We start from the raw sequence: 130,191 nt of genomic DNA on the forward strand, positions 1-130,191 counted from the left end.
ACTTACTGCTAGGTGGACAGTGACAGCAGGTATAAGGTAACACCCAGGTACCCACTTACTGCTAGGTGGACAGTGACAGCAGGTACAAGGTAACACCCAGGTACCCACTTACTGCTAGGTGGACAGTGACAGCAGGTATAAGGTAACACCCAGGTACCCACTTACTGCTAGGTGGACAGTGACAGCAGGTATAAGGTAACACCCAGGTACCCACTTACTGCTAGGTGGACAGTGACAGCAGGTATAAGGTAACACCCAGGTACCTACTTACTGCTAGGTGGACAGTGGCAGCAGGTATAAGGTAACACCCAGGTACCCACTTACTGCTAGGTGGACAGTGACAGCAGGTATAAGGTAACTACGTATTGCTAGGTGAACAGGAACAGCAGGTGTCTTAAGGAAACACGTCCTGTTTCCACCCGTATCGGAGAGCGAACCGCGGGCATCAATGTGTGAGATGAGTGCGTTACCAACCCAGTTACGGTTTCTGGGAGATATTGCTTCATTAAGCATTGTATTCTGTGATAAATCTAGTCTTAGGGAAATTACAGGTTAATTTCTTGCGTGTACTTACCTATTTGTGGTTACAAGGGTCGATTCACAGCTCCTGGCCCCGCCTGTTCGCTGGTCACTACTAGGTCCATTCTCTCCCTGCTCCATGAGCTTTACCGCACTTCTTAAAGCTATGTATGTGTGTGTACTCACCTAATTGTGGTTGAAGAGGGTCGAGTCATAGCTCCTGGCCCCGCCTCTTCACTGGTCGCTGTATGTACTCACCTAATTGTACTTGCCTGTGGTTGCAGGGGTCATGTCATAGCTGTGTGTGTGTGTGTGTGTGTGTGTGTGTGTGTGTGTGTGTGTGTAGGCGAGTGGGCGTGTCTTGTACAGACACGGGTGGGCGGAGCATATACCTTAAGGGGGCGTGGGGTGGGCGTGGTCGGACAGAAGGACTGGTCCGGGTTCGTTAAGAGGCGGTGCTTATCCATGTCCGGAGTCGTATATAAAACCCGTGTGGACCAACCCGTCGATCTCAGCTCGAGGTGAACCAGACTCAACAGGTGAGTGCAAGCTCTCACTCCTGAGGGTGAGAGAGGGTGCTTACTATTTGTGGAGGCAGGGGTTGAGTCACAGCTCCTGGCTTCGCCTCTTCACTGGTCGCTACTAGGTCCACTCTCACCCTGCTCCATGAACTTTATCATACCTCTTCTTAAAGCTATGTATGGATCCTGCTTCCACTACATCACTCTCCAGATTATTCCACTTCCTGACAACTCTATGACTGAAGAAATACTTCCTAACATCCCTGTGACTCATCTGAGTCTTCAACTTCCGGTTATGAGTTACTGAAGAGTATCTAGCTCCTGATCCTATTTGTCATGACTGGGTATTGTCATCTATTCTGAGCCTCCTGTATGTAGTACACCTTCACTAGGAAGCTGAAAAAATGCTTCCTAAAATCCCCGTGGCTTATTTCTGTGTGCTGGATTTCCATTCATGACCTCTTGTGTCTCTGGTCACTATCTTATCCTTGTCTGTGGTCTCTATCCCGCAGTATTTTCTATGTTGTGGTCATATCCCCTCATGTTCTTCCCTCGTTGCTCATTCCCCTAAGCTCAGGTGCCAGTCTGCAAGCTTCACTATGCGTTTCGCTACGTGTGAGCTCCACAGCGGCACTGCAGACTCGAGTACGGGTCATATGTATGAGATATATAAGGCTGAATCAAATCATCTGGGTTCCTGAAAGCCTCTTACGTCTGGAAGCTTAACCTGTTGATGCTGTCTCTCTTTCTCTCTCTCCCCCCTCAGAAAACAGGTCTGTGGTAATGTCTCTTCCCAGATCCTTCTCTTCAAGGGTCTCTGTGAGAGCTGTTAATCCCAGATTGTGCCTTGTTTTTCCACCTCATTTTCACATCTCTCCAGATCCATAGCCAGGGCTCAACCAGGGTTGAATTCTGCCAACCTTCTTTCAACTTGCAACCTTCTTCAATTTCTATTCTCTTTGATTTGAAGACATTTGTGTACCGGGAATAATTGACGACTAACACGTGTGCAACACCTGGGTGTCTTTATTGATGAATAACACACATGTGCAACACATAGTATGTTTAATGGCGAAACGTATCGCCTGAATAGCAGGCTTCCTCGGTCGCATACAGGGCAACATAACTATACAGACAGTGGATTAACTGACGGAGGGACTGACTACCTCGTCTTCTGTATAATTCTACAGTCTTCACATCATGTCCTTGTATTGATAAAGCCACTGGAGGGCGAAACATCTACAAATACAGATACCCAGATGTTCTAAACGTGCCTAAGTCTCCCTTTTACACCTAGTTCTATATTCGAAGTGACTTTCTATGCTTCACAGTATCAAAGATTTTCTGGTGGTCTGGTGGCTAAAGCTCCCGCTTCACACACGGAGGGCCCGGGTTCGGTTCCCGGCGGGTGGAAACATTTCGACACGTTTCCTTACACCTCTTGTCTTGTTCACCTAGCAGCAAATAGGTACCTGGGTGTTAGTCGACTGGTGTGGGTCGCATCCTGGGGGACAAGATTGAGGACCACAATGGAAATAAGTTACAGTCCTCGATGACGCACTGACTTTCTTGGGTTATGGGGCTCTGGTGGCCTGGTGGTTAACGCTCTCGCTTCACACGGCGAGGGACTGGGTTCGATTCCCAGCCAGAGTAGAAACATTGGACGTGTTTCTTTCCACCTGTTGTCTATGTTCCCCATCAGTAAAATGGGTACCTGGGTGTTAGTGGGCTGGTGTGGGTCGCATCCTGGGTGTTAGTGGACTGGTGTGGGTCGCATCCTGGGTGTTAGTGGACTGGTGTGGGTGGCATCCTGGGTGTTAGTGGACTGATGTGGGTGGCATCCTGGGTGTTAGTGGACTGGTGTGGGTGGCATCCTGGGTGTTAGTGGGCTGGTGTGGGTCGCATCCTGGGACACTGACCTAAGGAGGCCTGGTCACAGACCGGGCCGCGGGGGCGTTGACCCCCGGAACTCTCTCCAGATAAACTCTCCAGATAATTCATTTTTTGTGTTTTTTTAATATTATTTGTATAAATAAGTCACCATGGGGCCTATGAAGATTAGTGATAACAGCCTAACAAAAAGAAAATTTGTTAGGAAGAATTTGTTCAATACTCGAACGGTTCAGTACTCGAACGGTTCAGTAATCGAACGGTTCAGTACTCGAACGGTTCAGTAATCGAACGGTTCAGTACTCGAACGGTTCAGTAATCGAACGGTTCAGTAATCGAACGGTTCAGTAATCGAACGGTTCAGTAATCGAACGGTTCAGTAATCGAACAGTTCAGTAATCGAACGGTTCAGTAATCAAACGGTTCAGTACTCGAACGGTTCAGTACTCGAACGGTTCAGTAATCGAACGGTTCAGTAATCGAACGGTTCAGTACTCGAACGGTTCAGTACTCGAACGGTTCAGTACTCGAACGGTTCAGTACTCGAACGGTTCAGTACTCGAACGGTTCAGTAATCGAACGGTTCAGTAATCGAACGGTTCAGTACTCGAATGGTTCAGTACTCGAACGGTTCAGTACTCGAACGGTTCAGTACTCGAACGGTTCAGTACTCGAACGGTTCAGTACTCGAACGGTTCGGTACTCGAACGGTTCGGTACTCAGACTTCTGGAATGAATTAAGTTCGAGTACCGAGGTACCTCTGTGTATACCTGGAGGTTATTCCGGGGATCAACGCCCCCGCGGCCCGGTCCATGACCAGGCCTCCCGATGGATCAGGGCCTGATCAACTAGGCTGTTACTGCTGGCCGCACGCAGTCCGACGTACGAGCCACAGCCCGGCTGATCCGGCACTGACTTTAGGTATCTGTCCAGCTTTCTCTTGAAGGCAGCCAGGGGTTTATTGGCAATTCCCCTAATGCTTGATGGGAGGCTGTTGAACAGTCTTGGGCCCCGGACACTTATGGTGTTTTCCCTTAGTGTACCAATGGCGCCCCTACTTTTTATTGGGGGCATTTTGCATCGCCTGCCCAGTCTTTTACTTTCGTAGGGAGTGATTTCTGTGTGCAGATTTGGGACCATTCCTTCCAAGATTTTCCAAGTGTAGATTATGATATATCTCTCCCTCCTGCGTTCCAACGAGTACAAGTCAAGTGCTTCCAAGCGTTCCCAGTAGTTAAGGTGCTTGACAGAACTTATACGTGCAGTAAAGGATCTCTGTACACTCTCTAGATCTGCAATTTCACCTGCTTTGAATGGAGATGTTAATGTACAGCAGTATTCCAGCCTAGAGAGAACAAGTGATTTGAAAAGGATCATCATGGGCTTGGCATCTCTCGTTTTGAAAGTTCTCATTATCCATCCTATCATTTTCTTTGCACGTGCGATCGTGGCACTGTTGTGATCCTTGAAAGTGAGATCCTCAGACATTACTACTCCCAGGTCCCTTACATTAGTTTTCCGCTCTATTGTATGGCCGGAGTCAGTAGTATACTCTGTTCTAGTTATTATCTCCTCCAGTTTTCCATAACGGAGTAGTTGGAATTTGTCCTCATTGAACATCATATTGTTTACCGTTGCCCATTGGAAAACTTTGTTTATATCTTCTTGGAGATTCATCGCGTCCTCAGCAGATGACAGCCTCATGCAGATCCTAGTATCATCCGCAAAGGATGATACGGTGCTGTGATGTATATCTCTGTTTATGTCTGATATGAGGATAAGGAATAAGATGGGGGCGAGTACTGTGCCTTGTGGAACAGAGCTCTTCACTATGGCAGCCTCCGATTTAACTCTGTTGACCACTACTCTTTGTGTTCGATTTGATAGGAAGTTGAAGATCCATCTCCCCACTTTCCCAGTTATTTCTTTAGCACGTATTTTATGGGCTATTACGCCATGATCGCATTTGTCAAATGCTTTTGTAAAGTCTGTGTATATTACATCTGCATTCTGATTTTCTTCCAGTGCATCCAAGGCCATGTCATAGTGATCCAGTAGTTGTGAGAGGCAGGAGCGACCTGCCCTGAACCCATGTTGCCCTGGATTGTGCAGATTTTGGGAATCCAGGTGATTTGCAATCCTGCTTCTTAGCACTCTTTCAAAGATTTTTATGATGTGGGACGTCAGAGCTATTGGTCTATAGTTCTTAGCTAATGCTTTGCTGCCACCTTTATGGAGTGGGGCTATATCCGTTGTTTTAAGTGACTGTGGAATTTCACCCATGTCCAAGCTCCTCCTCCATAGTGTACTTAGGGCACGCGAGAGGGGTTTCTTGCAGTTCTTAATGAAAACAGAGTTCTACGAGTCTGGGCCCGGGGCTGAGTGCATAGGCATGTTGTCAATGGGTTTTTCGAAATCTATCGGAGTTAGGGTAATGTCGGAAATCTGGCATACATTTATGGAGTTTTGAGGCTCATTCATGAAGAAATCATTTGGGTCGTCGATCCTCAGACCGATTAGTGGTTCACTAAACAGTCGTACTGGGATTTCAATATTTCACTCATTTCCTTGTTGTCATCTGTGTAAGTCCCATCCTGTCTGAGTAAGGGCCCGATACTAGATGTGGTATTTGCCTTGTTTTTGGCATATGAAAAGAAATATTTTGAATTTCTTTCAATTGCACTAATAGCTTTAAGCTCCTCCTGCCTCTCCTGGTTCCTGTAAGAGTCATTTAACTTAAGTTCGATAGTTTCCACTTCCCTGTTCAGCACCTCCTTTCGTGTATCAGATGTTCTAGCACTCCTGAGGAGCTCAGTGACTCTTCGTCGTCTTCTGTAGAGGGAGCGTCTTTTTCTCTCCAGTTTACTCCTGCTCTTCTTCTTTCTTAGGGGAATATGCCTAGAACATGCTTCGGCTACCAGGAAGTTGATCCTTTCAAGGCACTGGTTTGGATCCATGTCATTTAAGATATCTTCCCAACATGTTTCGTTTAGGACATGGTTTACCTGGTCCCAGTTGATGTTCTTGTTGTTGAAGTTGTATTTTGTGAAGACACCTTCACAGGTACATGCATTCTGCTGATCAGTACCCCTATGCATGTACGTCTGGACTTCGATTAGGTTGTGATCGGAATTAGTTGTTTTTGATATTCTTATGTCTCTTATCAGGTCCTCATTATTTGTGAAGATAAGGTCAAGTGTGTTTTCTAGTCTTGTTGGCTCCACTATCTGCTGGCTTAAGGTGTGCTTTTCGCAGAGACTTAGTAGCTCATGTGTGTGTGACCTTTCATCTGCGCTACCTCCGGGGATTGTTTCAGCTATAACATTATTTGCTACATTCTTCCATTTTGTATGCCTTAGGTTGAAATCACCAAGCAGTAAGATGTTTGGGGATGGAGCTGGAAGGTTTTCCAAACAGTAATCAATTTTCAGTAGCTGTTCCTTGAACTGTTGTGAGGTTACATCTGGTGGCTTGTATACAACCACAATGACTAGGTTTTGGTTCTCGATCTTTATTGATAGAACTTCAACTACCTCATTTGTGGTGTTCAGCAACTCCGTGCAGATAAGGGACTCTTTGACATACAGGCCAACCCCCCCTTGTTGCCTGTTTTTTCTGTCGCATCTAAAAAGGTTGTAACCACTTATCCATATTTCACTGTCAAAGTGATCTTTTGTGTGAGTCTCTGTGAAGGCTGCAAACATTGCATTAGACTCCACTAGAAGTCCACTGATAAAAGGTATTTTGTTGTTGGTGGATGGCTTAAGGCCCTGTATATTAGCAAATATGAACGAGGTTGTATTCTGTGTTTGTTGGGGGGATTTTGTTATTGGCATCAGTAGTTGTAATTCTGGAGGGCCATGGGTGGCCACTGGCTGCGCCTCCAGTCCAACAAGGCTCCAAGGTGGTGGACTATTTTTGTTATTTCCTTCCATTTTCTTTTTTCGTTTCCTGCCACTAAAAAATCACCTGGAGTTGGGTTGTCGTAGCTACTATTGTTTGTATTATATATATATATATATATATATATATATATATATATATATATATATATATATATATATATATATATATATGTCGTGCCGAATATGTAAAACTGGTCAATTAGCAAGAACTCATTTAAAATTAAGTCCTTTGTAAAATTTTCTCTTATACGTTTAAAGATATATTTTTTCATTAGTGTTAATGTATTTTTTTTTAATTTTGCACCAAAAGAAACTTAGAAAACTTACCTAACCTTATTATAACAAGAGCAATTTATTTTAGCCTAACCCAACAAAATATATTTTAGATTTGTTTACAATAATTTAATACTAAACAAACACAGTGAAATATATTTTTTTCGTTAGGTTCAGAATGATTTTGGCGAAATTATTGCATACACAAATTTTCACTTGTCCTGTATGGCAAGATGAGCGTTGCTATTTAAGCCAAGATCGCAAGTTCTGCCTATTCGGCACGACATATATATATATATATATACATATACATATCGGCTGTCTCCCACAGAGGCAGGGTGACTTTGAATTTATATAGGGGTTACTACCCTCTTGCTCCCGGCATTTTAGTTGCCTCTTACGACAATTCATGGCTTTCGGAGGAAGAATTATGTTCCACTTCAACATGGAGACGATTATATTGCATGTGTGGAAAGATATTTACGTACAATTCGGAACTGTGCGTAAATATCCCGTAGCTGGGTTAATAGCGCACTCTACCCATACACAGGTCCGTGGTTCGATTTCCGGTACGGGTGGAAACACCGAGACATGTTTCCTTAAGACACTTGCTGTCGATGTTCACCTAGCAGTAAGTACCTGGGTGTTAGTGGACTGGTGTGGGTCGCATCCTGGGGGGGAGGGGGTAACAGAATACCTCGGACAGGGCTCGAGTCTGAGATAACCTAAATTAACACGACAGTTCATAACCAGTGAAATTAATTTGCGTAAATTGAAGGCTTGACTCCTTAAATATGAACATATTGGAATTAAAACAAGCTCGAAATGTATACAAAGTGAGATATATACACTTTTCAGCATATGTATACAATGTTTCACTTGGTGAAAATACGAGATAGACAGATAGATAGAGATATATGCAAGACAAGCCACAGGGGGGGGGTGGAAATCTGTAGCTCAAGTAATTTCACACTTCTCAGTGCATCATCAGGAGCTGTGCAATGTTGCAAGAGAGCAACTAAAGCAAGTCGAGTTCACAGGGTAGCTTAGTGCCGATGTGTCACCGTCCACGGTTTCCTTTAGTCTAAGGGAAACCGTGGCTTGTCTTGCATCGTTAAAATCGCCCGAGTGCGATTGTCTGCAGAGGTATTATATATATATAAGTATATGAGAGAGAGAGAGAGAGAGAGAGAGAGAGAGAGAGAGAGAGAGAGAGAGAGAGAGAGAGAGAGAGAGATCTGCAGTAAGTTATCTTATACAACTATTGTATATATTGCAGTTTTTTCTGAAATAGAATTGGGGAAGTGTATACAGGACTAAGAACTATTTGCTTTGTAAGAAGCTGACAGTATATATAGTAGCTTTATAAGAGCTGAGAGTACAGAGTGCAGGCACTGTACTTCCCACCTCCAGGACTCGAGTCCTGCTAACCAATTTCACATACAACCAGTGGCCCAGTGGCCTGGTGGCTAAAGCTCCCGCTTCACACACGGAGGGTCCGGGTTCGATTCCCGGCGGGTGGAAACATTTCGACACGTTTCCTTACACCTGTTGTCCTGTTCACCTAGCAGCAAATAGGTACCTGGGTGTTAGTCGACTGGTGTGGGTCGCATCCTGGGGGACAAGATTAAGGACCCCAATGGAAATAAGTTAGACAGTCCTCGATGACGCACTGACTTTCTTGGGTTATCCTGGGTGGCTAACCCTCCGGGGTTAAAAATCCGAACGAAATCTTAAAATCTTATAAATATTAATTTAAACCACCCTCACATAAGCCTACTAGGGGCTCAAGCCCCACCTCATAAAACCCATCTATGTATATGAAGGATTTCATTTAAAAAACAGACAAAATCCCCATTAAAAATTTGAGATTTAAAAAAAAAATCCACAGATTCTTGGGCCCCATACCAGATATATGTATAGATTTTTACTGGGATTTTTTGCTCGTACGATAAGAATTGGAGGAAGACGGAGAATTTTGGAAGGAATGGAAGAGTGGATGGTTGAATAAGGTCAATCAGGAATATTTTTTTAGGGGTTTAAAGAAAGTTCAAACTGGAACTCTCACCACCACCCTTTCACCACCACCCTCTCTCCACCACCACCACCCTCTCACCACCACCTTCTCTCCACCACCCTCTCACCAATACCACCCTTTCACCACCACACACTCACCGCCACCCTCTTTCCACCACCACCTCACTACCACCATCTCTCCACCACCACCCTCTCACCACCACACTGCTCTCCACCACCACCCTCTCCAAAATTCCTTTCACCACCACCACCACCCTTTCCCCCCCACACTCACCACCACCCTCTCTCTCCACTACCACCATCTCTCCACCACACACTACTCTCTGCCACCCTCTCACCACCACACACTACTCTCTGCCACCCTCTCACCACCACACACTACTCTCTGCCACCCTCTCACCACCACGCTCTCACCACCACCCTCTCTCCAATATTCCTCTCACCACCACCACCACCCTTTCCCCACCACACTCACCACCACCCTCTCACCACCACACACTACTCTCTGCCACCCTCTCTCCACCACCACCCTCTCCACACAATCCCATAATGGGGTCCACCATGGCAGGATTTCCCTGCTATATACCATGATCTCTTACCAGGAAACGTAAAGTAATCCCACGAAATCCAACAGTGATGTTGCAAATGTGGATTTAAAAGCATCTTATGATGCAAATGATGCTGGTTGAGGCATGTTGCAGAGTATGTTGCTAGTATCAACTGCAACATCAAATGAATGGTCTTGGACTCTTGTTGTTGTTTTAAGTCACTTTCCTGACTGTCAGTCTTTGATTTCTTCCCCTGAGGTAGTCTGTCATCCCCCCGAGGTAGTCTGTCATCCCCCGAGGTAGTCTGCCGTCTCCCCATGGTAGTCTGCCGTCTCCCCATGGTAGTCTGCCGTCTCCCCATGGTAGTCTGCCGTCTCCCCATGGTAGTCTGCCGTCTCCCCATGGTAGTCTGCCATCCCCCTGAGGCAGTTTGTCATCCCCCTGAGGTACTGATCATCCTCCTGAGGTACCAGTCATCCCCCCTGAGGTACTGATCATCCTCCTGAGGTACCGGTCATCCCCCCTGAGGTATCGGTCACCCTCTGAGGTACTGGTTATCTCCCTGATGTACTGGTTATCCCCCTGAGGTACTGGTTATCTCCCTGAGGAACTGGTTATCTCCCTGAGGTACTGGTTATCCCCCTGAGGTACTGGTTATCCCCTGAGGTACCGGTCATCCCCCTGAGGTACCGGTCATCCCCCTGAGGTACCGGTCATCCCCCTGAGGTACCGGTCATCCCCCTGAGGTAACGGTCATCCCCCTGAGGTACCGGTCATCCCCCTGAGGTACCGGTCATCCCCCTGAGGTACCGGTCATCCCCCTGAGGTACCGGTCATCCCCCTGAGGTACCGGTCATCCCCCTGAGGTACCGGTCATCCCCCTGAGGTACCGGTCATCCCCCTGAGGTACCAGTCATCCCCCTGAGGTACCGGTCATCCCCCTGAGGTACCGGGCATCCCCCTGAGGTACCGGGCATCCCCCTGAGGTACCGGTCATCCCCCTGAGGTACCGGTCATCCCCCTGAGGTACCGGTCATCCCCCTGAGGTACCGGTCATCCCCCTGAGGTACCGGTCATCCCCCTGAGGTACCGGTCATCCCCCTGAGGTACCGGTCATCCCCCTGAGGTACCGGTCATCCCCCTGAGGTACCGGTCATCCCCCTGAGGTACCGGTCATCCCCCTGAGGTACCGGGCATCCCCCTGAGGTACCGGGCATCCCCCTGAGGTACCGGTCATCCCCCTGAGGTACCGGTCATCCCCCTGAGGTACCGGTCATCTCTCCCCGGGGTAACTTCCCTGGTATTCCTGTCTTCAACTCAAAATTTTGCCCCTGGCTCAAACGAGTTACAATATCGAGCGTTTTCCTGTAAATGACGAAAAGGCAGTCTACTCACCCCTTTCTCTCCCTCTCCCTCTCCCTCTCCCTCTCCCTCTCCCTCTCTCTCTCTCTCTCCCTCTCTCTCTCTCTCTCTCTCACTTTGTCATGGAACTGTACCAAGTTGGTCAGATAAGACTTGTCATTTTTTTGATACCTAATTTGAGTCTTTCACTGCCTTGATGGCTGCTCCAAGACATTGGGTAGTTTCAACCACCAGGAGCTGTTTCAACACCTTGAATAGTTTCGCCCTAGTGGGCGAAACTATTCTCAGGAAGCGTCTTAAAGATCATAAGAACTCAGCCATGTCACCCTGTGTGTGTGTGTGTGTGTGTGTGTGTGTGTGTGTGTGTGTGTGTGTGTGTGTGTGTACTCACCTAACTGTGGTTGCAGGGGTCGGTTCACAGCTCCTAACCCCGAAAAATAATTTCCGCAGAGGGGATCGAACCACTGACCTCAAGATGTGAGCTGAGCGCGTGTACGTGTTTAAAAAACTCGCAAAACACAAAATTTCTCAACATGTGAGGACATGTTGAATACAAAATTCCTCTTAATGACTCGAGATATTTTTGCGTCTAATGGAAATTTCCCGGCGATAATCACCGCCTTAATTATACATTTCTGAGAGACCAGGAGGCGCAGAATTATCATTAATAACCCTAAAAATTCCTCGAAATTATATATCTCTCTCTCCTGAACGTCAATTGCAAGGAGAAATATCAATGGTTCACTCAATTTTAGTGGTAATTGAAGGTAGATTTGGAGTATATCTGAAGGGTGGTGGGTCAACGCCCCTCGGCCAGGTCCACGACCAGGCCTGGTGGTGGATCAGGGCCTTATAAATCAGGCTGTTACTGCTGGTTGCACGTAGCTCAACGTACGAGCCACAGCCCAGCTGGTCAAGTACTGAATTTAGGTGCCTGTCCAGCTCCCTCTTGAAGACAGCCAGGAGTGTTGAAGACAGCCAGGGGTGTTGAAGACAGCCAGGGGTGTTGAAGACAGCCAGGGGTGTTGAAGACAGCCAGGGGTGTTGAAGACAGCCAGGGGTGTTGAAGACAGCCAGGGGTGTTGAAGACAGCCAGGGGTGTTGAAGACAGCCAGGAGTGTTGAAGACAGCCAGGGGTGTTGAAGACAGCCAGGGGTGTTGAAGACAGCCAGGAGTGTTGAAGACAGCCAGGGGTGTTGAAGACAGCCAGGGGTGTTGAAGACAGCCAGGGGTGTTGAAGACAGCCAGGGGTGTTGAAGACAGCCAGGGGTGTTAAGACAGCCAGGGGTGTTGAAGACAGCCAGGGGTGTTGAAGACAGCCAGGGGTGTTGAAGACAGCCAGGGGTGTTGAAGACAGCCAGGGGTGTTGAAGACAGCCAGGGGTGTTGAAGACAGCCAGGGGTGTTGAAGACAGCCAGGGGTGTTGAAGACAGCCAGGGGTGTTGAAGACAGCCAGGGGTGTTGAAGACAGCCAGGGGTGTTGAAGACAGCCAGGGGTGTTGAAGACAGCCAGGGGTGTTGAAGACAGCCAAGGGTGTTGAAGACAGCCAGGGGTGTTGAAGACAGCCAGGGGTGTTGAAGACAGCCAGGGGTGTTGAAGACAGCCAGGGGTGTTGAAGACAGCCAGGGGTGTTGAAGACAGCCAGGGGTGTTGAAGACAGCCAGGGGTGTTGAAGACAGCCAGGGGTGCTGAAGACAGCCAGGGGTGAATTGGTAATCCCCCTTATGTATGCTGGGAGGCTGCTGAACAGTCTTGGGCCCCTGACACTAGTGTTATCTCCTAGCGTACTCGTGGCGTCCGTTTTTCACTGGGGGGGATGTTGCATCTCCTGCCAAGTCTTTTGGTTTCGTAGGGAGTCATGTCCGTATGCAGATTTAGAACTAGTTCCTCTAGGATTTTCCAAGTGTATACTATCATGTATCTCTCTCGCTTGCGTTCCAGGGAATAAAAATCAATTGAATTCAACCGTTTCCAGTAATTTCGGTGCTTTTCGTATTTATACATCCAGTGAAAGTTCTCTATATTCTCAAGGTCAGCAATTTGGTCTGCCCTGAAAGGAGCTGTTAGTGTAAAATTGAAAATCATGGTTGAGTCTTAAGGTGGACCTTGAAGGCAGTGAGAGACCTGTATTAGGTATTAATACCTAATACCAGTCTTTCATTGCCTTGAAGGTTCCTCGTAATACCTAATACCAGTCTTTCACTGCCTTGAAGGTCCCTCGTAATACCTAATACCAGTCTTTCACTGCCTTGAAGGTCCCTCGTAATACCTAATACCAGTCTTTCACTGCCTTGAAGGTCCCTCGTAATACCTAATACCAGTCTTTCACTGCCTTGAAGGTCCCTCCACACAGCAGTGAGATACACCACAGATCACTGTGGCGTCTCCCTCAAGAATTCATTTATGCAAATCAACTTACTGGAAAACACGAACGAGAACCAGACACCAAAAATACAATTGTCGTCCTCGGAGCCACGACCATGTTGACGACGACCACAACGACACTTTAGACCAGACACTTGGCCCACTCACTTTCACCAGGCATTTTCACTCAGATTATTAATTTCAAGGGGAATTTTCACCCAGATTGTTAATTTAAAGAATCATTTCCACCCAGATTGTTAATTTAAAGAATCATTTCCACCCAGATTGTTAATTTAAAGAATCATTTCCACCCAGATTGTTAATTTAAAGAATCATTTCCACCCAGATTGTTAATTTAAAGAATCATTTCCACCCAGATTGTTAATTTTAAGAATAATTTTCACCCAGATTGTTAATTTTAAGGGTCATATTCACCCAGGTTAATTTTAAGAGTCATTTTCACTTTATAAAGTCAAGTAACTTGATAAAGCCTACCGTGTGGGCGAAACGTTGTTAACAAAGCATCGCAGTATATTGCATTTTTGTCCACCTGTAAGACGTCTTAATAACAGTAGAAATAATATAGTAACGGTAATTATAGTAACTAATTATAGTAACAGTATTTATAGTAACAGTAATTAAAGTAACAGTAATTAAAGTAACAATAACTATAGTAACAGTAACTATAGTAACAGTAAAGTAACAGTAATTAAACAGTAATTAAAGTAACAGTAACAGTAATTAAAGTAACAGTAATTAAAGTAACTATAGTAACAGTAATTAAAGTAACAGTAATTAAAGTAACAGTAATTAAAGTAACAATAACTATAGTAACAGTAACTATAGTAACAGTAAAGTAACAGTAATTAAACAGTAATTAAAGTAACAGTAACTATAGTAACAGTAATTAAAGTAACTATAGTAACAGTAACTATAGTAACAGTAATTAAAGTAACAGTAATTAAAGTAACAGTAATTAAAGTAACAGTAATTAAAGTAACAGTAACTATAGTAACAGTAACTATAGTAACAGTAATTAAAGTAACAGTAACTATAGTAACAGTAATTAAAGTAACAGTAACTATAGTAACAGTAAGTAACAGTAACTATAGTAACAGTAATTAAAGTAACAGTAATTAAAGTAACAGTAATTAAAGTAACTAACTATAGTAACAGTAATTAAAGTAACAGTAATTATAGTAACAGTAACTATAGTAACAGTAATTAAAGTAAAAGTAACTATAGTAACAGTAATTAAAGTAACAGTAATTATAACAGTAATTATAGTAACAGTAACTATAGTAACAGTAACTATAGTAACAGTAATTAAAGTAACAGTAATTAAAGTAACAGTAATTAAAGTAACAGTAACTATAGTAACAGTAACTATAGTAACAGTAATTAAAGTAACAGTAACTATAGTAACAGTAATTAAAGTAACAGTAACTATAGTAACAGTAACTATAGTAACAGTAACTATAGTAACAGTAATTAAAGTAACAGTAATTAAAGTAACTAACTATAGTAACAGTAATTAAAGTAACAGTAATTATAGTAACAGTAACTATAGTAACAGTAATTAAAGTAAAAGTAACTATAGTAACAGTAATTAAAGTAACAGTAATTATAATAACAGTAATTATAGTAACAGTAACTATAGTAACAGTAATTAAAGTAACAGTAATTAAAGTAACAGTAACTATAGTAACTAATTAAAGTAACAGTAATTAAAGTAACACTAACTATAGTAACAGTAATTAAAGTAATTAACTATAGTAACAGTAATTAAAGTAACAGTAACTACAGTAACAGTAATTAAAGTAACAGTAATAATAACAGTAATTATAGTAACAGTAACTATAGTAACAGTAATTATAGTAACAGTAATTAAAGTAACAGTAATTATAATAACAGTAATTATAGTAACAGTAATTAAACAGTAATTATAGTAACAGTAACTATAGTAACAGTAACTATAGTAACAGTAACTATAGTAACAGTAACTATAGTAACAGTAATTATAGTAACAGTAATTAAAGTAACAGTAATTAAAGTAACAGTAATTATAATAACAGTAATTATAGTAACAGTAATTAAACAGTAATTATAGTAACAGTAACTATAGTAACAGTAACTATAGTAACTATAGTAACAGTAATTATAGTAACAGTAACTATAGTAACTATAGTAACAGTAATTATAGTAACAGTAATTATAGTAACAGTAACTATAGTAACAGTAACTATAGTAACTATAGTAACAGTAATTATAGTAACAGTAATTATAGTAACAGTAACTATAGTAACAGTAACTATAGTAACTATAGTAACAGTAATTATAGTAACAGTAATTATAGTAACAGTAACTATAGTAACAGTAACTATAGTAACAGTAATTATAGTAACAGTAATTATAGTAACAGTAACTATAGTAACAGTAATTATAGTAACTAACTATAGTAACAGTAATTATAGTAACAGTAATTATAGTAACTAACTATAGTAACAGTAATTATAGTAACAGTAATTATAGTAACAGTAACTATAGTAACAGTAACTATAGTAACAGTAATTATAGTAACAGTAACTATAGTAACAGTAACTATAGTAACAGTAACTATAGTAACAGTAACTATAGTAACAGTAACTATAGTAACAGTAACTATAGTAACAGTAACTATAGTAACAGTAACTATAGTAACTATAGTAACAGTAATTATAGTAACAGTAATTATAGTAACAGTAACTATAGTAACAGTAATTATAGTAACAGTAACTATAGTAACAGTAACTATAGTAACAGTAACTATAGTAACAGTAATTATAGTAACAGTAACTATAGTAACAGTAATTATAGTAACAGTAACTATAGTAACAGTAACTATAGTAACAGTAACTATAGTAACAGTAACTATAGTAACAGTAACTATAGTAACAGTAACTATAGTAACAGTAACTATAGTAACAGTAATTATAGTAACAGTAACTATAGTAACAGTAATTATAGTAACAGTAACTATAGTAACAGTAATTATAGTAACAGTAACTATAGTAACAGTAATTATAATAATAATATCAGTATCCCTGACAGTGCCAGTATGACTACACATGTGTGCAGGATCCTGGTGTGCACACTCATGTGCACCCTGCTGGTGGCCCTGGCGTGTGCACGAGACACAGGTGCCACCTACACTTCGCCCGCTCCACCCCAGGTGCCAGACTCGCACCTTCAAGGTAAGTGCTATGTGTCGCCCTGTTGTGTTTCGCCCTGCTATGTGTCGCCCTGTTAACTGTCACCTTGCTATGTGTCGCCCTGTTATCTGTCACCCTGCTATGTGTCGCCCTGTTATCTGTCACCCTGCTATGTGTCACCCTATGTCTTCGCCCTAAGAGATGTGTGTACATCTCTGTGTGTATATACAATGAGGTGTGTGTGTGTGAGTGAGTGAGTGAGTGAGTGAGTGAGTGAGTGAGTGAGTGAGTGAGTGAGTGAGTGAGTGAGTGAGTGAGAGAGAGAGAGAGAGAGAGAGAGAGAGAGAGAGAGAGAGAGAGAGAGAGAGAGAGAGAGAGAGAGAGACCGGAATGATCCCTAGAGACTAGGGTGATCCCAAGGAGACCAGAGTCCCAGGTCTTTGAGGAGAGGCTTGGGGACAGCTTGTCTCCAAGCCATGATACCGCTTGAAGACAAGCGTAAATGATGGGTTTTACGGCTACGACAAGCGGTCAGCCAGTAAGATACTTGAAGACTCTTACTGCATGACTGATAGACTTACCTGCAGTCTATCTGGAAGGGGTTCAATCTTTACCGTTTGAACTTCAACTACATCATTTGTGACAGTAACCCTTCGCAAATGAGCGACTCTGACATACAGGCCAACCTTCCCCTTGTTGCCTGTTCTTTCTGTCACATCTAAAGTCGTACCCTCTTATCCATATTTCACTCTCAAAGTGGACTCTTGTGTGGGTCTCTGTGAAAGCTACAAACATCGCATTTGACTCCTCTAGAAGTTCATTTTTGAAAATCATTTTGTTGTTGGTGGTTGTATTAAGAAGCACGTGTTAGAGGTCCCAGCAAAGCTCAGACCTCTGTAACACAGTTGTACTCAAACATTAAAGTTATACCATGAATTAAGTCCTAGACTTCACCTTACGAAAACAGACAAAAGCAAATGCGATAATAATTATGGACAAGGTAGATTACAGTGGAAAAATGGACATGTTAAAAAACTTACGTTCCTCTTAAAGTACTGTATATTAAGAAATATAAATTAAGTCGCATTGCGTGTTTGAGGGATTTTGATGTTGACATCAGTAGTTGTGGTTCTGGAGGGCTACTGGCTCTGCCTCCAGTCCAACAAGGCTCCATGATGGAATATTTTGCTTATCTCTTTCCATTTTCTCCGTTTCCCGATTTGTTTTATGGGGTCTGTAGCTCCTGGTCCCTTTTAAATATGCAGGGCAGTGGGTGTTGTAGTTTTTTTTTTTGGAGAACTGATGGTTGGTATATTGTGGAAGAAATTGTAGGAGGCAGAACGACGCTCCTTCGGGCACGTCTGCGTGTGTGTACTCGCCTATTTGTGCTTGCAGGAATAGAATTACAGCTCCTGGCCCTGCATCTTCGTAGTCTTCAATAGCAATGTACATACTACCTGGTGGTACAAAGGTGGAGACATACTTGCTGGTACAAGGGTGAAGATATACTTGCCAGTACAAAGGTGACGACAATATACCACCTGGTACAAAGGTCAAGATATAATTGCTGGTACAAAGGTGAAGACGTTGTATATACTACCCGGTACAAAGCTGGGAGTGGAAATTGGAATGTGTCCAGAAGACAGGAAAGGTGACTGAACGCTGTGTTCAATTAAAGGCCTGTGAACAGGTGTGTGTGTATGTGTGTATTGCATATTTTTTCGAGCACTTCCTGACGGAGGAACGAGCCTTCACTCGGGACACAGAGGTAGGAAGATAGGTAGAGAGGTAGGAAGATAGGTAGAGAGGTAGGAAAATAGGTAGGAAGACAGATGGGGGTCACCGCCCCCTCATCTCCCCTCTCTTCAATGACAAGATTAGACTCGCCAGTAACTCATTACCGGCTAAATAGATCAAATTAACCAATATTAACCACGTAATAGCTTTAATATATATATATATATATATATATATATATATATATATATATATATATATATATATATATATATATATATATATATATATATATATATATAGTAGGTATGGGGTGCCTTGTATATATTTTTAATAGTCGTGCCTACAGGCCTATCTGTATTGGAATCTAGATGGCAGGGTAGGCCTTTCTTGAGGGGAGGTTGAAAATTATTGAAAATCAATTGCTGGGAAGTGTACGTCTGTTGTCCAGTACACACACGCGCGCGCACACACACACACACACACACACACACACACACACACACACACACACACACACACAATTGCAAACAGTTGATTTGAGCTCGTGTGGGAAAAAATATTCGCAAGATCATGACTGTTTCCTTATTCCTGTGATAAGGAATGTATGTATGTATGTGTGTGTGTGTACTCACCTAATTGTGTGTGTGTGTGTGTTGTGGAGTGAGAGGTCACTGTACTGCACTGAAAGGTCACTGTAGATCAGTGACCTCATATATACCCCCAACATCTAAAATCACTGCCAGCAGCAGCCTCCTCCTCGCTAAACGTGTACAACCCAAGCTTCACACCCACAGTGTTGGTCCCACTATTCTTTGGTACATGACCCTTTCTTACCTCCATAGACGAAACATCTATCCATATTATTATTATTATAATCAAGGGGGAAGCGCTAAACCCGTAGGATTATACAGCGCCTGGGGGGGATGTGGAAGGCATTCAGGCTTAATTCGGGGAACTGGAGCACAGATTCAATTCCCTAAATCAAGAGCCCCTCACCAACATCAAGGAACCTTCCTTGAGGGGACATCTATCCATAGATGCCTAAACACACCACCCACCTCCCCCTCGTCTATTGTCTAGTTCATTTCGTTTATCGTAGACCCATCTATCGACAGGTCAACTGCCAGGTATCTGAAAACATTCACTACCTCACTCTCCAGTCTGACGACCAGTTATTTATAATCCACCTCCAGAGCCTACCTCCAGATCCTACCTCCAGATCCTACCTCCAGAGCCTACCTCCAGAGCCTACCTCCAGAGCCCACCTCGACAACTCACCCCTCCTGTGTTATGATCTCTGCTAAAAGGACCTGACTGGTCCACACTGCAGGGTGTGTTGATACAGTATGTGAGGTATAGTGTTTGTGTGTGTACTCACCTATTTGTGGTTGCAGGGGTTGAGTCACAGGTCTTGGCCCCGCTTCTTCGCTGGTCGCTACTAGGTCCACTCTCTCCATGCTCCATGAGCTTTATCGTATCTCTTCTTAATGCTATGTATGGATCCTGCCTCCACTACATCACTCTCCAGATTGTTCCAGTTCCTGACAACTGTGACTGAAGAAATATTCCTAACATCCCTGTGACTCATATGAGTCTTCAACTTCCAGTTGCGACCCCTTGTTGCTGTGTTCCCTCTCTGGAACATCCTGTCTCTGTCCACCTTGTTGCTGTGTCCCCTCTCTGGAACATCCTGTCTCTGTCCACCTTGTTGCTGTGTTCCCTCTCTGGAACATCCTGTCTCTGTCCACCTTGTTGCTGTGTCCCCTCTCTGGAACATCCTGTCTCTGTCCACCTTGTTGCTGTGTCCCCTCTCTGGAACATCCTGTCTGTCCACCTTGTTGCTGTGTCCCCTCTCTGGAACATCCTGTCTCTGTCCACCTTGTTGCTGTGTCCCCTCTCTGGAACATCCTGTCTCTGTCCACCTTGTTGTTGTGTCCCCTCTCTGGAACATCCTGTCTCTGTCCACCTTGTTGCTGTGACCCCTCTCTGGAACATCCTGTCTCTGTCCACCTTGTTGCTGTGTCCCCTCTGGAACATCCTGTCTCTGTCCACCTTGTTGCTGTGTCCCCTCTCTGGAACATCCTGTCTGTCCACCTTGTTGCTGTGTCCCCTCTCTGGAACATCCTGTCTCTGTCCACCTTGTTGCTGTGTCCCCTCTCTGGAACATCCTGTCTCTGTCCACCTTGTTGCTGTGTCCCCTCTCTGGAACATCCTGTCTCTGTCCACCTTGTTGCTGTGTCCCCTCTCTGGAACATCCTGTCTCTGTCCACCTTGTTGCTGTGTCCCCTCTCTGGAACATCCTGTTTCTGTCCATCTTGTCAATTCCTATAAGTATTTTATACGTCGTTATGAAATCCCCCCTATTCCTCCTGTCCTTAAGTGTCGTCAGGTCGATTTTCCTTAACCTCTCCTCGTAGGACATATCCCTTAGCTCTGGAACTAGTCTTGTTGCAAACCTTTGTATTTTAGTTTCTTGACGTGTTTGACCAGTTGTGGGTTTATACTGGGGCTGCATACTCCAACATGGGCCTAACGTACAGTGTACAGAGTCTTGAACGATTCTTTACCGAGGTGTCGGAACGGTATTCTTAGGTTTGCCAGATGCCCATATGCTGCAGCAGGAGATGTGCTCGGTATTATACTCACCCCAAGATTCTTTTCCTTGAGTGAGGTTGACAGTCTCTGGCCCCCTAGCCTGTACTCTGCAGTTTTCTTTGACTTTCCCCAAACTTCATGACTTTGCACTTGGTGGGTTTGAACTCCAGGAGCCAGTTTCTGGAAAAGGCTTGTAGCCTGTCCAGATCCCTTTGTAGTCCTACCTGATCCTCATCCACTTGAATTCTCCTCGTTAGTTTCATATCGTTCACAAACAGTGACACTTCTGAATCTATCCCTTCCGTCATGTCATTCACATATATCAGAAACAGCACCGGTCCTAGGACTGACCCTTGTGGAACCCCAGTCGTCACAGGCGCTCACTGCCACTTCATCACTTACTATCATCGTTTCCTTCATGTCAGGTATTATCTGATGCACTTCAGTGCCTTTCCTATTATTCCTGCCTGCTCCTCTAGCTTTTGCACTAATCTCTTGTGTGGAGCCGTGTCAAAAGCCTTCTTACAGTCCAAGAAAATGCAGTCTACCCACCCTTCTCTCTCTCTCTTGTCTTACTTCTGTCACTGTCGTAAAACTCCAGTAGGTTTGTGACAAAGGATTTCCCGTCCCCGTGCTGGCTGTCGTTAAGATCACTCCTTACTAGGTGCTCCACCACTCTTCTCCTGATAATCTTCTCCATGACTTTACATACTATACATGTCAGTGACACTGGTCTGTTGTTTAATGTGTGTACTCACCTAGCTGTGGTTGCAAGGGTCGAGTCACAGCTCCTGGCCCCGCCTCTTCACTAGTAGCTACTAGGTCCACTCTTCCTGTTCCATGAGCTTCATCATACCTCTGCTTAAAGCAATGTATGGATCCTGCCTCCACTACATCACTTCCCAGACTATTCCACTTCCTGACAACTCTGTGACTGAAGAAGTGTGTGAGTGTGTGAGTGTGTGTGTGTGTGTGTGTGTGTGTGTGTGTGTGTGTGTGTGTGTGTGTGTGTGTGTGTGTGTGTGTACTCACCTAGTTGAGGTTGCGGGGGTCGAGTCCGAGCTCCTGGCCCCGCCTCTTCACTGATCGCTACTAGGTCACTCTCCCTGAGCCGTGAGCTTTATCATACCTCTGCTTAAGTCTTGTCTAAATTTGGACAAGTTTTTTTTGGTGTGTGTGTGTGTGTGTGTGTGTGTGTGTGTGTGTGTGTGTGTAGTAGTAGTAGTAGTAGATTGAAGTAGTGTGTATAGTAGACTACATCTACACAGGGTAGATTCTTATTTACTCGAGATACAAGTCTGGGTCTTGACAGATTTTTACCAACCCAAGAGTAACACTGTAGTGTATAATACGAAAGTGTATTGTACCAAACTCCCTTCTTTTTGTACCACACCAGTGGCTTGTACCAACCACTGTACCCTAGAGGGACCCTACCAGAGGTTGAAATGTCGCACTGCTGCACGTTTCCCACGCATCCACACACAAAAAACATCCTGAAAATCCTTCCCCAGGAGAAATTAGTTTCACCAACGCCATCCTTGTCCGTACTTTGGTACCCCGTTACCCCCCTGGCACTCCCTACCCCCGATGACACTATTAAAATTCCTTATTTGGATGCATACGTTTTGAGTTGGACACCAAAAAAAACTTGTCCAAATTTAGACAAGACAAAATTTATTTTTGGAGAAAATCGTGACCAGAATTAGCATTCTTTTAGAAGACGTAATTTCCAGGTGCATCCTCCAGAGGGTTGCTAACCCAGGTTGACCTAAGAAAGCCAGGCACTCTGGCTTATTATACACTCGGTCTTCCCCCAGGATGCCTAAGAAAGCCAGGCACTCTGGCTTATTATACACTCTGTCCTCCCCCAGGATGCCTAAGAAAGCCAGGCACTCTGGCTTATTATACACTCGGTCCTCCCCCAGGATGACTAAGAAAGCCAGGCACTCTGGCTTATTATACACTCGGTCCTCCCCCAGGATGACTAAGAAAGCCAGGCACTCTGGCTTATTATACACTCGGTCTTCCCCCAGGATGCCTAAGAAAGCCAGGCACTCTGGCTTATTATACACTCGGTCTTCCCCCAGGATGACTAAGAAAGCCAGGCACTCTGGCTTATTATACACTCGGTCGTCCCCCAGGATGACTAAGAAAGCCAGGCACTCTGGCTTATTATACACTCGGTCCTCCCCCAGGATGCCTTAGAAAGCCAGGCACTCTGGCTTATTATACACTCGGTCTTCCCCCAGGTTGACCTAAGAAAGCCAGGCACTCTGGCTTATTATACACTCGGTCTTCCCCCAGGATGACTAAGAAAGCCAGGCACTCTGGCTTATTATAAACTCGGTCCTCCCCCAGGTTGACCTAAGAAAGCCAGGCACTCTGGCTTATTATACACTCGGTCCTCCCCCAGGATGCCTAAGAAAGCCAGGCACTCTGGCTTATTATACACTCGGTCCTCCCCCAGGATGACTAAGAAAGCCAGGCACTCTGGCTTATTATACACTCGGTCCTCCCCCAGGATGACTAAGAAAGCCAGGCACTCTGGCTTATTATACACTCGGTCCTCCCCCAGGATGACTAAGAAAGCCAGGCACTCTGGCTTATTATACACTCGGTCTTCCCCCAGGATGACTAAGAAAGCCAGGCACTCTGGCTTATTATACACTCGGTCCTCCCCCAGGATGACTAAGAAAGCCAGGCACTCTGGCTTATTATACACTCGGTCCTCCCCCAGGATGACTAAGAAAGCCAGGCACTCTGGCTTATTATACACTCGGTCTTCCCCCAGGATGACTAAGAAAGCCAGGCACTCTGGCTTATTATACACTCGGTCCTCCCCCAGGTTGACCTAAGAAAGCCAGGCACTCTGGCTTATTATACACTCGGTCTTCCCCCAGGATGACTAAGAAAGCCAGGCACTCTGGCTTATTATACACTCGGTCCTCCCCCAGGTTGACCTAAGAAAGCCAGACACTCTGGCTTATTATACACTCGGTCCTCCCCCAGGTTGACCTTAGAAAGCCAGGCATTCTGGCTTATTATACACTCGGTCTTCCCCCAGGTTGACCTAAGAAAGCCAGGCACTCTGCCTTATTATACACTCGGTCTTCCCCCAGGATGACTAAGAAAGCCAGGCACTCTGGCTTATTATACACTCGGTCTTCCCCCAGGTTGACCTAAGAAAGCCAGGCACTCTGGCTTATTATACACTCGGTCTTCCCCCAGGATGACTAAGAAAGCCAGGCACTCTGGCTTATTATACACTCGGTCCTCCCCCAGGTTGACCTAAGAAAGCCAGGCACTCTGGCTTATTATACACTCGGTCTTCCCCCAGGATGACTAAGAAAGCCAGGCACTCTGGCTTATTATACACTCGGTCCTCCCCCAGGATGACTAAGAAAGCCAGGCACTCTGGCTTATTATACACTCGGTCCTCCCCCAGGATGACTAAGAAAGCCAGGCACTCTGGCTTATTATACACTCGGTCTTCCCCCAGGATGACTAAGAAAGCCAGGCACTCTGGCTTATTATACACTCGGCCCTCCCCCAGGATGACTAAGAAAGCCAGGCACTCTGGCTTATTATACACTCGGTCTTCCCCCAGGATGACTAAGAAAGCCAGGCACTCTGGCTTATTATACACTCGGTCTTCCCCCAGGTTGACCTAAGAAAGCCAGGCACTCTTGCCTAAGAAAGCCAGGCACTCTGGCTTATTATACACTCGGTCCTCCCCCAGGATGCCTTAGAAAGCCAGGCACTCTGGCTTATTATACACTCGGTCCTCCCCCAGGATGCCTTAGAAAGCCAGGCACTCTGGCTTATTATACACTCGGTCCTCCCCCAGGATGCCTTAGAAAGCCAGGCACTCTGGCTTATTATACACTCGGTCCTCCCCCAGGATGACTAAGAAAGCCAGGCACTCTGGCTTATTATACACTCGGTCCTCCCCCAGGATGACTAAGAAAGCCAGGCACTCTGGCTTATTATACACTCGGTCCTCCCCCAGGACGACTAAGAAAGCCAGGCACTCTGGCTTATTATACACTCGGTCCTCCCCCAGGATGCCTTAGAAAGCCAGGCACTCTGACTTATTATACACTCGGTCCTCCCCCAGGATGCCTTAGAAAGCCAGGCACTCTGGCTTATTATACACTCGGTCCTCCCCCAGGATGCCTTAGAAAGCCAGGCACTCTGGCTTATTATACACTCGGTCCTCCCCCAGGTTGACCTAAGAAAGCCAGGCACTCTGGCTTATTATACACTCGGTCTTCCCCCAGGATGCCTAAGAAAGCCAGGCACTCTGGCTTATTATACACTCGGTCTTCCCCCAGGATGACTAAGAAAGCCAGGCACTCTGGCTTATTATACACTCGGTCCTCCCCCAGGATGCCTTAGAAAGCCAGGCACTCTTGCCTAAGAAAGCCAGGCACTCTGGCTTATTATACACTCGGTCCTCCCCCAGGATGCCTAAGAAAGCCAGGCACTCTTGCCTAAGAAAGCCAGGCACTCTGGCTTATTATACACTCGGTCCTCCCCCAGGATGCCTTAGAAAGCCAGGCACTCTGGCTTATTATACACTCGGTCTTCCCCCAGGTTGACTTAAGAAAGCCAGGCACTCTGGCTTATTATACACTCGGTCTTCCCCCAGGTTGACCTAAGAAAGCCAGGCACTCTGGCTTATTATACACTCGGTCCTCCCCCAGGATGACTAAGAAAGCCAGGCACTCTGGCTTATTATACACTCGGTCCTCCCCCAGGATGCCTAAGAAAGCCAGGCACTCTGACTTATTATACACTCGGTCTTCCCCCAGGATGACTAAGAAAGCCAGGCACTCTGGCTTATTATACACTCGGTCTTCCCCCAGGATGACTAAGAAAGCCAGGCACTCTGGCTTATTATACACTCGGTCCTCCCCCAGGATGACTAAGAAAGCCAGGCACTCTGGCTTATTATACACTCGGTCTTCCCCCAGGATGACTAAGAAAGCCAGGCACTCTGGCTTATTATACACTCGGTCCTCCCCCAGGATGACTAAGAAAGCCAGGCACTCTGGCTTATTATACACTCGGTCTTCCCCCAGGATGAATAAGAAAGCCAGGCACTCTGGCTTATTATACACTCGGTCTTCCCCCAGGATGCCTAAGAAAGCCAGGCACTCTGGCTTATTATACACTCGGTCTTCCCCCAGGTTGACCTAAGAAAGCCAGGCACTCTGGCTTATTATACACTCGGTCCTCCCCCAGGATGACTAAGAAAGCCAGGCACTCTGGCTTATTATACACTCGGTCCTCCCCCAGGATGACTAAGAAAGCCAGGCACTCTGGCTTATTATACACTCGGTCTTCCCCCAGGATGACTAAGAAAGCCAGGCACTCTGGCTTATTATACACTCGGTCCTCCCCCAGGATGCCTAAGAAAGCCAGGCACTCTGGCTTATTATACACTCGGTCCTCCCCCAGGATGACTAAGAAAGCCAGGCACTCTGGCTTATTATACACTCGGTCTTCCCCCAGGTTGACCTAAGAAAGCCAGGCACTCTGGCTTATTATACACTCGGTCTTCCCCCAGGATGACTAAGAAAGCCAGGCACTCTGGCTTATTATACACTCGGTCTTCCCCCAGGTTGACCTAAGAAAGCCAGGCACTCTGGCTTATTATACACTCGGTCTTCCCCCAGGATGACTAAGAAAGCCAGGCACTCTGGCTTATTATACACTCGGTCCTCCCCCAGGATGCCTAAGAAAGCCAGGCACTCTGGCTTATTATACACTCGGTCCTCCCCCAGGATGACTAAGAAAGCCAGGCACTCTGGCTTATTATACACTCGGTCCTCCCCCAGGATGACTAAGAAAGCCAGGCACTCTGGCTTATTATACACTCTGTCCTCCCCCAGGATGACTAAGAAAGCCAGGCACTCTGGCTTATTATACACTCGGTCTTCCCCCAGGATGACTAAGAAAGCCAGGCACTCTGGCTTATTATACACTCGGTCTTCCCCCAGGTTGACCTAAGAAAGCCAGGCACTCTGGCTTATTATACACTCGGTCTTCCCCCAGGATGACTAAGAAAGCCAGGCACTCTGGCTTATTATACACTCGGTCCTCCCCCAGGTTGACCTAAGAAAGCCAGGCACTCTGGCTTATTTTACACTCGGTCCTCCCCCAGGATGACTAAGAAAGCCAGGCACTCTGGCTTATTATACACTCGGTCTTCCCCCAGGATGACTAAGAAAGCCAGGCACTCTGGCTTATTATACACTCGGTCTTCCCCCAGGATGACTAAGAAAGCCAGGCACTCTGGCTTATTATACACTCGGTCTTCCCCCAGGTTGACCTAAGAAAGCCAGGCACTCTGGCTTATTATACACTCGGTCCTCCCCCAGGATGACTAAGAAAGCCAGGCACTCTGGCTTATTATACACTCGGTCTTCCCCCAAGATGACTAAGAAAGCCAGGCACTCTGGCTTATTATACACTCGGTCTTCCCCCAGGTTGACCTAAGAAAGCCAGGCACTCTGGCTTATTATACACTCGGTCTTCCCCCAGGATGACTAAGAAAGCCAGGCACTCTGGCTTATTATACACTCGGTCCTCCCCCAGGTTGACCTAAGAAAGCCAGGCACTCTGGCTTATTATACACTCGGTCTTCCCCCAGGATGACTAAGAAAGCCAGGCACTCTGGCTTATTATACACTCGGTCCTCCCCCAGGATGCCTAAGAAAGCCAGGCACTCTGGCTTATTATACACTCGGTCCTCCCCCAGGATGACTAAGAAAGCCAGGCACTCTGGCTTATTATACACTCGGTCCTCCCCCAGGATGACTAAGAAAGCCAGGCACTCTGGCTTATTATACACTCGGTCCTCCCCCAGGATGACTAAGAAAGCCAGGCACTCTGGCTTATTATACACTCGGTCCTCCCCCAGGTTGACCTAAGAAAGCCAGGCACTCTGGCTTATTATACACTCGGTCCTCCCCCAGGATGACTAAGAAAGCCAGGCACTCTGGCTTATTATACACTCGGTCTTCCCCCAGGATGACTAAGAAAGCCAGGCACTCTGGCTTATTATACACTCGGTCCTCCCCCAGGATGACTAAGAAAGCCAGGCACTCTGGCTTATTATACACTCGGTCCTCCCCCAGGATGACTAAGAAAGCCAGGCACTCTGGCTTATTATACACTCGGTCTTCCCCCAGGATGACTAAGAAAGCCAGGCACTCTGGCTTATTATACACTCGGTCTTCCCCCAGGATGACTAAGAAAGCCAGGCACTCTGGCTTATTATACACTCGGTCTTCCCCCAGGTTGACCTAAGAAAGCCAGGCACTCTGGCTTATTATACACTCGGTCTTCCCCCAGGATGACTAAGAAAGCCAGGCACTCTGGCTTATTATACACTCGGTCCTCCCCCAGGATGCCTAAGAAAGCCAGGCACTCTGGCTTATTATACACTCGGTCCTCCCCCAGGATGACTAAGAAAGCCAGGCACTCTGGCTTATTATACACTCGGTCCTCCCCCAGGATGACTAAGAAAGCCAGGCACTCTGGCTTATTATACACTCGGTCCTCCCCCAGGATGACTAAGAAAGCCAGGCACTCTGGCTTATTATACACTCTGTCCTCCCCCAGGTTGACCTAAGAAAGCCAGGCACTCTGGCTTATTATACACTCGGTCCTCCCCCAGGATGACTAAGAAAGCCAGGCACTCTGGCTTATTATACACTCGGTCTTCCCCCAGGATGACTAAGAAAGCCAGGCACTCTGGCTTATTATACACTCGGTCCTCCCCCAGGATGACTAAGAAAGCCAGGCACTCTGGCTTATTATACACTCGGTCCTCCCCCAGGATGACTAAGAAAGCCAGGCACTCTGGCTTATTATACACTCGGTCTTCCCCCAGGATGACTAAGAAAGCCAGGCACTCTGGCTTATTATACACTCGGTCTTCCCCCAGGATGACTAAGAAAGCCAGGCACTCTGGTTTATTATACACTCGGTCTTCCCCCAGGTTGACCTAAGAAAGCCAGGCACTCTGGCTTATTATACACTCGGTCCTCCCCCAGGATGACTAAGAAAGCCAGGCACTCTGGCTTATTATACACTCGGTCTTCCCCCAGGATGACTAAGAAAGCCAGGCACTCTGGCTTATTATACACTCGGTCTTCCCCCAGGTTGACCTAAGAAAGCCAGGCACTCTGGCTTATTATACACTCGGTCCTCCCCCAGGATGACTAAGAAAGCCAGGCACTCTGGCTTATTATACACTCGGTCTTCCCCCAGGATGACTAAGAAAGCCAGGCACTCTGGCTTATTATACACTCGGTCTTCCCCCAGGTTGACCTAAGAAAGCCAGGCACTCTGGCTTATTATACACTCGGTCTTCTCCCAGGATGACTAAGAAAGCCAGGCACTCTGGCTTATTATACACTCGGTCCTCCCCCAGGATGCCTAAGAAAGCCAGGCACTGTGGCTTATTATACACTCGGTCCTCCCCCAGGATGACTAAGAAAGCCAGGCACTCTGGCTTATTATACACTCGGTCCTCCCCCAGGATGACTAAGAAAGCCAGGCACTCTGGCTTATTATACACTCGGTCCTCCCCCAGGATGACTAAGAAAGCCAGGCACTCTGGCTTATTATACACTCGGTCCTCCCCCAGGTTGACCTAAGAAAGCCAGGCACTCTGGCTTATTATACACTCGGTCCTCCCCCAGGATGACTAAGAAAGCCAGGCACTCTGGCTTATTATACACTCGGTCTTCCCCCAGGATGACTAAGAAAGCCAGGCACTCTGGCTTATTATACACTCGGTCCTCCCCCAGGATGACTAAGAAAGCCAGGCACTCTGGCTTATTATACACTCGGTCCTCCCCCAGGATGACTAAGAAAGCCAGGCACTCTGGCTTATTATACACTCGGTCTTCCCCCAGGATGACTAAGAAAGCCAGGCACTCTGGCTTATTATACACTCGGTCCTCCCCCAGGATGACTAAGAAAGCCAGGCACTCTGGCTTATTATACACTCGGTCCTCCCCCAGGATGACTAAGAAAGCCAGGCACTCTGGCTTATTATACACTCGGTCTTCCCCCAGGATGCCTAAGAAAGCCAGGCACTCTGGCTTATTATACACTCGGTCTTCCCCCAGGATGCCACCCCGCCACTGTCGATTAACACCCGGGTACCTACTTAATGCCAGGTGAACAATGACAGAAGATATAAGGTGACTAAAACCCAGGTATCTACTTACTGCTAGGTGAAGAGGGACAGTAGGTGTCTGGGGACTTGTACCTACGTCTTCACGCTATGTTCATATCTAAGGGGTTTGAAGTCTATCTACTACACGAGGGTCATTAAGACTGCATGCCATCTGTACACCACCAGTCAAGAATACTTTAATACCTAAAATACTGATTAATGTAAACTATCAGTGTATATACACTGAGAAATACATCTCCCAGTGTATACATTCTGTATTAGAGACTTGACCTGTTTTGCTCGGAATTTCTACCTCCCGTTAACGTGTATACAACAGGACTGTTGTTCTTTATGTAGAGGAAACACCTGTTCTGATTTCCCTAGGCTGGTAACAGTGATCTGTTGTTGTGACTGCAACAGTTCTTAAACGAGACTTACTGAGTCATCTGACTGAGCCTGGGAGATTAGAAAAATAGAGAAGGAGCTCATTTACTGATGTCCCTTGTTCTGAGGGGCCACACACACACGTACGTCAAGCACGTCAAGAAATTAGAGAAAGTGCAAAGGTTTGCAACAAAACTAGCCCGGAGCTAAGGGAAATGTAATACGAGGAGGTTGAGGGAAATCAACCTGGCGACACTGGAGGACAGGAGAGATAGGGGAGGACATGATAACGACATATAAAATACTGAGAGGAATTGACACAGTGGATAGGGACACAATGTTATAGAGATGTGACACAGCAACAAGGGGTCACAACTGGAACTTGAAGACTCGGACGAGTCGCAGGGATGTTAGGAAGTATTTCTTCAGTCACACAGTTGTCAGGAAGTGGAATAATCTGGAGAGTGATGTAATGGAGGCAGGATCCATGCATAGCTTCAAGAAGAGGTACGATAAAGCTCATGGAACAGGGAGTGTGGACCTATTAGCGACCAGCGAAGAGGCGGGGCCAGGAGCTGTGACTAAACCCCTGCAATCACAAATAGGTGACTACACAAAACATTTTAACGCTAACTAGATTTAATATAAAAAATAGAGCTATAACTCCCCTTTATCAACAAGAAAATCAATTTTATACCAAAAAAGTAATACAAAACAATAAAGATAATTGAAGTAAAGGATTAAGAAATAAAGATAACTTACAGATAATAACAAGAAAGTAAAGGGATCAGAAATATCGCCATTAACTTTAAAAACACTTATGGTGTCCCATGTCTGGTAGCCGAGTCTCGTAACTTTATCAAAGTTCGCACAATATACACAAATCATAGTAACTTGTGTACAACAATCACTGTGGAACAACAGTGCATGTCCAAGCACTTTCGTGACTTCTGACATTATCAAGGTCCTTGATGATGTCAGAAGTCACGAAAGAGCTTGGATTTTCACCATTTTTTCAGTGGTTATTCTGCATATGATATCCCCTGTTTACTGTGATCTTACTGTAAATTACCCAGCAGAATAATCCAGAGAAAGTCAGCCACTTATTTTCCTTCAGGTCCTTGGGATCCTTGGGGGTCTGTGGGATCCTTGGGGGTCTGTGGGATCCTTGGAGGTCTGTGGGATCCTTGGGGGTCTGTGGGATCTGTGGGATCCTTGGGGGTCTGTGGGATCCTTGGGGGTCTGTGGGATCCTTGGGGGTCTGTGGGATCCTTGGGGGTCTGTGGGATCCTTGGGGGTCTGTGGGATCCTTGGGGGTCTGTGGGATCCTTGGAGGTCTGTGGGATCCTTGGGGGTCTGTGGGATCTGTGGGATCCTTGGGGGTCTGTGGGATCTGTGGGATCCTTGATGTCCGAGTGAAACTCTCTCACCGAGCCTTTGTTACACCACCATATCCTTACATTAGTCTAAATATCGACAAAATGATGCGGTGAGTTGGATGTCTTTATAACGTTAATGACATACACTGACTCCATTCTGGGGGTTTATTATTCCACTTATTGTAAATAAAGGCAGGAGGCCATCTTGTTGAGTGGTGTGTAGCGCTGATGTTACATTTTAAGGACTGTAATGGCTTGTATCAGGTCTAATGATCTGATGTTTGTGTCCTATTACAGAGGCGAGTAATGAGGAAACAGTGAATTGTATCTTCATTAATGAGATTTCTTTCTAGTGTAATGAGTGAAGGAATCTCAGGGGAAAGGACTAGGAACATGGTAAGTCAGTGAAGGAATCTCGGGGGACAGGACTAGGAACATGGTAAGTCAGTGAAGGAATCTCGGGGGACAGGACTAGGAACATGGTAAGTCAGTGAAGGAATCTCAGGGAACAGGACTAGGAACATGGTAAGTCAGTGAAGGAATCTCAGGGGACAGGACTAGGAACATAGTAAGTCAGTGAAGGAATCTCAGGGGACAGGACTAGGGATATGATGTCAGTGAAGGAATCTCAGGGGACAGGACTAGGGACATGGTAAGTCAGTGAAGGAATCTCAGGGGACAGGACTAGGGATATGATAAGTCAGTGAAGGAATCTCAGGGGACAGGACTAGGAACATGATAAGTCAGTGAAGGAATCTCAGGGGACAGGACTAGGAACATGGTAAGTCAGTGAAGGAATCTCAGGGAACAGGACTAGGAACATGGTAAGTCAGTGAAAGAATCTCAGGGAACAGGACTAGGAACATGGTAAGTCAGTGAAGGAATCTCAGGGAACAGGACTAGGAACATGATAAGTCAGTGAAGGAATCTCAGGGGACAGGACTAGGAACATGGTAAGTCAGTGAAGGAATCTCAGGGAACAGGACTAGGAACATGGTAAGTCAGTGAAGGAATCTCAGGGAACAGGACTAGGAACATGGTAAGTCAGTGAAGGAATCTCAGGGGACAGGACTAGGAACATGGTAAGTCAGTGAAGGAATCTCAGGGGACAGGACTAGGGATATGATGTCAGTGAAGGAATCTCAGGGGACAGGACTAGGGACATGGTAAGTCAGTGAAGGAATCTCAGGGGACAGGACTAGGGATATGATAAGTCAGTGAAGGAATCTCAGGGGACAGGACTAGGAATATGGTAAGTCAGTGAAGGAATCTCAGGGGACAGGACTAGGAACATGGTAAGTCAGTGAAGGAATCTCAGGGAACAGGACTAGGAACATGGTAAGTCAGTGAAGGAATCTCAGGGAACAGGACTAGGAACATGGTAAGTCAGTGAAGGAATCTCAGGGGACAGGACTAGGAACATGGTAAGTCAGTGAAGGAATCTCAGGGAACAGGACTAGGAACATGGTAAGTCAGTGAAGGAATCTCAGGGAACAGGACTAGGAACATGGTAAGTCAGTGAAGGAATCTCAGGGAACAGGACTAGGAACATGGTAAGTCAGTGAAGGAATCTCAGGGGACAGGACTAGGAACATGGTAAGTCAGTGAAGGAATCTCAGGGGACAGGACTAGGAACATGGTAAGTCAGTGAAGGAATCTCAGGGGACAGGACTAGGGATATGATAAGTCAGTGAAGGAATCTCAGGGGACAGGACTAGGAACATGGTAAGTCAGTGAAGGAATCTCAGGGGACAGGACTAGGGATATGATGTCAGTGAAGGAATCTCAGGGGACAGGACTAGGGACATGGTAAGTCAGTGAAGGAATCTCAGGGGACAGGACTAGGGATATGATAAGTCAGTGAAGGAATCTCAGGGGACAGGACTAGGAATATGGTAAGTCAGTGAAGGAATCTCAGGGAACAGGACTAGGAACATGGTAAGTCAGTGAAGGAATCTCAGGGAACAGGACTAGGAACATGGTAAGTCAGTGAAGGAATCTCAGGGAACAGGACTAGGAACATGGTAAGTCAGTGAAGGAATCTCAAGGGACAGGACTAGGAACATGTTAAGTCAGTGAAAGAATCTCAGGGGACAGGACTAGGAACATGGTAAGTCAGTGAAGGAATCTCAGGGAACAGGACTAGGAACATGGTAAGTCAGTGAAGGAATCTCAGGGAACAGGACTAGGAACATGGTAAGTCAGTGAAGGAATCTCAGGGAACAGGACTAGGAACATGGTAAGTCAGTGAAGGAATCTCAGGGGACAGGACTAGGAACATGGTAAGTCAGTGAAGGAATCTCAGGGGACAGGACTAGGAATATGGTAAGTCAGTGAAGGAATCTGAGGGGACAGGACTAGGGACATGGTAAGTCAGTGAAGGAATCTCAGGGGACAGGACTAGGAACATGGTAAGTCAGTGAAGGAATCTCAGGGGACAGGACTAGGAACATGGTAAGTCAGTGAAGGAATCTCAGGGGACAGGACTAGGAACATGGTAAGTCAGTGAAGGAATGTCAGGGGACACGACTAGGGACATGGTAACTCAGTGAAGGAATCTCAGGGAACAGGACTAGGGACATGGTAACTCAGTGAAGGAATCTCAGGGAACAGGACTAGGGACATGGTAAGTCAGTGAAGGAATTTCAGGGGACACGACTAGGGACATGGTAACTCAGTGAAGGAATCTCAGGGAACAGGACTAGGGACATGGTAAGTCAGTGAAGGAATCTCAGGGGACAGGACTACGGATATGATAAGCCAGTGAAGGAATCTCAGGGGACAGGACTAGTGACATGGTAAGTCAGTGAAGGAATCTCAGGGGACAGGACTAGGGACATGGTAAGTCAGTGAAGGAATCTCAGGGGACTGGACTAGGGACATAACAAATCAATGAAGGAATCTCAGAGGACGAGACTTGGGACATAGCAAATCACTGAGCTAATCTCAAGAGGACAGACCCATAAACACAACAAACCAATCAGCACAACAGAACAGGTGAAGATTATTATGTGTACAGATATCGTGGTTTGTTTTTCTTTAATGGATAACTTAAGTTATTCTACCGTGGCTGGAAAGATATTTCAAACCACCCTTCAATGGAAGACCATGATGTTGCAAAAGCTCTCTTGATCAGCAGCATCAATTCCCCGCATCAAGAGCCTAGTTCCTAGCTCCAGAAAGCTGAGGTGAGAGGGACTTTTAGGATCAAAGCTTCAGGATGATGACAATGGGAGTGTGTTGTGAGGACAAGTGCCTCCTGCCGTAAGTGTTTGTGAGATGATGACCCAGGGATTGATGGAGGAGGTGGGGGGTGTAAGAAGACGCCAGGAGAAAAACACCAACAATTGATGACCCTGGGATTGATGGAGGAGGTGGGGGGTGTAAGAAGACGCCAGGAGACAAACACCAACAATTGATGACCCTGGGATTGATGGAGGAGGTGGGGGGTGTAAGAAGACGCCAGGAGACAAAGACCAACAATATTACCAACAACTTTGAGAAGGTTACCAAAAGATTTTCTCATCAGAACAGTTGTACGACTCAGGGAGAGAGACGAGTCCAAGAACAACACTAGACACACGAAAGATCAATAAAGGGGAAAAACGCCACAAGAAATACAAGAGAAACAACGCAAAACATCGGTAATTGTAGAACTGGAACACTGTCAGAAGCCAGGTAGTAGCAGCAGTAGTAGTAATAGTAGTAGCAGCAGTAGTAGTAATAGTAGTAGCAGCAGTAGTAGTAATAGTAGTAGCAGCAGTAGTAGTAATAGTAGTAGCAGCAGTAGTAGTAATAGTACACACTGTACTATCAGATAGTTCAAAACTGGTAAGTACAATATCTACCCTAGTACAGATTCTTACCAGTATTGTTCCTGAACCAACAACAATGCCGCTACTCACTTCTTGACGTGAGTCGCACAAAATACATATTAAAATACTTTGGAAATCCTGTCATCCTCCTGGTCTTAAATATTTATAGATTCTGGCAAAATTCTGGAAGCGTTGGTGAAGGTTTTAAGTGGTGGTGGCTTGAGCATCCTGCAGGCTTGTGTGAGGGAGTTATATGGGTGGAGACAGGTGGTTTTCTGGGGGATTTTACGTGCCGTTGCAGTGTGAGAATAGGTACTATTTATGAAGAGATTCTGAGGAACCGGGTAGTAGGACTTGAGTCCTGGAGGTGAAAAGTATAGTGCCTAAACTCTGAAGGATGGGCGAGGATGTTACAGTGCTGGAGGTGCGAGGTACAGTGCCTGCACTCTGAAGGATGGGTGAGGATGTTACAGTACTGGAGGTGGGAAGTACAGTGCCTGCACTCTGAAGGATGGGTGAGGATGTTACAGTACTGGAGGTGGGAAGTACAGTGCCTAAACTCTGAAGGATGAGTGAGGATGTTACAGTGCTGGAGGTGGGAAGTACAGTGCCTACACTCTGAAGGATGAGTGAGGATGTTTCAGTGCTGGGGGTGGGAAGTACAGTGCCTACACTCTGAATGATGAGTGAGGATGTTACAGTGCTGGAGGTGGGAAGTACAGTGCCTACACTCTGAAGGATGAGTGAGGATGTTACAGTGCTGGAGGTGGGAAGTACAGTGCCTGCACTCTGAATGATGAGTGAGGATGTTACAGTGCTGGAGGTGGGAAGTACAGTGCCTACACTCTGAAGGATGAGTGAAGATGTTACAGTGCTGGAGGTGGGAAGTACAGTGCCTACACTCTGAAGGATGAGTGAGGATGTTACAGTGCTGGAGGTGGGAAGTACAGTGCCTACACTCTGAAGGATGAGTGAGGATGTTACAGTGCTGGAGGTGGGAAGTACAGTGCCTACACTCTGAAGGATGAGTGAGGATGTTACAGTGCTGGAGGTGGGAAGTACAGTGCCTGCACTCTGAAGGATGGTGAAGATGTTACAGTGCTGGAGGTGGGAAGTACAGTGCCTACACTCTGAAGGATGAGTGAGGATGTTACAGTGCTGGAGGTGGGAAGTACAGTGCCTGCACTCTGAAGGATGAGTGAGGATGTTACAGTGCTGGAGGTGGGAAGTACAGTGCCTGCACTCTGAAGGATGAGTGAGGATGTTACAGTGCTGGAGGTGGGAAGTACAGTGCCTACACTCTGAAGGATGAGTGAGGATGTTACAGTGCTGGAGGTGGGAAGTACAGTGCCTGCACTCTGAAGGATGAGTGAGGATGTTACAGTGCTGGAGGTGGGAAGTACAGTGCCTGCACTCTGAAGGATGAGTGAGGATGTTACAGTGCTGGAGGTGGGAAGTACAGTGCCTGCACTCTGAAGGATGAGTGAGGATGTTACAGTGCTGGAGGTGGGAAGTACAGTGCCTGCACTCTGAAGGATGAGTGAGGATGTTACAGTGCTGGAGGTGGGAAGTACAGTGCCTACACTCTGAAGGATGAGTGAGGATGTTACAGTGCTGGAGGTGGGAAGTACAGTGCCTGCACTCTGAAGGATGAGTGAGGATGTTACAGTTCTGGAGGTGGGAAGTACAGTGCCTGCACTCTGAAGGATGGGTGAGGATGTTACAGTGCTGGAGGTGGGAAGTACAGTGCCTGCACTCTGAAGGATGGGTGAGGATGTTACAGTGCTGGAGGTGGGAAGTACAGTGCCTACACTCTGAAGGATGGGTGAGGATGTTACAGTTCAAGGGGCCATGAAATCATTCCTCTCATACATTTCTGACAATACAAGCACTGACTGAGTGCTGGTGACTGTTTTCTTCTTTCATCCATGTAACTGCTGGCAGACGACCTGTGTGACCCCAGACACTATATATTCTAGTGACAAAACACAGAACGACTTTTATTAAAACAAAATCCGTCGAAAATCTGACAAGATCCAAATCCTGAAGAATCCCGTCGTCAACGCGGGCTGAGGAGGATTAAGGATGCTCTTTCCCATCCTTCTCAATATGCGAGAGCAATATTACATGCCAGGGAAGATTGGGGGAGATTTCTGAAGCCATGGGAACAATGTTACAGACTATAGAGCTGAGCTTTTGTCCAGGCTGAGGGACTGACCACCTCAGAACAGTCTTTGGTACTGAATTCTTCTCCAGACAGACTGACCACCCCAAAACCCATTCCTTCAAGGCTGATGGACTGATCACATCATTAACACACCTGCTGCCTCTACATTTAACTGAAGACGCCTACCGTGCAGGCGAAACGTTTCAATGAACGATAAAGATACCCAAATGTGTTCCAGGATAAGAGAGAGGACAGGAGTGTTATTTAGCAAGATGGATGCATAGGGACGCGTCCAAGTGGGATACAATTGTTTCTGGTAATTTTTAGGCACTAGTGACGCCTGGGAGATTAAATTCTTATCGATTGGTGAATACAGTTAGTGGCGAGTGACAGTCGCAATACCCTGGCTGCAACAGTTCACAATTACCCACAATACCCTGGCTGCAACAATTCACAACCCACAAGACAATACCCTGGCTGCAACAATTCACAACCCACAAGACAATACTCTAGCTGCAACAATTCAACCCACAAGACAATACTCTGGCTGCAAAAATTCACAGCTAACCCACAAAACACAATATCCTGGCTGCAACAATTCACAACTAACCCACAAAACAATACCCTGGCTGCAACAATTCACAGCTAACCCACAAAACACAATACCCTGGCTGCAACAATTCACAGCTATCCAACAAACACAATACCCTGGCTGCAACAATTCACAGCTAACCCACAAAACACAATATCCTGGCTGCAACAATTCACAACTAACCCACAAAACACAATACCCTGGCTGCAACAATTCACAGTTAACCCACAAAACACAATACCCTGGCTGCAACAATTCACAGTTAACCCACAAAACACAATACCCTGGCTGCAACAATTCACAGCTAACCCACAAAACAACACCCTGGCTGCAACAATTCACAGTTAACCCACAAAACACAATACCCTGGCTGCAACAATTCACAGCTAACCCACAAAACACAATACCCTGGCTGCAACAATTCACAGCTAACCCATAAAACAATACCCTGGCTGCAACAATTCACAACCCACAAAACAATACCATGGCTGCAACAATTCACAACCCACAAAACAATACCCTGGCTGCAACAATTCACAACCCACAAAACAATACCCTGGCTGCAACAATTCACAACCCACAAAACACAATACCCTGGCTGCAACAATTCACAACTAACCCACAAAACACAATACCCTGGCTGCAACAATTCACAACTAACCCACAAAACACAATACCCTGGCTGCAACAATTCACAACCCACAAAACAATACCCTGGCTGCAATAATTCACAGCTAACCCACAAATCACAATACCCTGGCTGCAACAATTCACAGCTAACCCACAAAACACAATACCCTGGCTGCAACAATTCACAGCTAACCCACAAAACACAATACCCTGGCTGCAACAATTCACAGCTAACCCACAAAACACAATACCCTGGCTGCAACAATTCACAACTAACCCACAAAAAACAATACCCTGGCTGCAACAATTCACAACCCACAAAAAACAATACCCTGGCTGCAACAATTCACAACCCACAAAAAACAATACCCTGGCTGCAACAATTCACAACCCAGAAAAAACAATACCCTGGCTGCAACAATTCACAGCTAACCCACAAAACAATACCCTGGCTGCAACAATTCACAACCCACAAAAACAATACCCTGGCTGCAACAATTCACAACCCAGAAAACACAATACCCTGGCTGCAACAATTCACAATTAACCCACAAAACACAATACCCTGGCTGCAACCATTCACAACTAACCCACAAAACACAATACCCTGGCCGCAACAATTCACAATTAACTCACAAAACACAATACCCTGGCTGCAACAATTCACAGCTAACCCACAAATCACAATACCCTGGCTGCAACAATTCACAATTAACCCACAAAACACAATACCCTGGCTGCAACAATTCACAGTTAACCCACAAAACACAATACCCTGGCTGCAACAATTCACAGCTAACCCACAAAACACAATACCCTGGCTGCAGCAATTCACAACCCACAAAACACAATACCCTAAATGCAACAATTCACAACCCACAAAACACAATACCCTGCCTGCAACAATTCACAACCCACAAAACAATACCCTGGCTGCAACAATTCACAACTAACCCACAAAACACAATGCCCTGGCTGCAACAATTCACAATTAACCCACAAAACACAATACCCTGGCTGCAACAATTCACAACCCACAAAACACAATACCCTGGCTGCAACAATTCACAACCCACAAAAAACAATACCCTGGCTGCAACAATTCACAACCCACAAAACACAATACCCTGGCTGCAACAATTCACAACCAAAAAAACAATACCCTGGCAGCAACAATTCACAACTAACCCACAAAACACAATACCCTGGCTGCAACAATTCACAGCTAACCCACAAAACACAATACCCTGGCTGCAACAATTCACAGCTAACCCACAAAACACAATACCCTGGCTGCAACAATTCACAGGTAACCCACAAAACACAATACCCTGGCTGCAACAATTCACAACCAAAAAAACAATACCCTGGCAGCAACAATTCACAACAACCCAGAAAACACAATACCCTGGCTGCAACAATTCACAGCTAACCCATAAAACAACACCTTGGCTGCAATAATTCACAACCCACAAAACAATACCCTGGCTGCAACAATTCACAACCCACAATACCCTGGCTGAAAATTCACAACCCAAAAAACAATACCCTGGCAGCAACAATTCACAACTAACCCACAAACCACAATACCCTGGCTGCAACAATTCACAGCTAACCCACAAAACACAATACCCTGGCTGCAACAATTCACAAGTAACCCACAAAACACAACACCCTGGCTGCAACAATTCACAGCTAACCCATAAAACACAATATCCTGGCTGCAACAATTCACAACCCACAAAACACAATACCCTGGCTGCAACAATTCACAATTAACCCACAAAACACAATACCCTGGCTGCAACAATTCACAGTTAACCCACAAAACACAATACCCTGGCTGCAACAATTCACAACTAACCCACAAAACACAATACCCTGGCTGCAACAATTCACAATTAACTCACAAAACACAATACCCTGGCTGCAACAATTCACAACTAACCCACAAAACAATACCCTGGCTGCAACAATTCACAGCTAACCCACAAATCACAATATCCTGGCTGCAACAATTCACAATTAACTCACAAAACACAATACCCTGGCTGCAACAATTCACAACCCACAAAACAATACCCTGGCTGCAACAATTCACAGCTAACACACAAAACACAATACCCTGGCTGCAACAATTCACAACTAACCCACAAAACACAATACCTTGGCTGCAACAATTCACAACCCACAAAACACAATACCCTGGCTGCAACAATTCACAACCCACAAAACACAATACCCTGGCTGCAACAATTCACAACCCACAAAACACAATACCCTGGCTGCAACAATTCACAACCCACAAAACACAATACACTGGCTGCAACAATTCACCACCCACAAAACACAATACACTGGCTGCAACAATTCACAACCCACAAAACACAATACACTGGCTGCAACAATTCACAACCCACAAAACACAATACACTGGCTGCAACAATTCACAACCCACAAAACACAATACCCTGGCTGCAACAATTCACAACCCACAAAACACAATACACTGGCTGCAACAATTCACAACCCACAAAACACAATACCCTGGCTGCAACAATTCACAACCCACAAAACACAATACCCTGGCTGCAACAATTCACAACCCACAAAACACAATACCCTGGCTGCAACAATTCACAACCCACAAAACACAATACCCTGGCTGCAACAATTCACAACCCACAAAACACAATACCCTGGCTGCAACAATTCACAACCCACAAAACACAATACCCTGGCTGCAACAATTCACAACCCACAAAACACAATACCCTGGCTGCAACAATTCACAACCCACAAAACACAATACCCTGGAGACAAAAAAAATTCTTAAAATTCATATATCAGCTCCAAGAAAATGGAAAAAATGTGTAGTGACTATTACCTCGGCCATAATGGGGGGAGATCATGGTAATGGTGTTAGTGGTGGATAATATGGCAGTACAGCCACTGTCACCATGATCCTCTCAGCCTCCACCAAACATACCAACCACACTGGAGAGCCTAGGCCTACCCACATGTACCAACCACACTATTACCTCGGCCATAATGGGGGGAGATCATGGTAATGGTGTTAGTGGTGGATAATATGGCAGTACAGCCACTGTCACCATGATCCTCTCTGCCTCCACCAAACATACCAACCACACTGGAGAGCCTAGGCCTACCCACATGTACCAACCACACTATTACCTCGGCCATAATGGGGGGAGATCATGGTAATGGTGTTAGTGGTGGATAATATGGCAGTACAGCCACTGTCACCATGATCCTCTCTGCCTCCGCCAAACATACCAACCACACTGGAGAGCCTAGGCCTACCCACATGTACCAACCACACTATTACCTCGGCCATAATGGGGGGAGATCATGGTAATGGTGTTAGTGGTGGATAATATGGCAGTACAGCCACTGTCACCATGATCCTCTCAGCCTCCACCAAACATACCAACCACACTGGAGAGCCTAGGCCTACCCACATGTACCAACCACACTATTACCTCGGCCATAATGGGGGGAGATCATGGTAATGGTGTTAGTGGTGGATAATATGGCAGTACAGCCACTGTCACCATGATCCTCTCAGCCTCCGCCAAACATACCAACCACACTGGAGAGCCTAGGCCTACCCACATGTACCAACCACACTGGAGAGCCTAGGCCTACCCACACGTACCAACCACACTGGAGAGTCTAGGTCTACCCACACGTACCAACCACACTGGAGAGTCTAGGTCTACCCACACGTACCAACCACACTGGAGTCTAGGCCTACCCACACGTACCAACCACACTGGAGCCTAGGCCTACCCACACGTACCAACCACACTGGAGAGCCTAGGCCTACCCACACGTACCAACCACACTGGAGAGCCTAGGCCTACCCACACGTACCAACCACACTGGAGCCTAGGCCTACCCACACGTACCAACCACACTGGAGAGCCTAGGCCAACCCACACGTACCAACCACACTGGAGAGCCTAGGCCAACCCACACGTACCAACCACACTGGAGAGTCTAGGTCTACCCACACGTACCAACCACACGAGAGCCTAGGTCTACCAACACAATTTACTGTCATTTCTGAGATTTATTGATTCTGGTATTCTGTTAACGTGTGTCTTGCACAATACATTCCAGAGAGTCACTGCTAAAGTCCAATCTCTCCCGGCTCAAAGAGCCTTATCGTGTGTGTACTCGCCTAATTGTGGTTGCAGGGGTCGATACTCAGTTCCTGGCCACGTGCGTGTGCACCCATCTATTTGTGGCTGCAGAGGTCAAACTGTGGCTCTTGGCTCTGCCTCTTCACTGGGTGCTACTAGGTTCATTCTCTCCCTTCTAGATGAGCTTTATCATACCTCTTCTTAAAGCTGTGTGTGGCTCCTGCCTCCATTACATCACTCTCCAGACTGTTCCACTTCCTGACTGACTTCTCAACTTCTGGTTGAAAACGTCTCTGAAATATTCTGTCCCTATCCACACTGTCAGTTCCTTTCAGTATTTTATATATTATCATGTCCTCTCTACCCCTTCTGTCTCCAGTATCGTCAGGTCAATTTCACTCAACCTCTCCTCGTAGGACATACCCCTTAGCTCCGGGACTAGTCTTGTTGCAAACCTTTGCACATTCTTGAATTTCTTGAAGTGCTTGGCCAAGTTTGGGTTCCATACTGGTGCTGCATACTTAAATATTGTGTGTGTGTGTGTGTGTGTGTGTGTGTGTGTGTGTGTGTGTGTGTGTGTGTGTGTGTGTGTGTGTGTGTGTGTGTGTGTGTGTGTGTGTGTGTGTGTGTGTGTGTGTGTGTGTGTATTAAAGACACTTCAGAGCAAGCTTCTGCAGGGAGAAAGTTCCGCTGAGTAGAGCTTAATCGAGACCACGACAAAGGTCTATGGAAGAGAGCGCGTGAGTCCCTCCACTAGCGTCGACGGGACATTTCCCACTACTGTGTCCAACTCCGTGGGGAGACAAAACCTTGAAGGTCTACACCTGATCTCCCTCCCCTTCAACGACAACAAAAAAAGGTGGTCTAATGGGCAGTTTTAAACTGCTTTACCTTCCTGACTGCTGATCATTAACAGGGCGTTTAATCACCGTAACTGCTTGCAGCAGCTGTCTTGACAGCACAGCGGCTGTCTGGGCAGCACAGCGGCTGTCTGGGCAGCACAGCGGCTGTCTGGGCAGCACAGCGGCTGTCTGGGCAGCACAGCGGCTGTCTGGGCAGCACAGCGGCTGTCTGGGCAGCACAGCGGCTGTCTGGGCAGCACAGCGGCTGTCTGGGCAGCACAGCGGCTGTCTGGGCAGCACAGCGGCTGTCTGGGCAGCACAGCGGCTGTCTGGGCAGCACAGCGGCTGTCTGGGCAGCACAGCGGCTGTCTGGGCAGCACAGCGGCTGTCTGGGCAGCACAGCGGCTGTCTGGGCAGCACAGCGGCTGTCTGGGCAGCACAGCGGCTGTCTGGGCAGCACAGCGGCTGTCTGGGCAGCACAGCGGCTGTCTGGGCAGCACAGCGGCTGTCTTGACAGCACATCGGCTGTCTGGGCAGCACAGCGGCTGTCTTGGCAGCACAGCGGCTGTCTTGGCAGCACAGCGGCTGTCTGGGCAGCACAGCGGCTGTCTTGGCAGCACAGCGGCTGTCTTGGCAGCACAGCGGCTGTCTTGGCAGCACAGCGGCTGTCTGGGCAGCACAGCGGCTGTCTGGGCAGCACAGCGGCTGTCTGGGCAGCACAGCGGCTGTCTTGACAGCACAGCGGCTGTCTGGGCAGCACAGCAGCTGTCATGGCAGCACAGCGGCTGTCTTGGCAGCACAGCGGCTGTCTTGGCAGCACAGCGGCTGTCTGGGCAGCACAGCGGCTGTCTGGGCAGCACAGCGGCTGTCTGGGCAGCACAGCGGCTGTCTTGGCAGCACAGCGGCTGTCTGGGCAGCACAGCGGCTGTCTGGGCAGCACAGCGGCTGTCTGGGCAGCACAGCGGCTGTCTTGGCAGCACAGCGGCTGTCTTGGCAGCACAGCGGCTGTCTTGGCAGCACAGCGGCTGTCTGGGCAGCACAGCGGCTGTCTGGGCAGCACAGCGGCTGTCTTGACAGCACAGCGGCTGTCTGGGCAGCACAGCGGCTGTCTGGGCAGCACAGCGGCTATCTGGGCAGCACAGCGGCTGTCTTGGCAGCACAGCGGCTGTCTTGGCAGCACAGCGGCTGTCTTGGCAGCACAGCGGCTGTCTTGGCAGCACAGCGGCTGTCTTGGCAGCACAGCGGCTGTCTTGGCAGCACAGCGGCTGTCTTGGCAGCACAGCGGCTGTCTTGGCAGCACAGCGGCTGTCTTGGCAGCACAGCGGCTGTCTTGGCAGCACAGCGGCTGTCTTGGCAGCACAGCGGCTGTCTTGGCAGCACAGCGGCTGTCTTGGCAGCACAGCGGCTGTCTTGGCAGCACAGCGGCTGTCTTGGCAGCACAGCGGCTGTCTGGGCAGCACAGCGGCTGTCTGGGCAGCACAGCGGCTGTCTGGGCAGCACAGCGGCTGTCTGGGCAGCACAGCGGCTGTCTGGGCAGCACAGCGGCTGTCTGGGCAGCACAGCAATAATAATGTAATAATTAATAATGATGTTATTAATCATATTGATAAAATATAATTAAATTTAATAATAATAATAATAATAATAATAATAATAATAATAGTGAGCGTCAGGGAGTGGCAACATTGAGTCACTAACAATGGTGCCCTCATCACCCTGGTCTCCAGGGATGCTCTTAAAGACCATAAGACCCCATTCAGGGTCCTCAGACCTCTCTCACAACCGAGAGGACACGGGTTCGATCCCAGGGTGGGGGTGTGTGACGTGTAGCTCAACGGGGAGAGCAGGTGTAGTCCTGGGGTAGTAGGGCTATCCTAGTGCCCCGGACGTCCCTAATGCCCCGGGCTATCATAGTGCCCTGGGTTACCCTAGTGCCCCGGGTTACCCTAGTGCCCCGGGTTACCCTAGTGCCCCGGGTTACCCTAGTGCCCCGGGTTACCCTAGTGCCCCGGGTTACCCTAGTGCCCCGGGTTACCCTAGTGCCCCGGGTTACCCTAGTGCCCCGGGTTACCCTAGTGCCCTGGGTTACTCTAGTGCCCCGGGTTACCCTTGTCCCAGGTTACCCTTGTCCCAGGTTACCCTTGTCCCAGGTTACCCTTGTCCCAGGTTACCCTTGTCCCAGGCTACCCTAGTGCCCCGGGTTACCCTAGTGCCCCGGGTTACCCTAGTGCCCCGGGTTACCCTAGTGCCCCGGGTTACCCTAGTGCCCCGGGTTACCCTAGTGCCCCGGGTTACCCTAGTGCCCCGGGTTACCCTAGTGCCCCGGGTTACCCTAGTGCCCCGGGTTACCCTAGTGCCCCGGGTTACCCTAGTGCCCTGGGTTACTCTAGTGCCCCGGGTTACCCTTGTCCCAGGTTACCCTTGTCCCAGGTTACCCTTGTCCCAGGTTACCCTTGTCCCAGGTTACCCTTGTCCCAGGTTACCCTTGTCCCAGGTTACCCTTGTCCCAGGCTACCCTAGTGCCCTGGGTTACCCTAGTGCCCAGGGCCTTCGCTCACATACTGGTCCCGCCCCCACACACACCAGCGCCACCCACACACACCAGTGCCACCCACACCCACAAGTGCCACCCACACACCGCCCCCACTCTTCAAGAAGGGCGTCACAAGTGCCACTGAGTGCCACCCCCAGTGCCAACTTTGCCAACTAAACACAGACATTAATCAGACACCGAGGGAGGAGGGAGAGATGGTGGGAGGGAGGGAAAGAAGGGTGAAAAAGCAAAGGAGGGAGATAGAGGCAGGGAGAAACCAACAGAGACAGAGAACATCACAATGAAAATAGTCATCAAGGACACAGAGAGAGAGAGAGAGAGAGAGAGAGAGAGAGAGAGAGAGAGAGAGAAACAATAATGCTTCAATAAAGGAAGCTAGACAGAGCCACAGAACTATATAATGAAGGTTATACAAGGTAAGATATATAAGAGAGGGTATATCTGGAGTGCACCTGGAAGGTGTTTCGAGGGGATTAAATCCCTGCACAGAAGCCCTCCAAACTTTCCTCAGCACTGGTGAACATCCCTCCAGATGGATCCAAAAAACTGGAACCGACCTCCGCATGAACCAGCTACATGATCTATGTCAAGGCAACATCGGCACTTCTCTGCTCCATGGGATATTACCCCATTCCAAACTACCATTCCTCCATTTCCCCTTAAAATACTTAAATCACAACCAAAGCTTCGCCTTGAAGTCAAACAATGCCTTAAGCTGTACTGATAACAGTCACACAGCACACTCTTACACAAGTTATTTACGTTAATGGTTCTGTTCACCAATCCACTGGTGCAGCTGGTAGTGCTGCTGTTGTGGTACGCTGGTGCAGCCGGTAGTGCTGCTGTTGTGGTACGCTGGTGCAGCCGGTAGTGCTGCTGTTGTGGTACGCTGGTGCAGCCGGTAGTGCTGCTGTTGTGGTACGCTGGTGCAGCTGGTAGTGCTGCTGTTGTGGTACGCTGGTGCAGCTGGTAGTGCTGCTGTTGTGGTACACTGGTGCAGCCGGTAGTGCTGCTGTTGTGGTACACTGGTGCAGCCGGTAGTGCTGCTGCTGTTGTGGTACGCTGGTGCAGCTGGTAGTGCTGCTGTTGTGGTACACTGGTGCAGCTGGTAGTGCTGCTGTTGTGGTACACTGGTGCAGCTAAACCATACCCCCGGCCGGGATTGAACCCGCGGTCATAGAGTCTCAAAACTCCAGCCCGTCGCGCGACGGGCTGGAGTTTTGAGACTATGACCGCGGGTTCAATCCCGGCCGGGGGTATGGTTTATTTGCAATCGTGTCATTACGATTTCTTAAGTCACTGGTGCAGCTGGTAGTACTCCTGTTGTCATACAGTGATGACTCTCAAAGAAATTGGAGCACGCATCAATAACTGGGCCTCTACCCTTCAGACAGAACTGTTTACCATACTCCTTGCACTGAAGTGCGTCCATGTATCTAAGGTTGACAGTTTAATTGTAAATGATTCTCTGTCATCCATAAATGCTCTCAACTCATTAAGTATAAATTGTGGCATGCTTGTGTCAGAAGCCAGACACAGGTATGGTAGGATTGTGGACAGTGGAGTCAGAGTGCACATGCTGTGGATTCCATCTCACATTGGTCTTCAGATGCATGATAGAATTGATAAATTGGCTAAGCTGTTATGCTAACAAAGAGGGAGTACATTACGATCTTGGGTTGTCAGTTAGCAGTTTGAGAACAATAATACGTAAAGAACTTCAAGTGAACTTTATTGACTAAAGATTTAGGGAGATTGACACAAGTCAGTCCATCTATCATTACTATCATGCAGGAGGAGAGACATGTCTATGGTGCATCCAACAAAATAAGCAGACTCTTGGATGTCACTACTGCCCGGCTCCGGCTGGGTTACAAGTATCTTTGGCAGGTTAAATCACCACCACCAGATGTAGACCAAACGAAATGTAAACTTTGCCAGATGGACTATTGTCACACCTTGCGTCATTATGTACTGGAATGTGATCAAATTAATGAATTTAGAAACAACTCACTCAGAAATGTTCAAGAAATGGCAAAGTATTTTATCCACAGTGGTATATTGCAGACCATTCTGGAGAAATACCCTGACTTTGCTAGCTGTAAATAATGCATTACCACGTACGTACGTGTGTTACTCGGTTAATATTCGCACTAATAACTCATCACAGTTATTACCGGGTATGAACGTGTGAATGACTCATTACTTTGTAATTTGTTAATGATTGTAACCATGTATAAACGTGGAGACGATTCATTACCTTCGTAACTTGGTCATGATTGTGACCAGATCTACCTGGGTCATTACCTTTGTAACTTGGTCATGATTGTGACCAGATCTACCTGGGTCATTACCTTTGTAACTTGGTCATGATTGTGACCAGATCTACCTGGGTCATTACCTTTGTAACTTGGTCATGATTGTGACCAGATCTACCTGGGTCATTACCTTTGTAACTTGGTCATAATTGTGACCAGATCTACCTGGGTCATTACCTTTGTAACTTGGTCATGATTGTGACCAGGTCTACCTGGAGGTCATTACCTTTGTAACTTGGTCATGATTGTGACCAGGTCTACCTGGAGGTCATTACCTTTGTAACTTGGTCATGATTGTGACCAGGTCTACCTGGAGGTCATTACCTTTGTAACTTGGTCATGATTGTGACCAGGTCTACCTGGAGGTCATTACCTTTGTAACTTGGTCATGATTGTGACCAGGTCTACCTGGAGGTCATTACCTTTGTAACTTGGTCATGATTGTGACCACATTTACCTGGAGGTCATTACCTTTGTAACTTGGTCATCATTACCTGGAGAGGGTTGCGGGGGTCAACGCCCCCACAGCTCGGTCTGAGACCACGCCTCATGGTGGACTGTGACCAGATCTACCTGGAGGTCATCACCTTCCTGGAAACTGGACTGGGAACTGGATGTAAATGATCGACAAACTTACCAGTGATGCCTCAGATAATTCTCCCAGACTGATGAATACTACAACTATCTACAATTACTATTCCTGACGTGAGAATATACAAAATGTAGAGCTAACTCACTTGGTGTTGTAGAATTAGATGTTTCCAGACCCTCAGGACACCGTGGAGATGAAGTTCCTTTTCCAGTGACTTGATACTCACAGATTACTATTTCTTCCCCAGGAACGTCGGTCAATTAGCTGCTAGGAATTGTAGGTATTCACTGCTGTCTGGTAGGGACGAGTATCCTATACTTTGGGAAACTGCTCAAGGTTATTTAGTTCCCAGTTAGGTGTATTAACGCCATTTGTCTGGCTGTAATCACGTCGTGTCTTCTCCCGTTGATGTCTGAGGTGCAACTGACCAGCGTCTTAGTTTGAAATTTGAGTCGTCAGTTCTCTAATTGATATTCTATATTAAACATAATCCTACCTATTTTAGGTCCTAAAACTGTGTTAATAATTACTACGATTATTTTCTAATTCGTGTAACTACGTAAACCTTCCTAGGACAAATATTATGTACAAATATAATGTAAGTGTATGTGTTAAGGGCTCTTAAAGCTTATGTGCTATAAAACGATCCGTAAAATAACTTCCCACATTATTATTATTATTATAATCAAAGGGGAAGCGCTAAACCCGTAGGATTATACAGCGCCCGGGGGGGGGGATGTGGAAGGCATTCAGGCTTAATTCGGGGAACTGGAGCACAGTTCCAATTCCCTAAATCAAGAGCCCCTCACCAACATCAAGGAACCTTCCATGAGGGGATAACTTCCCACAGCCTTTGTAACTATCAAAACTTTGGGATCCAGTCCCTGGACCCATTATGTACTTTTTTAATCTTTTGACTACTACCCACAGCATGGGTAAGGGGTGCATGATAAATATAAATTAACATACCTATCGTGAGATCAGACTCTGATGCACCATGAGGTCTGGTCTCATTCCGAGCCGCGGGGATGTCGATCTCCTGAACCCTCTCCAGGTAAACCGAGAGGCGGACATTACATGTGGTGCGAACTTTATCAGTTTCTGACGATACCGCTTCTATTACAGCTTCGTTAATTTCGTTTGAAGATTCGGCCGATTTCCAAATTCCTTGAGAGAACTAAATCCACCTCTCAGGACGGCCATCCAAGCCATAATCGTTCAAATTCAGTTTCCTTTTATGACCTCTCCCCTCGGGCCAAAAAAAAAAAAAAAAAAAAAAAAGCAGAGACGACCAGCAGTCAGCCTTACACACCCATGTCACCAACACTGCCGTCTACACAAGCCTTCAACACTCCTGTCACCAACACTGCCGTCTACACAAGCCTTCAACACTCCTGTCACCAACACTGCCGTCTACACAAGCCTTCAACATTCGTGTCACCAACACTGCCGTCTACACAAGCCTTCAACACTCCTGTCACCAACACTGCCGTCTACACAAGCCTTCAACACTCGTGTCACCAACACTGCCGTCTACACAAGCCTTCAACATTCGTGTCACCAACACTGCCGTCTACACAAGCCTTCAACACTCCTGTCACCAACACTGCCGTCTACACAAGCCTTCAACACTCCTGTCACCAACACTGCCGTCTACACAAGCCTTCAACATTCGTGTCACCAACACTGCCGTCTACACAAGCCTTCAACACTCCTGTCACCAACACTGCCGTCTACACAAGCCTTCAACATTCGTGTCACCAACACTGCCGAAAACACAAGCCTTCCACACTCGTATCACCAACACTGCCTCTACCCTCTACACAACACCTCCTCAACCACACAGTTGGAATCACACACTCACTTCCTCACAAGTAGTTTGACAGCTTGTAACTACCATTCACACTTCATGCTTATATTATGTTTACACTTCCGATACACATTACTAATTACAGGAAAATTATAGCATATTTACGACAATGTGGTTGTAAGGGTCGAACCAGAGCTCCTGGTCCCGTGTGTGTGTGGCCACAACTGTACCAGTAAGGCTGTGTTGTAGCTTCAGGGGTGAGATGTGTGAGGAAGGTTGAGAAAAGCGAAATCAGCCAAAAGGGTAAAGAGGGAAGGAAGCTGGAGGAGGAGGAGGAGGTAGGAGATGCTACAGCAGTAGTGGTAACATGATGGTGTGTCACCTACAGGATCGCCTTCACCTCTACAGGAACACGAGATGAGGAAGAGATTCATCTGGACACTTACTCAGGAGCCCTACTTCTACGGTATGTGTATTGAACCCTACCTACATCCTCACAACTTTCTCTCCACCCTCACAGATTCCCCTCCTCACCCACAGTTTACTATATCAAGCCTTATTGTGGGCGAAACGTCCTATATCAAACTTTTCTCTCGCTGTGACGTTTCGTTCACTAACGTTTCTCTCATCACACATGCCTCCCTACCACTCAAGTACTGATGTTTTCCATTCAATTTCGTGGGAAAAAACACGTTTCGCCCTGGTCATTATCAGAAGGCTGAGAGGGAAATGTGTTTGGCTGCGGTTGTAGGCTGTGTTAATTAGATTTTAGATTTTGCCACCGAAGTGGCTAGTTTATTGTGCACCCCATATCCATCCTGTGGACGGTAGCGCGAGAGCATGTGGATACACAAAAGGCCCAGGAACTAGGCCTCAGAGGGTTAAAAGGAATACATATGGATTTATATCTACATATCTACAGTTCACTTGTCTGTTACAAGCAAATTTAGGAAATTTGCTTAGTATATCTGGTATCTTATTTTCATTAATAAGATATCTTGACATGTCACATAGGTTATTATACTGTCTGTCTCTGTATTCCTCAATAAGTGGACAATTAAGCACAGTGTTCAAGACAGTGACCATATGTCTGGTCACATAATTTATATTTAGTTTGATCATCATCTGTGTGTCTCCCAAACTGCCAGAAGTACTTGTAACCAAGCCTAAGCCTGGTCACTACAACATGTCAGTACTTGTAACCAAGCCTAAGCCTGGTCACTACAACATGTCAGTACTTGTAACCAAGCCTAAGTCTGGCCACTACAACATCAGTCAGTACTTGTAAACAAGCCTAAGTCTGGCCACTACAACATCAGTCAGTACTTGTAACCAAGCCTAAGTCTGGCCACTACAACATGTCAGTACTTGTAACCAAGCCTAAGTCTGGCCACTACAACATCAGTCAGTACTTGTAACCAAGCCTAAGTCTGGCCACTACAACATCAGTCAGTACATGTAACCAAGCCTAAGTCTGGCCACTACAACATCAGTCAGTACTTGTAACCAAGCCTAAGTCTGGCCACTACAACATCAGTTAGTACTTGTAACCAAGCCTAAGTCTGGCCACTACAACATCAGTCAGTACTTGTAACCAAGCCTAAGTCTGGCCACTACAACATCACTCAGTACTTGTAACCAAGCCTAAGTCTGGCCACTACAACATCAGTCAGTACTTGTAACCAAGCCTAAGTCTGGCCACTACAACATCAGTCAGTACTTGTAACCAAGCCTAAGTCTGGCCACTACAACATCAGTCAGTACTTGTAACCAAGCCTAAGTCTGGCCACTACAACATCAGTCAGTACTTGTAACCAAGCCTAAGTCTGGCCACTACAACATCAGTCAGTACATGTAACCAAGCCTAAGTCTGGCCACTACAACATCAGTCAGTACTTGTAACCAAGCCTAAGTCTGGCCACTACAACATCAGTCAGTACTTGTAACCAAGCCTAAGTCTGGCCACTACAACATCAGTCAGTACTTGTAACCAAGCCTAAGTCTGGCCACTACAACATCAGTCAGTACTTGTAACCAAGCCTAAGTCTGGCCACTACAACATCAGTCAGTACTTGTAACCAAGCCTAAGTCTGGCCACTACAACATCAGTCAGTACTTGTAACCAAGCCTAAGTCTGGCCACTACAACATCAGTCAGTACTTGTAACCAAGCCTAAGTCTGGCCACTACAACATCAGTCAGTACTTGTAACCAAGCCTACGTCTGGCCACTACAACATCAGTCAGTACTTGTAACCAAGCCTAAGTCTGGCCACTACAACATCAGTCAGTACCTGTAACCAAGCCTAAGCCTGGCCACTACATCATCAGTCAGTACTTGTAACCAAGCCTAAGTCTGGCCACTACAACATCAGTCAGTACTTGTAACCAAGCCTAAGTCTGGCCACTACAACATCAGTCAGTACTTGTAACCAAGCCTAAGTCTGGCCACTACAACATCAGTCAGTACTTGTAACCAAGCCTAAGTCTGGCCACTATAACATCAGTCAGTACTTGTAACCAAGCCTAAGTCTGGCCACTACAACATCAGTCAGTACTTGTAACCAAGCCTAAGTCTGGCCACTACAACATCAGTCAGTACTTGTAACCAAGCCTAAGTCTGGCCACTACAACATCAGTCAGTACTTGTAACCAAGCCTAAGTCTGGCCACTACAACATCAGTCAGTACTTGTAACCAAGCCTAAGTCTGGCCACTATAACATCAGTCAGTACTTGTAACCAAGCCTAAGTCTGGCCACTACAACATCAGTCAGTACTTGTAACCAAGCCTAAGCCTGGCCACTACATCATCAGTCAGTACTTGTAACCAAGCCTAAGTCTGGCCACTACAACATCAGTCAGTACTTGTAATCAAGCCTAAGTCTGGCCACTACAACATCAGTCAGTACTTGTAACCAAGCCTAAGTCTGGCCACTATAACATCAGTCAGTACTTGTAACCAAGCCTAAGTCTGGCCACTACAACATCAGTCAGTACTTGTAACCAAGCCTAAGTCTGGCCACTACATCATCAGTCAGTACTTGTAACCAAGCCTAAGTCTGGCCACTACAACATCAGTCAGTACTTGTAACCAAGCCTAAGTCTGGCCACTACAACATCAGTCAGTACTTGTAACCAAGCCTAAGTCTGGCCACTACAACATCAGTCAGTACTTGTAACCAAGCCTAAGTCTGGCCACTACAACATCAGTCAGTACTTGTAACCAAGCCTAAGCCTGGCCACTACAACATCAGTCAGTACTTGTAACCAAGCCTAAGTCTGGCCACTACAACATCAGTCAGTACTTGTAACCAAGCCTAAGTCTGGCCACTACAACATCAGTCAGTGCTTGTAACCAAGCCTAAGTCTGGCCACTACATCATCAGTCAGTACTTGTAACCAAGCCTAAGTCTGGCCACTACAACATCAGTCAGTACTTGTAACCAAGCCTAAGTCTGGCCACTACATCATCAGTCAGTACTTGTAACCAAGCCTAAGTCTGGCCACTACAACATCAGTCAGTACTTGTAACCAAGCCTAAGTCTGGCCACTACAACATCAGTCAGTACTTGTAACCAAGCCTAAGTCTGGCCACTACAACATCAGTCAGTACATGTAACCAAGCCTAAGTCTGGCCACTACAACATCAGTCAGTACTTGTAACCAAGCCTAAGTCTGGCCACTACATCATCAGTCAGTACTTGTAACCAAGCCTAAGTCTGGCCACTACAACATCAGTCAGTACTTGTAACCAAGCCTAAGTCTGGCCACTACAACATCAGTCAGTACTTGTAACCAAGCCTAAGTCTGGCCACTACAACATCAGTCAGTACTTGTAACCAAGCCTAAGTCTGGCCACTACAACATGTCAGTACTTGTAACCAAGCCTAAGTCTGGCCACTACAACATCAGTCAGTACTTGTAACCAAGCCTAAGCCTGGCCACTACAACATGTCAGTACTTGTAACCAATCCTAAGTCTGGGCACTACAACATCAGTCAGTACTTGTAACCAAGCCTAAGTCAGGCCACTACAACATCAGTCAGTACTTGTAACCAAGCCTAAGTCTGGCCACTACATCATCACTCAGTACTTGTAACCAATCCTAAGTCTGGGCACTACAACATCAGTCAGTACTTGTAACCAAGCCTAAGTCAGGCCACTACAACATCAGTCAGTACTTGTAACCAAGCCTAAGTCTGGCCACTAGAACATCAGTCAGTACTTGTAACCAAGCCTAAGTCTGGCCACTACAACATCAGTCAGTACTTGTAACCAAGCCGAAGTCTGGCCACTACAACATCAGTCAGTACTTGTAACCAAGCCTAAGTCTGGCCACTACAACATCAGTCAGTACTTGTAACCAAGCCTAAGTCTGGTCACTACAACATCAGTCAGTACATGTAACCAAGCCTAAGTCTGGCCACTACAACATCAGTCAGTACTTGTAACCAAGCCTAAGTCTGGCCACTACAACATCAGTCAGTACTTGTAACCAAGCCTAAGTCTGGCCACTACAATATCAGTCAGTACTTGTAACCAAGCCTAAGTCTGGTCACTACAACATCAGTCAGTACTTGTAACCAAGCCTAAGTCTGGCCACTACAACATCAGTCAGTACATGTAACCAAGCCTAAGTCTGGCCACTACAACATCAGTCAGTACTTGTAACCAAGCCTAAGTCTGGCCACTACAACATCAGTCAGTACTTGTAACCAAGCCTAAGTCTGGCCACTACAACATCAGTCAGTACTTGTAACCAAGCCTAAGTCTGGTCACTACAACATCAGTCAGTACTTGTAACCAAGCCTAAGTCTGGTCACTACAACATCAGTCAGTACTTGTAACCAAGCCTAAGTCTGGCCACTACAACATCAGTCAGTACTTGTAACCAAGCCTAAGTCTGGTCACTACAACATCAGTCAGTACTTGTAACCAAGCCTAAGTCTGGCCACTACAACATCAGTCAGTACTTGTAACCAAGCCTAAGCCTGGCCACTACAACATCAGTCAGTACTTGTAACCAAGCCTAAGTCTGGCCACTACAACATCAGTCAGTACTTGTAAGTACTTGTAACCAAGCCTAAGTCTGGCCACTACAACATCAGTCAGTACTTGTAACCAAGCCTAAGTCTGGCCACTACAACATCAGTCAGTACATGTAACCAAGCCTAAGTCTGGCCACTACAACATCAGTCAGTACTTGTAACCAAGCCTAAGTCTGGCCACTACATCATCAGTCAGTACTTTTAACCAAGCCTAAGTCTGGCCCTACAACATCAGTCAGTACTTGTAACCAAGCCTAAGTCTGGCCACTACAACATCAGTCAGTACTTGTAACCAAGCCTAAGTCTGGCCACTACAACATCAGTCAGTACTTGTAATCAAGCCTAAGTCTGGCCACTACAACATCAGTCAGTACTTGTAACCAAGCCTAAGCCTGGCCACTACAACATCAGTCAGTACTTGTAACCAAGCCTAAGCCTGGCCACTACAACATCAGTCAGTACTTGTAACCAAGCCTAAGTCTGGCCACTATAACATCAGTCAGTACTTGTAACCAAGCCTAAGCCTGGCCACTACAACATCAGTCAGTACTTGTAACCAAGCCTAAGTCTGGCCACTACAACACCAGCCAGTACTTGTAACCAAGCCTAAGTCTGGCCACTACAACATCAGTCAGTGCTTGTAACCACGCTTAAGTCTGACCACTACAACATCAGCCAGTACTTGTAACCAAGCCTAAGTCTGGCCACTACAACATCAGTCAGTACTTGTAACCAAGCCTAAGTCTGGCCACTACATCATCAGTCAGTACTTGTAACCAAGCCTAAGTCTGGCCACTACAACATCAGTCAGTACTTGTAACCAAGCCTAAGTCTGGCCACTACAACATCAGTCAGTACTTGTAACCAAGCCTAAGTCTGGCCACTACAACATCAGTCAGTACATGTAACCAAGCCTAAGTCTGGCCACTACAACATCAGTCAGTACTTGTAACCAAGCCTAAGTCTGGCCACTACATCATCAGTCAGTACTTTTAACCAAGCCTAAGTCTGGCCACTAGTCAGTACTTGTAACCAAGCCTAAGCCTGGCCACTACAACATCAGTCAGTACTTGTAACCAAGCCTAAGTCTGGTCACTACAACATCAGTCAGTACTTGTAACCAAGCCTAAGTCTGGTCACTACAACATCAGTCAGTACTTGTAACCAAGCCTAAGTCTGGCCACTACAACATCAGTCAGTACTTGTAACCAAGCCTAAGTCTGGCCACTACAACATCAGTCAGTACTTGTAACCAAGCCTAAGTCTGGTCACTACAACATCAGTCAGTACTTGTAACCAAGCCTAAGTCTGGCCACTACAACATCAGTCAGTACTTGTAACCAAGCCTAAGTCTGGCCACTACAACATCAGTCAGTACTTGTAACCAAGCCTAAGTCTGGCCACTACAACATCAGTCAGTACTTGTAACCAAGCCTAAGTCTGGTCACTACAACATCAGTCAGTACTTGTAACCAAGCCTAAGTCTGGCCACTACAACATCAGTCAGTACTTGTAACCAAGCCTAAGCCTGGCCACTACAACATCAGTCAGTACTTGTAACCAAGCCTAAGCCTGGCCACTACAACATCAGTCAGTACTTGTAACCAAGCCTAAGCCTGGCCACTACAACATCAGTCAGTACTTGTAACCAAGCCTAAGCCTGGCCACTACAACATCAGTCAGTACTTGTAACCAAGCCTAAGTCTGGCCACTACAACATCAGTCAGTACTTGTAACCAAGCCTAAGTCTGGCCACTACAACATCAGTCAGTACTTGTAACCAAGCCTAAGTCTGGTCACTACAACATCAGTCAGTGTTGCTACATATACATACTAAGAGATGTATACGAAACATCAGGTCTTTTTTTTTTAATTCTGAGATGTAGCGGGTGATGTTTGTCCCCTTTCTATACATATTTTAATAGGGGTCAGGGGAGGTCAGGGTGGCTGGGGTCAGGGGTCGACGACCCCTGACTTCTCTCTCAAGCACTTTTCGCTTCCACTCTTCACCCAGAGTACCAATCTTAATAATAATAATAATAATAATAATAATAATATTTATTTCTACCAGTACTTGATACAACTTATACAGACCATAGTTGACACCAGTGACATACTGCATAGAACGTCCCTGGTTATATAGAGCATTTCCGACAACTTAGGTTAATTTTGTCCCCAAAAGACTTGGCAGACGATGCAACATCCCCCCAATGAAAAGCAGGGGTGTCACTAGCACGTTAAGAGACCATACAATAAGTGTCAGGGGCCCGAGACTGTTCAACTGCCTCCCAGCATACATAAGGGGGATTACCAACAGACTCCTGGCAGTCTTCAAGCTGGCACTGGACAAGCACCTAAAGTCGGTTCCTGATCAGCCGGGCTGTGGCTCGTACGTTGGTTTGCGTGCAGCCAGCAGTAACAGCCTGGTTGATCAGGCTCTGATCCACCAGGAGCCCTGGTCACAGACCGGGCCGCGGGGGCGTTGACCCCCGGAACTCTCTCCAGGTAAACTCCAGGTAAACACACCGGTCTACTAACACCCAGGTACCTATTTACTGCTAGGTGAACATGGTCAGGAGGTGTAAGGTGACTAACACCCAGGTACCTACTTACTGCTAGGTGAACAGTGACAGCATTATTATTATAATCAAGGGGGAAGCGCTAAACCCGGAGGATTATACAGCGCCTGGGGGGGGATGTGGAAGGCATTCAGGCTTAATTCGGGGAACTGGAGCACAGATCCAATTCCCTAAATCAAGAGCCCCTCACCAACATCAAGGAACCTTCCTTGAGGGGAACAGTGACAGCAGATGTCTTAAGGAAACACGTCCTTATGATTCCACCCGTACCGAGGATCGAACCACGGACCTCAGTGTGTGAGCTAAGTGAGCTACCAACCCAGCTACAGGTAGTGGACGTTGTGGACAGGTGTGTGTTTCCCATTGATAAGCTCTATCTCTCGGTCCTCAACTCGAACTGTGTGTGTGTGTGTGTGTGTGTGTGTGTGTGTGTGTGTGTGTGTGTGGGGTGGGGGGAGTTTTCCCATCCTCAGATCGTGTACACTAATCCAGACGCTGTGTACACATGTACACAGATTTAGATCAGGCAAACACATGTTTAGGTTCAGCACGCAGCTGCAAGCACAGGTATGGCAGGGGGGTCATAGAAAGGGTCACAGCAACAAGGGGCCACAGCAACAAGGTCGCAGGAGCAAGGGGTTACAAGAGCAAGGGATCACAGCAACAAGGGGTCACAGGAGCAAGGGGTCACAGGATCAAGGGGTCACAGGATCAAGGGGTCACAGCAGCAAGGGGTCACAGCAACAAGGGGTCACAGGAGCAAGGGATCACAGCAAGAAGGGGTCACAGGAGCAAGGGGTCACAGCAACAAGGAGTCACAGCAACAAGGAGTCACAGCAACAAGGGGTCACAGCAACAAGGGGTCACAGGAGCAAGGGGTCACAGGATCAAGGGGTTACAGCAGCAAGGGGTCACAGCAACAAGGGGTCACAGGAGCAAGGGATCACAGCAAGGGGTCACAGGAGCAAGGGGTCACAGCAACAAGGAGTCACAGCAACAAGGAGTCACAGGAGCAAGGGATCACAGCAAGAAGGGGTCACAGCAACAAGGAGTCACAGCAACAGGGAGTCACAGCAACAAGGGGTCACAGCAACAAGGGGTCACAGCAACAAGGAGTCACAGCAACAAGGAGTCACAGCAACAAGGGGTCACAGCAAGAAGGGGTCACAGCAAGAAGGGGTCACAGGAGCAAGGGATCACAGCAAGAAGGGGTCACAGGAGCAAGGGGTCACAGCAACAAGGGGTCACAGCAACAAGGAGTCACAGCAACAAGGAGTCACAGCAACAAGGGGTCACAGGATCAAGGAGTCACTGCAACAAGGGGTCACAGCAACAAGGGGTCACAGCAACAAGGGGTCACAGGAGCAAGGTATCACAGCAAGGGGTCACAGGAGCAAGGGGTCACAGCAACAAGGGGTCACAGCAACAAGGGGTCACAGCAACAAGGAGTCACACCAACAAGGATTCACAGCAACAAGGGGTCACAGCAACAAGGGGTCACAGCAACAAGGGGTCACAGAAGCAAGGGATCACAGCAAGAAGGGGTCACAGCAACAAGGAGTCACAGCAACAAGGGGTCACAGCAAGGAGTCACAGCATCAAGGAGTCACAGCAACAAGGGGTCACAGCAACAAGGTGTCACAGGAGCAAGGGATCACAGCAAGAAGGGGTCACAGGAGCAAGGAGTCACAGCAACAAGGAGTCACAGCAACAAGGGGTCACAGCAACAAGGGGTCACAGGAGCAAGGGGTCACAGGATCAAGGAGTCACAGCAACAAGGAGCCACAGCAACAAGGGGTCACAGCAACAAGGGGTCACATGAGCAAGGGGTCACAGGAGCAAGGGGTCACAGGAGCAAGGGATCAATGCAATAAGGGGTCACAGGAGGAAGGGGTCACAGGAGCAAGGGGTCACAGCAACAGGGAGTCACAGCAACAAGGGGTCACAGCAACAAGGGGTCACAGCAACAAGGAGTCACAGCAACAAGGGGTCACAGGATCAAGGAGTCACAGCAACAAGGGGTCACATCAACAAGGGGTCACAGGAGCAAGGGGTCACAGCAAGAAGGGGTCACAGGAGCAAGGGGTCACAGCAACAAGGAGTCACAGCAACAAGGGGTCACAGCAACAAGGAGTCACAGCAAGGAGTCACAGCATCAAGGAGTCACAGTAACAAGGGGTCACAGCAACAAGGTGTCACAGGAGCAAGGGATCACAGCAAGAAGGGGTCACAGGAGCAAGGAGTCACAGCAACAAGGATTCACAGCAACAAGGGGTCACAGCAACAAGGGGTCACAGCAACAAGGGGTCACAGGAGCAAGGGGTCACAGGATCAAGAAGTCACAGCAACAAGGAGCCACAGCAACAAGGGGTCACAGCAACAAGGGGTCACATGAGCAAGGGGTCACAGGAGCAAGGGGTCACAGGAGCAAGGGATCACAGCAATAAGGGGTCACAGGAGCAAGGGGTCACAGCAACAGGGAGTCACAGCAACAAGGGGTCACAGCAACAAGGAGTCACAGCAACAAGGAGTCACAGCAACAAGGGGTCACAGCAACAAGGAGTCACAGCAACAAGGAGTCACAGCAAGAAGGGGTCACAGGAGCAAGGGATCACAGCAAGAAGGGGTCACAGGAGCAAGGGGTCACAGCAACAAGGAGTCACAGCAACAAGGGGTCACAGCAACAAGGAGTCACAGCAACAAGGGGTCACAGGAGCAAGGGATCACAGCAAGAAGGGGTCACAGGAGCAAGAGATCACAGCAACAAGGGGTCACAGCAACAAGGGGTCACAGCAACAAGGGGTCACAGCAACAAGGAGTCACAGCATCAAGGAGTCACAGCAGCAAGGGGTCACAGGAACAAGGGGTCACAGCAACAAGGGGTCACAGCAACAAGGGGTCACAGCAACAAGGGGTCACAGAAAGGAGTCACAGCATCAAGGAGTCACAGCAGCAAGGGGTCACAGCAACAAGGGGTCACAGGAGCAAGGGATCACAGCAAGAAGGGGTCACAGGAGCAAGGAGTCACAGCAACAAGGAGTCACAGCAACAAGGGGTCACAGCAACAAGGGGTCACATGAGCAAGGGGTCACAGGAGCAAGGGGTCACAGGATCAAGGAGTCACAGCAACAAGGGGTCACAGCAAGAAGGGGTCACAGGAGCAAGGGATCACAGCAAGAAGGGGTCACAGGAGCAAGGGGTCACATCAACAGGGAGTCACAGCAACAAGGGGTCACAGCAACAAGGAGTCACAGCAACACGGAGTCACAGCAACAAGGGGTCACAGCAACAAGGGGTCACAGCAACAAGGGGTCACAGGAGCAAGGGATCACAGCAAGAAGGGGTCACAGGAGCAAGGAGTCACAGCAACAAGGGGTCACAGCAACAAGGAGTCACAGCAACAAGGGGTCACAGCAACAAGGGGTCGCAGCAACAAGGGGTCACAGCAACAAGGAGTCACAGCAACAAGGGGTCACAGCAACAAGGAGTCACAGCAACAAGGGGTCACAGCAACAAGGGGTCACAACAACAAGGGGTCACAGCAACAAGGAGTCACAGCAACAAGGAGTCACAGCAACAAGGAGTCACAGCAACAAGGGGTCGCAGCAACAAGGGGTCACAGCAGCAAGGAGTCACAGCAACAAAGGGTCACAGCAACAAGAGAACACAGCAACAAGGGGTCACAGCAACAAGGGGTCACAGCAACAAGGGGTCACAGCAACAAGGGGTCACAGCAACAAGGGGTCACAACAACAAGGGGTCACAGCAACAAGGAGTCACAGCAACAAGGAGTCACAGCAACAAGGAGTCACAGCAACAAGGGGTCGCAGCAACAAGGGGTCACAGCAGCAAGGAGTCACAGCAACAAAGGGTCACAGCAACAAGAGAACACAGCAACAAGGGGTCACAGCAACAAGGGGTCACAGCAACAAGGGGTCACAGCAACAAGGGGTCACAGCAACAAGAGGACACAGCAACAAGGGGTCACAGCAACAAGGGGACACAGCAACAAGGGGTCACAGCAACAAGGGGTCACAGCAACAAGAGGACACAGCAACAAGGGGTCACAGCAACAAGGGGACACAGCAACAAGGGGTCACAGCAACAAGGGGTCACAGCAACAAGGGGACACAGCAACAAGGAGTCACAGCAACAAGGGGTGACAGCAACAAGGGGACACAGCAACAAGGGGTCACAGCAACAAGGGGACACAGCAACAAGGGGTCACAGCAACAAGGGGTGACAGCAACAAGAGGACACAGCAACAAGGGGTCACAGCAACAAGGGGTCACAGCAACAAGAGGTCACAGCAACAAGGGGACACAGCAACAAGGAGTCACAGCAACAAGGGGTGACAGCAACAAGGGGTGACAGCAACAAGGGGTGACAGCAACAAGGGGTGACAGCAACAAGGGGTGACAGCAACAAGGGGACACAGCAACAAGGGGTCACAGCAACAAGAGGACACAGCAACAAGGGGACACAGCAACAAGGGGTGACAGCAACAAGGGGTGACAGCAACAAGGGGACACAGCAACAAGGGGTCACAGCAACAAAGGGTCACAGCAACAAGGGGACACAGCAACAAGGGGACACAGCAACAAGGGGTGACAGCAACAAGGGGTCACAGCAACAACGGGTGACAGCAACAAGGGGTGACAGCAACAAGGGGTGACAGCAACAAGGGGTGACAGCAACAAGGGGTGACAGCAACAAGGGGTGACAGCAACAAGGGGTGACAGCAACAAGGGGTGACAGCAACAAGGGGTGACAGCAACAATGGGTGACAGCAACAAGGGGTGACAGCAACAAGGTGTGACAGCAACAAGGTGTGACAGCAACAAGGGGTGACAGCAACAAGGGGTGACAGCAACAAGGGGTGACAGCAACAAGGGGACACAGCAACAAGGGGACACAGCAACAAGGGGTGACAGCAACAAGGGGTGACAGCAACAAGGGGTGACAGCAACAAGGGGTCACAACTGGAAGTTGAGGACTCAGGAGTCACGGGGATGTTAGGAAGTATTTCTTCAGTCACAGAGTTGTCAGGAAGTGGAACAATCTGGAGAGTGATGTAGTGGAGGCAGGATCCATACATAGCTTTAAGAAGAGGTATGATAAAGCTCATGGAGCAGGGAGAGAGTGGACCTAGTAGTGACTAGCGGGGCCAGGAGCTATGACTCGACCCTGCAACCACAGATAGGTGAGCGCACACACACAATATAGAAAGATCAAGACTTTCATAAAAAAGACGCTTGGAGCAGTAATTATCTTGAGCCTTATTGACTCTCTGTGTGTGTGTGTGTGTGTGTGTGTGTGTGTGTGTGTGTGTGTGTGTGTGTGTGTGTGTGTGTGTGTGTGTGTGTGTGTGTGTGTGTGTGTGTGTGTGCTCACCTACTTGTGGCTGCAGGGGTCGAATCACATCTGGCCCCGCTCTACGCTAACCCCTACTAGATCCACACACTCCTAGCACAGACAGCCTTATTACACCTCTTCTTAAAACCGAGTATGGATCCTGCCTCCACCACCCCACCGAGGCATTCCACTTCCTAAGGTTAAAGAAGTATTTCCTGACATCCCTGTGATTTCATCTATGCCGTTTTTTTAAGCTTCCACCTTTGCTCTTGCATACCTGTTTCCTGCCTCTAAATCAGTCTATCCACCCTGTATATCTGTTCCTCTGAGTATTTTCCACCAACGATCACAGTAAAACGTTCCTCCAATATACAGCGTAATTGTTGTCCCATTATATGCGACATTACTTCTCTGAGGAGGAGGATCAAGGAGGACCCAGAGGAGGATTGAGGAGGACCCAGAGGAGGATCAAGGAGGACCCAGAGGAGGATCAATGAGGATCCAGAGGAGGATCAATGAGGATCCAGAGGAGGATCAATGAGGACCCAGAGGAGGATTGAGGAGGACCCAGAGGAGGATCAAGGAGGACCCAGAGGAGGATCAATGAGGATCCAGAGGAGGATCAATGAGGACCCAGAGGAGGATTGAGGAGGACCCAGAGGAGGATCAAGGAGGACCCAGAGGAGGATTGAGGAGGACCCAGAGGAGGATCAAGGAGGACCCAGAGGAGGATTGAGGAGGACCCAGAGGATGATCAAGGAGGATCCAGAGGAGGATCAATGAGGATCCAGAGGAGGATCAATGAGGTCCCAGAGGAGGATCAAAGAGGACCCAGAGGAGGGTCAAGGAGGACCCAGAGGAGGATCAAGGAGGACCCAGAGGAGGATCAAGGAGGACCCAGAGGAGGATCAAGGAGGACCCAGAGGAGGATCAAAGAGGACCCAGAGGAGGATCAAAGAGGACCCGGAGGAAGATCAAGAAGGACCCAGAGGAGGATCAAGAAGGACCCAGAGGAGGATCAAGGAGGACCCAGAGGATGAAAGGAACAAGGAGGATTTAAAGAGAATCCAGAGGAGAATATAATGGTTTATCCTACCTATGTTATTTTGGAAATTGTCATATCCAATATTATCCTGGGATACCTTGAATTATCCAGGGTTATCCTAGTTATTCTAGCCAATTTTAGGTTATCCTGGCTTGTCTTAGCTTAAAATTTATGTACAGTAGTGTGCAAAGTAATTGGGACAAGAGTAAATTTTGCTGATTCTTCAGCTGTTGAATGAAGGCTCCTTGAAGCTGGCAGAACTGCCTGAAAGCTGGTAAAGAAACAATTATCGACTGCTGCTATGAAGGAAAAATGTCTCCAGTGGGCACCCGATCATAAAGGATGGATGACAGATGAATGGAGAAAAGACGTATTTTCAGATGTGGCATATTTTGAAGTAGGTACATGGGTCCAGATCAGTGGTAGCGAGACAGAACAAAGGCGAACCTCTTCAGAATGGACACATTCAATAAGTGCCAAAACACCCACCGAAGATGATGTTTTGGGGTAGTTTTACTGCTAAAGGCCCTGGACAGCTTGTTACTATTGAGGGTACATGGTGGCTGTCTCCCACTGAGGCAGGGTGACCCGAAAAAATGTACATTTTTACCATTGCTCACACTGTCTTTGCAGCGGCATGGAGATATGACAGTTCAGATGTCACTCTAAACAGCAAATATCTCAGATCCATCCTTTAAGGTGCAGGCATTGTACTCTCCACTTCTAGGGTTACAGTGTTCTGTAGCTGGGTTGGTAACACACTAAGCTCACACTCTCAAGTCCATCATTCAATCCCAAGTACAGGTGGAAACATTAGGACGTGTTTAAGAAACCTGCTGTCCACATTCACCTAGCAGTAAATAGGATGTGGGTGTTAATGGACTGGTGTGGGTTGCATCCTGGGACAAAATTGACCTAATTTGCCTGATATGCTCTGCATAATAAGGGGGTTTACTATATATCAGTATGACAATGATGTCAGCTAAGCTCTATATACCTTGTACTTGTAGAAATAAAGATTATTTATTATTATTACTAAGTCTGGCTAAGTGGTTTTCCCGAATCCCTTCACAAAATATTGCCCTACTACACTGCAACAGCTCGTCACGTCCCAAAGCTAATTCGTCTTCGCTCACTCCTATGTAAAGTGCTCACACATGCCTGCTCTATATTCATGATCCTTGCACAAAATAACTTTTTTATCCCCTCCATTTTTTCTAGATCTAGGTAGTAGGTTGGTAGACAGCAAACGCCCAGGGAGGTACTACCGTCCTGCCAAGTGAGTGTAAAATAAAAGCCTGTAATTGCTTTACATGATGGTAGGATTGCTGGTGTCCTTTTTTCTGTCTCATAAACATGCAAGATTTCAGGTATGCCTTGCTACTTCTACTTACACTTAGGTCACACTACACATACATATACAAGCATATACTGTATATGTATATATACACATCCCTCTGGGTTTTCTTCTATTTTCTTTCTAGTTCTTGTTCTTTTTTATTTCCTCTTATCTCCATGGGGAAGTGGAACAGAATTCTTCCTCCGTAAGCCATGCGTGTTGTAAGAGGTGACTAAAATGCCGGGAGAAAGGGGCTAGTAACCCCTTCTCCCGTATAAATTACTAAGAACTTATTCATCAACATTCACTTCCTACCTGCTTTTCCTAATGGGCAACACATTGTAGTCGACTGTGTACTTACCACATCCCCAACCCACAATGTAGGCTTGGCATTTTCCATACAGCAAAACTAGTGAGCTTTGCCCATTTCATCAAATCCCTAAATACAGTATAGACTCCGAAACACAACATTAACCTTAATGTTATTTTGTATTTGCTGCAGTTTCCAGTTTCATGGGACCCTCTAGGAATGTAATCTTTCCCCCTACCCTGCCCTTTGTGAATTTGTAACGACGATAACTTAGTGTTAACCATTTTATACCCATGTTACAAATCATCCTCATAATTTAAAAAAAAAAATTAAAGGTAGTATCTATGGTATATTGCCAGGTTAATCAAATTTTAACATTAGTGATACAAGCAGGGAAACAGAGGCTTATGCACTGGCCTGGAGTTTTAAGACTCGTTTGTTATGGGTTGTAACCCCACCCATACCAGTTTATTTGCAATCGTGTTATTACGATTTCACAAGTCAGTAGTAACGTGAAAATGCATGCATCAACTGTTCACATGGAAAACAGCCAATTTACTTTCATTTATACAGTTAAAAACATATAGTACAAACATCTCTAATGTTGAGTAAATGTGCAAGTTTTTTAAAAATGAAAACTAACCTACATAATCTGATGCTTAAAATAAAAAAGTAAGTTATTGCACAAACAGTTGCTTAGCCCGAGTGGCTGAGTGTGTGACTTTTTACCTGAATCAGGAGTCATTTGTCAAGGCCTGGATCAGGAGTCATTTATCCTGACAGAGGAAATAATATTGTAGCAAGTTTCTAAAATAGAAAACTTGCCTAAAATTAATAGCAGGTTAATAGTAGGTTGGTAGACAGCAACCACCCAGGGAGGTACTACCATCCAGCCAAGTGAGTGTAAAACAGAAACCTGTAATTGTTTTACTTGATGGTAGGATTGCTGGTGTCTTTTTTCTGTCTCATAAACATGCAAGATTTCAGGTACGTCTTGCTACTACTACTTACACATAGATAACACTACACATACATGTATACAAGCATATATATATATACACACCCCTCTGGGTTTTCTTTTATTTTCTTTCTAGTGCTTGTTCTTGTTTATTTCTTATCTCCATGGGGAAGTGGAACAAAATTCTTCCTCCGTAAGCCATGCGTGTTGTAAGAGGCGACTAAAATGCCGGGAGCAAGGGGCTAGTAACCCCTTCTCTTGTACAAATTACTAAATTTAAAAAGAAAAACTTTCGTTTTTCTTTTTGGGCCACCCTGCCTTGGTGGGATACGGCTGGTTTGTTGAAAAAAAAAAAAAAAAAAAAAAAAAAAAAGAGAAACTTTCGTTTTTCTTTTTGGGCCACCCTGCCTTGGTGGGACATGGCCGGTTTGTTGAAAAAAAAAAAAAATTCAAGAATGACCCCTACCCTGCCTTCCTTCCACCGTAGATTTATACACCCTCAAAGTGATCCTATTTTGCTCCTTCCCCTCTAAATGACCAAACCACCTCAACAACCCCTCCTCAGCCCTCTGAATTATACTTTTAATAACTCCACACCTAATTTACACACTACAAATTCTCTGCTACGACTCAACCCCTTCAACCACAATTAGATGAGTACACACTGCCCTTAGACATGACATCTCCACTGCCTCCAGCCTCCTCCTTGCTGCAGCATTTACAACCCATGTTTCACACCCACATAAGAGTGTTGGTACCACTACACTCTTGTACATTCCCTTCTTTGCCTCCATGGATAACGTTTTTGGTCTCCACAGATAGCTCAATGCACCACTCACCTTTTTTCCTTCGTTAATTCTATGGTTAACCTCATCCTTCATAAACCCATCCGCTGACAAGTCAACTCCCGAATATCTTAACACATTCACTTCCTCCATATTCCCTCCCTCCAATCTGATATCCAAATTTTCCTTATCTAACTCATTTGATACCCTCATCACCTTACTCTTATTTATGTTCACTTTCAACTTTCTTTACACACCCTCCCAAACTCGTCCAGTTACTTTTACAACTTCTTTTCAGAATCTTCCAAAAGCACAGTGTCATCAGCAAAAAAGTAACTGCATCAACTCCCATTTTGAATTTAATTCCACATAATTTACTTCCACCTCTCTCCCCACCACCCTAGCATTTACTTACTTTATAACCCAATCTATAAGTAAGTTAAACAGCCATGGTGACATTACACATCCCTGTCTAATGCCTACTTTTGTACTTGTCATATTTCCTGGCAGTTTTCTATTCCATTATTTATGCTGTATATGTACGGTTTCCATCAGGGAAGTATGGTAGAGGCAGTCATGGTGGGGAGCAGCAGGTCCAGCAGGAGGTGCAGCAGCAGGAGGTGCAGTCACTGGAGGGAGGGGCAGCTGTGGGCTCGGAACTCCTGCCTCAGGCACTCTCCCTGAGGAACCCGTCCTCCATGCACAAGCGACTCTACCCTCGCTGGTACCAGGCATATGTCTATAAGGTTGGCCTAATTGTTTAATATCTTTATTTTGCACACCCCTATACCTATCCTGTGGGGTGTGACAAAGGCCACTATAGGCCTGCGTGGACAAAATGTTGTCATTAAAAGTATTTCTTATAAAGCGTTTGCTCTTTCCATCTTGCAGGGATTTTATACCATTATCTCCACTGATGTCCTGTAGTGTTATTTTAAGAATTACAAAAGGACCCCACTTTACAGTGCTTCGTTTTACAGCATTTCTCTAATGCAGCAGTTTTCAATTACACCCATTCTTCATTTATTCAGACTTCCTTCGATAAACATTTTCACCACTCACTATAACCTAAGGATGAAAATATTTTAAAGTTAGTAATATGTGCATGTATTTTTTAGGCCTAGCTCTATTGCTCACTTAACATATGATAGTGCAAACATTTTATCTGACTTTAATATGCATTTGAAAGTGAAAAAGGGATTTTCACTTTACAGCAGTAGCCCAGAACCTAACAACTGACAACTAGCATGTTAAAATTATATATGTGATTAGTTACTTGATACAAATGAGTAAAAATCTGTATTCTAACCCTGTCATTTATGTTAGTTTAACTGCTATATTATGCACTGGTGGTCAAAATACAGCTAGGTCTCAGTGAGAAAAACAGATCCCCTGAAGTAATCGCATTATTCAAATTCGCACTGTTGAAATGTGCAATTTTTGCACATGATTTGAAGAGTTTGGAGACAAAAAAAAACAACTAGCAGTAATTAATTTGGCACTAAATCAAAATTTACACTACTCGAACTCGCACTAATTGAGATCTGGCTGTATTACCAAGGCACATAACGGGTCCTGGGACTGGGCCCTGAAATTCTGATAGCAAAGCAAGTTACATCACTGTTCAATGGGTTAACTTAAAATATTTCGACTTTACAATGGTGCTATAGCGATGCTGTACAGTATTGTACAATTATTGATGGGATAAACTTGTATTCATTTATTTACTTTCAATACTGAGTTAGTTACAGTAATTATTTGTTTATTTCCTTATTCAGTGACCACATCGGTAAATAAACTTGTTACTAAGTGAGGAGCATACTATAATGGTAGTGGGTTTGTGTCAACCATCTTTGATATTGTTTTACTGTTACCTTTGCACTCTTTATAACATTTCTGGTATATTTTTAAATGTTTATACAGTAGTGCACTGTATACTGTAATAAACAGAATAGAGGAAATCAGCTCTAATATACATTATTTAGGTATGCATACTGGTCAAATTTCCCATCGTAAGTCTGAGGCGTCGGTAAATGAGTATGTCACTAAGTGAGGAGAGGCCTTATTTCACAAATAACAAACACATATGAAAGAAACTTAATGGTGTGTGCTGTATGACCCTTGTACATTTAGTGCTTCATTTTTTAAAATAATAATTACTGATGACATTTCAGTCTGACTAGTGTGACTAGTTAATGGTTCAAACTGGACTGAAAAATTGTCAGAGTTTTTCTCCTGTGTGTGGGTTATTTGTGTATTGTTCCTGTCATGGTATTTTGTCTTCTGGTATAGAAGATAAGCCTCTTTTTCCCAAAAAAGTCGTGGAAAATCAGCATGCACCTTGTATGCTCAAGGTCAGGGTCAAGGGTAAGCTTGGGGTTACACTTTAGCATAAAGTAAGAGGGTAATTAATCCTTGAATATAATTAATGATTTACCGTTATGTTACTTGTGTTGTGCACCTTATATGCTGGAATTATTATTATAATCATAAGTAAGCGCTTAATTACATGCCAGAAAAGATATTCGTATTGGACTTACTACACATTTTCAATACATGGTGGGTTCGTCAGAACGTAACCCCACCATAATTCGAGGATCACCTATTAACATGCAACTAAACTGAATTGTTATTTCAGAACCCCAACTTCAAGCAGGTTCCAGGACCAGTGGGAGGTGGTAGTAAGAGATTCCAGCCCTTCCACCCCCTGGCCAGGTTCCGAGGACTGTCCCTTGGCACCTCCCAGTACTCCTCTGGGCACCCAGCACTGCTCGACCTGCCTATCTCTGACCACTCCGGGCACAGGCTTCCAACAGGCGAGTTTGATGGGAGAGAGGCACTGAGAGTAACAGGCAAGCAGTGCCTCCCAATTAGAGACAAGTTATGTATTGATAAATCACTACACAGAGAGAAACATAACTTGATAATGCTCTACACAGAGCAAAACATGATAGTTTTTTATATAAATTTTAGTGAATGCTAAAACACCCATCTTGCTTTTATGTCCCAATTTTTTCGACACGCTGCAAAGAGCTAACGTTGTAGAAGTGATACAACACCTGGGGAAATGGTTGGTAATTGCAAATGATCTGAGGAAATAGCATATAGCTCCTTTTTTATCAAGAGCCCTTTCTCAGCATCAAGGCACTATAATATGCATCCACAGTGCTGCATGACCCTTGTAGCTTTATCATTCAGTTTTGATTACAATAATAATTCAACATGCATAGCAATGGCACTGTAAGCTACTCTGAGAAAAAGTTGATGTGTACGAACTATTTCGTAAACAAACCATGGTACGGGTGGTGTTAGAACCCATGGCAAGTGAGTGATGAAACTCCAGGCCAGTGCCTAAGTCACTGGACCAGTGCCTAAGTCACTGGACCAGTGCCTAAGTCACTGGACCAGTGCCTAAGTCACTGGACCAGTGCCTAAGTCACTGGACCAGTGCCTAAGTCACTGGACCAGTGCCTAAGTCACTGGACCAGTGCCTAAGTCACTGGACCAGTGCCTAAGTCACTGGACCAGTGCCTAAGTCACTGGACCAGTGCCTAAGCCACTGGACCAGTGCCTAAGCCACTGGACCAGTGCCTAAGTCACTGGACCAGTGCCTAAGCCACTGGACCAGTGCCTAAGTCACTGGACCAGTGCCTAAGCCACTGGACCAGTGCCTAAGCCACTGGACCAGTGCCTAAGTCACTGGACCAGTGCCTAAGCCACTGGACCAGTGCCTAAGTCACTGGACCAGTGCCTAAGCCACTGGACCAGTGCCTAAGTCACTGGACCAGTGCCTAAGCCACTGGACCAGTGCCTAAGTCACTGGACCAGTGCCTAAGTCACTGGACCAGTGCCTAAGTCACTGGACCAGTGCCTAAGTCACTGGACCAGTGCCTAAGTCACTGGACCAGTGCCTAAGTCACTGGACCAGTGCCTAAGTCACTGGACCAGTGCCTAAGTCACTGGACCAGTGCCTAAGTCACTGGACCAGTGCCTAAGTCACTGGACCAGTGCCTAAGTCACTGGACCAGTGCCTAAGTCACTGGACCAGTAACTTGTGCACTGGCCTGGAGTTTTATGGCTTGCATGCCATGGGTTCTAACCCCACCCATACTATGGTTTGTTTGCAGTAGTGCTATTACAATTTCCTGAGTCTATTTCGTAACTCTTCCCATCTTCAACAGCACCCAATGCCCAGCCATCCTTAAAGTACCAGAATCCTGCAGAGGAAGAGGTGGTGTCTGAGGAGGACAGTGATGATGAGGTGGGTCAGCAAGTCAGAGCCGGAGAACTGCTCCAGTTCCTAAAAACTATCGCCAGTGACCGTGGCCTCTCCAGCCACACCAAAGGTTTCCGGTTTGGCATCAGCCGGAGGAAGTAGACGTCAGCACTGCACTTGTGGACCACGATCACCTGTACTACACCTGCACCTTCAACCAATGACGTCCTGAAAAGTTGGATGTGCTCATTCAAGTTACTTACAAAATAAACAGAAATGTGAATCAAAGAGGCAAACATTTTAAGCTTTTCACTTAATGTCAGCTTGGTTATGATTATAATAATAATTAATGTCAAGTATAGTATTGTACTTTGTATAGTACAGTAAGACTCAAAAAACCTCCAACTAGAGAGAGAGTAACAGATTTATTCTGTGTCTTTGATTCACTTTGTCGGCTTCTGAGTAAGTTGCATAAACCATGCCAGAGCTGCTAAGCAACAATAATGTTATAAGCTGTTATTTTGGATAAAGAACAAGTGGAAAGGATCAATAATGGTAACATGTTTTCTAGTCAGTATTGCTTTATTTCAATTATTTAAAAAATAGGGTGGACAGTCATACATATTCATGAATTGCTGGAGTAAGACAAAAATTATTTTTATGCATTACACAGTATTATAGGCATTAGCATAGATGTGTATAGATGGAAGGACACAAGTGGTCACACTCAGGACTTATTTATTGGATATGATTAGTTCCTGGGACCCCGGTCACTCCAAATGATACAAGAGAATGATATAAGAGTGTATATGTAGTGGAGCATGCAAGTCCTGGGTGATGGTCAGGTGAAGGTGTTAGGTTATTTAATTGCTGTGTCACCTGGCAGCTGGAAAATACTGGAACAATATCATAAGTACAAGAATAGTTGAGATAATGTATTTACCAGCCCTTTGGTCTATGGTGTTGGAAGTAGACTGAGGATGTTTCAATACAATGACACCTACCCTTGTCAGAGCCTCTGTAGATCATTCCTAATTTGTTTCAGGGCATAATGTGTCCCTTTTTAGTTGTGTGTATGACAAGCATTACTGGTGTTATCCTGACTACATGCATATTTGTGTTCTTGGATCCATGGGGACAGAATCCTCTCCTGTTCTCTCCTATAGATCTTGTTGTAACCTCTGCTTGGTGTGGTGTTCATTCCTGCTTCACTGTTGGGTGTAACTTACTTATCTTTCTTCCTGGTGAGGTCTATGATGCAAGACATGGCTATGGCAGCTATGCTAGATGTTGCTTCTAGAAAAGGCCTGTGTGCATTGCTGTTGGCCACTTCTCCTCCAGATAGAATAAAAATCTGGGTTTCTCATAGAGGGGCAGTGCTGTATGACCTTTGTGAGTTTAGTGCTTAGTTATGAATATAATAATAATTCTCAGAGGTGTTGTCAAGCATAGTTTTACCGCTGCATTTCCAGTCTTGTATAAAGTAGGGAGGAAAGTGTGTGTGAAGGCATGGATAATGTACTGAAATTCTCCTAAGAATTTAGGACTGGAGATACAGATAGCTCCTATGGAAAACCTATTGGTCACTCTTCTTTCAGCATGAGTAGCAATGAGTAAAATCATGTGTGGGCTTCCTGTAGACCCTGGAAGACAGAACATAGAAAGACATCAACAAATGGCAGTGCTTTTTAGCTAACCTAGTTCAAGAATGAGTTTGATAGTTTTGAAGTTATTGATCTTGTGAAGGTCTCGTATATTAAGTCTTTTAGGATATATGATCAGGATGTTGACATATCTAAGCTGTGTAACAGGACTGATACTGCAAAAGCCTTTAGCCTCCAGGTTCCCTCAAAAATGTTGCCCAGAATGGCACTCTGTGGTTTCCCACAATTAAGTCAAAGAACTGTTTGAAAATTTGATTTTCATATCTAAAGTAGTTGAAATTCACTCAGTCATGGTGAGGAGGCAAACTGGTGTCAACTGTAAGCCTAAGTTTGTCAGTGATAGCATTAGTGAGAGCATTTAAGAATAAACATATATTATTCAATGCTATCCGGCTAGGCATCCTGCTAGTCTGTGTGGGGGGCATTTCTGACACCTAATGGGAGGCATTTCTGACACCTAATGGGAGAGGATGAATAAAAATCAATAGTCTGAATGTTTTTCATAGTCCATACAATCGGGCTGGTCTAAGTTGTTCCCGCATAAGGCCTTGCCTTCCTCAAAACTACGAAGCATATGTTTTTTGTAAGATCTTGGTGTATTTATCCAGATGTTGCCCTGTGATTGGTTTATAAGTTTAGATTCCAATCTGTCCTATCACATGATGTATTGGAAGTGCCCCACACAGACTAGCAGGACACTCAGTCAAAAGTTTATCCAACATGATAAATACTGTAAGTCATGGTCATCTTGAATACTCTGGAGACCACTTTGCTTGCACTAAAATCATAAAGAATAAACACATAACCAATTAATGTTATCTTGCCCTTCACAATCACTCTCACAAATCCCATCATTGATGTACTCAAATGTAGACTAATGAATGACATAACTTCATAGCCTTCATCAAGCTATGTGTTAATTTTTCAAGCAGGTCTGCTTAACATAGTCCTGACCAACTTCTCTCTGGAAAAGTTGGAGACTGAAAGCCTTTGCAATATCATTCCTAGAAGTCTCATAGTTCAGATATGTCTATAACATTGTGGTCATATATCCCAAGACATTGTACAAGACTGTCTTCATAAAATTAACAGCATTGAAACTCGCAAATTCACTCGTGAACAAGAAAACACTGGCAAACTACCATTTCTTGATGTCCTTCAATGCAGACCACCTAATAAGTAACACTTTCATAGTTTACAGAAAACTTAGAAATAAGTATACCTTCACTCATTTCTACTCTCACCTGAACTCACACCAAAAGAGGTATGATCTTTGGGTTTTTCATGATGCTACCCATACCTCCAGGACTGAATTTTTTGAATAATAATAGTTCTAGTATATTATGCATGCCTTCACATACATACACTATCATCCCTATACCATACAGGCTTGCAAACAGCTAAGACTCAGCACTATTACCGACAAACCCAGTTTGTAGATTCTATGTGGAGAAATGGCCAACAACATCATGGAAAACCTTACTAGAAGCTGCCATGATCATGTCTTCCATGAGAGACCCTGCCAGGAAGAATGATCCCCAAGACTTGATGGTGAAGCACAGGTGTGCTGCAACATGTAGGGGATAGATCAAGATCCGTTCAAGAGAACTAGGAATCTTTCCACGTAGATCCAAGAATACATGTGTCACCAGGATGACGCCAGCAACACTTGCATCATGCACAGGTGTAGAGAGGGAGGACTTGTGCAATGCAACAATACAGAAATGATATACAGAGAATGCAACAATGGTAAACACCACTACAATGAAGCATACTTAACTGCTGCTACCAACACCACAGAACAAGAGACTGGTAAATATGTCACAATTCTGACACAGCTCCAGGTGATGCAGCAATCCAATAACCTCACACCATTACCCATGACATGCATACTCTACTATATGTATTGTTCTCTCACTCTCTTGTATTATTTGAAGTGCCCAAGGTCCTGCCACTGAAAAATATCCAATAAAAAATGTCTGAAGTTTATACACATGTGGTGTCATCCATACATGTTTATCACTATACCTCATACCTTCATAGAGTCGTAGAAAGTAACTATGATATAATAACTATGTATGATGTAGTATTGCTAATCACCAGGAAAATAAATTTACATGAAATATAGTTTCTTATCTCCTCAAAACTTGTGCTGTATTATTATATACCTGATCCTTGAGGGAGGTTCCTTGATGCTGGAGGGGTTCTTGATCCAAGTACAGTAATTAGACTTGGCCTCCCCTTTCTTGGATCAAACACAATTGCTTCCCATCCCTTAGGTACTGTATGACCCCCCTATGGGTCTAGCACTCTTCCCCTAAGTGTTTGTGGGGAAGCGATAGACCAGCACTTACAGAAATGGGAGGCAATTAGGTTCAATCCAATGAAGGAGAGAACAGGTCTAATACCCTGGATCAAGAGCCCTTTGCTAGCATCAAGGCACCCCTGTGAGGAGCACTCATAGGTGAGTCTTGACCAAAACTACAATAACTGTAACTTACAGGGTCCAACTGTATAAACAGAAATATTGCGTAAATACACAATGCTTTTGTAAGAACAATGGAGCTGATAATTTTACGTTACATATTTCAAATATTTTTAAAACGAAAATGTCTCTTAAATTTTTAATACTGCATATTCTACCTAGAAACTGCTCAGTTGGTGACTCTGTCAAATAAAATGACCAGCTCCATGTGATTGGTGTGCGGGAACAGATCCACAGGTATGGCGTATCTTGGAACAAACGGAGCAGACTTGTCTTTCATATTCTTCGGACCCAAAGTCGACCCAAGCTTTACAAAGTTTTCCATGGCATATCCTTCTGGCTTGCAACTTATGTAGATCAACTTGCTAATGGCTGTGCTCTGACGAATGGTATGGATAACATCCGGGTCTGAGGGAGATGGAAAATACAAAAATTAGCTGTAAGTTTTGATGAGAATCATCATCTGACACATTTTTGGCATCTCCATTACATTCCCTTTTCTGTTTACTTATACTGTATCTGCTTTTCACCGCCTTGTTTCTTTCCAATTACTGGTAGTTTGAAAATGCAAAAAGCACTATTATATCACTATTATAATCAAAATTAAGTGCTAAAGTACTGCAATAATAATAATAATAATAATAATAATAATAACAATTCTTAGTAATATACATGGAGAAGTGGTAAAACAGAGTCGTACAGAACCTGGGAAATGGATGGTGATCAGGTATGAAGCAAGAAGTGAAGACAGTTCTAATTCCTTGAATCGAGAACCCTTTACCTGCATCAGTACACCTTTAGCACATCCTACCATGCAGTTCTGTATGACCCTGGTGGGTTTAGTGCTTAGTTCTGATTGTAATAATAATAATTTACCAGCACCAAAGCACTCCCCTTGAAGAGTGTGAGTACAGTATTGTAAAGGTACTTACGAAGGCCTGACCGCGCAGGATTGACGACGGCAACAACATCTGAACATTCTCTCAGCAATCGACTTAACTGCGGCAGCACCTGTAATAAAGAATACATTAATAACACCTGTAATAAAATATACACTAACACCTGTAAAAAAACACATTAATAACACTTGTAATAAAACACATTAATAACACCTGTAATAAAACATACACTAACACCTGTGATAAAACACACACTAATAAACACCCTTCTTTATTTTGTTTTAAAACACAAAGGCCAACCCATAAAAGAGGAAATACATTCACCATCATTCATTCAATAGCTATAGTGCCACAACATTATACTGATAAGAGTATATTACAATATTCCTCATCTCTACACATACCTTTTCAGCTTTACCGGGTATGAAGGTCGAGTTGGAAATATTATTTGCCCGAGCATTTTCTCCAGCATCTTGCACAGCGGCCGTTACTTCATCGATACCAATGGTTCCTCGCACATGTGGAGCCATGACTAGACTTACAGTGCCTGTTGACAGTTAGACTTGTCAATATATTGATATAAATTACACTAAACAAACGTTATTGTGAATAATGAGGTGTGAAGTACAGTGCCTGCACTCTGAAGGATGGGTGGGGATGTTACAGTGCTGAAGGTGGGAAGTACAATACCTGCACTCTGAAGGATGGGTGAGGATGTTACATTGCTGGAGGTGGGAAGCACAGTGCCTGCACTCTGAAGGATGGGTGAGGATGTTGCAGTGCTGGAGGTGGGAAGTACAGTACCTGCACTCTGAAGGATGAGTGAGGATGTTACAGTGCCTGCACTCTGAAGGATGGGTGAAGATGTTACAATGCTAGAGGTGGGAAGTACAGTGCCTGCACTCTGAAGGATGGGTGAGGATGTTACAGTGCTGGAGGTGGGATGTACAGTACCTGCACTCTGAAGGATGGGTGAGGATGTTACAGTGCTGGAGGTAGGAAGTACAGTGCCTGCACTCTGAAGGATGGGTGAAGATGTTACAGTGCTGGAGGTGGGAAGTACAGTACCTGCACTCTGAAGGATGGGTGAGTATGTTACAGTGCGGGAGGTAGGAAGTACAGTACCTGCACTCTGAAGGATGGGTGAGGATGTTACAGTTCTGGAAATGGGAGGTACAGTGCATGCACTCTGAAGGATGGGTAGGGATGTTACAGTTCAGAGGGTCACCTAAACTGTGACATCAGCACACTTCTGGCAAAACAGCGACTGATTGAGAGACACGTAATGGGTCACCCCTACCTCAGTGGGAAATGACTGATGTGCTAAAAATAAGGAATCATGGGTATGAAAAGATATACAGAAAAAGTTTTCCTAGTGAGAAATACTATGTATGCATGTTTAAAACTTTGGCTGTCTTCAACCAAGATAGAGTGACACAACAAAGAAGAGAATATTGAAATATTCTACCCAAAACAACAATCATAATTTTTTCAGTACATAAGCTGTCTCCCAGCAAGGCAGGGTGACCCAAAAAAGAAGAAAATTAAAAAGTTTAGCTTTGTTTTACACTTAGTAATTTATACAGAAGGAGTTACTACCCCCTTGCTCCTGGCAACTACCATAAATATGAGAGTAAAATGCATAAATATGTCAACATCAGCACTTGTTAACAAGTTAATATATTATATGAATTTCTCTATTATCTGACATTTACAAGTGTAGAGTAGAGGTGTCCAGAGATGTATTACTCACCTGTTCCACAACAAATATCAAGGAGTGTAGTGATTGGTGACACCTCTGCTATCTCTTGTACAGTTCTATACAACACCTCAGCTCCTCCAGTGTTAATCTGCAAGTTTGAGTTTATACAATTATAAACAACTGTTATATTCACCTTTCAACAATTTTGGTACAATCAACATAAGACTAGATTCATAACAGTTTAAATATTTCTTAGGTTCAAATACAGTGGAACCTAAGTACTCGAACAGCTCCCTACTCGAACAATTCGGTATTCGAACTCTTTGTTCGGTAAAATAATTGCTCGGTAGTCGACAGTTTGCTTGGCACTCGACAAAACAAACACGACCTTCGCTTTCTTTGGTGTTTTTTCTTTTATATTATTTGTATAAATAAGTCACCGCTGGCCTACGAAGCTTAGTGATAGCCAACCAAAAAGAATATTGGTTGGGAAAAAATCGTTCGGTAATCGAACAGATCAGCACTCAGCCTTCTGAAATGAATTAAGTTTGAGTACTAAGGTTCCACTATACTATTAAGTTGCTTCTGAATTATTATTTGTAGTATTTCAACATTCTACATAAGTAAAACATTCACACTGGCTCTAACAAACTGATTTAAAATACAAATCACTAGGCCAAAATCTCCATCAGCTGCCAGACATTATTTTTTTTTTCACACCAGCTATATCTCACTGAGGCAGGGTGACCTAAAAAGAAAAACAAAAGTTTTTCTTCTTAAATTTAGTAATTTATGCAGGAGAAGGGGTTACTAGCCCCTTGCTACCAGCATTTAATAATTTATACAGGAGAAGGGGTTACTAGCCCCTTGCTACCAGCATTTAGTAATTTATACAGGAGAAGGGTTACTAGCCCCTTGCTACCAGCATTTAGTAATTTATACAGGAGAAGGGGTTACTAGCCCCTTGCTACCAGCATTTAGTAATTTATATAGGAGAAGGGGTTACTAGCCCCTTGCTACCAGCATTTAGTAATTTATACAGGAGAAGGGGTTACTAGCCCCTTGCTACCAGGATTTAGTAATTCTTACAAGCAGTGTTTCTAGCACTTTGCTGCCTCTTACAACACACATGGCTTATGGAAGAAGAATTCTGCCCATCTTAAACTGAGGTAGGAAGACCCTAAAAAACAAAAAATGCATTTACCATCATTCACTCAATATTTTGCCAGAACAGTGTTAATAAACACAGTAGACATGACTCCTCCACACTCCATCATCCATTCACTCCTCTTTTAATAAGTTTATTGAGGTACAGGTACACACAAGTACAATTATTTTACACATTAACATAAGTGTAAACTATACACCAGGATAACCCCATTAGGGTCATTAGACAAGCACTGAACATCCCATCTTCAGGGCTCAAATCAAGTCAAGTAATTAACCTGTCATTTCCCCATAACCTAGCTGTACACCTTCTCGAAGAGAAAAGTTGTTGAGCTAAAACAAACACATCACAGGAAAGATCCCTCACAAGTGCCTCCAAATTTGAGCAAGCCATAAGGGTGCTAGGCACCCCAAAATGGAAATTGAGAATTATGAGTCATTGGAACATCTTTACTAATACCGCTAAGAAACAACAAATAAATCTATAATAATATTAACAATAATAATCATTGCCGGGAGAAATGGGCTAGTAACTCCTTCTCCTGTAAACATTTACTAAAAAAGAGAAGAAAAACTTTATAAAACTAGGATGCTTGAATGTGCGTGGATGTAGTGCGGATGACAAGAAACAGATGGTTGCTGATGTTATGAATGAAAAGAAGTTGGATGTCCTGGCCCTAAGCGAAACAAACCTGAAGGGGGTAGGGGAGTTTCGGTGGGGGGAAATAAATGGGATTAAATCTGGAGTATCTGAGAGAGTTAGAGCTAAGGAAGGGGTAGCAGTAATGTTGAAGGATCAGTTATGGAAGGAGAAAAGAGAATATGAATGTGTAAATTCAAGGATTATGTGGATTAAAGTAAAGGTTGGATGCGAAAAGTGGGTCATAATAAGCGTGTATGCACCTGGAGAAGAGAGGAATGTAGAGGAGAGAGAGATTTTGGGAGATGTTAAGTGAATGTATAGGAACCTTTAAACCAAGTGAGAGAGTGTGGTAGGTAAGTTTGGGGTGCCAGGTGTAAATGATAATGGGAGCCCTTTGATTGAACTTTGTATAGAAAGGGGTTTAGTTATAGGTAATACATATTTTAAGAAAATGAGGGTAAACAAGTATACAAGATATTAAGTAGGGCAAAATGACAGTAGTTTGTTGGATTATGTATTAGTAGATAAAAGACTGTTGAGTAGACTTCAGGATATACATGTTTATAGAGGGGCCACAGACATATCAGATCACTTTTTAGTTGTAGCTACACTGAGAGTAAAAGGTAGATCTGATACAAGGAGAATAGAAGTATCAGGGAAGAGAGAGGTGAAGGTTTATAAACTAAAAGAGGAAGCAGTTAAAGTAAGAAATAAACAGCTATTGGAGGACAGATGGGCTAATGAGGGCATAGGCAATGGGGTCGAAGAGGTATGGGGTAGGTTTAAAAATGTAGTGTTAGAGTGTTTAGCAGAAGCTTGTGGTTACAGGAAAGTGGGTGTGGGAGGGAAGAGGAGCGATTGGTGGAATGATGATGTAAAGAGAGTAGTAAGGGAGAAAAAGTTAGCATATGAGAAGTTTTTACAAAGTAGAAGTGATGCAAGGAGGGAAGAGTATACGGAGAAAAAGAGAGAGGTTAAGAGAGTGGTGAAGCAATGTAAAAAGAGAGCAAGTGAGAGAGTGGGTGAGATGTTATCAACAAATTTTGTTGAAAATAAGAATAAGTTTTGGAGTGAGATTAACAAGTTAAGGAAGCCAAGAGAACAAATGGATTTGTCAGTTAAAAATAGGAGAGGAGAGTTATTAAATGGAGAGTTAGAGGTATTGGGAAGATGGAGGGAATATTTTGAGGAATTGTTAAATGGTTATGAAGATAGGGAAGCTGTGATTTCATGTATAGGGCAAGGAGGAACAACATCTTGTAGGAGTGAGGAAGAGTCAGTTGTGAGTGTGGGGAAAGTTCGTGAGGCAGTAGGTAAAATGAAAGGGGGTAAGGCAGCTGGGATTGATGGGATAAAGATAGAAATGTTAAAAGCAGGTGGGGATATAGTTTTGGAGTGGTTGGTGCAATTATTTAATAAATGTATGGAAGAGGGTAAGGTACCTAGGGATTGGCAGAGAGCATGCATAGTTCCTTTGTATAAAGGCAAAGGGGATAAAAGAGAGTGCAAAAATTATAGGGGGATAAGTCTGTTGAGTATACCTGGTAAAGTGTATGGTAGAGTTATTATTGAAAGAATTAAGAGTAAGACGGAGAATAGGATAGCAGATGAACAAGGAGGCTTTAGGAAAGGTAGGGGGTGTGTAGACCAGGTGTTTACAGTGAAACATATAAGTGAACGGTATTTAGATCAGGCAAAAGAGGATTTTGTGGCATTTATGGATTTGGAAAAGGCATATGACAGGGTGGATAGGGGGGCAATGTGGCAGATGTTGCAGGTGTATGGTGTAAGAGGTAGGTTACTGAAAGCAGTGAAGAGTTTTTACGAGGATAGTGAGGCTCAAGTTAGAGTATGTAGGAAAGAGGGAGATTATTTCCCAGTAAAAGTAGACCTTAGACAAGGATGTGTGATGTCACCGTGGTTGCTTAATATATTTATAGATGGGGTTGTAAGAGAAGTAAATGCGAGGGTCTTGGCAAGAGGCGTGGAGTTAAAAGATAAAGAATCACACATAAAGTGGGAGTTAGTCACAGTTGCTCTTTACTGATGACACTGTGCTCTTGGGAGATTCTGAAGAGAAGTTGCAGAGGTTGGTGGATGAATTTGGTAGGGTATGTAAAAGAAGAAAATTAAAAGTGAATACAGGAAAGAGTAAGGTTATGAGGATAACAAAAAGATTAGGTGATGAAAGATTGGATATCAGATTGGAGGGGGAGAGTATGGAGGAGGTGAATGTATTCAGATATTTGGGAGTGGACGTGTCAGCAGACGGGTCTATGAAAGATGAGGTGAATCATAGAACTGATGAGGGGAAAAGGGTGAGCGGTGCACTTAGGAGTCTGTGGAGACAAAGAACTTTGTCCTTGGAGGCAAAGAGGGGAATGTATGAGAGTATAGTTTTACCAACGCTCTTATATAGGTGTGAAGCATGGGTGATGAACGTTGCAGCGAGGAGAAGGCTGGAGGCAGTGGAGATGTCATGTCTGAGGGCAATGTGTGGTGTGAATATAATGCAGAGAATTCGTAGTTTGGAAGTTAGGAGGAGGTGCGGGATTGCCAAAACTGTTGTCCAGAGGACTGAGGAAGGGTTGTTGAGGTGGTTCGGACATGTAGAGAGAATGGAGCAAAACAGAATGACTTCAAGAGTGTATCAGTCTGTAGTGGAAGGAAGGTGGGGTAGGGGTCGGCCTAGGAAAGGTTGGAGGGAGGGGGTAAAGGAGGTTTTGTGTGCGAGGGGCTTGGACTTCCAGCAGGCATGCGTGAGCGTGTTTGATAGGAGTGAATGGAGACAAATGGTTTTTAATACTTGAGGTGCTGTTGAAGTGTGAGCAAAGTAACATTTATGAAGGGATTCAGGGAAACCGGCAGGCCGGACTTGAGTCCTGGAGATGGGAAGTACAGTGCCTGCACTCTGAAGGAGTGGTGTTAATGTTGCAGTTTAAAAACTGTAGTGTAAAGCACCCTTCTGGCAAGACAGTGATGGAGTGAATGATGGTGAAAGTTTTTCTTTTTCGGGCCACCCTGCCTTGGTGGGAATCAGCCAGTGTGCTAATAAAAAAAAAAAATTCTAGAAGTACATGTGGAAAGTGTACAAACCATAGCTAACATCAGTGGCATACTATATAGAAAATCCTTGGTTATGTTGAGTATTTCGGGAAAATTAGGTAAATTTTGTCCTCCAGGATGTGACCCACACCAGTCTACTAACACCCATGTACCTACTTATTGCTAGGAGAACAGTGACAGCAGGTGTAAGGTGACTAACACCCAGGTACCTACTTACTGCTAGGTGAACAGTGTCAGCAGGTGTCTTAAGGAAACACATCTTATGTTCTTATCACAGCTTTAGGTAGATGTCGTTTTGATAAGGACCTGCCTCGTATGGGCCAGTAGGCCTTCTGCAGTGTTCCTACATTCTTATGTTCTTATGTAATGTTTCCAACTGTACTGGGGATCGAACCACAGACCTTCGTGTGTGAGATGAGTGCACTACCAATGATATATCCATTATCAGTAAGTTCTCTTATAAAGGTACAGTGGACCCCCGGTTTACGATATTATTTCATTCCAGAAGTATGTTCAGGTGCCAGTACTGACCGAATTTGTTCCCATAAGGAATATTGTGAATTAGATTAGTCCATTTCAGACCCCCAAACATACACATACAAACGCACTTACATAAATACACTTACATAATTGGTCGCATTGGGAGCTGATCGTAAACTGGGGGTCCACTGTATTCTATATATAGAGCAATTTTTCCAAAGGCAACAGAAAAAGGCCATCAAAAATTCAAAAGCATGACTACAAAGGCCTTTTAATGTGCCATTTAATTTCTGATGCACTTTTTCAATTGCATTTACAAAAAATGGCTCTATACAGAGCAGCTTTATAAGAGAGCTGACTGTATATAGAGCAGCTTTATATGAGAGCTTTATAACAAAACTGACTGTAAAATAAACTTGCCACCTCAACTTACCTGAAAAAACGAATCTGGTGATATTCGAAAATCCAAGCCGCAACAGGTTTCAGTAATATGCTTCTTTCCCGCTATTAACCTGTACGGTGCCTGCTCTCTGGTACACTTTGTCTGCTTACTGTAATCAAGATGAGCCACGCATATACAGCGCCCTCTTTCAGTCTTCTACATTTTCGTTAGCTTCAAACTGAGCCATTGTTCATCATGTTCCACCTGCTGGTGACTGTCAGCAAGTGGAACAATGGCTCAGTTGAAAGCCAATGAAAATGTAGAACACTGAAAATAGGTGCTGGGTATGTAGGTCCCTCCTATATATTCTTTAATATTAATTATGAAAATTGCAAGAGTATCCTCTTATTGTAATAAGAAATTCACAGATAAACTTTAAATACAGTACAGTAGTAATACCTTGGCTCAAACATCTTGAGTTTACGCAGAATACCCACTATGAAAAATAGTGAAATTTCAAGCACTTTTGTGATTTCTCACATTATGAAGGAAATGTGAAAAATCACTAAAGTGTTTGGACCTTCACTATTTTTCACAGTAGTTGTTCTCCATATCGTAATATCACCTGCTTACTATGATGTTATTGCATCTTGAGTTTAAGTCAGTCCGAAATATAGTGTTACAGTTGCTCCTCGGCTTACAATGGGGTTAGGTTCCGACAAACTCACCGTAAGTAGAAAATATCCTAAGTCAAATACACCTACCATCCGACTTACGACCGAGTTCGGTTCCGAGAAACTGGTTGTAAGTCGAAATGGTCGTAAGTCGAACTTTACTACTGAATATCAACCAAACATTTTTGTAATGACTTTATTTTATTGTTTTATTTTGGTATTTCATGTTTTACTTTACTTTTTATGTTGTTAGTATTGTATTTTATACTGTAAGGTTTAGGATAAACACTGTGTACAACACAAATACTTGTTTATTTCCCAGAAATTTGGCATAAAAAACACGGTCGTAAGTCGAGTGGTCGTAAGTCGAGCAGGTCATAAGTCGGATGGTAGGTGTATATGATAAATATGTAAATAAATAGCTACTGCTACTGAATAAATAAATAATAAATAATTACTGTAACTAAATACCAGCACTGAAAAGTAAATAAATTAATACAAATTACGGAATTGCTGCCTTCATTCTGGGTAATTATCTTAAGTTACATCTCCAAAGTAATTGCTTGTGCTCCATCAAATAGTTAAAATATTGTAAGTTGAACCATCCTAAATCGAGGAGCCTGTATTTTTACTGCACAAAAATACATAAAAATTTGAATCTAAATTCAAGATATTAATTTTTTAAGCAGTGTACAGGCACCTCTGGTAAGACAGTGATGGAGTGAATGATGATGAAAGTGTTTCTTCTTTTTTGGGTCCCCCCCCCCTCCTTGGAAGGTAAAGGTCAATGTGTTAATAAAAACAAATAGTTACCATGCTTGGAGGTACAGAGAGTCAAGCTGACAGGATGACCCTTCACCTTCGGTAAAGAATCGCTTCAATTCATCCATAATTTCATGTATTCCATCCTCTGGTAATTGCTGGGGATGGATCAAGACGATGGCCATTTTTTCTCCAGACTGAGTTGACCGAACCACCAAATTTCGCCAAATCCCGCCATCATCAAAGTGATGACATGCTCTATGGTCAGATTCTCGAATAAAATTTTGGAAGCTCTGGAAATCAATCAAAAATAAATTACTACTGTATCGGTATAGAAAATAAAGTGCAATAAATACAAAACTAAGCACTAATATACAGTTGGCTCTTTTATAAATCTCTACATAATGAAATTTTTCACAAATATGACTTAAAAATTTACTGAAAACTGAACAGTGTGTACTAAGAATACCTTACCATATGCTATTTTTAAATTTTGGATGTAATTTTTTCAATCGTATTTACAAAAAAATTGCACTATATAAAAGGGCATTGTAAGAGTTGATTGTACTACAGGTCGGCCATCACTAATCTGGCATCATTGGGACCTGTAGTGTGCCGGATTAGTGAGTTTTCTGGATTACAGAGTGGTTAGGTTAGAATACACTTAATTAACCTATCAATAGAAACTCTTTCTGCTACATCTTCCTCATTTTCATCACTGCTTTCTCTTCCACTGGCTTGCTGCTGTGGATTTACAACCATCTGCACAATTTCTGAGTCAGTATGACTCACGAAATCGTAATGACACGATTGCAAACAAACCATACCACGGACAGGGATAGAACCCACGATCAGAGAGTCTGAAAACTCCAGACTGTCACATTAGCCACTGGATGAATCTTATTGTGGCTAGCTGGTCCAGTGGCTAACACGACGGTCTGGAGTTTTCAGACTCTCTGATCATGAGTTCTATCCCCGTCTGTGGTATGGGTTTTTCTGAGTCAGTATAATGATGAAATTTGAAATTATGCTAGCCAAAATTAGTGCCGGATTACTGATGGAACCAGATAACTGATTGCCGGATTAGTGACGGCCGACCTGTATTATTGTTATTATTACCTTGACAATATGCTTATGACTGTCTCTCATATTAATGAGGTAGGTAGGAGGGACAGACACCATTAGGGGATCCGTTGGTCGTCCGATGAAAAATCCGACAGTCTTGGGGTTGCCATCTACACCTGATCGAATCCCAAGTTCATCTTTGTTACGATAGGATATCACGTCAGGCTACGAAAAAATGTACACACAACAGTACAGTTGACATTAACTGTATTAAGTAAGAATTTTTTCTCAGCCTAAATTATAATTATTATTTTTATGATAAATTAGGCCTATAGCACCTGGAGAATAGGAGACACATTTCATGGGTATGGAAAATTATATTAATTTTTTATTAGCATCAATGCGTATTTTAGCTAAAAATTGATGTTTGTCAGAAAATACTTGAAACCGCACAGAATCTTTGAAACAGTTTTGATTCAAGGTAGGGGAGGGCATCTGCAATTCCTTGGATCAAGAGTCCATCACCAGCATCAAGGAACAGTGTCCTTAAAGAGATTCTTCAAATAGTCCAGATTGATCACATAATAATGTTGGGAGAATTACGAACAATATGCTAAGTATTGTGTGTCACAGTTTTGTCAAGCTGTGACACAATACATGGACACAGAGGTATACGTATATAGGTACAAAGGCGCAAAGCCTAATACAGTATAATTGTTGTAGGTGGTACTTGTGGTAGTAGTAGCACTACTACTACTACTAATACTGCTATTACTAATACTGCTACTACTATTACTAGTACTGCTACTACTACTGCTGCTACTACTACCACTACTACTACTACTGCTACTACTATTGCTACTACTACTGCTACTACTACTACTACTACTACCACTATTACTATAGTACTACTACTACTACTGCTACTACTACTGCTGCTAATACTACTACTATTTCTATTTCTACTTCTTCTCTTGTGGCAACTATAATATGTAATGGTGGGGTCTACTGCTCTGATAATTCTTGCACTTGTCTCCTTTTACTTAACATGATCGATCATACTCACTGATGGTCTGGGTGACTCTAGAGGACAGGGAAGACCCTTCGTGGTCCTTTCAATTGGTGCTTGAACTTGAGCAAGTCGCTTCCCTAGGGTGTGCAACACCTTGAACATCTGCTGTTGTTTGATATTCAGTTGCTTGTGGTATGGCTTCTGCAATAATTAAATATACGTAAATCACAAAAGAGCTAAAGAACTATAAAAAAATTAACTATTAACATATAGATAAATGAAAGTGAAATGAATAATAATAATAACAATATATAATAAAAATCTTTATTTCTACCAGTACATGATAAAACTTATACAGACCATAGCTGACATCAGTGACATACTATACAGAAAGTCCCTGGTTATGTAGAACATTTCCCATAACTTAGGTTAATTTTGTCCCCAGGATGCTACCCACACCAGTTCATTAACACCTAGGTACCTACTTACTGCTAAGTGAACAGTGACAACAGGTGTAGATCGATTGGTAGCGCACTAAGCTCACACATTGAGGTCCGGAGTTCGAATCCCCGGTATGGCTGGAAAACATTAGGATGTGTTTCCATAAGACACCTGCTGCCCATGCTCACCTAGCAGTAAAATAGGTACCTGGGTATTAGTAGACTGGTTTGGGTCTCATCCTGGAACAAAATTGACCTAATTTTCCTGAAATACTCTGCATAATAAGGGGCTTTCTATATAGTAGTATGACATTGATGTCAGCTATGGTCTGTATACCTTGTACATGTACTTGTAGAAATAAAGATATTATATAATTACCTAGCACCCTAGCACTTAGGAGTCTGTGGAGACAAAGAACTTTGTCCTTGGAGGCAAAGAGGGGAATGTATGAGAGTATAGTTTTACCAACGCTCTTATATGGGTGTGAAGCATGGGTGATGAATGTTGCAGCGAGAAGAAGGCTGGAGGCAGTGGAGATGTCATGTCTGAGGGCAATGTGTGGTGTGAATATAATGCAGAGAATTCGTAGTTTGGAAGTTAGGAGGAGGTGCGGGATTACCAAAACTGTTGTCCAGAGGGCTGAGGAAGGGTTGTTGAGGTGGTTTGGACATGTAGAGAGAATGGAGCGAAACAGAATGACTTCAAGAGTGTATCAGTCTGTAGTGGAAGGAAGGCGGGGTAGGGGTCGGCCTAGGAAAGGTTGGAGAGAGGGGGTAAAGGAGGTTTTGTGTGCGAGAGGCTTCGACTTCCAGCAGGCATGCGTGAGCGTGTTTGATAGGAGTGAATGGAGACAAATGGTTTTTAATACTTGAGGAGCTGTTGGAGTGTGAGCAAAGTAACATTTATGAAGGGGTTCAGGGAAACCGGCAGGCCGGACTTGAGTCCTGGAGATGGGAAGTACAGTGCCTGCACTCTGAAGGAGGGGTGTTAATGTTGCAGTTTAAAAACTGTAGTGTAAAGCACCCTTCTGGCAAGACAGTGATGGAGTGAATGATGGTGAAAGTTTTTCTTTTTCGGGCCACCCTGCCTTGGTGGGAATCGGCCAGTGTGATAATAAAAATATAAATAACCTAGCACCCACGTACTTACTTAAGGAAACATGCCCTAATGTTTTCACCCGTACCGGTGAAAGTATTTCATCTTTTTGGGGTCACCCTACCTCAGTGGGCGGCAACCAGTGTTAAAAAAAATACGTATAATTACAGCATATATAAAACTGCATTATGCAAAATAACCACAGTGAAAAATAGTGAAATTCTAAGCGTTTTTGTGAATTTTCACATCATCGAGGATAATGATAATGTGAGAAATTATAAAAATACTTGGAATTTCACTATTTTTCCATTGTGGTTATTTTTGCATATTGTGATATAACCTGTTTATTGTGATCTTATTGCATAGAAGTACTTATTTATAATAGTAAAACTACTGGACTAAAACACTGCAGTAACGTGGGCATTGAAGCAGAGACTCAAAAAATTAAATAATTCATCATCACCAAAGATAGTTATGCTACTTATTATTACAGGTGTACAACCCTTTATCTGAAACCCTTGGTTAGTTTTGAGTTTCGAATTTCAGACTTCTTCGAATTTCAGAATGATTCTCAATACCGCCACATGGCAGCATGACCCCACTCCACAAAAAACTTCACTTTTCGGAATTTTTCGAATTTCAGAATTTCAGATATAGGGATGTAGACCTGTAATATTATTATTATTACATTCAAGGGAAAGCACTGAACCTATAGGGCCCATACAAGGCCTGGAGAATGGGAGGTGATCAGATTAAATCCAAGGAAGGAAAGAGTAGCTTTGAGTCCTGTGATCAAGAGCTCTGCACCAGCGTCAGTACACCCCCCATTCGATGGCCATAAAAACCATTTAAATTAGGGCGCAGTAGCACCTGACAGAGCGGCGTCACGTGTTGGGCAAGGAGATCGTGCTGCGTCTCGGCAGTGATGGGTATTGATAATGGCACATACCTCGCTGCCTGAAACGGGATAATGTAAATGAACAGTGACGTCTGAGCACTTATAACAATAATAGTAATTATTATTATTTTTATAATTAATATTATTTATGATTATTATTATCACTCTTATTATTATTATTTCTCAGCTATAACATCAATGATAATAATCTTAAGGTTTACTTCCTCACCCGGATTTTACGACTGTCATCCTTAGGGTGGTGGTTAAGTGAGTGCTCCTCAGACGTCTCTCTCTTCGGCTGAGTCACGTTTTCCCCTCGGAGCCTCGCTAAGCCTTCCTCCACTACTGGCTCGGTGCTGATGTGTTCTCTGGGGCCCAGACTGGCTCTCTTAAGACGATTGCTGCGGTAAAGAGAAAAGTGGATAGGTTGTGACGGGTTATTGTTTATCTATGACACCTATGCTGTATTATTATTATTATTATTAAATTATTGCTATTAAATTATCAAATTATTATTAAATTATTGTTAATTATTAAATTATTACTTATTAAATTGTTAATAAATTATTAAATTAATATATTAATAAATTATTAAATTATAATTAATGATTAAATTATTACTATTATTAAATTATTTTATTAAATTATTATTAATAAATTTCTATTAAACTATATTATTTAAATTCATAAATTATTACTAAATTATCAAACTACTAATTATTTTATTCTAATTATAATTAACATTACTAATTATTATTACATTACTATTATCATTATTATTCATAGGGAAGCTCTAAACCCATAAGGGTGACAGTTCCTAAATCAAATCAAATCAAATCAAAGTTTATTCTCTATAAGGATTACAATGCGGGGTTTACAGATTTTGGTTATTGTGTGGTTTACATGTAATAAAATACTAATTACTGAGGGGGCCACTAGAACACCTAGCATGGCTAGGCATTTTGGGCAAACTTAGATTAATTCTTAGCCCTAATTTATAACAAATTGTGGAGTAAGTTGACTAAATACTAAGTGACTAAATACTAAGTGACTAAATACTAAGTGACAAATACTAGTTTGTGAGTTTAGCAATGTGAATGCTTTTGTTTTGGCACAATACATAGTTTCTATATTAGAGTATCACAGGCAAACTTATGACTAGTTAGGAATCATTATTTTAAGATTAGGATACGTATTTCTGTGCTTATAGTCAAATGGGTGAGTGTAAGTGTGAACCACCAGGTGGTTTTTATGTAGTTAGTTGACGGGGTGTATCAGGGAGATAAGATGTTTTCTAACGGTAGTTTTGAAGGTGATGAATGTGTCTGCAGTTCTAGAGTTTTCAGGTAGGGCGTTCCAGATTTTAGGGCCTTTGACAAACACTGAATTTTTGTAAAGGTTTAGTTGGACACGGGGAATGTCATAGAGATGTTTGTGTCTGATGTTATGCCTGTGGGTTCTGTCACAACTATCAAGAAAGCATTTTAGGTTAAGGTTAATATTGGAATTTAAGGTCCTGTATATGTAGACTGCACAGTAGTAAGTGTGGATGTTCTGAACAGGGAGTAAGTTTAGATCTATGAAGAGTGGGGGGGGGGGGTGTTGCCAGGGATGGGATTTAGTGATTATTCTTATTGCAGTTTTTTGTTGGGTTATTATTGGCTTTAGGTGTGTTGCTGCAGTTGAACCCCAAGCCCAAATAGCATAGGTGAGGTATGGATAAATGAGTGAATGGTATAGTGTGAGAAGGGCAGTTTGCGGCACGTAGTATCGTATCTTGGAGAGGATCCCAACTGTTTTGGATACTTTTTTTGATATGTGTTGGATATGGGTGCTGAAATTCAGGTTGTTGTTGAGGTATAGGCCTAGGAATTTGCCCTCATTATGTCTGGCAATTATAGTGCTGTCAATCTTAATGTTAAGTTGCACAACACCTGCTCTGCCACCAAACATAATATACAGTGGTCCCTCGATAATCGTAGTTCTCGGAATCGTAGATTTCGGAAATCATAGGGATATTTTCATATAAACATGGGCTCGCTAATCGTAGGTTGACTCGCGAATAGTAGGTCGTCCGGAACATGTACGCACGGTGTGAGCCGGGGCGGCCTCCCTACCCAGCCAGTGTGGCATTGTTTACCAGTGAGCGAAGGTCCCCTCACGTGCTCCTACGAAATATTTCATAATACAGTGGACCCCCGGTTAACGATTTTAATCCGTGCAAGAGGGCTCATCGTTATGCGAAATAATCGTTATGCGAATTAATTTTCCCCATAAGAAATAATGGAAATAAAATTAATCCGTGCAAGACGCCCAAAAGTATGAAAAAAAATTTTTTTTACCACATGAAATGTTAATTTTAATACACACAAACTGAAAAAGGCATGCACAATTACATGACACTTACTTTTATTGAAGATCTGGTGATGATTGATGGGATGGGAGGAGGGGAGAGCATTATCTTCTTACTGTTTAGAAGGGGAATCCCCTTCCATTAGGACTTGAGGTAGCAAGTCCTTTTCTGGGGTTACTTCCCTTCTTCTTTTAATGCCACTAGGACCAGCTTCAGAGTCACTGGACCTCTGTCGCACAACAAATCTGTCCATAGAGCTCTGTACCTCCCGTTTCTTCAAGACTTTCCTAAAATGGGCCATAACATTGTCATTGAAATAGTCACAAGCACGGCTTGCAACAGCTGTGTCAGGGTGATTTTCATCTATAAAGGTTTGCAGTTCAAACCACTCTGCACACATTTCCTTAATCTTTGAAGTAGGCACAATGGATTCCACAACTGGCATAGGCTTCTCAGGGTTAGCCCCAAACCCTTCAAAATCTTTCTTAATTTCCATACTAATTCTCACCCTTTTTACCACAGGGTTGGCACTAGAAGCTTTCTTGGGGCCCATGGTCACTTATTTTCCAGAAACACCACCAAAAACACTGTAATAATACGAAATATTCCGAGTGTATGCTTGGATGTTACCGCGGAGGCTGGCTGGTAAACAATGGGACGGCCGGCACATGTGAGGGCACATTGGACGCGTCTCGGACGAAAATACGTATGCGGGTTTTTAATCGGTATGCGGGGCAAAAATTTTGCGATAAAAGTAATCGTTATGCGGAAAAATCGCTATGCGATGCCATCGTTATGCGGGGGTCCACTGTATTCCACTCATTTTAGTGCTTGCAAGTACTAAATAAGCTACCATGGCTCCAAAGAAAGCTCCTAGTGCCAAGCCTGTGGTAAAGAAGGTGAGAAATACGATTGAATTTAAGAAAAACATCATTGAACAATATGAAAGTGGCACAAGTGCAGCCGAACTGGTCAGGATGTATAAGATACCCTACACAACCATATGTTCCATCATGGCCAAGAAAGAGGAAATCAAGGATGCTGTTGTTGCAAAGGGGGTAAATATGCTGACAAAAATGAGATCACCAGTACTCGAAGATGTTGAGAAGTTATTAATGGTGTGGATAAATGAGAAACAGCTCTCTACACAGTTATTTTGCGAGACAGGACTCCAGTAACTCTCAAGGTGGTCCTAGTGGCATTAAGAAACAGAGAAGAGAAGCAATCCCAGAAAAGCAATTGGTACCTGAGGTGTTGCTGGAAGGGGATTCCCCTTCCAAACTGTAAAAAATCCAATCTCTCTTCTCCTCCAGTCTTCCATACACTAAGAAGAATCTCCAATAAAGGTAAGTGTTATGCTGTTAATGTTTCATTCATCATTTCCCATTGTATTGTTTATGTACTGCATCTATATTTCATGTAAAAAAAATTTTTTGTTTTAATACTTCTGGGTGTCAGGAACGGATTAATTGTATTTACATTATTTCTTATGGGGAAAATTGATTCGAAAATCGTAGATTTCGATAATAGTAGCAACTCCAGGAACGAGGGACCACTGTAGTAGGTTTTGTCAGTGTTAAGTGTAAGTTTATTGGCTGTCATCCAAGTCGATATTTTGATCAGCTCCTCATTCACAGTGGTGTTGAGGGTGGCAAGATTAGGGTGAGAGATGACATAAGTCGTGTCATCAGCAAAGAGAATGGGGTTCAGGTGTTGAGATATGTTTGGGAGATCATTGATGTATATGAGGAAGAGCAGGGGACCAAGGACACTTCCCTGCGGAACTCCAGTATCAAGTTGCCGTGTTGTTGATGCTGTCTTTAATGGTAACATACTGATACCTATTAGTAATGTAAGATTTGAAATATGCAAGCGCATGGCCTCTTATACCGTAATGGTCAAGTTTGTGGAGTAGGATGTCGTGGTCTACTGTGTCAAAAGCTTTTCTTAGGTCAATAAAAATTCCTAGCAGATATTCTTTATTTTCCAATGCTGTGTAAAGCAGATCTAGCATTTTTATGATTTCATAGTTAGTGCTTTTATTTTTCCTGAATCCAAATTGGCAGGGGTTGAGTATGTTTTGTGCCGTTATAAATGAATACAGTCTCCTGTGCACAAGTGTCTTGAAGATTTTGGATAGCAATGGTAAGTTTGATATTGGCCTATAGTTGTTTAAGTCTGTAGGGTCACCACCTTTATGTATTGGTGTAACCCTTGCCATCTTGAGAAGTGTTGGGAAAGTGCTAGTTTCTAGTGACTTGTTAAAAAGTAATGAAATAGCATGCGAAAGGACATGGGCCGCTCGCTTGTACAGTAATGGTGGGACATTAGACAGATTTCCTGAGTTATTTTTAAGTGACTTTATAATCTCGGTGACTTCCATGGGCTCAGTTGGTACAAGATAGAAGGAATTTGGGAAATTCCCATCTAGACAGTCCCTGGCACGGGCATTGGTATGTGGGATTTTACTGGCAAGATTAGATCCTATGGTTGAGAAGAAGTCATTTATCTTGTTAGCTGTGTCAGTGGGATGTAGTGGTGTTTCATGAGGTTTAGTTAGAACAATATTCTTGTTTTTTTTTCAGTTTGTGGGTCCCTAGAATCTGTGAAAGTGTTTTCCAGGTCTTTTTTATATCTCCTCTAGTGTCTGTGAATCTACTGGAGTAGTATAGTTGTTTGGCTTTCTTTATTAATTTGGTGAGAACTGATGAATAGTGTTTAAGAATATCTTTGTGTATTAAGCCCTGTCTATATTGCTTTTCATATTGGTGTTTCTTATCAATGGATTTCAGAATGGTGCTGGTTAGCCATGGGTAAGCAAGCCGTTTATTTGTGATCTGTTTCGTTTTTATAGGACAATGTTTGTTGTATAGTCTAAGTATTTTGTTAAGAAAAATGTCTGTCCAATCGTCAATACCATTGGCCTTGGAGAATTCTGTAGGCCAGTCAACAGTCTCTAGGTCTGGTAGATAAGACATATAGGCAACATTTTGGCAACTTTATTCTGAAACGTTTTGCCTACACAGTAGGCTTCTTCAGTCGAGTACAGAAAGTAGGCAGGAGCAGTAGAGATGATTAGACGATATAATCAGTCCATCACCCTTGAAGTCGTAAATGCTGCCTATGTTTCTTATCTACCAACCTGTCGGTATTGTGTACCATTAGATAATCAGTCTCTAGGTCAGCTGTGAACTTCCTTACTGAGGCCTCGTCATGGAGTCTAAATGAGACTTTGTTGTATTCAAGTGGTGGTTTACTAATGTTTGTCAGGAGGAAGGTAGGGTAGTGGTCTGTAGTGCTGTCTGTGATTATCCCTGATTTAAGGGGAGCTAGTATATTGGTCCACATGTGGTCTATTATGGTTGCACTTGTCTCAGTGAGCCTTGTTGGTTTAGTTATTGTTGGTATGAGAAGTGTGTTGTTCATATTGTTGATGAAATCAGTTACAGGCTGATCATCTGGTAGGCCGAGGTTGATGTAGAAGTCTCCAGGTTCGTTCCGAGGATCAGATTCCTTGGATCAAGAGCCCTCCACGTAAGGGGTGGATATTATAAACCTCAACAACTCTTGCTAAAATAATTTACCTGCTAACTTGGCCTCTAAGTCCCCTTGTTAGAGTTAGAATTATACCTCGACTTCTCAGCATTGTTATTGTTGGGTTGATGGGTTGTGGATGCTACTAGGACCGTATGAACCCTTATTGGTTGGGTTGATGGGTTGTGGATGCTACTAGGACCGTATGAACCCTTATTGGTTGGGTTGATGGGTTGAGGATGCTACATAAATGACCTACCAAATGCTTCGCAACTCAAACCCACACTATTTGCAGATGACACTACATACGTCTTCTCTCACCCGAGCCCAGTCACGCTAGCCAATACTGTAAATACCGAATTACAGAAAATATCTACCTGGATGAGGACTAACAAACTTACACTAAACATTGACAAAACCTACTTCATTCAGTTTGGTAACAGAGCTACAGATGTCCCTCTTAACATAATGATAAATGGATCACCTATCACAAAGCTAACAGAGGGAAAATTCTTAGGAATCCACCTTGATAATAGACTCAAATTTCATACACATATACAACAAATTTCTAAGAAAATTTCCAAGACTGTAGGCATACTATCGAAGATACGGTACTATGTTCCACAGTCAGCCCTCCTGGCCCTATATCACTCTCTTATTTACCCCTATCTCACCTATGGAATTTGTGCATGGGGCTCAACAACAAGTAACCATCTCAGACCACTAATTACCCAACAAAAGGCTGTAGTTAGAATGATAACAAATTCTCACTACAGGCAGCACACTCCACCAATATTCAATACACTAAACCTACTCACCATACAAAACATCCATACTTATTATTGTAAGTAAGTAAGTAAGTAAGTAAGTAAATTTATTCAGGTATACACAATACAGTTACATAGAATTATCATACATAGCAGCATATGTGTAGAGAACCTAGGATAACCCAAAAAAGTCAGACAGAGTGACTTATTTCCATTGGGGTCCTTTATTGCACCTATTACATACATAGAACACTTAACTCTGATATTAACCCTCCCCTCAAACATCTCCTTGCCAACCTCAACAGAACACATGACCATAACACAAGGCACAGATCACTCTTTGATGTTCCTCGTGTCCATCTCACACTATGCAAAAACTCAATGCACATAAAAGGCCCTAAAATCTGGAATTCATTACCTGTAAATATAAAAGAAACACTACCTGTTTATAAATTCAAGTCTCTTCTCAAAGATCACTTACTCACCCAAAACCAAATAAATACTGAATAACTGAACCTTATAAATTGTATATCTTAAATGTTTCTCACAATTATATCACATAAATGTTAAACCTAAAACCCAATCTAACTTTATTATTTTTTAAATACACTACCTAACAGAATACTCCATACGACTGAATGTACAACAATGCAAGCAACCATATGACCTGTCTTTGTAATACTCACTTGTGCTTTATAGTTATCTGTTTACAATAATGTTTTATCACTGATTTCATCATTGCTTAGTTAATCTTAAGTTAATTTTAAGCCAGCCCGTAATGCTATGCATAGTATAAGTGGCTTTGGCATGCTGCTCTTATCTGTATTTTTTTGTACCTCTGTATGTGTGCTCAAATTGTAAATAAATAAATAAATAAATAAATACTAGGACCGTATGAACCCTTATTGGTTGGGTTGATGGGTTGAGGAGGCTTCTAGGACCGTATGAACCCTTATTGTTGGGTTGAGGATGCTACTAGGACCGTATGAACCCTTATTGTTGGGTTGAGGAGGCTTCTAGGACCGTATGAACCCTTATTGGTTGGGTTGATGGGTTGTGGATGCTACTAGGACCGTATGAACCCTTATTGGTTGGGTTGTGGATGCTACTAGGACCGTATGAACCCTTATTGGTTGGGTTGTGGATGCTACTAGGACCGTATGAACCCTTATTGGTTGGGTTGAGGAGGCTTCTAGGACCGTATGAACCCTTATTGGTTGGGTTGTGGATGCTACTAGGACCGTATGAACCCTTATTGGTTGGGTTGATGGGTTGTGGATGCTACTAGGACCGTACGAACCATTATTGGTTGGGTCGGGATGCTTCCAAGACATTATGAAGCCTTACTTGTTGGGTTGAAGGGTTGTGGAGGCTTCTATGACTGCATGAACTGTATTGTTTTAGTTACTGTATTATTATAATAAAAAAGAAGCGCTAAGCCACAAGGGCTATACAGCTAGTTACTGTATGGTGACTTTGTAAATAGTCCAAGTCGGACAGAAACGTCGTCCTCTCTCCTATATGCGAGTTGTTTGTTTATTATTGTAGGGTTAAAAATGTTACTTCAACTTTAGTTCCGTATCTCCTCATTGGGGTTTATAAAATCAATGTTATTTTTTCATCATTGTCAAGATAAGATAAGATTTCGTTCGGATTTTTAACCCCGGAGGGTTAGCCACCCAGGATATATATATATATATATATATATATATATATATATATATATATATATTATATATATATTATATATATATATTATATATATATTATATATATTATTATTATTATAATCAAAAAGAAGCGCTAAGCCACAAGGGCTATACAGCGCTGCAGGGTAGGGAAGGAAGCAAGGGAATTGGATGGCAGAAGGGAGGGGGGATGATCAGCAGGTTACAGAAAACAGCGGGGCAGATATTATATATATATAAATATATATATATATATATATATATATATATATATATATATATATATATATATATATATATACATATATATATATATATATATATATCTTTATTTACTACCCGTACATGTACAAGGTATACAGTCCTAGCTGATAACAATGACATACTACTATATAGAAAGTCCCTTGTTATGCTCCGCATTTCGGGCAAATTAGGTCAGTTTTGTCCCAGGATGCCACCCACACCAGTCCACTAACACCCAGGATGCGACCCACACCAGTCCACTAACACCCAGGATGCGACTTACACCAGTCCACTAACACCCAGGATGCCACCCACATCAGTCCACTAACACCCAGGATGCCACCCACATCAGTCCACTAACACCCAGGATGCCACCCACATCAGTCCACTAACACCCAGGATGCCACCCACACCAGTCCACTAACACCCAGGTACCCATTTTACTGATGGGGAACATAGACAACAGGTGGAAAGAAACACGTCCAATGTTTCTACTCTGGCTGGGAATCGAACCCAGACCCTCACCGTGTGAAGCGAGAGCGTTAACCACCAGGCCACCAGAGCCCCATAACCCAAGAAAGTCAGTGCGTCATCGAGGACTGTAACTTATTTCCATTGTGGTCCTCAATCTTGTCCCCCAGGATGCGACCCACACCAGTCGACTAACACCCAGGTACCTATTTGCTGCTAGGTGAACAGGACAACAGGTGTAAGGAAACGTGTCGAAATGTTTCCACCCGCCGGGAACCGAACCCGGGCCCTCCGTGTGTGAAGCAGGAGCTTTAGCCACCAGGCCACCGGGGTTTATGGGGTTACTGAGTGCTTATACTGTATCATCTGAGGGTTTATGAGGCTATGACAGCTTATACATATTATTATTATAAAAAAAAAAAAAAAAAAAAAAAAAAAAAAAAAAAAAAAAAAAAAAAAAAAAAAAAAAAAAACACTAAGCCACAAGGGCTATACAGCGGCTTATACATAAAAGGGCCCAAAATCTGGAACTCGGCCAGAAATATCCATTACCACTGGCTCAGCATTTTTAAAACTACAGTTAAAAAAAAAAGTTTTATCTCCTTAACCTCTCCCAGCCCATCTGTACAGTCCTTGTGGCTTAGCGCTTCTTTTTGATTTTAATAATAATAATAATATCCCAGCCCATCATATGCAAAATCTATTCAAGCATTTGCTTAATATCATGACCAAAAGTAAAACTTTAAAATCAGTGTATACTTCCTCTCAATATCTGTATTCATCTCAAATATTAATCACTCCATTGTGTCCATCTAAGGTTAATCAAAATTCTACGTCTTCTCAACAAGACTTATTAAAGCCACATAGCATGACCTAATAGAATACCCAATTCTCTTGTATTTATTTTAACTCATCTAAATTATTATTATAATAAAAAAGAAGCGCTAAGCCACAAGGTAACTCATCTAAAGACCCTATGTACTGTTATTACCTTTTTAATCTTGAGTTACTTTTAAATTTGCCCAAATTGCTCTGCATATAAAGGGGCTTTTGGCATGTACACCCAGCTATTATATTCTTTTGTACAAACATGTCAAAAAAAAAAAAAACCATACCATGGGCGGGAATAGAACCCGCAATCTTGAAACTCCAGACCGTCGTGTTAGCCACTGAACCAGCTAGCCACAATAAGATTCATCCAACTAGGCATATTTCTACACCATAGTTGGGCGAATCTTATTGTGGCTAGCTGGTCCAGTGGCTAACGTGACGGTCTGGTGTTTCGAGACTCTCTGATCGCGGGTTCTATCCCCACCCGTGGTATGGTTTGTTTGCAATCATGTCATTACGATTTCATGAGACATATGTCAAAATATTTATTATAGGGTTACTGACATTACTGTAATAAAATAAAGCTCTAAACCAACATGGGCCATGCAGAGAGCTAATGGCAGCTCATGCTGTATTCATTTTAGGGCTTATATTATTATTATTATAATCAAGGGGGATGCGCTAAACCCGGAGGATTATACAGCGCCTGGGGGGGGGTTGTGGAAGGCATTCAGGCTTAATTCGGGGAACTGGAGCACAGATCCAATTCTCTAAATCAAGAGCCCCTCACCAACATCAAGGAACCTTCCTTGAGGGGTTTAGGGCTTATAGAGTTGCATTATAATGAAAAAGAAGCACTAAACCTACAAGTGTCATACAGCACAGCAGGGCAGGGAAGGATGCAGGGATATTGGGTAGCAAGAGAGGGATAATTATTAGGTCATGGAGTGCAGCGGGGCAGTGGATAGTGCAGGGGTAGAGAGTAGCAAGATATTGAGGTAGAAAGGGCTGTGAAGAGTCCTCGAGTCATCATCGTCAGAGTTTGTACAGCGTCATATAGGGTTGTATTATCCTTTGCCTTCTGGTGTCCAAGAAACAAATTACGATAAAAACTAGTCACTAACCCCACAAGGGTCATAAAGCACCGTCCAGGGAACAAAACTTGTCCAAATTGGAAGTAATTTGTGAGGGTATTGTTGGAAAAGAACTATTATTTTAATCATAACAAAGTTCTCAACCCTGGAAAAGGACTAGCAAAACAAGTTTAACATTACGATTAAAACTAAGCGCTAAACCCACATGGGTCATTCAGTGCTGAAAGTGGTCCATGGCCTGGTAGGCAATGTTCTTGCTTCATACACTGAGTGTCTATGGTTTGATCCCCGGCAAGGGTGAAAACATTGGGTGTGTTTCCTTACACCTGTTGTCCTGTTCACCTAGCAAGCAAGTAGGTACCTGGGTGTTAGTGGACTGGTGTGGGTGGCCCGGTGGCCTGTTGGCTAAAGCTCTCACTTCACACACGGAGGGACCGGGTTCGATTCCCGGCAGGTGGAAACATTTCGACACGTTTCCTTACACCTGTTGTCCTGTTCACCTAGCAGCAAATAGATACCTGGGTGTTAGTCGACAGGTGTGGTCGCATCCTGGGGGACAAATTGAGGACCCCAATGGAAATAAGTTAGACAGTCCTTGATGACACACTGACTTTCTTGGGTTATCCTGGGTGGCTAACCCTCCGGGGTTAAAAATCTGAACGAAATCTTATCTTATCCTGGGTGTTAGTGGACTGGTGTGGGTGGCATCCTGGGGTACAAGATTGAAGGACCACAATGGAAAAATGACAGTCCTGGGTAGCTAACACTCTGGGGTTAAAAATCCAATGTCTTATCTTATTATATAGAGGTTACAAATATGTCTGCTATATAGAAGCATGTTATACAAAGGTCCGATACATAGAAGTCTGTTATACAGATGTCTGATATAAAGAGATTCAAGGTTTGTTATACATGGGTCTGTTATATGTAAGTCTATTATACAGAGGGCTATAATGTAGATGTCCATTATATAGAGGTCTGTTATATAAGTTGTTATATAGGGGTCCATTACATAGTAGTCTGTTACACAGATGTCCCTTGTATATCAGTTCACTACATGAGGTAAATTACATAGAAGTACGTTACATATTAAGTCTGTTATATAGAGGTCATTGCTTGATTCAAGAGACCTCCAACAGCATGGGGGCTCTGGTGGCCTGGTGGTTAACGCTCTCGCTTCACACGGCGAGGGCCTGGGTTCGATTCCCAGCCAGAGTAGAAACATTGGGCGTGTTTCTTTCCACCTGTTGTCTATGTTCCCCATCAGTAAAATGGGTGCCTGGATGTTAGTCGACTGGTGTGGGTTGCATCCTGGGACACTGACCTAATTTGCCCGAGATGCTCAGCATAACAAGTGGCTTTCTATATAGTAGTATGTCATTGTTGTCAGCTAGGACTGTATACCATGTACATGTACTTCTGGTAAATAAAGATTATTATTATTATTATGGGGACCACCTTATATGGCAGAGCTGTAAAACTACTCTACACACAAAATAATTCCAATATGAATCCTCCTTATTCTCATTATATTCTTGGGAATATAATAAGTGGCATGAGTTGTATGTAGTTTTGGAATACATAGTCATACCTAGTCTTGGAATACATAGTCATACCTAGTCTTGGAATGCATAGACATACCTAGTCTTGGAATACATAGTCATACCTAGTCTTGGAATGCATAGACATACCTAGTCTTGGAATACATAGTCATACCTAGTCTTGGAATACATAGTCATACCTAGTCTTGGAATACATAGTCATACCTAGTCTTGGAATGCATAGACATACCTAGTCTTGGAATACATAGTCATACCTAGTCTTGGAATGCATAGACATACCTAGTCTTGGAATGCATAGACATACCTAGTCTTGGAATACATAGTCAATCTTGGAATAACCAGACTGCTTTATCAGGTGAATGAATTGCGATCAGCACACTGTACTACCATTCAAGTTTATTGATGTACACACTGGTACATGTTACTGAGCATACACACTAGTAAATGTTAATGAGTGTACACACTAGTACATGTTACTGAGTGTACACACTAGTACATATTACTGAGCATACACACTAGTACATGTTACTGAGTGTACAAACTAGTACAAGTTATTACTGTACACCCTTGCACAAATACAATAATTATTGCATTCACTTTACATAATTTGTATTTTTTTGGGTTACAAAATTCAAACCAAGAATTTTGTTTACAGTTGTGGTTGATAGTGAAAAGAATTTTATCATTATCATATCCATGAGGAAGCGCTAAACTTGTAGGGGTCATAGTGCCTGGGGAATGGGAGGTAATGAGGTTTGATCCAAGGACCGAGTAGCTCCAATTACCCGGATGAAGAGCTCTTCACCAGCACCAGCGCATCCACCTCAAAAGGATGACAAACAGAGAATAATAAGTGAGTGTGTTTTAATGATGCAAATTACAGTATCAACAAGATGTATCCTTATACCCAGGATATATCACCATATACCAAGTATAATAGAGTGTACAGAATATACATATATCAATCCTTAATTATTATAATCATAATTAAGTGCTAAAAACCACAAGGGTCATACAGCACTGATATCAGTCCTTTAACACTGCAATGATCCTCTCTGCTATCCCAACACAATATACAAACTTCAACAATGGAAAGAGGTATAGTACAATTTCAGAAGTCTCAGTGAATACAGAAACAAACTGATGAATTAAATACTTGTACAACACCTGGGTATCCATATTGTGGATATTTTTTCACAATAAAGATAGCCAAGTCTTGAACAAGTGTCGACTGCCCAAACCGTCTATACAGAAACGACTCACCAAACGAGTCGAGCCCATGGTAAGTCATTCCCAGTTGGGTGAATATTTTTAAGCCAGCATGGCGTGGTGGATAACGCACTGGCCTCATAGTTTTACCACTGGCTTGCCATTGGTAGGAACGAATTGTCTGGTGATTTGTTTACAGTCACGTCATTACAATTTCCATAAGCCATTCAAAGTCCAGAATATGCAGACATCAAAATTTGCAGTATAATCGGGCAGATGGTAAAAACTGCCATTAATGTAATGTGAAAAATGGATGTAAATCCTACATGGAGGGAAACTCAAACACCTGGAAGGAAACTTCTATTTACATGGGAGTGCTGAAGAATTTTTCTGAATCTGTAATAGAGTAAACCCTTAATTTACCAGACTAAGGGGGTAAGGGGAGTAGGAGTATGGTAATTGGGGAGGATAGAGATGAGGTTGTTTTGCTGTGACCACAACAATTCTGTAACAATGGACTTTGTCCCTTACCTCTGAGTCAATTGGTTCGGCAGATTTTGTCCCAGGTTTGTGAAGTCTGTTAAATTGAGAGCCATTAAATTGTGGTTTACTCTGAGTGTTTTTGGACAAAAACAATTTTGACACTATTGTATGCTTTTTTGAATATAATTTTTTTAACACAATGGCTATCTCCCACCAAGCCAGGGTGAGCCGAAAAAGAAGAAACATTTTTGTTTTATGTTGAGTAATATATACAGGAGAAGGGGTTACTAGCCCCTTGTTCCCGCATTTTAGTCACCTCTTACGACACACTTGGCTTGAGGAGGAAGACTTCGTCTGCACTTCTCAATTTTGAATTATTATTATTATTAGTTATTACACTTCCCACCAAGTTTGGGTGAGCCCATGAAAATGAAATGCATTCATCGTCATTCACTAAATCACTGTCTTCCCAGGAGAATGCTGACATATTTCAAATGGTCATCAGAGCTACAATGTCCTCGCCCATTCTTCAGAGTGCAGGTACTGTACTTCCCACCTCCAGAACTGTAACATCCTCACTCATCCTTCAGAGTGCAGGCACTGTATTTCCCACCTCCAGCACTGTAACATCCTCACCCATCCTTCAGAGTGCAGGCACTGTACTTCCCACCTCCAGCACTGTAACATCCTCACCCATCCTTCAGAGTGCAGGCACTGTACTTCCCACCTCCAGAACTGTAATGTCCTCACCCATCCTTCAGAGTGCAGGCACTGTACTTCCCATCTCCAGCACTGTAACATCCTCACCCATCCTTCAGAGTGCAGGTACTGTACTTCCCACCTAGAGCACTGTAACGTCCTCACCCATCCTTCAGAGTGCAGGTACTGCAGGTACCGAAACATCGTCGTAAGCTTCTCTCTTTTATGTGCGGGTTATTTGTGTACTCTACTTCCCACCTACAGCACTGTAATGTCCTCACTCATCCTTCAGAGTGCAGGCACTGTACTTCCCACCTCCAGAACTGTAATGTCCTCATGCATCCTTCAGAGGGCAGGCACTGTACTTCCCACCTCCAGCACTGTAACATCCTCACCCATCCTTCAGAGTGCAGGTACTGTACTTCCCATCTCCAGCACTGTAACATCCTCACCCATCCTTCAGAGTGCAGGTACTGTACTTCCCACCTCCAGTACTGTAATGTCCTCACCCATCCTTCAGAGTGCAGGCACTGTATTTCCCACCTCCAGCACTGTAACATCCTCACTCATCCTTCAGAGTGCAGGTACTGTACTTCCCACCTCCAGTACTGTAATGTCCTCACCCATCCTTCAGAGTGCAGGCACTGTATTTCCCACCTACAGCACTGTAACATCCTCACTCATCCTTCAGAGTGCAGGTACTGTACTTCCCATCTCCAGCACTGTAACATCCTCACCCATCCTTCAGAGTGCAGGTACTGTACTTCCCATGTCCAGCACTGTAACATCCTCACCCATCCTTCAGAGTGCAGGTACTGTACTTCCCATCTCCAGGACTCAAGATTATTATTATTATTATTATTAATGTTTGTTGTGCATATTCATGTCTTTCTCCGCTCTATAATAAATTTATTTCCCATCCAAGTAGAATTTACTGCTTCACATTCTTAGTGTTCAAGGAATATATTGATAAAAAGCTTCTTCTTATTTTCTGTAATGTTTAACACACTAAAGTTGCATATAATACAACAGCAATCAATGTACTATTATATATTACAGTACTGTGGTACATTTACAAAATCTTGCCCTCAGTGAAAAATGGTTAACAAAATAAACTAACATTTGTACTATATAGTCTAGAATTATTATTCAAAATAAGAATACGTATATATACATACACAGAGATAACCATGTTTTGCAATCTACTTCAGCCTAGTGTCTGTGGAAATTGGCCCCATTATGTTTGCAAAACAGTCAATTTTACATTATTATTATTACAATTGGAACTAAGTGCTAAACCCTCAAGAGTCCCTTAACCCCTAGAGCGTTCTGTCATTGAAATTATATGAAGAATTTGGACGTGTTTCTAGGATGCTGTAGACTGGTCTTTTCTAAGATTTTGCAAGGCCTTTTCACAATGACTTTCTGCCTTAACTTTCATAGTTTTTAGGAATTTATCAAAACGAGTCTAAACAGCCAGTATTCCTACTTACAAGTGATTGGCAAAACTGGGAAATACATACCCTTTTCCCAAGTCTTGAACTACACAGTTTCCCAGGTCAACTTCTCACTCCCCTTGGGAAGGAGATAGGGCTCTGTGCTTGGTTGAGGACGATGCATTGTTTCCCCTATTGGCTAGAGGCAATGTCCCTGATTTCTTGTGCCCTAACTCGATTCTAGAACCTTGTAAAGTCATGCTAGATGTGGGCCCTGTATGGGCCCTTTGAACGCTAAAGGGTTAATGGGCCGAAGTGACATCATCTATAATTATATTTGACAAAGCTATGGGAGAACATTTCATTATTCACATCAGTAAAATTTGAAAACTAATAATACACTTTTCCTCCATTATTCAATTACATTATTATTACAGGTGATCCTCGACTAACGATGGAGTTGTGTTCCAATGAACCCATTGTAAAAAATATCCTAAGTCGAATATGAATGTGCTATGATAAATAAGTAAATAAATAACTACTGTCAATACTGAAAAGTAAATAAATGGATACAAATTTATCCTATCAATAAATGTACATTACAAAAAAAAAGTTTTACAGTTTTATTGCATCATCGTAAAGTCAAAATATCTTAATTCGAACTATCGTAAAGCTAGGAGCATCTGTACATTTATATGGGGAAAGACCTACTGACCTGTAGGGTCATACAGCACCTTACGGGTAATGAGGTTTGAGGGATGGGAAGGGTAGCTCTAGTTCCTTGTATCAAGAGCTCCTTACCAACATCAAGGTTCCCCCCTCAAAATTTTTTTTTATTTAATCATAAAAGATTTTTCTACCTATGCATTTTATAAGAGCACATAGTAATGGAAAACAAGAATATACCATAACAAAAATAAACAAAGAACATAACTAACGAAATTGTAGTAACATGATTGTGAATACAAACCAGGGAACAGGTGGGACTGGAACCAATGGTCTGGAGTTTTAGATCTCCCTCTCTATTGGTTAAAATCCCGCCTGTTCTGTGGTTTGTTAGTAGTAATGTCTTCTACAGCTGTACTTCCACAATTGTTGAACATACAGTGGACCCCCGGTTAACGATATTTTTTCATTCCAGAAGTATGTTCAGGTGCCAGTACTGACCGAATTTGTTCCCATAAGGAATATTGTGAAGTAGATTAGTCCATTTCAGACCCCCAAACATACACGTACAAACGCACTTACATAAATACACTTACATAATTGGTCGCATTGGGAGGTGATCGTTATCCGGGGGTCCACTGTATAAGTGAAAAATAATAAACAGTGAATAAGTGTTTAACCACTTAACTGTGGCAAGTGGGCAAAACAAAAGCCCTGCGGGCATGTCAAGATTTTGAAGAAAAAAAAATATATTTCTTACAGTTCAATAGAGTTCATTTTTTCTGAATCAAATAAGACTAAAATGAGCGGAATCTGATAAAAATTTAGAATTTTATGGGGTGTTAGATTTTTCAAATACAATATGAATAGATGAAAAAAACTGAGTTATCCTGAGGTAAAAATATTGGCAGGAGGTAGATTTGTGGGTATTATGTATTATTAGAAAAAAATTATAATTAACAAGTATTACAATTAGCACAATTGACAATTTCAAGTGTATTGATACTTTAAATTAATTTAGTGATTTTAACCCTTTCAGGGTCGCCAGGCCCTCTCAGAGACTTGTTCTCAGGGTCGCCAAAATTTAAAAAAAAAAAATCTAATGAAAAGATACTTTTTTTTCTAAACATTATAGACTAAACAAAAAATTTTTACCCTCAATACTTACCGAGATATGGAGGCATGAAGTTGACAGAAAATGTCCCCTATATGGTAACATCGCCGACTGCCATCACCCGGTATTACTTTATTTTCTTTTTTAGGTACTATTTTCTATTATTTTTTAACTTTTTTTTCCAAGTAACTTTTATGGCCTGTGAGACCAATATGAGTACTATTTTATAAGTTTTTTCTCTTTATTTACTGCACAAACTCTGTTGTCTTTATATTGTTTATTATTGTTTACACACACAAATGAAATAAAATGTTGTTTATTGCTACTTTTCTATATTTTATATACACATATACATAAGAACATAAGAATGTAGGAACACTGCAGAAGGCCTACTGGCCCATACGAGGCAGGTCCTTATCAAAACGACATCTACCTAAAGCTACTCAAGAAATAACTCCCGTACCCCTTGACACCAATCAAACCCAGCCCCTCCCACTCATATATTTGTCCAGTCTCTTCTTAAAGCTACCCAAGGTCCTAGCCTCTATCACCCCACTGGGAAGACTGTTCCACGCATCTACAACTCTGTTAGAAAACAGTACTTACCTATGTCCTTTCTAAATCTAAATTTATCCAACTTAAATCCATTATTCCTGGTTCTTACCTGGTTCGACACCCTCAGTACTTTATTAATGTCTCCCTTGTTTATGCCCGTCATCCACTTATACACTTCAATGATATCTCCCCTCATTCTACGCCTCTCCAGAGAGTGGAGATTTAAGGCTTTAAGTCTATCTTCATACGGGAGGTTCCTTACACAGTAAGAGGGAATATTTCTAATAGTTCTGCAGCCTGTGGAAGTCTTTGAAATATGGTGTCATGCACAGTGGTGTTTTACACTCCTTACATATAAAGCGAGTGTCTCTGCATTATTGTGGGCATTTTTTTGTATGTGCACAGACGTAACACCTCTTCTGAGCCTTTTTCTTGAAAGCAGTAGCAGGCAGTTTTACTAGGAAGTGATCACCATGCTTCAGACAAGCAGGTAGTTGTTGATAATTTGGTGGGCGGTCTATTGTAGGTGTTGTTCCTTGGTACTTGAATACTATTTGTCTGATGACAGACAAACAGAACTTGCCATATGGTGGTTTGTTTCTGGTCCTCATCTTATAAATATTATAAGCATTGAGCATGGAAATGTCCAGAAGATGGAAAAAGAGTTTTATGTACCACTTATAACACTTGCAAACACAATCAGCAAACCCAATGTGTATGTCACATTTGTCCACTGAGCACATATTGAGGGTGTAATCAATCACAGCTGCAGGTTTTAGAATGGGTTCATTGCTTTCTCTATGCTGCCTGCCAGTGTCTGCCATTTCATTAGGGTGAACTGATGACAACAGTGTGACATCTTGTTTGTCATGACACCAAAATGCCATGATGTCATTGGCAGCAAACACCTACACCACACCTCTACGAGTGCCAGCGTCAAACCTGGGCATATGTTTACGATTTGCACGTACTGTGCCACACACATCTGTCATGTTCACTCGCAAAAAATCACTGAGTGAGGGGCTTGTGTACCAGTTATCAGTATATAATATATGCCCCTTACCAAAGTATGGTTCTATCATATTTCTAACCACATCACCAGAGATGCCCAATAACTTCCTGGCCTTTTGCAATGTATAACTTAGAGTGTACACAATAATATCCAATACCAGACCACTGTAACAATCACAAAGCACAAACAACTTTATACCAAAGTGTTTCCTCTTGCTTGGTATGCACTGCTTGACAGGGAGTCTTCCTTTGAACAGAATCAAAGACTCATCAATTACAAGCTTCCTGAAGGGATAAAAGTACATACTGAATTTCTCTTTCAAATACACAAACACATTTCTAATCTTATATAACCTGTCGTTTCTGTCAGGCCTGGTTTTGTCTGAGAAGTGAAGCATACGTATTAGTAGAACAGAAAGATTCACTCCCATTATCACTGAAACCTAGGGTTGCAATCAGGCGGTCTGTTGACCAGTATGATTTCACAGTGTGCTTATACACATGTGACATAAGCATTATTGAGGCAAAGAAAAGATACATCTCAGCCACAGTTGTCTCCTTCCACTGGTGTAGACGTGATTTTGGTGAAAGAATTGTGTTTGCCATGGTGTACTCATAGTATCTGTTGCTTTCCCTTACAGTAACTTCCATCAGGGGTTCGTCAAAGAATAACTCGAAACATTCCAGTTCAGTGGCATTGTTTCCCAGGGTACGACATGGCCGTATTCCACTTTGGCTTTCATCAAACTGGTGGGGATTTGGAACAAAATTGACAGCTTCCTGCCAATTCCAGGTGCAGTCTGCTGGTGGGTACTGGATATTGACAGGTGGTTGTGGATGTGGAGTTTGTGGTTGTGGAGGCTGGTGTGGTGGGTGGGTGGGGGATGGTGGCCTTTGTTGTAGCTCAGCTGAGGCAGCGGCGTGGGTGGCAGCATGGCCCACTGCTGGTGCCTCACGGCCGGCACCACCACTATCGCCACCATGCACGTTTTCCATCCCAATTGCAACACTATCATGGTCATTTTCACTGTCTGTTCCTGTTGTACAGCCATGGGATGTACTCCTAGATGTGCTCCTTTCCCTTGGAATAGCATATGGCACACTACCAGAGCGCATATATCATCATATATACTGATGCTTCACTGGAGAATATTCCACTTCACTATCACTATTGGAACTGGTTTCAAGAGCTTGTAGTTCATATTCACTATCACTATCATCACCAATGCTCACATCTGAGTCCGGGATTTGGGAAAATAGGAGTTTCCTCTTTGATTCTGGTACAACTGAACGTGAACAAGACGGCCCAGCAGCAGAGGTGGAAGGCTGAGGGTCGTCTGGGTTTTCCTCACTATTACCGATATTATAATAATACCTTTATTTACTACAAGTACATGCACAAGGTATACAGTCCTAGCTGACAACAATGACATACTACTATATAGAAAGCCCCTTGTTATGCTCCGCATGTCGGGCAAATTAGGTCAGTGTCCCAGGATGCGACCCACACCAGTCGACTGACACCCAGGTACCCATTTTACTGATGGGAAACATAGACAACAGGTGGAAAGAAACACTCCCAATGTTTCTACTCTGGCTGGGAATCGAACCCAGGCCCTTGCCGTGTGAAGCGAGAGCGTTAGCCACCAGGCTACCAGAGCCTGTCATTATGGTCATTACTTTCGGTCACAACCTCACCAAAACCTTGAAACTCATCTTCACTGGCACTTCCATCTGTATTAGAACTGTCACTGGGGAACAAAAGTGTCCCAATTCACCAAGGAGTGAGGAGCTTCTTACTGCGAGGCATGGTGAACAAGGTCTACTAAAATGGCGTTCCCACAATGTGCCACTGGGTCCCAGATTTTTTTTCTACCATGCACACCGACCACACACACCCATTCTCTCACATCTAGGCCTTGCAGCCTTTTCCCGCGAGATTTGAAGGCGCTAGAATTTATGCGTACTAGTACGTCAAAAACCCTGGCACATAAGCCGTACTAGTACGGCTGAAACCCTGAAAGGGTTAAAGTTACGTAATTGGGATCTGAGTACAGTGAAACCTCGGTTTTTGTATGCTCTAGTTGGAGAAAATTCTTGGAGAAAATTATTTATAATATGTATTTTTTGTTAATATTTTTGGGTGTCTGGAACGGAACCAATTAATCCATTCCAGACACCCAAAAATATTAACCAAAAATACATTTTATTGAGAATTTTCTCTAATTATAAGGCATACGAAAACTGAGGTTTCACTGTAGTTTCAAACTGTTTCTGTGATGGATACAATACCTGTCAGCAGACACCTATCAACACACCAGTGGTGAACCTGAACACCATCACGAGCATCCTGCCCTATGTGTGGCTTATTTGTGAATACAGGTGTTCCTCAACTTAAGATATTTTGACTATATGATGGTGAAAAAGAGTGAAGGAAGCAAGTCTGTAACTTATATTCATTGTTTACTTTTCTATACTGGTATTTATTTACTGTAATTATTTATTTAGTTAGTTATTCAGTAACAGTATTTATTTATTTACTTATTTAGCACATCAAATTCATATTCGACTTATGATATTTTCAGCTTAAGATGGGTTCGTCAGAACATAACCCCATCGTAGTAGTAATATTTTGAGATTAAATAGAGGCATGCTAGTCACCTGCTGACTCTGTTTTTGGTGGCTAAAGCGTTGTGTTACTTTCTCTTCCATTAAACATGACATTGATGGCTCTTTATTATTATAATCAAAACTAAGTGGTAAACCACCAGGGTCATACAACATTGGCTCCTGATGCATTTATCATACAAAATGAAAGCTATACAGGCAATTTAGATATGTATTGAAGAGCTAGATATAGAAATCTCAACATTGCTGGGAGCCAAAGCTAGAGTCTGCAATTACAGTGGACCCCCGCTTAACGATCACCTCCAAATGCGACCAATTATGTAAGTGTATTTATGTAAGTGCGTTTGTACGTGTATGTTTGGGGGTCTGAAATGGACTAATCTACTTCACAATATTCCTTATGGGAAAAAATTCGGTCAGTGCTGGCACCTGAACATACTACTGGAATGAAAAAAGTTCGTTAACCGGGGGTCTACTGTATCTCTACTCTCCCAGACACAGCTTCCCACAACATTTTAGGTAGTTATCTTTTCTTGGTTATCACTCCAGATGCATTCATCTTCAGTATATGTTTGTTTGGTATCACTGTGCTGAGATCCTATATCTTTAGTACAATTTATTAAGGAAATGCAACTTTCATTTTTATGTCACAGAATAGTTGAGAAGCTCAGCTGATGGTGACTCACATTTCTGTATTATCCTTCTTCTTACCTTCACCTTTATCAAAGGTATTTGTCTTTGGTATAAAAGGGCCCCGCTTATACAGCAGGTTAGGTTCTGGGCTACTATAGGGCCCCGCTTATACAGCAGGTTAGGTTCTGGGCTACTATAGGGCCCTGCTTATACAGCAGGTTAGGTTCTGGGCTACTATAGGGCCCCGCTTATACAGCAGGTTAGGTTCTGGGCTACTATAGGGCCCTGCTTATACAGCAGGTTAGGTTCTGGGCTACTATAGGGCCCCGCTTATACAGCAGGTTAGGTTCTGGGCTACTATAGGGCCCCGCTTATACAGCAGGTTAGGGTCTGGGCTACTATAGGGCCCCGCTTATACAGCAGGTTAAGTTGCGGGCTACTAAAGAGCCCTGCTTATACAGCAGGTTATGTTCTGGGCTACTGTAGGGCCCCACTTACATAGCAGGTTAAGTTCCAGGCTACTGTAAGGCCCTGCTTATGTATCAGATTAGATTCTGGGCTACTGAGGGCCCTCCTTATACAGCAGGTTAGGTTCCAGGCTACTGTAGGGCCCAGCTTATACAGCAGGTGAGGTTCTGGGCTACTACTGTAAAGTGAAACACAGCATTTTTTCAATTTCAATTGCATATAAAAGTCTGATAATACGTTTATGCTATCATATATTAAGTGAGCAACAGATTAGCTAATTTAGAGATGTATGGAATGTAACCCTACTTTTCCCATATGTTCTTCAATTAGAGATGTACGGAATGTAACCCTATTTTTCCCATATGTTCTTCAATTTAGAGATGTACGGAATGTAACCCTACTTTCTTGTACGTTCTTCAATTCTGACAAAGATATTTTCATAAGGTAACAGTTATCAAAAACATAACCCCCTGAGTTATAAGAGGTTTTACTATATATTCATATTTAAGCACTAAACCCACAAGTCATACAGCATCGGAGTAACAGGGAAAGATAGAAGAGCAGGAGGGCAGCCCTAATTCTTTTAAGAGCCATTCACTATCGTCGAGGTACCTGTATGAAGCTAATCTATGAGTCCTGAGTCTTGCCTTGGTGGGAGACAATCCATGTGTTTTAAAAAATAGAACTAAATTTTGACCAAAAATATGGTATAATGAAACTTAATGTTGATAAGTGAATGCAAACCATGGTACGGGTGGGATTAGAACCCATGGCAAGTGGGAGATAAAAGTCCAGGCCAGTGTATAAGTCACTGGTCCAGCGACTTAAGCATTGATCTAGATTTTTACAACTCACCTGCCATGGGTTCTAACCCCACCAGTAAAGTCATATACAAACAAGTGAATTCTCAAAGCAGTCAGTTCTGATCCAAGAAAGTGAAACACAGATAAAGATCCACAGGGGTCATACACCACCTGGGGAATGAGAGGTAATCAGGTTTGATCCAAGGAAAGGGAGAGTAGCTCTAACTCCTCAGATCGAGAGACCTTACCCAGCACCAAAACAATACTTTTGAAGGGTCGAGGTGCAGTAAGTGGGATAACAACTTATACAACATACAATGCATACAATAATATACAACATACAATGCATGCAGCAACAATTTACAACACAACAACAATATACAGTAAGTTACAACATGTACGTATAGTAGTGCTAATGTATTTATTAATGATTTTGATTTTAGGATTTATAAAAATGTATAATACAGCCTCTCCTTACTTAGCGACATACTCGTTTACCGACGACTTGGACTTACTATGAGCTCTCTGACCAGTATGCATACCTAAATGATGTATATTAAAGCTGATTTCCTTTATTCTGTTTATTACAATATATAGTACCCTACTGTATAAACATTTAAAAATATGCTAAAAATGTTATAAATGGTGCAAGGGTGACATTAAATCAATATTAAAGATGGCTGACATTAACCCATTTCCATTATAGTATGCTCTTTGTTTAGCGACGAATTCATTTATCAACGTGGTATTAGGAATGGAACTCCATTGTTATGTGAGGAGAGGCTGTATACAGCCTAGCCTGGGTGTCATTCATAATGATAAGCTATACATAGCCTGGGATTCATAATGACAGGTTACATATAGCAATGACGTACTATTACATACATCATTTACAATTTATTTATTTTATTTATTTTGAAATTTAAGCATACATACAGAGGTACAAAAAAAAAATACAGGTAAGAGCAGCATGCCAAAGCCACTTATATGCATAGCATTACGGGCTGGCTTAAAATTAATTTAAGATTAACTAAGCAATGATGAAATCAGTGATAAGACATTATTGTAAACAGATAACTATAAAGCACAAATGAGTATTACAAAGACAGCTCATATGGTTGCATGCATTGTTGTTCATTCAGTAGAATGGAGTATTCTGTTAGGTAGTGTATTTAAAAAAAATAACAAAGTTAGATTGGGTCCTAGGTTTAACATTTATGTGATATAATTGTGAGTAACATTTTGGATATACAATTTATAAGGTTCAGTTATTCAGTATTTATTTGGTTTTGAGTAAGTGAACTTTGAGAAGAGACTTGAATTTGTAAACAGGTAGTGTTTCTTTTATATTTACAGGTAATGAATTCCAGATTTTAGGGCCTTTTATGTGCATTGAGTTTTTGCATAGCGTGAGATGGACACGAGGAACATCAAAGAGTGATCTGTGCCTTGTGTTATGGTCATGTGTTCTGTTGAGGTTGGCAAGGAGATGTTTGAGGGGAGGGTTAATATCAGAGTTAAGTGTTCTATGTATGTAATAGGTGCAATAATAAGTATGGATGTTTTGTATGGTGAGTAGGTTGAGTGTTTTGAATATTGGTGGAGTGTGTTGCCTGTAGTGAGAATTTGTTATCATTCTAACTGCAGCCTTTTGTTGGGTAATTAGTGGTCTGAGATGGTTAATTGTTGTTGAGCCCCATGCACAAATTCCATAGGTGAGATAGGGGTAAATAAGAGAGTGATAAAGGGCCAGGAGGGCTGACTGTGGAACATAGTACCGTATCTTCGATAGTATGCCTACAGTCTTGGAAATTTTCTTAAGAAATTTGTTGTACATGTGTATGAAATTTGAGTCTATTATCGAGGTGGATTCCTAAGAATTTTCCCTCTGTTAGCTTTGTGATAGGTGATCCGTTTATCGTTATGTTAAGAGGTACATCTGTAGCTCTGTTACCAAACTGAATGAAGTAGGTTTTGTCATGTTTAGTGTAAGTTTGTTAGTCCTCATCCAGGTAGATATTTTCTGTAATTCAGTGTTTACAGTATTGGCTAGCGTGACTGGGCTCGGGTGAGAGAAAACGTATGTAGTGTCATCTGCAAAAAGTGTGGGTTTGAATAATTGCGAAGCATTTGGTAGGTCATTTATGTATAGGAGAAAGAGAAGAGGGCTAAGGACACTTCCCTGTGGGACACCAACTGTAATTGGTTGTGCGGAAGAGTTTGCCCCATTTGCGTACACATATTGGCTTCTGTTGCTGAGGTAAGACTTGAGGTAGTTGAGGGAGTGCCCTCTAATACCATAGTGTGACAATTTTACGTGGAGCAAGTCATGGTCAACTGTATCAAAAGCTTTATGTAAGTCAATGAAGATCCCCAGTGGGACTTCTTTTTTCTCTATTGCATTGTATATATGTTCTAGCATGTGTATAATAGCATCATTAGTATTTTTATTAGGCCTGAATCCAAATTGGCAGGGGTTGAGAATGTTTTGGGAGATGAGGTAGGAGTAGATTCGTTTATGAATTAATTTTTCGAAGATTTTTGAGAGAGGGTGTAAATTGGATATTGGCCTATAGTTATTCAACTCTGTTTGGTCTCCTCCTTTATGGGAATTAACACACAGCAATGAGTAGCTTATGACTGTATACATAGCAATGTGTAGCCTACTATGGTATACATAGCAATGTGTAGCCTACTATGGTATACATAGCAATGTGTAGCCTACTATGGTATACATAGCAATGTGTAGCCTAGGCTTTAATTCACATTCATAAATTTAATAAAAAATCTAAATGTTACACCAGAAACTACTTATATATTCATGTTTACATCTAAAAACCCAACCAAATGGAAAAAATATGGCTGTCAAAATAATCAACTGATAACTACCATATAACTGCTCTACCCACAACACACAAGGGATGGATTGGTTTTGTGTTTGTAGAGAATAAAGAAGAGTGCAATATATGGCAGGATGATTGTTTGGCAAGAAAAAAAAAGCAGGTTGCTGTTAATATTAAGCAGAAAGAATAAGTTTATTTAGGTACAGGTACACATAAATACAGTTACACAAATTATCATACATAGTAATGTGTGTAAATTACCTACCAGGATAACCCCCCCAAAAAGTCATTGATTTATTTCTGCCAAGGACATATCAATGTGTGTCTGCAGAGATTAGTTTCAAGTATATTAATATTGATGCATCAACTGTGCATTATTGCTGCCTAGAGAGAACAATTGCACAAATTATTCTGACACTGCATCAGAGAACACTGTAATGCAAAGAAAATATCAATTTAAATCTGTAGGATGTTTGGCATGAGAGATAGACAGAGATGCTCAGAGGTGACTCTCTAGTACTCAAGAATTTCTTTACTGTTATGCTGTAAGTTTTCAGTCAACAATATGCTTTGGCTATGTTACATGGTTATTCTTAACCCATACTCACACAAAACAAATTAGATGTGAGGAGGGAGGGAGGGAGGAGAGGAAAGGGAGGGAAAGAGGGAGGGAAGGGAGGGAAAGAGGGAGGGAAGGGAGGGAAAGAGGGAGGGAGGGAATGTGCTCAATAGGTGACATAACAATGGTGACACCATATTTGTTGACACAAATTACAGTGAAAGATCAAGGAGAGAGTTGCCTTGATACTGATGATGGGCTATTGATCCATGAAATTGGTGCTACCCTCTCCTTCCTTTGATTAAATCTAATTGCTTTCCATGTCCCAGGCACTGTATGACCCTTACTTGTTTAGTGCTACCCCATGAATACAAAAAATAAATATCAGTTGGAAAAATACCCAGACATATTTTATAGATAAACAACATTAGTTTGCAAAACCTGAATTTTGACAACGGCTCATATATGCAGTAGTACACTTACATGTTAATGCACCAATCGTAAACAAGCAATACAAGGTGCAAAGCAACCACGGGGGGAGTTGAATGATAGCTCTAGGCCTTTTGTATTGCAGTTAACACATCAGGAGCTTGCAGTATTGCAGAAATGAATAAGAAGTCCCAGCAGATTAGTTCAGAGGAATGTTTTAGAATGTTCACCTGAACTAATCTCCTAGGACTTCTTCCTCATTTCTGGAACACAGCAAGCTCCTGATGTGTTAACTGCAATACGAAAGGCTTAGAACTATCATTCAACTCCCCCTGTGGTTGTTTTACATATTAATGTGAGCAAGAGAATCTTAATATACTACTTGGTGGTATAATTTTATACCAGGCAGATAACCTGCCATCACATCTAATAATTTTTTTTTTTAACATGTTGGCCGTTTCCTACCAAGGCAGGGTGACCCAAAAAAGAAACACTTTCACCATCCTTCATTCCATCACTGTCTTGCCAGAAGCATGCCAATACTACTGTTCAAAAACTGCAACATATCTCCACCTGTCCTCCATATCTAATGATGTAACATTTAATGTTCTAGAGAGTAGACCACTAGCCCAGCACAAGGCCTCACTCAGAGAACCAAAATCTCCAATAAGTATACCTGGAGAGGGTTTCGGGGCTCAACGCCCCCACAGCCCGGGCTGTGATCAGGCCTCATGGTGGATCAGGGTCTGATCAACCAGGCTGTTACTGTTGGCTGCATGAGTGGGTCATTTCATGAATAACACCCACATCAGAAGACCAGCAAGCTACCAGAAACATTTGATCATATGACCTAAAGCTTCATTAGCTGTTTATTATATGACTAACACCCATGTCATCAAATTTATTTTATTTTATTTTGACAAAATACAATACTACCATGTGAAAATCTTATTTTTTTTACACTTTGAGCATTTTACATTGAACATTTTGACTCCAAGTTCATGAACTGCTTTAGATACAATCCACGTGGAATATTCGGAGCCCAAATGTATACATAATTCCTTATTTTATCCATCCTGAATCATGTCAACTTTCAAAGTAAAAAATCACAATACCATGGCAGGCACAATTCATTATATAGGTAGAATTACTAACAATATGTTAATAAAAGGATATATGTTCAACTACAGTAGAATCCCCGTATCCAGGGATTCGGTATCCACGGTTTCAGTTATCCACAGTTTACTGTGACCCAAAAATAACTCTTAATTTTGCATAATAATGGTCCCAGAGCACAAAAGTAGAGAAGTTGGCAGTTGTTCAATGCCTAAGAGAAGCAGCGAAGTGCTTCTCACCAGTGAAAAATGACAATTCTCCACTTACTGCGCATAATTTATCAATTAAACTTTATAATAGGTATGTATAAAATTTACATATAGGGTTTGCTACTATCCACGGTTTCGGTATCCATGGCAGGTTCTTGAAACATATCCCCTGTGGATACAGGGGTCCTACTGTAATAAGACATTTTATTGCGGCAGTGTTTTACTCTCCAGGAGCTTTGTCACTCTGAAATGTCTTGACAAAGCTCCTGAAGAGTGAAACATTGCAAAAATAAATTGTCACATTAGTTGTACTTGTGTCCTTTTACCTAACAATTCATAATTAACCCAAAATACAATCAGGAGACTTTAGACAATGTTTTGCTCCAGGAACAAAAAACAAACACCAGCAGGAAAATACAGTGGAACCTCAGTACTCGAACAACTCCCTACTCGGACAAAGCTCAGCACTTGACCAAACAAACATAATCTGCCAGAACTTCGCTGTAAACTATTTCGTGTTTCTTCACATTTTTGGGTGTTTTTTATATTATTTGTATAATATAATATTATTATTATTATAATAAAAAAGAAGCGCTAAGCCACAAGGGCTAGTATAATATAATAATAAGTCACATGGGGCCTATGAAGATTAGTGATAACAGCCAACCAAAAAGAAAATTGGTTGAGAAGAATTTGTTCGAATCTCAAATGGATTGGCACTTGAACAGCCTTCTGGAATGAATTAAGTTCGAGGACTGAGGTTCCACTGTACCAGGTTATAGTTCAACAACATTGGTTGGTCCAGGACTAATTAAAACATCGCCTGACGTTTCCTCTCCAAAGAGCGGGGTTACGTGAGCATAATTTTTTCTATGACATCGGAAGGATTGCTTTATTGAAGCTTATTTATTGTCATTCGGTAGACAGACAAAAACAAATTATTACCAAAACTGACACTGGGGTTTTAACATTAAAATGGCTGCCAAGATGTTACACCGACTTAAATGGCAATCAAGGGAGTTACACTGCTCAACATGGCCACCAAGGAATTATATTGGCCAATAGATTAAACTGCCTAAAATGGCCACCACGAAGTTACACTGCTCAAAATGGCCACACAGGAATTTACAGCGCCCAAAATGGCCACCAGGAAGTTACATTGCTCTAGCCTCCAGGGAGGCAACACTGCTCAATATGACCACAAGAGGGCTACACTGCCCAAAACAGCCACTAGAGGATTCAGACTGCCCAAAATAGCCACTAGGGGATTCAAACTACCCAAAATGGCTACCAGAGGGCTACACTGCCCAAAATGGCCACTAAGGTATTCAAACTGCCAAAAATAGCCACTAGGGGATTCAAAGTGCCCAAAAAAACAACTAAGGAGTTACACTGGTGTACACAAGATGATCACTAAGCAATGATCTACACTTTTTGTGCAAGCATACATAAATTATTTACCAAATTATGATGGTATACATTACTAATAACTTGACGAATAAGACACTTGTTCAACACTTAGGCATCTTTCTTGGGGAAGTGTTTCACCTACACAATAAGCCTTTTTTAGTTGAAAAGAGACATACAGGTAGTCCTTAACTAATGAAGGGGGTTACGTTCCGACAAACCCATCGTAAGTCAAAAATATTTCAAGCTGAATATGAATCGTCTTCTTTCAACAAACCAGCTGTATCCCACCAAGGCAGGGTGACCCAAAAAGAAAACAAAAGTTGCTCTTTTGAACTTTAGTAATGTATACAGGAGAAGGAGTTACTAGCCCCTTGCTCTTGGTTGAACATGAATATGATATGCTAAATAAATAACTATTCTCCATGCAAGAGTGAAAAAGATGCCTTCAAATACAAATTTTATTTCTTTGCAAAGGTTACAATGTGTGACTTACTTTTCAAAAAGTGTTGTTAAGTACTAAGAAAGCCACTAACATGCCAGGGCATTTCAGGCAAACATGCGTGCCATAAGAGGCAACTAAAATGTCAGGCGCAAGGTGCTAGTAACCCCTTCTCCAGTATAATTTACTAAATTTAAAAAAGAAAACCTTTCGTTCTCTTTAAATCACCCTGCCTCGGTGGGATGCAGCTGGCGTGTTGAAAGAAATAAATAACTACTGCCATTGAATAACTAAATAAATAATTACTGTAACTAACTAAATACGTACCAGTATTGATGAGTAAATAACTGAATACAAGTTACGGACTTGCCACCTTCATGCCGGGTAATTACCCTAAGTTTCATCTCCAAATTGCTTTTGCACCATTGTAAAGTCGAAATATCTTAAGTTGAACCATTGTAAGTCAAGGAGCCCCTATATACCAGCAGGGAGAGTAAAAGTAATAGCTTTGATGTGATCAGTCCATTGCCTTTGATAGGAGGGACTGATCACCTATTAACACGGATGGACTGATAACATCAGCGTTACTGCTCACTATAGATAAATGGTATGAATACCGACACAATGGAGAAACAGACACAAATATGGTATAATGCAGTTTTTTCTTCTTCTTTCAACACACCGGCCGTATCCCACCGAGGCGGAGTGGCCCAAAAGGAAAAACGAAAGTTTCTCCTTTTACATTTAGTAATATATACAGGAGAAGGGGTTACTAGTCCCTTGCTCCCGGCATTTTAGTCGCCTCTTACAACACGCATGGCTTACAGAGGAAGAATTCTGTTCCACTTCCCTATGGAGGTAAGAGGAAATAAACAAGAACAAGAACTAGAAAGAAAATAGAAGAAAACCCAAAGGGGTGTGTATATATATGCTTGTACATGTATGTTAGTGTGACCTAAGTGTAAGTAGAAGTAGCAAGACGTACCTGATCTTGCATGTGTTTGAGACAGAAAAAAAAAGAAACCAGCAATCCTACCATCGTGTAAAACAATTACAGGCTTCAGTTTTACACTCACCTGGCAGGACAGTAGTACCTCCCTGGGCGGTTGCTGTCTACCAACCTACTACCTAGTTTTTTATTGACTACATTTTGCACACACAGCAGGCTTCATCAAGTCACAAATATGTGGTCAAGTCCACTGTGTGGGCAAACACAGTCAATAAAGGATCGCATTATACCACATTTGTGTCTATTTTCTCTACTCCTACTCAGGTAGACAATGACAAAAGCCAACAAGTAGGAATGAAGACACTGGTGACAGAGGATCTTCTAAATACAATGATTCACCCTAGGGTGACCTTTATCAAGGTGTGTGATAAAGTCCAGTCTTGGGTGAAACTTATTAAAAGCATCCTCTGCTATCAGTGTCTTTAATCCCAAAACTATTACTAAGTAACAAAAAGGCATAATACTGTGACTGGAATGATATATAAATATCCCGAACACAGGAGAGAGAAGATTATGATGACGTTTCAGTCCGACTTGGACCAATTACAAGTAACACTAACTTGTAATTGGTCCAATAACCTTCTCTCTCCTATATGCGGATTATCTGTGTACTACTATTACTACTACTGTTGCCAACGTTACATTCACCAGTATCCGACTGAAAAAGCCTGTTGTGCAGGCAACATATTTCACTAATAATGATGCTCAGGTCCTGCACACGTGTCTTATTCATTGTAAATTTTCTACATTTGAAAATTATGCAAGGAACATTCTTAAGATATCACCCATAAATAAAGTGGCAGAAAGAAAATGGAACACCCTAAGATATTTAATATTAATGTTGAGAATGATAAGAATGCATTAAAAGACATAATACTTTTTTGAAAATAGCTGTTAAAAGTATATAATATACACAAAATATATACAGTGCATTAAAGCAGAAAAGTACTTTTTTGAAAGACTATAAAATATATAAAACTTAAGAAAATATTAAAAGTTATATTGTATTAGAGTTGTTAAAATTATGTAATTCACAAAATTAATACATCAGAAAAATACAAATGCAGTAAACCCTCTCATAACACCGGGATAATAAACCCTCTTATAACATCAGGATATGGTCCTGAAAATCAGTGCCTTGTGGAAATTAACATTAAGTGAAGTGAAGAATATATGAGAAAATAAGTTCATGTTCCACACACATCCAAATTTACCAAGCAACCTATTTTTTTTAATTTATTAGGTACAAATTAATACAGTTTATCTCACCTTACATTCTAGTTGCTGCTTGTTGACATGGAAGTGTATGGAGAGAGGGTTGATGTGGCCATACTGGGCTGTGGTGGATGGCTGTGATTCCTGTGCTGACCTGCATGCTAAGTTATCAGTAGCTGATGGTTGTATTGGGGTTTTCAAGTACAGGAGGGCTTCACTTTAGTGCTTCACTATGTAGCAGTTTGCTAATGCAGCGTTTTTTCAATTAGAGCCATTCTTCATTTATTCAGACTTCCTACAATAAATATATTCACCACTCACTATAAGTTAAAAGCAAAAATATTTTAAGGTAAGTAATATGCATACTGTATATGCATTTTTTTAGCCCAAGCTCTATGGTTCACTTAATACATGATAGTGTAAACACGTTGTCAGTCTTTAATATGCATTTACAAGTGAAATAAAGAAGGTTATGTTTCACTTTACAGCAGTAGCCCGTAACCTAATCTGCTGCATAAGTGGGACCTTACAGCGCCCCGGAACCCAACCTGCTATATAAGCAGGGCCCTCCTATACAGGCATACTACGTTAATACAGCACTTTTTAATTACGTATTTGTTTTTTTAACAAGTCGGCCATCTCCCACCGAGGCAGGGTGACCCAAAAAAGAAAGAAAATCCCCAAAAAGAAAATACTTTCATCATCATTCAACACTTTCACCTCACTCACACATAATCATTGTTTTTGCAGAGGTGCTCAGAACACAACAGCTTAGAAACATATGCATATATATATATTAATTGTATTGTTGTTTATTATTTTCAGTGCTTGTCTTGCTTGTAAGGTGGTTTTTGGCAGTTTTCATATCTTTTACATTAGTTTTGCTTTTGCATCTTTTTTTTAGGCCTAGTGCATTGTTCACTTAATAAATGATAGTGCCAACATATTTTTAGGCTTTTATATGCACTGGCAAGTAAAAAAAAAAAGGCTGTGACTTGCTTTATGGTGATATTTCCTTTATGGTGGCAGTCTGGAACCCAATCCACTATATAAGTGAAATATGCCAGTACTCTATAAGGTATTTCTGATCTGTGTTACTTTGCACTACTGACCTCCATGACACATTCACAGGACACACACTGCAATAACCATTGTGTAAGCACTTATTATCTTCCCATCATCACTTAATTGTAGGGATGTTGGGCATGTTTCCTTACACCTGCTGTCCCTGTTCACCTAACAGTTAGGAGGTACCTAGGTGTTAGCTGACCAGTGTGAGTGGCATCCTGGGGAGTGGCAGTATGCCTTAGATAGGGCTGGGCTTTAAAAAAGAAAAAAAGGTGCAGACAATCTGCATCAACTATGCACCACTTCGAAGCATATCTAAAACCACCACTTCCTTCAAGACCATCAGAGATTCATGCTCATTCTCTGTGGCACCTCTGGCCTCACTAGCACTCCTCCTGAGTGCTATGGTTAATATCCAGAAATGAAGCATCAAAATGTGGTGGACACTTGTCAATTAACGGAGGAAACACATGCATGGAGGCAAACACAGTGCAGAAAGAGACTGCATATGTATATTAATTTCCATTTGAGACCATCTTCAACATTAGACCTCCGACGGATATCAAAACATACAGTCCCTTTCTACTCTGTGTCTGTCTCCACGTGGATTGCCTCAACTCATTTAAAGGTGAATTTGGGTGATAAGATGATTCAAAACCAACAGATGAACACAAAGGTAAGTGGCACTCCCAGAAAGCAACAGTAGGAGGCAGGAGTGGTGGTGGGGGAAGGAGGGGCTATGCCTCTCCAAACACTTCAGCTTAGGCCCATCATAGCTCAGAGGGGAAAAATTCCAGAGGAGACTACTAAGATTTTTCAAATAACTAGATGTTTCCACACTTATCAAGCGTAGTATCAAGGATTTTTTTCAAGCACAAATAAATTGCACATAGGAGAATGAAACTTAGGTCCGCCTGGTCCAAGTCGGACCAAAACATCATTAATTTCTTTCTCCTATGTGTATGTTATTTGTGTACTTTGCAAGTCATAGCACTGTACTATTTTATTCTTTTTCAAGCACTATGCAAGTGAATGCACTTTTTTCAAGTGCATTTAGACAAAACTGCATTATGTAATGTTACTTTATAAGAGGGTTTACTGTAGCCCAAAAAACTAATTAAAAAGTAATACTGTACATAAAAACTATATAAAGAAATATCACATTATATTTCTTGAAATAATCCAATTATCATATTTCCAAAACATATAATCTTTAACAATGTCTTTGATAATAGATATAACCCAAAGTAGGAATACAAATAGGCAAGAAAATTGTGTACAGTGGATTCATGACATATCAGTAGGAAGGACATAGTATTTTCCAGCATATAAGGTGCACTTTTCCCAAAATTGTCTTGGAAAATTCCCTGTACCTTATATACTCAAGGTCAGGGTCAAGAGTAGGCTTTGGGTTATGCTTTAGCAGTCATTTACTAATGTTACTTTACAACTGCTTAGAAACATTGTCTTATACGTCTTATGTACTTGTGCGCCTTATATGCTGGAAAATAACGTGATCACTTCTAAGAAATTGGTGTACAATAAATTTATGACATTTCAGTAAGACAATTACTTCTAAATCACTACTTGTAAATGGTAAGATTTGTCTTTTATTCTGGATACAAAACCTGGAGAATATTTTTCTAAATGCTTCTCACTGTCTGGCACGAGCTAATGCATATTTTTCCCAAGACAGCAAAACTTCAATGTAATGTAGTACATTAGGACCGCCGTATCCGTGGGTCTGGTTTCTACAGTGTCAGTTAACCATGGTTTACCGTACCCAAAAATAACCCTTAATTTTGCTTAATGAAGCCAAAGTGCGTAAGTAGTGATGGTGGCACTTCTTCAAAGGCTAAGAAAGGCCGTGAAGTGCTTCCCATCAGTGAAAAAGTGATAATTCTCCACTTATTGTGTGTAATTTAACAATTAAACTTCATCATAAGTATGAATGTAAACGAAAAACAATACATATATGTAGGGTTTGCTATTATCCACGGTTTTGGGTATCCAAGGTAAGTATTGGAAAGTATCCCCCACGGATATGGGGATTCTACTGTACTTATATGGGAGAATTATCTGAGCATCTGATAAATAATAATAATAACTTTAGTTTTTTTCTGCAGTATACAGATAATGTAGTTTACATGTAATAAAATACTGTTAGGTACAAAAGAAAGCCATTAGTATGTGGTGCATTTTGGGCAGACTAATCTGAATAATGTTAAAATATAGCAGAAAAAAAAGCACGTAAGTAAACGAACCACAGAATGGGGCTTGAATCCACAGCAAGTGAGTTCTGAAACTCTAGGCCAGTGTTGGCCTAGTGGTTAAAGCACTAGCCAAGAGTTTTACGATTCACCTGCCATGGGTTTTAACCCCACCTGCTCCTTGGTTTATGTGAAATCATGTTATGATTTTGTGAATTCTGAAGTGCTCCAGTGAATACCTATGATAGTACTGCATTCACAGTTTATAAATACTATCCTGTATGCACAGTTTACAAATATACTGCACACACAGTTTACAAATATAATGTAATAAACATTGAAAATAAAGGATTTTGAATAATTTACTCACTGGATTCTGACCAATATTTTAAAATTATGTTAATCTGAGGTTTTGCTGTATCAAGAATTTCCATGCAGCTCAGCCAGGAGCTGTGATTTGACCCAAGCAACCACATATAGGCGAGTACATGCCTAAGACTGGTTCTGAGGTTTTTCTAAGCTCACAGCCTAGAATAAAACCAAAATTTCCTTAACTGCCTTGTGAATCTGGCTGTTGCAGAACTGCAGGCCACAGCCATCATAACCTGGATGATCAGGTATCTGCAGCAAGCAGAGGTCCGGTTTCCTACTGGCAATGTCTATTGTGGCTTGTCTACTGTGGCTTGTCTACTGTGGCTTGTCTACTGTGGCTTGTCTACTGTGGGTTTTCATTGTTCTCACTCATGACAAAGTTAAAGCTGTGGATGGAACCTCATGAGCTTACTTCACCTAATGACTTTTTTGGAAAAACTCACCAAATATACCAGTCAAAGTAGGTACCAGACATAGCAGGTACCAGCCATAGCAAGCACTAGCCAGAGCACGTACCAGTCACAGCAGGCACCAACCACAGCAGGCACCAGCCACAGCAGGCACCATCCACAGCAGGCACCAGCCACAGCGGGCACCAGCCACAGTCGGCACCAGCCACAGCGGGCACCAGCCACAGCGGGCACCAGCCACAGTGAGCACCAGCCACAGCGGGCACCAGCCACAGTGGGCACCAGCCACAGCGGGCACCAGCCACAGCGGGCACCAACCACAGCAGGCACCAGCCACAGCAGGCACCAGCCACAGCAGGCACCAACCACAGCAGGCACCAGCCACAGCAGGCACCAGCCACAGCAGGCACCAACCACAGCAGGCACCAGCCACAGCAGGCACCAACCACAGCAGGCACCAACCACAGCAGGCACCAGCCACAGCGGGCACCAGCCACAGTCGGCACCAGCCACAGCAGGCACCAACCACAGCAGGCACCAGCCACAGCAGGCACCAGCCACAGCAGGCACCAACCACAGCAGGCACCAACCACAGCAGGCACCAGCCACAGCGGGCACCAGCCACAGTCGGCACCAGCCACAGCAGGCACCAACCACAGCAGGCACCAGCCACAGCAGGCACCAACCACAGCAGGCACCAACCACAGCAGGCACCAGCCACAGCAGGCACCAGCCACAGCGGGCACCAGCCACAGTCGGCACCAGCCACAGCAGGCACCAATCACGTAGCAGTAAGCCTAAACATCAGAACATAACGCTGATAACAAATACATTCACTTTATTGCTATCACTACAATGATCATTCTAAGATAGTAACAGTATAAACATTGAAGTGTAAAGACATGATAGCCCAAGTTCAAGGTTCTTTGCAACTGTAAACAATGAAGCCTTATCAAGGTTCTTTTGCAAATGTAAACAATGAAGTTTTATCAAGGTTCTTTGGAACTTTAAACAATGAAGTTTTATCAAGGTTCTTTGGAACTTTAAACAATGAAGTTTTATCAAGGTTCTTTGGGATTGTAAACAATGAACTTTTATCCAAGTTTTTTGGGACTGTAAACAATTAAGTTTTATCAAGGTTCTTTGGGACTGAATAAGGAACTTTTACCAAGTTGTTTGAGGCTGTG

General features: G+C 43.3%; 2 protein-coding genes across 5 annotated transcripts; one reads left to right on the top strand and one right to left on the bottom strand.

The window, feature by feature from the left end:
* The first annotated feature begins 1,022 nt into the window (after positions 1-1,022).
* LOC128704902 (uncharacterized) lies at positions 1,023-76,831 on the top strand. 3 transcript variants are annotated; one of them, XM_053800121.2, is made up of 6 exons: positions 1,023-1,058; positions 16,512-16,654; positions 51,787-51,864; positions 69,372-69,562; positions 71,455-71,632; positions 72,998-76,831. In XM_053800121.2, exons 2-6 carry the CDS (start codon positions 16,519-16,521, stop codon positions 73,192-73,194), a joined length of 780 nt encoding a protein of 259 aa, XP_053656096.1. In that variant the 5' UTR covers positions 1,023-1,058; positions 16,512-16,518; the 3' UTR covers positions 73,195-76,831. The 3 variants fall into 3 exon arrangements, with proteins under 3 accessions (XP_053656096.1, XP_053656095.1, XP_053656097.1); XM_053800120.2 differs by having other exon boundaries at positions 1,031-1,058; positions 16,500-16,654; XM_053800122.2 differs by lacking the exon at positions 51,787-51,864 and having other exon boundaries at positions 1,031-1,058; positions 16,500-16,654.
* On the bottom strand, positions 73,125-97,560 carry LOC128704928 (tRNA (uracil-5-)-methyltransferase homolog B). Of its 2 annotated transcripts, XM_070104334.1 has the most exons (12): positions 97,405-97,560; positions 91,697-91,868; positions 91,440-91,526; positions 89,088-89,234; positions 88,076-88,246; positions 87,008-87,249; positions 85,572-85,689; positions 79,834-79,930; positions 78,485-78,627; positions 78,114-78,192; positions 77,340-77,589; positions 73,125-73,260 (listed from the first exon to the last, which is right to left on the bottom strand). In XM_070104334.1, the coding sequence occupies exons 1-11, from the start codon at positions 97,464-97,466 to the stop codon at positions 77,351-77,353; spliced, it is 1,557 nt and encodes a 518-aa protein (XP_069960435.1). In that variant the 5' UTR covers positions 97,467-97,560; the 3' UTR covers positions 73,125-73,260; positions 77,340-77,350. The 2 variants fall into 2 exon arrangements, with proteins under 2 accessions (XP_069960435.1, XP_069960434.1); XM_070104333.1 differs by lacking the exon at positions 73,125-73,260 and having other exon boundaries at positions 73,596-77,589.
* Positions 97,561-130,191: the final 32,631 nt, after the last annotated feature.

Source organism: Cherax quadricarinatus, chromosome 91 (genome assembly GCF_038502225.1).
Source record: "Cherax quadricarinatus isolate ZL_2023a chromosome 91, ASM3850222v1, whole genome shotgun sequence".
Classification (NCBI taxonomy): Eukaryota; Metazoa; Arthropoda; class Malacostraca; order Decapoda; family Parastacidae; genus Cherax; species Cherax quadricarinatus.

Excerpts from the sequence above, each read along its gene's own strand:
- LOC128704902 (XM_053800121.2), top strand. The coding sequence starts at position 16,519 with ATGACTACACATGTGTGCAGGATCCTGGTGTGCACACTCATGTGCACC. Across the intron at positions 51,865-69,371 it reads TCAGGAGCCCTACTTCTACG|GGAAGTATGGTAGAGGCAGT; the intron begins GTATGTGTATTG and ends GGTTTCCATCAG. Across the intron at positions 69,563-71,454 it reads ACCAGGCATATGTCTATAAG|AACCCCAACTTCAAGCAGGT; the intron begins GTTGGCCTAATT and ends TTGTTATTTCAG.
- LOC128704928 (XM_070104334.1), bottom strand. The coding sequence starts at position 97,466 with ATGCTGAGAAGTCGAGGTATAATTCTAACTCTAACAAGGGGACTTAGA. Across the intron at positions 91,527-91,696 it reads ATGACAGTCGTAAAATCCGG|GCAGCGAGGTATGTGCCATT; the intron begins GTGAGGAAGTAA and ends ATCCCGTTTCAG. Across the intron at positions 78,193-78,484 it reads TACCCGGTAAAGCTGAAAAG|GTGCTGCCGCAGTTAAGTCG; the intron begins GTATGTGTAGAG and ends TCTTTATTACAG.